We start from the raw sequence: 144,179 nt of genomic DNA on the forward strand, positions 1-144,179 counted from the left end.
CCAAATGCTCAGAATTTGGCAGTTGCTGGTAGAGCATTTTAATGTGGCTCAGTGTTTTCATTTCTGTCATTTTGTTGTACCTGCCCTCTGAGGTGGCTGAAGCAAAGAAATCCCAGAGAAGAAACAAATAAAATAAGAAGCTGCAATAAAGCCCCCTTGTTTTCTTTCAAGTTCAAATGGCTTTTTTAGGTATCTTTTGGTAAGCAAGAGAAGACTTCGAATCCAGCAGATCAGCGTATTGATTTTGGCCCCTGGAGGTGACAGATTATGTGGGGCTGGGGCCAGCACATGACAGGGACAGTATGGAGATGCTTGGCAGATATCAGTCAGGGCAACACTGCATTCTGGAAACAATAGTTTTCAAATTCATATAACAGCATGAAGATCACCCACCAATTAGAGCCATAGATATTCAGAAGCCAGCTTAGAAAACTCTAAAGATTATTTTTAACTACACATACCAGACAGCCAGGCTGTCTCCTCTGGCAGCTCTGTCAATCTCAGCAAATATGAGTTAGAGTCATGGAAGGTGACAGCAGGGGAAATGGTGGACCAGGACATTCCTCCTGGGTGTGCAAATATTGCAACAATTGAAGAAAAACCTTTAGGCTAGGCAGACCTACCCATGAACCACACTAACATGGCAGATAAGAAGCCCCTTTCTGGAAAAAAAAATTAAGCCCCTTTCTGTTATCAGTGTTCATCTAGGCCTTCAATTTGCTCCTGTTCTTGACTAATGAAAGAATCTTTTAAGTTCCTGACCCACTGGTTTAATCTTTTGCTTTCAGCTCTGCTTCTGTTTTTGTTGTTGTTGTTGTTGTTTGGTTCTTTCTTTCTTTCTTTCTTTCTTTCTTTCTTTCTTTTCTTTCTTTTCTTCCTGTAATTTAAAGATAGACTGCAGCATTTCTACTTTTTCAGTGGTCTCGAGAATGGTCTTGCATCTCCAGTTAGTCTGCCATGGATAACACTCTACCTGGCTGGAATGTCATCATATACGGTTATTTCCTGACCCTCTTCCCATCTTTCTACCAAGGGGGTACTGGACAGCTTTTCTACTCTTCCTCCTTCTTCTTCCCCAGAGAGTCTGATTCAGTAGGGCTAGGGTGAAGGCGTAGCATCTAAGTTTTCACAAGTACCTTAGGTGATCTGGCGCAGGTAGTCTATGGATCATGCATGCATTCAGACACGCTGCTTCACAGCTTCCATAAACCTTCTACTCCTTATCTCCATTATTTGTATAAGGAATCTTTCCTCTTTAGACAAGGACTTTTAGGTCATACAGAAGAATTAATTCAGCTTGCAGAGATAAGGGAAATTTATTAACTCCATGAAGCCAAGAAGCCACAGAAGAATGAATGATATGACACCTCAAGTTCATTGATGAAAAGACTTTACAAGGATTCTACAGATAAGATTTTGCCACTATCTTTTCTATTTCTTCCCTATTCGGTCTCCTGTGTCCCATAAAAACCCCTACCCTACAATGAAGAGTAAGAGGAAAAACATCCAATGGTTGCCTTTCTGGCCCTTATGTTCTTTCACATTCCTCACAAGGGATGGCATCACTAATCTTGCCCTCAATTCCAGAGGTTTTTGTTGTTGTTGTTTGTTTGTTTGTTTGTCTGTTTGTTTGTTTTGCCACTCTTAAGACTACCACTATGCTTCAAAGATCTTCAAGTTATCTACATGCTATACATCAGATTGGACAGCTTGGATTCTAGCATGGCCATCAAACACTTGAGATGAAGAAAAGTTAAGTTGTAGTAGACTTGGTATGAAAACAAAAAAGATAAGAAAGTCACCAAGTGAACAACAGGTAATTCAAGGCCATACCATCTTGAAGCTGAGATTCTTGCTTTAGATACACAGAGAGAGGGGAGAAGGGTAGTATTCTGACTGTAAGCATACTTTAGTCTATTTTTGATGTTCAGACCTTGATGTAGTTACAATTCTGTAGCATTAGATCTCTGTGACCTATAATGTTCAACTATCATGTTTGATTTTCACAACCTTTTGACATCATTAATTAATTAATTTATTTATTTGCACATATTCATTAAGCTATCACTGTGTAGGGTACTCTGCTTTCTTTGATATGCACAGAAGTAATTACTTCAGACAAGATCCTTGTCCCCATGGGGTCTACGGTCTAGGGGCTCATTCCTCACAGGAAAATCAAGGATAAGAGAAGATAAGTGACCTGACCAGAATTGCAAAACAAGTAGTGGCAAAGTGACAACTGGAAGGCAAGATCCCCATTTTTTTCTCTGTTTTCTTGGTTACTTTCTTGGTTACTGAGATCATGGTTTCTTATCTTGATATCTTGAGATGCAAGTACAGAGACAAGAGCTTTGAATGGCTTTTCCTGCAAGAGTCATAAGGTCCTGACCACCCCTTCAACCCTCATTCCTTTGAATTAGTCACTGATGCTTTCTATGTGAAGTTCCAATTCCTCTGAACTTTTAAACCTATCGTTGGAGTCAAGGGTTTTCCTCCATCTGCTGTCTCAACCCAATGGCCAATGGAGTCTGGAATTAGTCTTACTAATGAAGATCTGGATATGACATGCTTGGAACCTTAGATTCCTGAATTCTTAGCAAAATGAAATTTCCATTGCCTTCCCTTTCTTTTCTCTCTTTCCCATCCTTCCACCCCCAACCCCACCATGCTGGTACTGTTATGATGACTCACCTTCTGCCTGAGGGACCTGTGGAGGACTCTAGCTCTCTCTGGGAATGCAAGTACTGCCCTAAATCAAGCTTTTTTGGTTGGGGTCCTAACACCTTCATTCTTGGAAGCTCTATTTCCAGGATGGGGAAGAGGGATACTAAGTCCTTCTGGCCTGATTTTTGCTGTGAAGAGAAAGTTACATGGAGCCAGGAAGCCTGATTTCACTTGGATTCCTTCTGCCACACCCTAATCTACAGATTGGGAAACCTTGGTGCCTGTGCTAGCTAAACCACAGGTGAGCATGAACTGCTCATTTTGCATCTGGGTGTGTCGTTATCCCAGGATGCAATCAGGGATTCAGCTTCCCCAGCTTGGTCCCTGTCCATTCACACTTCTGCCTGCTGCTCACCAGGCATGTGGCTGTGGTCCCAGCTCACTGTATGGCTGAGCCTGCCTGAATGAGGTCCAAGATGGATTTTCCCTGACCCATTCTTCCTCTTTTGCCTTGTGATCAAGTGCATATGTGTTCCCTGGGGGAGCAGAATGAAACCATCTAGTTTATACTGGGGTCACTTCTAGAGTCACATTGCCCTTATTATAGTGATCATTTCCAGCTGAGCCACCTCAAGATGATGTATGCACATCAGCAGGAATATTTGTAGGAGTTAAATGACCCAGTGTAGGTAAAACTCTTTGCATGATGTCTGAGGTACAGGGAACAACCAATCAGCAGTTTGTTTAGCATTGACCCTAGGATCACAAGTGGATCTAAGTTTGTGGGAGCATAGTTTAGGAGCCTGGAAGAGAAGTTTTCCTGACAACATTTGGCTAGGAATTTTCATTCTAGCAAGGGATTCCAATGGATAATTTTCTCTTCCATATTCAATCTATTACTATACTTGGAATTTCTGTGGGACTTCCTGCAAATCTAAGCACTCACTTTTCAAATGTGTCCCCTCTACCTTTCACAGATAGGTTGGGAGGATCCCTAAAAATGAAACATATCTTCCCTTTGCCTAAAGTATCCTCCACCTCTTCCAAATTATAGAAGTCATAGTCACCATAAAGTGGGAATAAGCAGAAACAAAAATAGGGACTCCTGGGTGGCTCAGTGGTTGAGTGTCTGCCTTCAATGCAGGACATAATTTCAGGGTCCGGGGATCAAGTCCTGCATTGGACTCCCTGCAAGGAGTCTGATTCTCCCTCTGTCTATGTTTCTGCCTCTCTCTGTCTGTCATGAATAAATAAATAAAATCTTGTTTTTTTTTTTTTAACAAAAAGCAGGAATGAAAATAAAGGGTGTGCATGGACAAGCATAGTAAAGAGAACAAAATTCTGGAGTCAGATTTTTTTTTAAAGATCTTATTTAGGGGATCCTGGCTGGCTCAGTGGTTTGGCGCCTGCCTTTGGCCCAGGGCATGATCCAGGAGGCCCGGGATCGAGTCCCCCGTCAGGCTTCCTTCCCTGCGTGGAGCCTGCTTCTCCCTCTGCCTATGTCTCTGCCTCTCTCTCTCTCTCATGAATAAATAAATAAAATCTAAAAAAATTAAAAAGATCTTATTTATTTATTCATGAGACACACAGAGGGAGAGGCAGGGACATAGGCATAGGAAGAAGCAGGCTCCCCATGGGGAGCCTGATGCAAGACTTGGTCCCAGGATCCCAAAATCACGACCTGAGCCAAAGGCAGACACTCCACCACTGAGCCACCCAGGCATCCCAAGATGGTTTTGTTTTTAAATAATATGCCTGATCTTTACAAGCTATGTGATCTTGGACAAGTTACTTCACCTCTCAAAGCCTCAGTTTCTGCATCTTTCAAGTTTAAGATGTTTGACCCAGCATCTAAAAGATGCTAAACATTGACAGTTGTCAATTATCATACTGTTTTGTTGTAGGAGACTCCAAAAATCAGTCAGAAGAGATTGTAAAAACTACTATCTAGAGAAAAAATTAAGATAGAGAGGAATAAAGTTAGTTGCATGTTTTTTCTGAGGGCCGATGGCAGTAAAGAATTAGTTCCATTAATGCTCTCTAGTACTCCAGTGATATCCATCTTCTGTATTCATGCCCTTGCATAATCCCCTCCCCTTGGGTGACTAGGACATGCTTCTAGCAAATAGAATTCATCAGAAGTGATGGAGCACTTTGAGATAAGGTTACAAAAAGACTGTGGCTTGCACCTTAGATGGGCTTCCTCCTTGCTCTCTCACTTAGCTCACTTGTGTCAGAGGATGCAAGCTGCCACGTAAATAGTCCTATGGACAGGTCCATGTGGCATGGTGAAGAATCAATATCCTCAGTCCAACAAACTTGTGAGTGAGCTTGGACTCCTTTTTTCTAGTTTAGCCTTCAGATGAGACCACATCCCTGGCCAACAGCTTGACTGTAAGTATTCTCATGAGAAAACTTGAACCAGAGGCACCCAGTTAAGCTACATCCAGATTCCTAGCCAATTGGGGACTATGAGATAATAAATGTTTTAAACTGCTACACTTTGGGGGATAATTTGTTATACAGAGGGATAATATAGCATCTTTGCCACCTGGGCTTTTAATTTGGTTCTCTTCTTCCTTGAGGCTCCTTCAGGGTCCACTCAGCCTGGTGATAATTAGAACTGGGATACTGGAGTGTGTTGAGGGCACTGGAGTTGCAAGAGAGTGCCTGGAGCAGCAAGAAGTAATTTCATCATGATCCCATCCATCAGAGAATGGCTGTGGAGAAGAAGCTGGAGAGTAGCTTCTTTGTGGTACAAGTCCAGCTGGGCTGGGCAAGGCCTTAGTGCCAAGTGTGGGCTGCAAGTTTTAAAGACTATGGGTTTACCGTTGGCAAGGTTGGGACTTCCAATAGGTCACAAGGGACACAACCAAAGTGAGAGGGATTTTAGGCAGCACTACAGAGATTGGAAGCACTGCCATTAGCGTCCAAAGGACTAGGCTCTGCTACTTACTAGCTGTGTCACCTTGAAGAAGTTGTTTAACCACTCTGAAAAAAAAAAAAAACCACTCTGAACTAAATATTCAAAATAGGGATTATAATAGTGTTCACTTTGAAGTTTCATTTTAAAGATTTTTTAAAAAGATTTTATTTATTTATTTATTCATTAGAGAGAGAGAGAGAGGCAGAGACACAGGCAGTGGGAGAAGCAGGCTCCATGCAGGGAGCCCGACATGGGACTTGATCTCACAACTCCAGGATCACGCCGGGGGCCAAAGGCAGCGCCAAACCGCTGAGCCACCCAGGGATCCCTATTTTAAAGATTAAATGGAATAATGTAGGTAAAGCTTTTAGCAGGATGTACATGAAGAGTTGATATTGCTATTATTCCTGGAAGGAGACCAAACTGGAAGTCCTGCCTTGATTATTTATGCTGGGGTCTAGGCAAGTGGTAGGAACCAGCAGGGTCTTCCTAACCAGTGTTGTGGAGGACAATTTGATGAGCATCTCCCTGAAAAACAAATAAATAAATAAAAGGCAATAAATAAATAAATAAATAGCCACTGGAGATACCAAGAGACTACCTCAAAAAGTAATTAAAACTTAAAGAGAATTCATATGAAAAAGCCCTGTTGTCTGTTGAACATGGGATAAGTTTTCAGATATAGCTCAACCCTCATATGACATAAGAAGCTCATCTAGACAGCTTATTTTAAGAAATCAATGAGCAAAAATAGACAAAGGTTTTCATCTAGAAGTCATGACTCATGGTTCTCCAGAGAATTCATACAGGAACAAAACCCAGGAGAGTGAATTCACACCTCACTGATGTCAGCAATTTTACACTGAGAAGAAAGTATCAGTCTAATGAGTTGGAAAACCAGATAATATTAGAAGAGAAGTGGTGTTTCAGAAAGGATACTAGAGTATTTGTAGAAAAGATTGCAAAAAATCCATAATAATAAAGGATAGACATGACTGGTCATGCTTGGGTGTAAAGATTTAAAAGGATGAATAAACTGAGTAATAAGAACATATATGACCACTTCCCAAAATATACAAAGATTGTGTTCCCAAGTCTGCTACATTTTGAAAATTTTACAAGTGTTGAATTGTAAATGAATTTAATGTAATTATGAAGGCAAAATATTGTATGTAATATATCATGCTTCACATGATAATGTCCATATATGGCCAGGCTCTAAAGTGTTTGAAACATTAGTAGGTAGAAGCAGAGGAAGTGCTCATTTGAAATTTACAGATCATCATTTTTCATATCTGGATTTAGAGACCTTAATTCACCTTTGGGGAAGATTGCTGTTTAAGAAAAATCTCAAAAAAAAAAAAAGAAGAAAAATCTCAGAATAGTCCTTTAATTATCCAGGTGTAAAACATTGTACTCACTTATTGTTCTTGAAGAAAATAGTGACATCACTGTTAAACTGATGATCGATATTGATAAGTAAATTACAACTCTATAAAGCTACCATTTGTTGAACACTTATGATAAGGACCACTTGGGATGCTTATTAAACATATAGTTTCTGAGTCCCTCTCTGGAAATCCAATTCACTAGGTCTGGGGAAAAGCCCTGGAACTATTAGGCAGGCTAATCATTATTAAAATGATGCTGTGGCTTCAGGCCACAACCCCAATCCTGAGGACCCTGAATTAGAAAAAACAAATTGTTCAAGGTCACACAGCTAGCAGATGGTGGAGTAGGGGGGCAGAACCCAAGTCTGTCTGATTCTCGTTCTACTCTAGCATGAAAACCCCTGCTCAGTGGGGGTATGGAGTGTCCTCCTGGATTGAAAAAGCATGGAGCTTCTAGAGAGACCAAGCCTATTGACCACCCATAGGCCTCTGTCTTCAGAAGACAGGGGCTAAGGTGTCCCAGTCTACGAGTACCTAGGCACAGGCCTGGCTGGTAGAAGACAAGCCACCCATGTTACTGTCCTCTTCATCCCACTGTAGGTATCAGAAAATACTGATTGAACTGATTATTACTACAAAGAACCTGCCATCCCAGACTCAAGAGGACTTCATATTCCCCAGTTCCCCTTCTCCTTCTACCAAGAAAGGAGCAAATGCAAAGTGTTGGATGACTTGGTTTCTAGTGCTGTCTTCAGCCAATGACTTGCTATCATCTCAGTTACTTATTTTGGCCTCAGTTTCCTCCCATTTTCTTAGGCATGCAGCAGAGAGGCTCCTCAAGCAAACATGACTTAAACTTTTTGCCATTTTTTTTTTTAAGATTTTATTCATTCATTCATGAGAGACACACAGAGAGAGGCAGAGACACAGGCAGAGGGAGAAGCAGGGTCCCTGTGAGAGAGCTGGATCTGGGACTCAATCCCAGGACCCCAGGATCACCATCCGAGCCGAAGGATGCTCAACCACTGAACCACCCAGGTGTCCCTTTTAGCCATTAAAAAAAAATATTTTGTTTATTTATTCATGACGCACACACACACACACACACACACACACACACACGTACACACACACACACACACTGAGAGAGAGAGAGAGACAGAGACAGAGACAGAGACAGGCAGAGGGAAAAGCAGGCTCCACACAGGGAGCCTGGGAATCCAGGATCAGGTCCTGGGCTGAAGGTGGCGCTAAACCGCTGAGCCCCCCCCCCCCCCGCCCCCCCCCCCCGCCACCCCCGGGCTGCCCATTTGCCATGTTTTTTATTTCCACATTCCCGGAACCTAGCGTGGTGCCTGACAGAAGGTAGGCAACCAATGATGGTTTGTTGACTGCATGAATGAATGAATCCGTGATGATTCAGGAGTGGGGGAGACTCATAGGTACCTGCAGCTCTGCCCCCTTAGGCATCCCGCTCTCTGGTCTTTAAAAAGTCCTTACTGTGTACCTGATGTCATTAACCAGGACAATGGGGGTAATTTTGGCACAGATTATCTTCTGCTTAAGGGAAGCCCATTGTGTGAAAACTTACAGTTATTGGAATAATAAATTATGATGATGGTGGTTTTTTTAGACAGACATCTGTGAGGAAAGATAAGCAAGATCTCACCACAAAGGCCATACAATTGTGGGTAGAGCCTGTGAAAGGCTGTTAAGAATACAAACAATGAAGGGCTATCACAAAAGACAGAAACTTGTTTCGTATAGTCATGATTATGCTTTAAAAACCCTAACTAACATTTGGTATGTCTTCCTTTGGACATCTCTTTCTTGTAGAAATTGTAATGCATATGTATTTTTTGAATCTTGCTATTAAAAATTCTCTAAAACAGAAACATTTCCCTGTGTTCTTATAAACTCTTCATAAATATCAGGTTTAAAGGTTGACTAATACTCTATTTTATGGATGTACCATAATTTATTTAACATTTCCCCTGTTGTTGATCATTTAACTTCCATTTTCTTCCCTATTATAGATAAGGAATTCTGCAAAGATGATCTTTGTGCAATAAAGCTGTTTCATATTTAAGATTATTTCCTAAAGATAGGTGATCAAGGGTCAAAGGCTTAATCTCAGAGAGGGATATTTCTTGAGATTCTTGAAAGTACGTCATTGTTAATTTGGGGGATTCTCTCATTTTCCTTGAGAAACCAGGCTCTGGATTCAGACAGGCTGTGCACAAACCCTTGCTCAGGCATTTACCTCTGTGAACTCGGGCACCCTGGCAGAGCTTTCCCATAAGTCTTGGTTCCTTAGCTGTAAATTAGGGGTGATTGAATCCTCTACATGGGGACTTTGTGAAGATGGACAATCAATATACACAAAGCCCAGTGCTTGCAGAGTGTGCTCCATAAATATTAGCTACAGTTAATTGGTCTATCTGATTACCCACAAGGATGGACCTTTTGGCTTATGTTTATTGTTGTTTTTATTTGCACGTGTGCATGTGCATGTGTATGTGTGTATAAATTAAGATATTTTAAAGCCAAAACCACTACACCATAAAGGACTTGAAAAGAGCGTACTTCTCAAGTAACCCATTGCACATAGGGCTCTTTCTCTGGGCGACATGAGCCCAGAGAAAAGCAGCCACTGCTGCTGTATATTTTCTACTGTCTTCTCCTTTTTTGCTAGTTTTAAGGTCTATCATTTACTGTCATTTTTCTCTTGAAGTGATTCCTTTAAGACTGACTCCATTCCTTTTTTTTTTTTTTTTAAGATTTTATTTTATTTTTATTCATGACAGGCATACAGAGAGAGGCAAAGACATAGGCAGAGGGGAGCTCTGCGGGAGCTCCCTGCCATGAGCCTGATGCGGAACTCGATCCCAGGACCTGAGCCAAAGGCAGACGCTCAACCACCGAGCCACCCAGGGGTCCCTGGACTGACTCCATTCTTAAGAATGGTGTTTATTACGTTGCGGAATCCTGTGGGAACATACCGCCAATGGTGTAACAAAATCAGAGGGAAAACTGGATTTGATTTCTAGAAATCTGTGGCACTGCCGACCCCTCCCGAAGCACACTTTTCTGTAAAGCGAGAACTCCCAGCAGCAGAAGCGGAGCCTGCTCCCAGGCAGCGACCAGCCCTGTAGAGCACAGAGCATCCCCAACCGCCGCCGCCCCGCCCACTGACAGTGTCTATAAATCCATTTCCTGTCTTGTAATTATGTTTCATGTAGTAATTAGCCCCTTCATATCAATGAAGCCAAATTTCCATGTGTAATGGAGTGAAGCCTGAGTGTGTGAGACAAATGGAAACGCAGCTTTGGCAGGTGGGGGTCTCCAAGAGCTCCCTGGGGGCAGGGAGGACCGTCCTCTGCATGCAGAGTCCTACTGCGCATCAGGCTCGGCGCCCGGCCCTTTGCACAGCCTATTTCCTATAGTCCTCACAATGATGTCTTTTCTGCAGAACCTTCACCTTTGCCTCCATCGTCAGAGTGCAGCTTCTGCACCCCTCAACCCAATCTTCTCTTCCGGAATCTCCTCTGTACCACCCGCCCTTCACAGCCCGGAGCCAGGTAGCATGCACGGAGCTGGCAGCAGGGTGGGCAAGAGGCTCAGAAGACATCCCAGGGTCCCAGGAGCCCAGAGACCCCGCTGTGGGAGAAACCTTCGCGGCATCCCCGTAAGCCCTTAGGAGGAGGCAGGGAGGCCGGCAAAGACGCGAGGCTGGGAGTGGGGCAGGCAGGGGGGAAGGGTGCTACCCTGGCTTTGAGGAGGGGACCGGGGCTCAGTAACTTCACCTCACCCTCCTCTGACATCCTCTGCTTTCCTTGTCTTCTCCCCTCTTCTTACATGTCTCCTCCTCCCCATAACCAGACTGTGGTTTAGGGGAAATCCATATCCTATTGTTTGAAAAAGAATTTGCGTGGGAGGGGGAGGTGGGCATAAATTCTGAGGAAGGCTAAGAAAAGGGTAGAAGGGACATTGGATTAGCCTTGAATCCTTGAGCAAGCTTCTTAGATACTGCTGAGTCCCTTAGATTCCTGATCTCGAAAATGGGGTAATAATCTCTGTTTTGCCCAGGCCCCACTGGACTGAGGAGTAGGAAGGCTGTGCCCTGTTTTGATTCAAGCATGTGTTGGTATTCAGTTCCATATCAGGGGAAACGTGTATCAATGCATTTTATGTGTATGTATGTACACACCCCTGACTTGACACACACAGTCAACCAAGTATGCAGTTTTGTCTTTTATTTTTTTCCCTGTACCCCAAATCTTTATTTAAATTCCAGCTAGTTAACACACAAGTGCAATATTAGCTTCAAGTGTAGGATTTAGTGATTCATTGCTGCTCATTGAAAGTGCCCTCCTTAATCCCCATCACCTATTTCCCTCATCCCCTGCCAGACCCCCTCAGTTTGTTCCATCTATACTTAAGAGTCTGTTTCTTGGTTTGTTTGTCTTTTTCTTTCCCCAATGTTCATTTGTTTTGTTTCAGTGTTTTGGTCTTTCAGAAATTTTAAACCACCATATATAACAATAACTGGTTACAATTTATTAACCATTTACTCTGTGCCAGACCCTACCTCGGCTCTGTACAAATTCTCATATTTAATCCTCAAAACCCTATGGGAAGGTATTGTTAGCCCCACTTCTCAGATAAGAAAACCAAGCCCCCAAGTTAAGCTATCTCCCAAGGTCATGGATCTAGTGAGTGTTACAGCTGAAATAGGCCTGAGTTCTGAGTCTTTAGTCTCAATCATTATGCTGCTCCTAAGAATCTGGGCTTTTCCATAGCCAGACATTTTTGGACTCAGAGGGAGGATATTTCCAAATACCATTTTCTCCGGTCTGACTCCCACTTTCCAGTCCCATTGTGGCTCTGGTTCAAAGTGATCTAATGCTTGAAATGAAAAAGGCTTTGGGAGTGTGCCTTGACTTTCATCTCTACAAAGACCTAGGATGTCTCTCCAGCCCCCTCCCTACCACGCAGGGGAGAGAGATCCTTAACTAAAGCTTCAGGCTCAGGACAGGAGTGCTGGGGGCTCTGACCAGGTGATGGACTTTCCACACCAGAAGGTGGCTGCCTGCCGATGGGATGCCACTGCCTCTTTCTCTCCTCTCTCTCTCTCTCTCTCTTTCTCTCTTTCCATATTGCATTGTGAAAGCACTGTGTCCCCTCTATCTTCTCCTTTTCCTGCTCCTTCCTTCTTGACCTGGTGCCCTCTTTTTCTCATTATACAGAATTCTGGAAGGGTTCACTACAAGTACAGCTTCTGTGCCAGGCAGGAAGACCCCTTCTCCATCTTTGCTAGTTCAAAAAGTGAGCTAGCGATAGCTGAATGGTAGGAGTGAGAGCTTGGGCTCTAGAGCCATAGGTTCAAATCTTAACTCTGCCACTTTGCGTGTACCTTGACCTCTCAGGGTCTTCAGTTTCCTCCTTTTTTTGGTGTGTATGTATTTTTTTTAAAGATTTTATTTATTTATTCATGAGAGACACACAGAGAGAGGCAGAGGGAGGAGCAGGTTCCCTGTGGGGAGCCTGATGTGGGACTCGACCCTAAGATCCTGGGATCACAACCTGAGCCGAAGGCAGACGCTCAACTACTCAGCCTCCCAGGTGCCCCTTGTGTGTTTTTTTTAAAGAGGGGACTAGTAACACCTATGCTGTAAGGCTGTTGCTGGTGTTAAATAAGTGCACAGAAAAATTGTGAGACAGTGCTGATATATATGAAGTGCTCAGCTTTATATGAAAAGCTCTTACTTTTACCCCATGTCAGACATGTCACAAAGTGCTTTGTACACATGATGCTCATTTAAATCACACTGCAACCCTATGAAATAGATGTCATTATTATCCCCATTTTACAAATGAGGAAGCTGAGTCTCATAGAAGCTAGGATCACATAGGAAGTAAGCAAGACAGCTGGGATTCAACCAGGACTGCCTGATTTCCAAGCTCATGCCCTTAACCTCCTCACTGCACTGTCCCTAAAAGACCTCCTCACGAAAAAAGTCCCCAAAGTCTTCCTCATACCCTCTCTGGGGCTCCCCAAAGGAAACATTCCAGTCCAAGGGAGGCTGCAGCTGGCTCACGTCATGTGAGTACGGCAGTGCGGTGCCGGTGACCTGTGGTGAGCTAGATTAGACCCTGTGACTGCCAAGGTCCCCTCCAGCACTAAGGCTGGGGATACTGTTACCACACTTGCTTGTAAGGGGCTTGTGGGGGGAGTCTGGCAGAGTCAAGATGTGATTTGAAGGATCTCAAGGGCTGAGAACAGACAGGGCAAAAATAAACTTTTGCATTAATCCATTATCCTAATGATCGTCCTAAAGATAAGCTTGATCAGATATGAGCATTGCTGAGATTGATTTGCCTAAAATAAGAATCTCATTTGCATTTTTCTGATTTTTCCCTACTTCATTTAGCCACATCAAGACAGCTGCAGCTCTCACCAAGGACAGACATTTGAAATAGATGGATATCGCCTACGTGTATTTATGGGGCACAGGATCCTTCCCACCCACCTGTGTGTGTTGTAATCTTTTTGACAGAGGAGAGGAGGACAGTTTCAGGAACTTCAAAGTGACAGCTTCGACTTGCTAATGGAAGGTCAGCGTTTTCAACTTACCTTTGATCACATTTTTAACTTATATAGAAGATATATATCTGTGGACCAAAGAATATGTGTGGGTAAAGTGGATTGGAAAATATCCTAATAGCCTCAAATCTAAGTTACAAAAAGTAATTTCACACATATCTTTCCATTAACTATTCACGTCAACCCTGAGAGGTAGCTAGGGCAAGCATTTTTATTCCCATTTTGCAGATGAGAAAACTGAGGCCTGGTGAGGTTAAAGTATATGATTTATGTTATATGTTTTGTCAATAAAGACAAACCTCAACTCCCAACCCTGGGTGTCAAACCTCGTGACTTCCAAATCAGGGTTCTCTACTGTTGGAACCAGCACTCTGTGAGAAGCTCTGGGAAGAACCACTTATCTCTCAGAGAGTAAGATTTGGTCCTAGTCCTATAGACAAGACTACACCTTTCATCCATTTGACCTTCAGTGATCCTTCCTAGGAGAGACAAGGCCACTGAAAATACCAGAGTGTTGATGATGAGCACCTGCACATGCTCCCTGGCAGAGCGGATCATGAATAATAAAGATCCATGAGACCATAACATCTAAACTTCAGAGATCCTACTGATCCCATTCCCATCTTCAACCTGGCGGCTGTCTTGAACTTGATTGGGTGATTAACTTTTGGATCAGAAAGGGCACGGCCTGTGGAATCAAATCATCGTGGGTTCTGCCTCTCTCTCTTTGTCTCTCATGAATAAATAAATAAAATCTTTTAAAAAAAAAGGGGGCGGGGGATGCCTGGGTGGCTCAGCAGTTGAGTGTCTGCCTTTCGCTCAGGGCGTGATCCCAGAGTTCCCAATCAAGTACCACGTCGGGCTCCCTGCATGGAGCTTGCTTCTCCCTCTGCCTGTGTCTCTGCCTCTCTCTCTCTCGGTCTCTCATGAATAAATAAATAAATAAAATATCTTTAAAAAAGAAAAAAATCATCGTGGGTTGAGTCCTGGCCTTGCCATTTATGTCAACAGGGGGTTCAGAAGGGTGCTCTCCATGCAGAATTTCATTTATTACATTATTTAATTTAGTATGTTATTTCATTTAATCACACAGCACTGCCATGACGAAGATTCATCCATAGATGAATAGATAGATTCCATCCCATAGATGGAAAACAGGTTCATAGAAGTAGAGGCTAAATAACTTGCCCAAGCTAAATAGGTAATTCTGATTCCAAATCTTATTTTATTTTTAAAAAACTTAACTTAAAAGCTTAGGTAAGGCTTTCATTTGACTCAAAATTCAAAAGAAGCCAGATGCCTGACTGGCTCAGTCAGTAGAGCATGTGACTCTTGATCTGGCAGTTGTGAGTTCAAGCCCCACATTGTGGGCCGAACTTCCTTAATAATAAATAAATAATACATAAATACACAAAACAGTCTTATGTTTAAAAAAATCCAAAAAAGAAAAATGAAAAGTCTCTCCTTCCTGCCTGGTCCTCCAGCCAGAGTCCGCCTTCCTGGAGGCAACTGATTTTACCAGCTGCATGTGTTTCTTCTAGAGACTTGTTACACATATAGGAGCAAAGAGGCAGGTCTATTGTTTCTACTTTTTTTTTCTTCTTGTGGGTGCATACTTCTTTTTAATTGAAGAGCTATTGTTAAATTTCTATATATAAGTCAACAGTACAGTATTGATTTTGGTAATTTTTAATACAAAAGTAGTATTTTTAGTTAAACATGCTATATTCTTTCAAGTTTCTTGCCTTTGCTCCTGCTTTTCCCTCAATTCAAAATGTGTGACTCCTCACACTCCTCATCTGGCAAGCTGCTGGGCATCTTTTGGGCTATAGCACAGATGTCATCTCCTCTTGAGAAATCTTCAACTACCCCCTCTCCTGGCTTACTGTTATTCATTTCCTTCTTCATATCCTCACATTTTTCAGAATATACTATAATTATTTTTAAGCTAATTTTATTCCCAAATAGTCTGATAATTCCCCAAAAGATATTCATTCATTCAATAAATACACATCTGTGTGTATATATACATATACATACATATATGTACATATACATACACATATATGTATACACACACATATATATAATATTTTGTGAGGGTCTGCTCTTTTTACTTAAAGTGGCAGCATATTAAATATACTACTCTGCTTCTTGCTTTCTAAAAACTTTTTATTATAGAAAAAAATCACACATATGCAAAAGTAGAGAAAATAGTGTGAACCCCCATATAGCCATCAGCCCACTTCAACAGTTTTCACACATGGCCAATCTTATTTTATCAACACCCCCACCCTACCCCCGATTATTTTTTTTAAGATTTATTTATTTATTTGAGAGGGCAAGTGAAAGTATGAGCAGGGGGAGAGGCAGAGGGATAGAGAGAATCTTTGAACAGACTTCTGAGTGTTGAGCCCTACTTAGGGCTTGATCCCAGGACCCTGAGACCATGACCTGAGCTGAAACCAAGAGTTAGCTGCTTAACCAACTGAACCACTGAGGTGCCTCCCTACCCTTGATTATTTTAAAGCCAATACCAGACATCATATAATTTCTTCTCTAAATAAATCAGCATATATTGCTTTTAAAATGACAAGAAAACATAACCACAATATCTATTACATGTAAAAAAATATATACCATAAACCATCCAGTCAGCATTCAGATTTCCCTGATGGTCCCCCCTTCTCCCTTTTTTAAAAAAAGATTTTATTTATTTATTCATGAGAGAGACAGAGAAAGAGAGGCAGAAACATAAGCAGAGGGAGAAGCAGGCTTCCTGCGGGGAGCCTGATGCAGGACTCAATTCCAGGACCCTGGGCTCGCGCCATGAGCTGAAGATAGACACTCAACCACTGAGCCACCCAGGTGTCCCTCTCTCTCCCTCGTATTTAACAGATGCTGCTTTGTTCAAATCAAAATTCAGGCAAGGTCTACACATTGCATTTGGTTGATTCCTTGTTTTTTTTATCACCTAACCATACTCTTGGAGATCATTTCATATCAGAACATAAAAGAACTACTTCATTCTTTTTTCCATTGCAGAGAATTCTTCGTATGGCCATACTTAACCAGTCTCCTGTTGGTGGGCATTTAGGTCATTCCAAACCTTTCAGTATTACAAACAATGCTGCATTAAATAACCTTGTTGAGTACGTCACCTTGCACATGTGGGAGTGTGTTTGCAAGACAATTTTTTTGGAAGTGGAATTTCTGGGTATGTGCACTTGAAATTTCAAAAATTATTGCCGGATTGTCCTTCATAGGGGTGGTACCCAAGCAATCAACCCTCTCAGCCATGCAGATGAGAACTCCTTCCCTGCATCCTCCTCAGAAGCACCATCCCCTCTCAGACCTCTGACTCTGCGATTCCCTTTCCCCAGAATGTCTGGTCTCATCTGTCGATCTGGTGAACTCCTATGCAAGGCTCATCTTAAACCCCACCCAACTGAAATTTTGAGTTGGTGCTCCCTCAGCGGGGGATTTGTAGCACACATCACAGTTTATACTGGGTCTCATACTGGGTCCTCTTTGTTGACTCATCTCTGTCCTCCGCTGGTTAGTGAGGTCCTTAAGGCTGTAGCCTGAGACACACATTAGGTGGTCTACACAAATTGGTCCATGATCTCGGAGTCTTGTCCAATGGGAGTTTAGGGGTTTCTGCTGTTTCCTTGGGTAGAACGAACCCACACGGGTCCATCATCCCCTTTGTAACTCACTCTTGCCCAAGTATTGGAGCCCAGAAAAACCCCAAGCTCCCTGTTTGCCCAGCCTCAGAAGCCTGCAGCAGATGGCACCGCATCACTGAGTCTGGGAGGTCTGATTATCCTAGACCTGCAAATTGTTTGTGGATTCTGACCTTTCAAATTGCTTCCTATTTAATCTGGGCTGGAAGACCTGGGTTTTTGTTGTTTTAAAACCTAGGCTCTCTTCCCACCCCACAAATGAAACTGTCATCCTCCAAATTATTATCTGGATGGGCAGGAGCAGAATTAGGCCCCGCAAAAGCAAGTTAGGCGGGGCAGGTGGGAGTAATCCCATGTGCCCGAGGTGGGGGAGGGTGCAGCAGATGGCTCCCCAGGCAAGCCTTGAAAGCCAGGATTAAAAAGTAATTTTCAGCATGCTGAAAATGGGACTGCAGATTTGGGTCACCACAATTAACTCTCTCCCAGCTGCAGGCCAGAGCCTTGGAGTCAAAAGGAAGTGCCCGGTCTAGGAGAGATGCTAGGTGAGAACCCCTTGATTTCTCCTCCCAAGGCTTCATGAGAAACATATTCAGGGCCTCTTCTTGAGGAGGCCCTGGGAGAGGGTCAGCCTCTTCCCAGAGACAAGGCTTCTACTTCCTCTCTAAACGTGGACTCATGTCACAGGAAAGTCCTTCCAAGGCTTTGGGAGGCACCATACCTAAAGAGAGGAGTGCTTATCAGAGACCACAAGTGGCATCTCATCTTGTTATCAGAAGTACCTCAGGCATTTGTCCCACAAATGGTGAAATACTGCCTCACCAATTACTTCCTGGGCTAGAGTTGCCACCGTTCTTTCCCACAAACAGAATCTATCTCTGTCTCTGTACCTATCCCACCTCTGACCATAATTCCTTTATCTTTTTTTTTTTTTTAAGATTTTGTTTATTTATTTATGAGAGACAGAGAGACAGAAACATAGGCAGAGGGAGAAGCAGGCTCCCTGTGGGGAGCCTGATATGGGACTCGATCCCAGGACCCTGACCTGAGCCAAAGGCAGACTCTCAACCACTGAGCTACCCAGGTGCCCTATAATTCCTTTATCTTAAAGGCATTAATTGTTTTATTTTATTTTTTAAAGATTTATTTATTTATTCATGAGAGACAGAAAGGGAGAGAGGCAGAGACACGGGCAGAGGGAGAAGCAGGCTCCATGCAGGGAGCCCTACGTGGGACTCAATCCCAGGTCCCCAGGATCACGCCCTGGGCTGAAGGCAGGCGCTAAACCACTGAGCCACCCGGGCTGCCTGCATTAATTGTTTTAAATTCTTTTCGCTGAGGAATGACATTCTGCCTCCCACCCCCGCACCCTGGAATTGTAGAACTACAATTAATGCAGTTTCCCTTTTTTCTGTTTACCAGGAAACTCAGAGCCAAATTCAAAAACTAATTTCATGGTCTCCACGAATGCATTTTATTTTTCCACTTATCTTGTTATTCCATTCTCAGTTCCATATTCCGTTGGTTCTGATTTCATTTTCCTCTACATATTGCACTATATTGCTGGATGTATTGTGGATAAAGCTCACATCCTTTGTGCAACCAGGTAAAATATAAATAATTAAATGCCGAAATAATCCACTTTCATTCATTAATGCAACTTCTCTACTACGTATTAGATGCTTAATACCGAAGGAAGTGAGTGGCTGAAACAAATAAAATACATTTAAGCATTTAGCACCTATTACAGCCAGGTACAATGCCTCAGACCTTTTATGTCATCTATTTTAATTTATGTCTAACAACCATCTTAAGACATAAATAATTAAGTGAGTTGGAATACATACAGCACTTAGCCCAGTGCCTGGTACAGTAAGTACTAAATAAGCGGTAGCTATTCTTCTTATTAGCTCTCATTATTCTCATTTTAAAAGAGGAAACTGCAGTTCTGAAAGGTTAAATTACATTGTTGTGAGAGTTTGATGAAAATAATGAACCAAGGGCCTGGCAGAGAGTAGGCAGAGTGAGCATTTGGTTGTTGCTGTTATTTAAGATTTTATTTATCTATTCATGAGAGACACAGAGAGAGAGAGGCAGAGACACAGGCAGAGGGAGAAGCAGGCTCCATGCAGGAGGCCCGACGTGGGACTCGATCCCGGGGTCTCCAGGATCACGTCCCGGGCTAAAGGCGGCGCTAAACCGCTGGGCCACCCAGGCTGCCCCCAGAGTGGGCATTTGATGCCATCTTTTCAGCGATCCAGAATCCACTGCCCTCGCTTTCGGGAACAGTCCTCTGTTTCTCTTTGACGAACTCTCTCTACTCGCTACAGCATTTGTAGCACCTGGGCTCTGGGCGGGGCTTCATCCCCTCATGTGACCCATGCGGGGCCAATCAGTGCTCTGGATTTATCTCGCCGCAGTAATTGGCTCAGAGGTACAGCACGTGACTGAGATCGGTCCAATCCAAGCGAGTCCCAGGATTCCTGTGGGCGTTACTGAGAAGAGAGGTAGTCTCGTTTCCCCCTGGCCTGAGCCCCACGGGGGGTAGGTCTGGAGTTTGGGCGGTCACTTACCTCATCTGAGTAAAGAGCCTGTTCGATAATAGAGCCAAGAAGAGAATGGGAACGCCAGAGACGGAGAGAGTGAATGTGGGTCCTGAAGAAATCATTCCTCTGGGTCCGGCCCCATCTGAAGTCTGCGAGATCTGTTCCAGGATTAGTGGGGTGGCTGAGCCAGTAAATTATCTTTTTTGCTTAATCCTGTTTGAATTGGGATTCAACCACAACGACAGAGATCCTGACTTCTATAGGCCTTCAATGAATTTTTGTACCTTTACTTTAATCGGTATGTTGGACTTGCCCAATGTCACAGCTAGTAAGTGGCAACAGTGATATTTGAAACCAGTTCTGACCCTATAGCTCATGTATGTCATGTTCTCTGCATATGGGAACTTGCATTGTTTTGGGGGGGCCAGATGGACACAGACACAGATGAATCAGGTGGATGATGAGCCAAGGTGGGGACGGCTTGGCCGTTGTGTAAAAGCCCTGGGCGTCGTGTTTCTGGAGCACCCTCACCCTGCACTCTCCTTCCAGAAGCTGTAAATGGTCTGGGAGAAGCACAATTGCTGGTTCATAGACATGCCAGCTGGCTCTGCGTGTTTCTATGCAAGGAGCTGATGCTTCTATTGCTTATTTAAAGGAGAATTCTTGCCTAGAGCAGACTGGATGAAACAGAGACACATCCACAGTGCTGGACTCTGACTCACCATGTGACTCCTTTGGTTGAGTCATCTCTTTCCTGAGATGGGCTCTCTTGTCTGCAAAATGAAGCTTGACAAATGTACAAATGAGGTCTCTTGAGTCGTGAAACTGGAAGGTTGCTGCTGGGTAGTCCCACCTGAGTAACTGTAGGACTAGGCTTTCCCTCTCTAGCATATCTGGGAGTCCCCAAGGGTATTGGTGAACAAGTCCAGGTGGTCTGACATTATCTCCCCAGCTCTGGAAAGACCCTCTGCTCCCGATGGAGCTCAGTGCCTCCTGTTGCACAACAGTCATCCCTGCCCAGAGTGCCCTATTTCTGTGGCACTGCCTGCCTCTGGACTATCCTCTTAGCATGCTGCCCCACTGCCCTGGACCTCTGATGAGGAAGGAAGCTCCCTTCCCCAGTCCTGTTATCATGGAAATACTCTCCAGGGAGTTGTCTCGTATGTGTGTCATGGTAAACTTGCAGGAAAAGACAACTATGGAAAGGCTGGGTGTGGCTCCGGTTCTGCAGGTTTTGTTACTTTCAGGGCATCCCCCTGTTAGGGCAAGTGCACCAAGCTATGCATATAAGGATGAAAGCGCCAGTGTCCCCACTCAAGGACAATTGCAACAAGTATGAAAGATACTATTGTTACAGACAGCACATTCAAAAGAAATAAGTCTGGTGAAACAATTCTTTTTTTTTTTTTAAGACTTTATTTATTTATTCATGAGACACACACACACAGAGGCAGAGACACAGGCAGAGGGAGAAGCAGGCTCCACGCAGGGAGCCCGATGCGAGACTGGATCCCTGATCCCAGGATCATGCCCGGAGCCAAAGGCTGATGCTCAATCACTGAGCCACCCAGGAGTCCCCTGGTGAAACAATTCCGTAAGGGAGCTGTTCACCCAGTTTTGCTTACTCTGGGTGACAGAATCATAAGCTTAATAATCAGCTAGGGCCCACCCTATTCAGGATTCAAAGATGGTTAAAATAGGGTGGTAGTAAATGTTTAAAAACCAGCTTTCTGGGAGGACACCTGGGTGGCTTAGTGGTTGAGCATCTGCTTTCAGCTTAGGGTGTGATCCCGTGTCCAGGGATCCAGTCCCACATTGGGCTCCTTGTAGGGAACCTGCTTTTCCCTCTGCCTATGTCTCTGCCTCTCTCTATGGATCTCTCATAAATAAAATAAATAAAATCTTAAAAAAAAACAGCTCTCCAGAAAAAAATGTTTGTCATAAACTTTATATAATTTATATGTTTATTATAAAATTTTATAAATTTTATAGATAGAAAATGAATGTAACACACAATTTACAAATAACAAGATACACAATGCAGTATTGTAAATCCCATACAGGCAATTGATTCTCATGATGCCTGACCTTTGTTGAACTCTTATGCCCATAGCCAAACTATGGCTGCAATTCAACCATGATTTGACAAAATCAGACTATGAATAAATGCTTGATTACTATTCTATTCAGCAAAGAAGGCACACATGTCACTAAATAAGTGAGTATAATTCCAATGTGAGTATGGGTTGACATTTTCGTTTCTGTTAAGGAGTAATACAGGAGAGAAACACCACCGATGTCTATTGGCTCATTTGTTCACTAATGACATAGTGACTTCTTTGCTGAATCAAGTAGTAGTTTTTGAGCTCTAAAAGAACATTTCCTGAATTTTCTGTGCCAGTCACAATGTAGCAACTAGAGATACAACATGTGTTTAAATCGAGTCTGCATTATTGACATTTCACCATCATTTTCTTAAGTTCTTACAATCAACAGTATCCATGATGGATACTCCCACTGTGGCTGATTTCAATCTACCACCTTTAAGTCATGGAATGTGGATTTGGAAAGAGATGCATAGCACAACATTACATGTAGTATTTCTACCGCACAGACACAATAGATGTAAATAACCTCAAGAGCATACATAGTAATAAAATGTAGTAAGATAACTGAAAAGTGAGGAGTTCTGAGTATTTACCTTTTTAAAATGTAATGTATTCATTATAGTGTAGATGTCGAATTTATTCTGTCCTATGACAGTGACTCTGATATAAAGTTAAATATTATTTATACTTTGTAAATTAGCTAAAGTAATAGAAATGCTGGCTCAAATGGGCTTAAACAATATGTAATTTTATCATTTTTCATAGCTGAAATCCGTGGGCTCTGGGGTTGGTTGGTTTAGAGACTTGGCATCAGCATTGACCTAGTCTTTCATCTTTTTGCTATGCTAACCTCCATACTAATTCATCCTTAGGTCGTTAGCAAAATGGCTGCAGTGGTTCCAGCTATCACAACCGGAGAGTATAAAAATCCAGAGCAGGAATTTTCTGAGCTCCATGGATAAACTCAGGGATGCACAAACCTCAGTAGGAAAAAGAGTCACAAAACCAACCTCTAACAAAAATTTGGTATTTCCTTTGATTATGAATGTAGGCAACAAACTACAGTAGTAGTAGAATAGTATGAGTTTGCCACCAATAGAAGTTACATGTATTTTTAAGTAACATTATAATTGTGAATATATCATGAAATATATTTTATGCTTAACTCCACTTTGAAATTATAGTAGTTATTAGACCTGCCACTAGATCTTGATATGGAATGTGTTAATAAAGTATTAATACTTTATTAATTAGTTAATACTTTATTGGTTAATAAAGTTAATAAAGTAAAAGTATTTATGTTTTCATATTTTAATAGTTGTGTGACATTATAATTGTTTGCACATAGTTTATTTGATATATCTAAAAATATCATTCCCGTGGCACCTGGGTGGCTCAGTGGTTGGGTGTCTCCCTTTGGCTCAGGTTGTGATCCCAGGGTCCTGGGACTGAGTCCTGCAGTGGGCTCCCTGCAGGGAGCCTGCTTCTCCCTCTGCCTGTGTCTCTGCCTCTCTGTCTCTCATGAATAAATAAATAAAATCTTTTTTTTTAATTTTAAAAATACATAAATAAAAATATCATTCTAAGAATGGGTCCATAGAATTCACCCAACTGCCAAAGAGATCCTGACACCAAATATATATCTGATATGAAGGCAGAAGCAGGGACATCTCGCACCTCTCTTCTGTTTCTTTCAAGAAACAGCATATTTCATTGGTCAGAACTAGGTCACGTGACATTCTTGAGCCAGTTCTAGTGAAAGGAAGTGCATTTACCCTTGGACCAATCAGATGTAGTCAGCTTTCCCTGAAGCTTGGAGCTTCTTCGGAGAGAGTGAGTACAGCAAAGTGGGGCTCCCATATGGTAGAGGGAAGGAAGGATGAATGCTATGGGTCAGGCATTACTCAGAGATCTGCCTCACTTTGTGTCGTATACCAGAGGGTTAAGAAACAACAACAGCATGATTTTATGTGAACACTTGGGAAGAGTAGGGAGGCAAGATGGGCTTTTTACCTCTCTAGAAAGTTTTCCAGAGGAAGTTCTGCAGGAGATGAGTCTTGGAGAATGGAATGGACTTAGCTGGGAGAAAGATGGAAACTTGCTCCAGAACGTGGAAACAGTATGTGCAAAAGCTAGAAGCATGAAAGGCATGATGTGTTCTGAGAACTACAATAGTTTAATATTTGATAAGAGAAGGGGTACAAGGGCAGCCCTGGTGGCTCAGTGGTTTAGTGCCACCTTCAGCCCAGGGTGTGATCCTGGAGACCTGGGATCAAGTCCCACATCGGGCTTCCTGCGTGGAGCCTGCTTCTCCCTCTGCCTATGTCTCCGCCTCTCTCTCTCTTTGTTTCTCTCATGAATAAATAAATAAAATCTTTGGGAAAAAAAAAGAGAGAGAGGGTACAAGAAAGGAAGCTGGAGAGGTGGCCCCAGACACCAACAGGAAGGGTATTAGGTACCATGATGCCAACAGGAAGGGTATTAGGTACAAAGGTCAGAGTTTGAATTTTGTCCTGGTGAATGCAGGAAGTTCCTGAGGGGTTTTAAGCAGAGCAGTGACCTGATCTATTTTGGGTTTTATGTTAAAGATTTTCCTGGCTGTGGTGTGGAGAATAGAGAAAAGGGAGCAAGCCTGGAGGCAGGGAGATTGCATAGGAGCCTGTTGTTAAACCAAGGAAAGTGGTGGTGGTCAGAACAGAGAAGGTAGAGGTAAACTTGAGAAGAAACAATAACCCTGACAGGATTTAGGAGATTGGGTGAATCTGGCATGGGGATAGTGGCAAGGGAAATGGGTAAGTCCCAGATGACCGCCATGTTGGTGACTTGAGCCAGTGGTGGATGGTGGAGCTGTTTACTGAATAAGAAGCAGAGAAAATGCAGTGGGGGGCAAGGAGAGGTCAGGGTAGACAATACCACTGGTTCAGAATTGGACAGATTGTGATATAATTTTGGCTCCTTTTGGTCTTAGCATTTCCATTTCTTGTATTTTCCCCAAAAGCTCAGAACCTCCACAACTTGTCCAGGAGAACCATGAGGCTGGGTCTGAGGGCTGCAGGATCTCTGCAGAAATAAGAAGACGTGGTGGAGAAGGGATGACACCCAGTGATATAATCTTTGGCCCACTGCTCCAAAGATGCGCTAAGACAATAAAACCACTAATTCTGTCTCCTAGGATACCAGGAATGGAAGCTTTGCAGGAAAACCAAGTTGTATTGTAATTACAAGCTTTTAAGTAAGTATCATGGGTGATATTTAGCACCAGACAATGAACTGTTGAAGACTTTATTGTTTTTTGTCCTGTTCAGAGAGTGAAATCAGACTCAGCAGAATTCAGGGACTTTTAAATAGATTTGGAAAGTGACTCTGAGCCAAGGTGCCTGCCACTTTACCAAGTAAATTATCAAGGCAGTAAGAGGCTGGAACTTCAGCCTAGGGAAGTGGTTAATTGCCTTGCCCTGTAGCTGCTGTTTCGGTTCTACGCATGCTGTAGACTGTAGCAATCCAAGAGAGGCACTATAAATTTCACGGTGGGGGAACCCATTGGGAGTGGGGGTAAGGCGGGGAAGGTGAGCAGTTTATTGATGCTGAAGTTAATTATCAATCATGGGAAACATGGACCTTTTAAAGGCAGTGCTGTCTAACAGAACCCTTACATTTTGGCTTCTTCCTGTGTTCTTGAGTTCCCTCCCCTACCCACACATACACACATGAAGCCATCAGCATTGTTTTATTTTCTTTCTTTATTATTTTTTAAAGATTTTATTTTTTATTCATGAGAGACACAGAGAGAGAGAGATAGGCAGAGGGATAAGCAGGCTCCCCGTGGGGAGTCCGATGTGGAGCTCCATCCCAGGACCCCGGGATCAAGCCCTGAACTGAAGGCAGACGCTCAACCACTGAGCCACCCAGGTGTCCCTAATCCCAGTGCTTTAAAAAGAGGATGCTTGTCTTGGAGAAGCAAATTTCATGAGGAAGTAGACAACTATATTGATTTCACACACCCCACATCCCCAGACCATCCCATCCTGGGATTCTCACTATTCCTTGACCTGTGCCCTCAGCTCTGAGCTGGACAGAATATACCAGTGATGCTGGCCCCAACTTTAGGAGCCGACGGGCAAAGGCTGGTAGTGTTCGCATGACTTTGGCAGTCGGGGGTGGAGGCGGTGGCAGTGGCTGCTGCCGGTGTCACCTGGTGGGTGGGGTGCTGGAGAGGCAGGTGGGTTCTTTCACACACTGGAAGTTTGTGAAGGCGTTTGGAGCTTGGGAGCTGTTTGTGTCTTCGTCCTGCAAGCTGTCAGATGCCTCTGCTTAAACACAGGCTGATTCCCCAGCACAGGGCTCTGCTCAAGTGCTGCTCAGGGGGTCTCTACCTCGTGGGTCAGGCTTGTCACCCGGGCTTTCTTCCTGGCGGGTCCTCTCAGGCAGGGATCAGGCATGCATGCTGCGGGGGCTGTTGTGACAGGGCTGGCACTGGGAGTCCAGGAGGCTCTCCCTGAAGGCGGGGGATCAAGTCAAGGGAGGTCAGCTGTGGGCTGGGCTGGCCGCGGGCTCCGGAGTCTAGGGGTCTGAGAGGCAGCCAAGGGGCCCCTCTGCTAGTAGTGGGAGCGGGAGCTCTGCTCCACGGGCCCAGGCCACGTGCTGCTGGCCTCGTTGGCACTGCCCGAGGAGTGGGTGGTTATAGCTGGCAGGCTGATGATCTGCAGATGAACCTGGTCTGATTCAGGCGAGGGTGGAGATACCAGAACAGCATTTCCCAAAGTCTGTTCCACTGAACACTGATTCCATGGAACCTAAAAAGGATAAAAGGATTCTGGGATTATATAAATTGAAGAGGTGCTGAGTTAAAGAAAGGGAAACAGATCTCTTTACTGAAAAACTTCTCAAACTTACAATTTGCTAAGGAGTGTAGTAAACCCTTAGGCAGGAACTAAAGTATATAGAGCCTCTCAAATCTGTTTAATTATGGAACTGAGTTTTTTGGCATTTTTGTCTGTTTGTTATGGTATAGCATCTCTTGGGGTAAGGGTTCCATAGGACAGACTTTGGGAAGCACTGCTTATGCTTTCCTCACATACTGAGTCTAGGTGACCATGCTGAGGTGCTCAGATCTGGTACCAGGATGGTGGATTTTGAATACAGCTATTGGTGGGGCTACTCTAGGTTTTCAACTTTGGTATTTTTCTTTCTTTCCTTTTTTTTTTTTAAAGATTTTTTACTTATTTATTCATGAGAGATACAGAGAGAGAGGCAGAGACACAGGCAGAGGGAGAAGCGGGTCCCTGCAGTGAGCCTGATGTAGAACTTGATCCCAGGACCCCGGGGTTATGATCTGAGCTGAAGGCAGATGCCCATCACTGAGTCACCCAGAGGTCCCTGGTATTTTCTTTCTTTCTTTCAATTATTAACTTTTTTATTTAAAACATGATGAAAATTTAAAATGTTAACCATAACAGGGATGATTATATCATAATACCTACCTAGGTAGCCATCGCAAGATTTCAGCATCTTAAATTATTTTTTCCCATTCATTTGTTTTTGAAGATTTTATTTAGCTATTTGAGAGAGATAGTGAGCAAGAGAGACAGTAAGAAAGAGAGTACAAGCAGGGGGAGGGGCAGAGGGTGAGCAGGCCCCCCCCCCTGAGCAGGGAGCACAATGCAGGACTTGATTCCAAGACCCTGAGGTTATGACCTGAGCTGAAGGCAGACACTCAACTGACTGAGCCACCCAGGCTCCCCTTTGCCTATTCATCTTTAACTTTTGTATTTCTCGCAATGACAGTTAATGAATATGTTGTAGAAAAGTCCAGGAGCTCAGACCTCTTGATATTAAAACAAGAGAAAGATGGGATGCCTAGGTGGCTCAGTGGTTGAGTGTCCTTCTTCGGCCCAGGGCATGATCCTGGAGTCCCAGGATCGAATCCCACATTGGGCTCCCTGCATGGAGCCTGCTTCTCCCTCTGCCTGTGTGTCTCATGAATGAATGAATGAATGAATGAATGAATAAATAAATAAATAAATAAATCCATCTTAAGAAAAACAGAGAACAAAACAAATCCTGGCTCAGCTGTTTGTTCATTGGATGTGAAATCTAGACAAGTTTCTTAACCATGCCGAGCCTCAGTTTCCACCTCAATAAAATGGGTTTAATAATACTACTTACCTCACAGGGTAATTATGAGGAACAAATGAGACAGTACCTGTTGATCACTTAGCACATGACCTGCTACAAATCAGGAGCTCAGTGAGTATCTTTTTAAAAATTCTGATATAGGAGGTAAATACATGTCAGCTGACAGAAGGAACCAGGGAATGAATGTGTGCTGCTATACACATGAGGCAGGTGGACAGGGTGCGTGGGGTTACCTTGGCGATTCGGGATGGCTGCGTTGAGAAGCCTAACAGAATTAGTGTTCTGCTTCTACATCTTGGGCCAACCTGGCTTCAACTTGACTTTGCTATTACTGGTCAGGGTACTGATGGGAAAAAGCCACAAACACACTCAATAAACTCTAACCTATGCCATTTAGAGTTTAGAATCCCTTGATGTGCCGGAATGGCTCTGCACCTGAACTTGGGGGCTGGGGGCATGATCTCTGCCATTGAAGCCTGGCATCAACTCATCAAAGGGAACAAAAAGGTCACTGGCATTTTGGGGATGCCTGGAACTTAGTGAACGGAGCAGTGAGGTCACCACTTCACCCTCGGGCTGTAGAGTCCTCTCTTGTGAAGTGATTCATATCCCAATGGAGGGGAGGAGGCAAAAATAATGAGCAGCTGTTTCTCCTGCTCTCTGCGTGGGGCACTGCCTCCAGGCCAGGCACAGGCAATTGGAGGAAATGATCTGAGGGTTCAAGGTGAGGCCTGAATGTGGTGAAGCAGTTTGTGCCACATGAAGGGAAAGAAGGGTGCAGCTGGCTTGTGAGTTATGAAGGCCACACCTGGCCAATTTCAAAGAGCATCCTTCTTTATGTGGAAAGGCCTCCCAGCCAGTCCCTGGCTGGCTCTCTGATGGGTGATCGGTGGGGTGAGGGGGCCGGCAGGGCTGTTTCATTTGGGCTTTGGAATGGCATGCTGCAAGCCCTAGAAAGTGTTCTTTCTGGGTGTGGAGGACGTATGCTCAGGCAGTGTTTAAATCAAACCAGAAATAGCATTGGTAACCAACTTCCTATGTGATAAGCCTTTTCAACAAGCTAACTCACAGTCCTCGGGGGTGAGTTTTCCCTCATTAGCCCCATTGTGCAAATGGAGAAACTGAGCCAAGATCAGGTTGAGTAACTTGCTAGAGGTCATATTAGTATTAAGAACCAGGATTTGAACCCACGCTGTTTAGCTTCCTGAGCCTAGGTGTTGAATCTCTATGCCGCCATGGGATTCAGCAGAAATGGAGTTCGGTGGTGGGTTAGGTCAGCTACGTGGGGGAGGCATCTGGCCTGGTCTGAGCTCTGGGAGGCAGGGTTGTGGCAGGTTGTGGTAGTTGGCTGAGGGATGAGTTCAGGCCAGAACTAAATACCTGAATTTCAATTGTCTTGCAGACAGAAGCAAAGAAGCTCAGGGGCAGCTCAGATTTATTTTACTGAGTATCGCGCTTGTGATCTTTGCCAGTGTTTATTGCCCCAGCTCCATATGTGTGTGACAGAGATGGGATTATCTCCTGGTCCCCTAATGGTCCTATCTGCTTCGGGGGCAAGAGGACTCTCATTCCTGGGAAAAAAGAAAGGAGCTTTAGATACAGACTTGACAGGGCTTGAAATCAAGTTCCAAATCACATAACTATGTGACTTCAGGAAAATTACTTAACCTCTCTGAGCCTCACTTTCTTCATCTGTAAAATAAGGATAATAATATGTAGCTTGTAGCCTTATTATGAAAATCAAATGAGATGATTTGTGCACATTATACAGTGCTTGGACATGGTCAGTGCTTGGTCAGTGTAGCTTCCTCTGCATGCTTGCCTTCTCCCCCTTTCTGGAAAAAATGATTGGGATAAATAAAAAATGAACAAGGGAAAGGCAGTGCAGCCACAGGACCTGCAGCCCTCTCAAAAGCCTGTGGCAGTGGAGAAAGTTATTTCTGATTCCAGCTGTGCTTGGAGAGGACAAGGGTGCACAGAGAAGCCCGCTGGCCCTGCATCTGGGAACTGACACCAGATACTGCACACACAGGCAGGACAACCAGGAACCCAGGCAGGTAGCTGAACCTTCAAGAGAGCTGAGACCAGAGGAGGTAGCCCTGAGGCCCTGGCCAGAGAAGGAGGGAGGGATGGTGACCATTGCCCAGCAGGAAGGCCAGCCTGTCTCCATGAGACTAGCCACAGTGCGGTCCTGGGTTCAGCTCACACCCGTGTCCTCCCTTCTCTTCCCCTTCCTAGGAAAATTAAATCAGGTGGGTTGTCTGATTGACTGTTCAACTTGCCTTCTGAGCCACCAGGAAAGAGAAAGGCCAGAGAGAGAAGGCAAGCAGAATGCATTCATTCATTCATTCATTCATTCAACTGATATGTATTGAGTATCTCTTTCCTCCACACCTGTGTTAGACCATAAGCTACTTATGCAGACCTCGCTTCACAAACAGCACACGTGTTAGCAGGGTGACCTCACGCAAGTCACTTAACTTCTCTGGACATCAGTTTCTTCATCTGTATAATGGGCAAGAAGTCACTTTCCTCATATATGGCAAGCACTAAATGGATATAGTTTCTCTTTCTTCCCCACCTTGTCCTCCTTTTTTATTTATTCATGATAGAGAGAGAGAGGGAGAGGCAGAGACACAGGCAGAGGGAGAAGCAGGCTCCATGCAGAGAGCCCGACGAGGGACTCGATCCTGGGACTCCAGGATTGCGCCCTGGGCGAAAGGCGGGCGCCAAACTGGTGAGCCACCCAGGGATCCCCCCCACCTTGTCCTCCTTTCCAAGCATCTGCTAAGGGAGGACCAGAGGCTGCCAGCACTCGTGTGCATGTGATTTTGCATAAAGATGGGGTATCTTTTTTAGCTGGGGAGGTGGAAAAGCTGCCAGAGGCCCACTTTTGTCTTTACTTGCTCTGCTCACCAGGCCTATTTCAGTTATCTATTGCTTTGAAATGAATCATCTCCGTAAGCAGTAGCAGAAAACAACAACATTTTATTATTATCTCTCATGGTGCTATAGACTACCTGGCCTCAGCTATACGGCTTTGGTTAAGGATCCCTGGGGTCAGACGGTAGCTGGAGCTGGAGACATTTCAAAGGCTTCCTCGCTCACGGGACAGGCCATGATGCTGGCTGTCGGCTAGGATCTCAGCAGGGACTGTCACCCAGCCACCTGCACGGAGCCTCTCCATGTGGTCTGGGCTTCCCCACAACAAGGCAGCTGGGTTCCAAGAGAACCAGGTGGAAACAGAACATTACTTCTGCCCCAGTCACATGTCTGCCTGGATTTGAGTGGAGGAAACTTAGACCACGTCTCCGGATGGGAGAATCATCAGTGTCGCAATGTGAGGACATGTGGGATGGGAGACCTTGTGGCAGCCATCCTGGAGAATACAAGCTGCCACACTGGCCCAGCAGGAAGAGTTTCTAGAAGTCTAGAAGGAAGGCTGTGGCTGGACTGCCAGACGTGAGGTTGCTAGGGCACAGAGAAGCACAAGTCCCTTGAGGAGAGGCTTTGGGTACGAGGTGTGGGGAGGGGTTCTATCACTGCCAAGGTAGTTCTTGGAATCCTGGGACTCCAGAATTGGGTGAGATTCTCACAGTAGCCAGCAGGGCAGAAAACTGGAGAAAGGGGAGAACAACAGAGTCTGGCATTGTGAGAATTTGTTAGGCTTAGGAAATAGCACTTAGTCTTTCTCTGGTGATGTTCTGGTCTTCTTCCAGGAGACCTACTTAAGCTACTTGAGGAGGGCCCTGGGAACTTAGGGGATGGGAGCGAACACCCGCCTCAGAAGTCAGTGGGCTGGGCAGCCCCGTGGCTCAGTGGTTTAGCGCCGCCTTCAGCCCAGGGCGTGATCCTGGGGACCCAGGATCGAGTCCCATGTCGGGCTTCCTGCATGGAGCCTGCTCTCTCTGCCTGTGTCTCTGCCTCTCTGCCTCTCTGTCTCTCATGAATAAATACAATCTTTAAAAAAAAAAAAAAAGTCAGTGGGCTCCCTGGTGCCGAGTGAGTGTGGCTTCAGCCTTCTCCCAGCATCCATCTTCCAGCCCCAAAGTAGGTGGTCATTTCTAAGCATCAGGAGGGGACAGGGTGGGCTCCCCTCTGATCTGCCTGTGATGAACCCACCTCTTGCAGAAATCGAAAAAAAAAAACAAACACATATGTGGCCACCAGTCCACCTAGTCCTAAAAACTTAAGGAAAGCAAGCTTGAAATTAGTCTTACAAAAATGATTCTCCAGGCGGAAGCAGAATGAAATCTATGGAAATATACATGATCACTCACCATGAAAAATAAAAGAGGGAGCTCTCCTTGCCCCACTCCCTGGTGAATGAGGCAGAGATTAATCTATTGAAATCAAATGTATAAATTATACATGGATGGGAACTGGCTCAGGCGTAAGGTGTCTGATAGGGTGCTGATGGAGATGAAAATGAGGCTTGAAAGATCATTTCTGCTTTTGAATCAGCTGCAGTATTGCCGAGGCTCCTGGGCCTGCCTGATAGAAACACCCTGACTTATCAAATTAGAAAAGCCCCCATCCCCATACCGCTAGAACACGCAACTTCAAGTAATTGCGAATGTTTTGGATGATGTTTCTGTGCGTCACCAGGAATAATAAAAAGGCAATAAAAGTTTGAAGGCCCATATTTTTGCTGCCTGATGGCTGATGTAAATCAAACCCACCTCTTCAAAGGGATAGACAGAAAGTTTTATGGGGTGGCTGCTGCCTGCCAAGAGAAGAAAGGTGGGCCTGAGTCTGGGCATGAGTGTCGCCTGCAGTCATGGCTGTGTGACCCTCGGACCCACTCTGGACTTGCTAATCCTCTACCCAACTCACCGATCCATTCAATTAACTTTGTGAGTATCTACCACGTGCCAGGCTCTGCGCTCCGCACATATTTGGCCCTGGATACATAGAATCGACACCACGATGGAATATAGCAAGTCCCTTTCTTCCAGAAGTTCCAGGTCAAAGACACAAAAGCAGATAAACTGCAACACCATCCAGTTAGAGTTAAACCAAGGTGCTTTGATCAGAGGGTTTGAGGAGTAACAGGTTTATGAAGGAGTAGAGGTTGTTTTGCCTGGCAAAGAGGATTACTCCCTACTAATGATCATCTGGCCAGAGCTTCACCATGTGCCCTCAGAGAGTCTTTAAGGTGACCTCTGCTGAGAGGACAGGAGAGGAAGTGAGTTGAGATTGAGCAGGAGCTTTTAGGTGGGGTGGCACAGAACCTGGTCATTCATGTTGTAGGTGGGTGAGGGAGATAGCATTGGTTGATGCAGCTGCATGAGGTTAGGGACCCTTTCAGCATCTCCAGGGACTTATACAGGGCCTGGCTCAAAGAAGGTATGATTTTTCTCTCACAAATAAATAAACAAATGGTCCATTACCTAGCATTATTTCAGGATAGGACAAATCCTGCCCTGTTTGTACAAGCAAGGTATACACTCACCTAACAACCTGACCAGGGGAAAGATGTGGCCCTTCCCTGCCTGTGATGTTGTTATTTTAACCATTTGAACTCATAGCTCACCCCCTTTTTAAAATTATGTTATTTCGGGTATAATAAGCATACGGCAAAGTGCATAACTTGTAATTGAATAGCTCAGTGAACGTTACATACGTCCACACCCTTGTAACTGCCAGCACATCAAGATATAGGACAATTCCTGCTGCCCACGAGGCTCCTCTGTGCCCTTTCCAGGCCTGTGAGGAAACCATATTCTGATTTCTCGGGTCTTTCTTTCTTCCTTCCTTTCTTTCTCTTTATTTTTTTCTTTTCTCTTTCTTTCTTTCTTTCTTTCTTTCTTTCTTTCTTTCTTTCTTTCTTTCTTCTTTCTTTCAAGATTCTTTAGTTATTCATTCATGAGAGACATAGAGAGAGGCAGAGACATAGGCAGAGAGAGAAGCAGGCTCCTGTGGGGAGCCTGATGTAGAACTCGATCCCAGGACCCCAGATCCCAGCTCTGGGATCATGCCCAGAGCTGAAGGCAGACACTCAACCACTGTGTTACTCAGATGCCCCCTCCCGGGTGTCTTTTGATTAAGAAAATAATAACCAGGGTTGCCTGGGTGGCTTAGTCAGTGAAGCATCCAACTCTTGATTTTGGCTCAGGTCATGGTCTCAGGGTTGCGAGATCAAGCCCTGTGCCGGGCATTATGCTGAGAGTGGAGCTTGCTGGAGATTTTCTTTCTCCCTTTCCCTCTAAACCCCTACCCCCCTAAAAAAAATAAGAAGAAAATAATAACCAGTGGTTACCAGGGGTTGGGTAGAAGGGGAATAATGGGGAGTTAGTGTTTGATGAGTAGAGTTTAAGTTTGGGAGGATGAAAAAGTTTTGGAGATGGATGGTGGTGATGGTTGCACAACAGCTCAAATGTATTTCATTAATGCCACTCGACTGTACGCTTCTAAATGGTTGAGATCGTCTTATGTCATGCATATTCTGCCACAATAAGAAATTTAAAAGATAAAGTCTCATCAAAAAAGAAAATAATGGAGACACCTGGGTGGTTCAATGATTGATCATCTGCCTTTGGCTCAGGTCGTGGTCCTGGGGTCCTGGGATCGAGTCCCACATCAAGTTACCCGCAAGGAGCCTGCTTCTCCCTCTGCCTGTGTCTCTGCCTCTTTCTCTGTGTCTCTCAAGAATAAACACATAGGGCAGCCCCGGTGGCGCAGCAGTTTAGCACTGCCTGCAGCCTGGGGTGTGATCCTGGAGAACGTGGATCTAGTCCCACATTGGGCTCCCTGCATGGAGCCTGATTCTCCCTCTGCCTGTGTCTCTGCCTCATCTCTCTCTCTCTCTCTCTCTCTCTCTCTCTGTGTGTGTGTGTGCGTGTCTCTAGAAATAAATAAATAAGTAAAAAGCTTAAAAAAAAAACCTTTAAAAAAAAGAATAAATACATAAAATCTTAAAAATAAAAGAAAAGAATGACCAAAAACTCCTGTGAATTCAGTGACTGCCTTAAAATGGAATTTTATTTTATTCATAACCATCAATTCAATATTCCTTTGAAAAAAACAATAGTACATGTGAGTGTGAGGCTTTCCTTTCCCCACCCACAAACATGTGTGTACAGGACATACATGAAGATTCCTACATCTCAGTAATGGCTGCAAGACCCCTGCCTCCTCTCAGTGTCTGAGACCCCCAGATTCACATCAACTGGTCATTTCAATATCAGAGAAGGGAAGGACTGGTCCAGGGCCACATAGCTCGTCAGTAGCAGAGCCAGGATGAGACCTCTGGGCTTGAGTAGCCTCTGGCAGGTGCTCTTGGCTCTATGCCAGCGCTGTTCTGCACCAGCTCAAGACCATATGTGTTCTTCTGAGCTTCTGTTTTCTGTTTCCTACAAGCACTTAACTAGATGTGATTACTAACTTGGGGACTCCTCACTTGCCTGTTCCATCAAGGCAGGAAGGAGGATGTTAGGCCAAGAGATGGGGCCTCCTGATTCCTTTGTAATTTGACCCTGAAGCTCACTGGGGAAGTGGGGGGCTGGTACAGCCTCATTCTTGTCATCAAGGCTGTGTTGTGGCTCTTGTGAACAAGGACAGGTGCACCTGGAGGCAGTGTTCAAAGCTGAAGGCTGGGAATCCAGTTTCAGAATAGAGGTGCTGTCAGAGGCAAGAGTGGGTGCCTTGGCTATTTTGGCAAGAGCTGACAGTAAGGAATTCTCTCGCACAAGCTGTGCAGCGCATTTTGTATTGTGGGCTGTCCTGCCTCCGCCTCTCTTTTTCCCAAGCTTGGTGGATGCTGCTTGCTCCCCAGCCCCCTCCCTGACACTGCTAATGACAACCGATTAATTCAGCATAATTTGGTTCATTATAAGCCCTTAGATTGGTAACAGTGTTACCAGATTGCAGCACAGCCTTCCTGAACTTTCTCAAAGGGACATAGATCTGAGCCTGGGAGGGGAGAGAGGGTGAATCCTGAGTTATCTGCCCAGTTGGGTATGAGGAGCTGGTGGGTGCCTGAGACCGGCTGGGCTGTGCTCACTCCAGCAAAACACATCTTTCCCGGTGCCCCCACAGCCCTGGTTAAAAATATGTTGGAGATGGAATGTGGTAAGACACCCCAGCAGGAACATCAGGCCACCCTGGGACCTACCAATAGGCACCATCCTTGTTGGGCTAGAGATGTACGTTCTGTGCTAAGTGGGCCTGATTTGATGACCGTGGGAGTCCATGTAGGGACCAGTTGGGATGGAGGCCCTGGCTGTGGCTGAGACCCAGTGAGGCTACATAGGCTACTGGCAGGGTCTGCTTTAATGGGCCTGGTCATCCATAGGGAGGAAATGATTAAGGGAGACCAGACTTGCCCAGAGTGGGGCCAGAGAAGGAATATTGGGCCATGGGAACAGGCTGGGGCAAGGGACCAGGAAGGGTTTCAGAATTGGGCAGGCCAGGATTGGGCTCAGAGACTGTTCTGTCCCCTTGGTGTGATTGTGGCCTCCTTGCTTTTTACCACATCTGATTAAGACAGTATGATAGCTCATTCACTGGGCTGTGGTCTGGCGCCACCCCTGTGTGACCTCAGGCAAGTCAATCCTCCTCTCCAAATCTCCTTGTTTGTGAAATGGGTATACAAGCCATGCATCATGAGAGCAGCAAATGAGCACTTAGAAGAGTCCTGACACACAGCAGGTAACCCATATGGGTGAGCTGTGACTGCTTTTACTAACCATGTGTGTACAGCGCTCAGCACCCTGCCTAGAAGGAGCTCATGAAGGCTCTGAGATCGTTTCTCCCATCTCTCTCCCTAATGACTTCAATTCCTTCTTTTTTGTTTTGTTTTGTTTTGTTTAAGTAGCTCCATGCCCAACGTGGGGCTTGAACTCATGACCCCGGAGATCAAGAGCCACATGCTCTACCAACTGACCCGGCCAAGCACCCTTTGATAGGGGGACAACCACACACCCACCAGGATCCCAATCCCGCCTCTTTCCAAGACACCAGAGTCTCTGAAAGCCCCAGGACACAGTGGAGGACAGGCTTTGGATGGACCAGAGGGGAAAATTATGCCACCATCCTATCCCTGCTCATCCCCCAACCCTCCACCTGACCCCCCACTCTTGGTTAATAATCACCTCATCTGCAATGTTCAAATGTTCAAATCCCTCTCCAGGGGAGCTGTTACAAATCTGGAATGCCCAGGCCTCACCCCAGACCAATTAAATCCGAAATCTCTGGGGGTGGGACCCAGGCACAGGGATTTTTCTTGTCAAATCCTCAGGTGATTCCGGTGTGCCGCCAAGGTTAAAAATACCAGATCATCTAGGGGAAGACTCTATTTCAGATTCTCAGGAACTGCTGGATTGAATGATGTGTCTCAGCAGCCCCATCGATTCAGATTTCCAGCACTGCTGTCTTAGAGGGGAGATAATTACTGATACTGGGCAACTGCTCTGTGCAAATCCCCCGGCTGGGTGCGGAAGGGAATACGGCAATAACCCACAGCAGAGATCATAATAACAACGCTTATTGAGTGCCTCTTGTGTACCAGGTACTGAGCCGACATTTGCTAATCCTCTCAAAAAATTCACTTTATTTGAACCCCCATTTTAGAGATGAAGCATGTAGCAATGCAGGCAACACCCTACCCATATTCACCCTCATGCACCCGGGACTGCTGACTACCAACATCTGTGAGTTTGGGGGTTTGGTTTTAACTAATTAATTAATTTTTTTCTGGCCAAGAGAGCATGCTAAGACCACTCACAGAATAAGCTGGGAAATATCTCTTCAATTGACAATGAACATAGTAGCTAACATCTCACTTTTTTCACCCCCCAACTCAGCTCTGAGGTGCACCCTACACTAGTGATCTTGAATTTTGCTGTATGTTCAATAGCCTGGGGAATATAAAACAAAAGCCTTTGATGCCCAGGCCACACCCAGACCAATTATTTCCAAATCTCTGGGTAGAACTGAGGTATCTGTACTGACTGATCAGCCAAATTGTGCACTTATATTCTCCTTTGTCTCACCAGGTTGCCCAACAGGATTAAATTCCGGGTGCCCAGTTCAGTAAATTGCTTGGTAATGCACCCTATTTGGGGTTCCTTCCTTTGTCTCACTCTCCCATTTGCCTTCTGGCACTTCCTGGAATCAACTCCCAATAAACTTCTGATATTAAATCTTGGTTTGCAGGAATCAAAGGAAGCAGAGGTCTGGAAAGTCTGTCTTACCTAGAGCTTCACAGCCAGGACATCTGAAGTCCTGCTCTTCACAGATCTTGTGGCGTGAAGGAAGAAACGGGCAATTAGAAAGCTATAATATAAAACAAAAGGAAATGAAAGATCAAATAGACCTTCAAACAAATGCCAGCTGAACAGTAAAAACAAAACAAAACAAACAAAAAACCCCCAAACAAAAGCCAACCCAGCCCAGCAGTTAAATGTGATTTGAGTCAATAAAGTCTACACAGGGACGCCTGGGTGGCTTAGCAGTTGGGCGTCTGCCTTTGGCTCAGGTCGTGATCCTGTGGTTCCAGGATCAAGTCCCACATCGGGCTCCCTGCATGGAGCCTGCTTCTCCCTCTGCCTGTGTCTCTGCCTCTCTTTCTCTGTGTCTCTCATGAATAAATAAATAAAATCTTCAAAGAAAAAAAAAAAAAAAGGAAGGCTACACAGAGTCAGAATCATTTATGTTAGGCAAGTGAGAAGGATTTCCCTAAGTGGAATGAGGGCAGGGTCATTGGCAATGTTAGGCCAGCAGGAACAGAGGCCCAGACAGAACCTAGGGCAGATCTGGATGTGCAAGTGGTGGGGAAGTTCCCCATGGTCCTTTCTGAGCCTCCCATTTTGGATCTTTCTCTAAGGCATGGTGGGGCAAGAGTCATCTTCTTTCTCTAACCCTTTACCCAGATTACAAAGGCAAAGGGCCTATCCGAAATCGTATCTGGGAATGTGGATGGGAGGAGGAGAAAGGTGCATCAATGTCAAGTCCTGGTGGTGAACTTGGGTTATTTTTGAAGGATAGCCATCCCACAGGAACAAAGCACCCAGGGTTGGGAGTGTATCTGCTCCCACCCTCCTTTCCACACTCACCACCTCCTTCTCTGCCGTTCATAGCACTGATCTTCTCCCAGTCAAAAAAGACTGAGTCTGCGCCTGCCACAGGGCCTTTGCCTCTGCTGTTCCCCTGCCTTGAAAACTCTTCAGATCTCAGAGTTGTCCATTTTCCCCAACACTCAGAATTCAGCTTAAATGTCACTTCCTTGAAGAGACCTTCCTGGGCTGCCTTCTCCTCCCCCCTACAGCCCCCAGTCCCTCTCACCTCACCCCATTTTATTTTCTTTATTGCACACAACACATCTGAAACTTATGTTAGATATGTATCCGTTTCCTCCTTATCCTGCCAGTCTTTCCTTCCAGGCTGCAGGAGAGTAGGTGGAGCCATTTCTGTCATGTGTGTCTGTCCCTCCGGCTCATAGAGCAGTGAATGATTGAACTGGGCAGGCCCAGAGGGCCATGCAAGAGGGAGTCTGGGTGGATCCTGGGGGTGGGAGGCAGGGTGAGCTGTCTTTGCTCTTGTGCACAGCATTTGTGATGACGAGCTGTGCTCAGGCAGCCAGGCTGATCTAAGTGAGCAGTTCTTAACAGTGACCAATCAATACAGATAGAGGAGCTAAATCAGGTTAAGACCCAGCTCTCCTGGGTTGGTGTCATGCTATAAATGGCTTCCCAGCAGCCCAAGGTCAAGGGTGCAGCTCTCACCAATGCCCCCCCTCCACTCTCCTCCCCATCCCCCACTGCCTACAAGGGGCCCCTCCCCATGGTCCAGGATGCCTACCAGCCCGCACACATGTGTGCTCCAGGCCATTGCTCTGCTGTTGCCCAGACTCCCTCTCATCCCTGGCATTAGAATGCCCTTTCCTTCTGCATTTTATTTCTGTGCCCAAGGTCTGAGATGGTCACGCACACGCTGACATTTAAAGACTCAGCCGAGAAATCAATCAGCATGGTCTGTCCTTCAGCACCTCGGGAACCTGTGTGGCTGAGCCAGGCCTCATCTGACTCACTCCCTATTGATCTGTCATGGTATCTGTGGGTTGCTGAAATTGCATGTGGGACGTGCTTTGAGAAAAACAAGAGGCAGTGCAGCAGAGTGTCGGGAGCCTCTGGAGTCAGACTACCTGGACTTGAGCTGTAGGCTCCGTCATTTGCTTGGCTGTATGGCCTGGACCACTTGCTCAACCTCTCTGAATCTCAGTCAAGAGAGTCATGTGGAGTATCTACATTATAGGCCTGCAGTGACAATGGAATGAGTTAATAAGCATTCAGCACTGAGAGTGACCCCTGCTACCTAGTGCTGTATAAATGTTAGTCATTGCCTTTGGGCTGGGGATAGAAACAGAACCCACCTCCCAAGATTGTTCTAAGGACAAAATGAAATAACTCATGTATAACTCACTTAGCATGTTGTAAATGTTCCATGGATATTAGTTCTGCCCCACATGTTAGGCAGATACAGTCTGGTGAATATAAGCCAAGGCCAAGGATCCCTTGAAATAATGACGATCATTAGGAATACAAGAGGGTTTGATTTATGAATTCAGGTAAGCCTGCCATGAGGCTAACCGGGAATCAGGCAGTGGGAAGCTGATTTGTCCCAAAGAACTTGTCCAGTCTGCAGTGAGATGGGGGACCATCTGGGCCCCGGTGGGGGGGGGGTCACATGTCCCCACGTGACTCCCCAAGCCTTATTAGTGAGCCGTGGGAGGTAGAAATCCACCCCCAAGGAGCTCCAAGCTCCCTGTCTCAGATACAATGTCCTTTTTATATCTACCCTGCGTCTGGGCCAGGACCTGATCATATGCCTGTTTGGATTGAGGGCAAAGGGGAGAGAGGGCCAGGACAGAGAGGATTAAGAATTACCCAAGTCCCATAAACATGACCGGAGACAGCCCTCAGGACTGGAATGTAGCAGAAGAAAAGAGCCTGGAGGAATGCTGTGTCTGCAGGAGGGGAGGGAGCTAACACCAGCCCCCTACCCCCATCCCTCCCGAGAGCTTTATACACAATCTTTATGTAGGAGACATCCTGGATGGTGGAGCAGAAGTGAGACATCTCAAGTCTGAAGTCACATGACTGATAAATGGAGGAGCTGCGATTTGAACTTAGGTCCATGGATTGGGCTAGTCCGTATGTAGATGGAAGAGAGAACAGGAATCTGCCAGGTTTTACCTAACATTCTGTAAGGGGGGGTGGGTTCTCGGTGATGGGGAAGTGCCAACATTAAGTCCAGTAGAGATGAGAGTTCTTTGTGGGCCAAGATTACTGTGTCTGTAGCTTTGTGGACAATACTTCTAGCTGCTCTGTTCCCTTGACTCTCGTTTTCAGATTATAATTTAGTTCCCAGGGACTCACCAGCAGGAAGGGCTCTCCTAGATGCAGACATATTTGTTTCCATTCCTAACTAGACCCATTTTTCCCATATTTCCTGGCATCATGACTGCCAGGCTTTGGACCGTGTGGCAACGTGGACTAGAAGAAAGAAGATGGATTTTAGGGTTGACTGGCCTCCCCACTTCTTAGCCTGCCAGCTCCTTGACCTTTTAAAGCTGCAGTTTCCTTCCTTCCCTGTAAAATGAAATTTAACAAGATCTACCCTGAGGGAGCTATTGTAAGAAATGCCTAACCCCATACCCGGCACATAGTAGGGGCTCAATGAATGGTAGACATTTTTGAAACACATTAACATTCTGATTTGTCAGTCTCTTGTGAGTCTCTTGTCTTAGCCATTCAGTAAGAACAGAGTCAAGGTGAGAATTCCATTGGGTTCTAGAGATCTAGCCTCCAAGATGCTGACCCTGGATGATGGCCTGTGAAAAGCCAACAGGCAGGGCCAGACTGGATCTTGAGGAATCTGGAGCCTCACAGCCCACAGTGGTTGGGACCCCTGGGAGCCAAATCCTTGGAAGGGTGGCAGGTGGTCTGAGGGAGATGGTGAGCACAGAGGAGTATTTAAGGAGGAGAACTGAGGGCCAGGGATCATATGCATTGCCAGCACTAAGAAGACCCCAGGAGGCCAACCAAGCTGAAGGCAGGAGGCCTGGGAACTCAGGAATGGCAGTGAAGCCACAAGTTGGGCCAGCCCATCCCCACCAACCGCTTGCACACTCACAGCCCCTGGGAAGCTTTGTAAAAACAGATCCTGTGCCCATCCTTGAAAATTCTGATTGCATCTGGGTTAAGGCCCATGAAATTATATTTTTAAAAATTCTCCACTGCAGGGATGCCTGGGTGGTCCAGTCGGTTAAGTGTTTGACTCTCGTTTTTGGCTTAGGTCATGATATCAGGGTTGTGAGATGAAGCCCCACGTGCACGCAGAGCCTGCTTAGGTTTCTCTCTCCTTCTCCTTCTGCCCCTACCCCACAATGCACGTGTGTGCACACACTCGCTCTCTCTCTCTCACGCTCAAATAAATAAATCTTAAAAAAAATTTGCCACTGCAGAACAGTGTGCATAGTGTGCTTCCATTTTATATATATATACTTGCAAAAGCTTAAAATATCTCTGAAGTGAACATAAAAATCTCTAGAAATTGTCAGATCTGAAGGTCAGGTATGGAAGGGAGACCTATCTTTCATTTACACCCATCCATGAGATTGGAATTTTCTTTATCATGTGCATGTATTAAAATAAGTACATTAATTAATTACAAATAATTCACTGAGGTAAAATTCATATAACATAAAATAACCAGTTTAAAGTTAGTAATTCGGGCAGCCCTGGTGGCACAGCGGTTTGGCGCCGCCTGCAGCCCAGGGTGTGATCCTGGAGTCCCAGGATCGAGACCCATCTCGGGCTCCCTGCATGGAACCTGCTTCTCCCTCTGCCTGTGTGTCTCTGCCCCCTTCTCTCTCTGTCACTCATAAATAAATAAATAAAATCTTAAAAAAATAAAAATAAAAAAATTAAGTGAATAATTTAGTGGTATTTAGTATTTGTGTGATGTTGCACAATCAGCAATTCTATCTAGTTCCAAAACATTTCCACTATGCCAAGGTAAAACTGCTTTCCCATTAAGCAGTTTCTCCCCATTACCTCTTTCCCTAACCCCTGGCAACTACCAATCTTCACTCTGTCTCTGTGGATTTGCCTATTCTGCATATTTCATTTCATTTTATATATTTCCCAAAAAAGGAGTTGTGTCTTTTGTGTCTAGCTCCTTTCACTTAGTATAATGCTTTGGAGATTCATCTGCATTGTAGCCTAAGTACTTCATTCCTTTTTATAGCTAAATACTTTTCCATTATATGGATATACAACAGTGTATTTAACCATTCATCCGATGATGGACATTTGAGCTTTTTCACCTTTCGGTTGTTGTGAATTGTATTGCTATGAATGTGTGTGCATGTACTTGTTTGAGTATCTCTTTTCAATTTTTTTTTAAAGATTGTATTTATTTATTTGAGAGAAAGAGGGAGAGAAAAAGAAAGATCACGAGCAGAGGAGAAGGGCAGAGGGAGAAGCAGACTCCCTGCTGCTGAGCAGAGAGCTCCATGTGAGGCTTGATCCAGGCCCCCAGGTCACAACCTGAGCCAAAGGCAGATGCTCAACCACTGAGCCACCCAGGTGCCCTCTCTTTTCAATTCCTTTGAGTTTATTTGCCAGGAGTGGAATTGCCAGGTCATAAAGTAATTCTGTGTTTAACTTTCTGAGGAACCACCAGACTGTTTTCTATAGCAGCTGAAACATTCAGTATTCCAAATGGCATAACTATAAAGTTTCCAAAGGTATTGCGTGAAATAGAAAAAAGAAGTAAGCTCTTACACTCCCCCCACCCTCAAACTGGAAAAATTAAATCATTCGCCTAAAATCTAAACGGGCTCATGGTGCACAGCTTGATTGGACTTTCTATTTCACAGCTGGCACAAAGAGTGGGGGCTGACTCCCCACGATCCTCCTGCCCACCTCTCGCCTGCCCTGCACTCAAGCCGTCCCTGGTAACTTATTGTTACTGTGAATAGAAGCTTTCAGTCAAATCATTATTTTTCTTTGTGTTGAAGGGCTGTCAATGGGATAGGAATTACAGCCTTAACTGCTCTTATCTGTGTTGTCTGACTAGCTGGCATGTTACTGGCTGCACTTCCCTGGGAATGAATTCCCTAAATGTGCATGGTAAATGATGAAAATCTGGCACATAAATAAGGAGGCAGGCAATGCTCCACTGACTTGCCGGAGAAGTGATTGACTTGGCTCTGTGTGCTGTACCCGGTGCACCCCCAAGCTCCAGGGCTATTTATCCACAGGGAAACAACCAGACTTCCTGCCTCCCTTCCTTCCTTCTTTCCTTTCCTCCTTCTCTTCTTCCCCCTGTCTCTTTTCTTCCTTCCCTCCATCTTCCTTCCTTTTTTTTCATTCAACAAACATGCATAGAATGGAGTGCCTAATCTGTGCCAGGCACTGTTCTAGACATTTTAATATGAGATATATTGTGTAAGACTCATAAGAGTAAGGTGTTGTTATCCTCAATTTGGGATAAGGAAATGGAGATCCAGAGAAATTAAGGGATTTTCCTAAAGCCACTCAGCTAGTGAGTAATGGAACCAGGGCTTGAAACTGGGTCTCCGCATGCTCTAGATTATCTAGAATTCCTTTGCCTCTTCTTTCCTTCCTCCCTTCTTTCCCCTCTGCCTCCCTCCCTTCTGCACTATTTCCAGCAGGTTCTGTGTGCCAGGCACCCAAGGTAAACACTGAGGATGTTACAGTAAACAAGACAGGCAAGAGCAAACCCTGTCCCCTTGCTCCTTCAATGAGTCCTATGACCCCTGGGCATCATCTCCAACCTATTTAATTTCTTCTCAAATGTTCTATCTCACGTAATGAACAAACATAGCAGATCCAAGAACTTCAAGAATGTTGAAGATGAATTAAATTCAGACCCTGGGGTCATGTCTCCTTTGACAGAGCCCCAAAAGCTCATGCCTTCAAAATGGGACTAGCAAATCTTGTCATGCCCCTCCCCTGCTCCCAAACCTCCCGCAGTCCGGGGCCCTACAGAACATCTCTGTGCCATGAGAAATGGTAAAGACCCAAGTGAGGCTCTCCGTGTGAGCTGAACCATGCGGAAAGGTCGGGGAGAGCATTTTTAAAAGTGCTTTTCTGTGCATAATTTGAAATTCATGGATGGAGTGGCAGCTGGGCAACAGGCCATGGAGGCATTTCTCCAAACTGAAAAGCGAGGCAAGGGCTTCAAGGCTGAAAGGCCACCTCTCCTTAGAAGAAGACACTCCTTAAGACACACACACACACACACACACACACACACACCCTGTTCCTCTGCGTGTGGCCCCTTTCCCTGCCTTTATCATCATGGCTTCAGGTTTTGCATATTCAGGTAAGCGTGTGCCTATGTTATGCAAGTAAACATATGCTGAGGGTAGCAATGTTTATTTTAGTGGAAGCATTTATTTTAATAGTTGTATAAATCACACCAGCATTGTATTTATAGCATCATTAAAAATCTAAAGAGGTCACTTAAATGTTTAAGTTAGGCTTTGCTGCCGCAGTTTATGGAAGATATTAGATGCTCTCAAAGGTCTATTGTAATTCTGCACAAGGCAGAAGGGTGGCAAGCTTGATCCCACCTCCCTGCCTGCCCCCACTCAGTAACTACATTTTCAAGTGAGGGATTGTAAACAGTGAACAGACAGACTTCAGCACTGTCCACTGTACTCCTTCCAGTATCCTCTTGTGGACTAAAGAGGTCAGAATTTGGAATCTAGAGATCCAAATTCCAGCCTCTATGCCATCCAGTTGGGGGACCTTGGACAAATCACGTAAATTTCCTGAGCCTTTTTCCTGAGCTGCTGAGAGAAAGAAAGAAAGAAAGAAAGAAAGAAAGAAAGAAAGAAAGAAAGAAAAAGAAAAGGAAGGAAGGAAGGAAGGAAGGAAGGAAGGAAGGAAGGAAGGAAGGAAGAGTAATAGCACCATCTTCCTAAGAAACATCACAAGGTCATGGTTAGACCCAAGTGAGATAAACGTGTGCTTGGTAGACCAAGTGGCTTTAGTAATTCCTTGTGCTTGGTATGCCTGGATGGCTCCGTGTTTGAGCGTCTGCCTTCAGCTCAGGACTTGATCCTGGGATCAAGTTCGACATCAGGATCCCGGTGAGAAGTCTGCTTCTCCTTCTGCCTGTGTCTCTGCCTCTCTCTATGTCTCTCATGAATAAATAAATAAAATCTTTAAAACAAAAATAATTCTTAGTGCTCACTCTTGTAGCTAAGGTTCAGGCTGAGTTGAACCAGGAGCCCTGAAGGGATATATGTTTGCTTCCTGTAGCTGCCATGACAAATGGACACAACCCAGGGGGTGGGGGTGCTTAAAACAACAGAAACTTATTCTCATGGTTCTGGAGGCCAGAAGACTGGAATCAAGGGATCCACAGGGCTGATTCCTGGTGTTCTGAGGGAGAATTTGTTCTGTGCTTCTCTCTGAGCTCCTGTGGGTCTGGTAACCCTTGTTTTTTCTTGTCTTACAGATGTCTGACTCCAATCTCTGCCTGCGCTCACAGGCTTTCTCCCCCTGTCCCTTTGTTTCAAGTCTATCCTTTATCTTATAAGGACACCAGTTTTTGGATTTAGGGCCCACCCTAAATCCAGGATGATCTTATCTTGATATCCTTACCGTAATCACATTTGCAAAGACTCTATTTTCAAGTAAGGTCACATTCACAGGTGCCAGGGGTTAAGACTGGGACATATCTTTTTGTGGGGGACACAATTCAGCCCATTACAGGAAGGAAAGTTTAAATCCTTTCCAAAGGAGGAGGCTAAAACTAATGGCAAGGGTAAGAATCAGATTGGTAAGGGCGGAAGGGTGGTGGTGGTAAAAGATGAAGACTGTGGAGATGGGGCAGGCGGCTGGCTTTTATACGGTGTAATCTGTGTGAGTTGTGTAGGCAGGACTAGCATGTCCAAAAACCCAAACTGAACTCGTTTGTCTGGTAGTAGAATAGAGGTCCAGAATTTGATACCTACTGGTATTAGTTGTTCTACCAGAGGCGTTAACAAGAGCATGGACTCAGGGGGCACCTGGATGGCTCGGTGGTTCGATGTCTGCCTTTGACTTGAGTCGTGATCCCCAGGGTCCTGGAATTGAGTCCCGCATCAGTCTCCCCCGGAGAGCCTGCTTCTCCCTCTGCCTGTGTCTCTGCCTCTCTATCTGTGTCTCTCATGAATAAATAAATAAAATCTAAAAAAAAAAAAAAAAAAAAAAAGAGCATGGACTCTGGAGTCAGCCAGTCTAGGTGCAAATCCAGGCTGCATAACTTTGAGCAAATTACCATTAGTTAATTTGGTAATTTGCCTTAGGTTGGGTTCCCTCAAAGCAGAACCTGGGACAGGATTTCAGTACATTTGATTTATTGAGAGAGTGCTCTTAGGAGAAAAGGGATGAAGGAGGCAGGTGAGGGGTGGCAGACAAATCTAAGCAAGGATGCAATCCCACCTAGAGTTTTTCACCTGACCCCACAGGTAACTCTAGATAATAAATTGTGCCATAGAGTTGGTCCTACATTATATAGTCCCATCCCAAACAGTTAGTCATTGACTAATGGTTGTCACAGTAGGGAAAAAGGCTAGGTGAGACTATTCCTATTCAGCCAAGTATATTTCTCTGGAGAGGAGAAAAGCTGTGAGTCACTAAAAGCCAACAAAAAAAAGATATATATATTTTTTTCTTTTTTTTAGAGAGCAGGGTGGGGGAGGGGCAGACAGAGAGGGAGAGAGAGTCTCAAGCAAATTCTGTATTGAGCATGGAGCCTCATGCAGGGCTTGATCTCACGACTCTGAAATTACAATCTGAGCCAAAACCAAGAGTTGTACACTTAACCAACTACGCCACCCAGGTGCCCCCTAGAAGCCAACACTTTCAGCTTGGGGAGTGGGGACACCTACCCAGGAAAGGGGACTAACAGTATCCCTTACATTTAACTTTGAAAATCTTGGTCTCCTTATCTTTAAAATGCTAATAATAGTAACTACGTCATAGGATTGCTATGAGGTTTAAGTAGGTTAACATATGTGAACATATAGAGATGTAAATCCTAGCTATGATTGGTGTATTCTTTTTTTTTTTTTAAGATTTTATTTATTCATGACAGACACACAGAGAAAGAGGCAGAGACACAGGCAGAGGGAGAAGCAGGCTCCATGCAGGGAGCCCGACGTGGGACTCAATCCCGAGTCTCCAAGATCAGACCCCAGGCTGAAGGCGGCGCTAAACCACTGGACCACCAGGGCTGCCCTGATTGTTGTATTCTTTATTGCTGAGTAACAAATTACCCCCAAATTTAGCAACTTAAAACAACAAATATTTATTAGATAACTTCGTTCCTGAGGGTATCAGCAGGGGCTCAGCTGGGCTGTTTTGGTTCAGGGTCTCTCATGAGGTTGCAGTCAGATGGCCACTGGGGCAGCATCATCTGAAAGCTTGATTGCGGCTGGAGAGTCTACTTCCAAGATGGCTTCTCCACATAGCTGTGGGTAGAAACTCATAGTTCCTCACCACATGGACATCTTCATAGGCTGCTTGACTGTTCTCATTACATGGCAACTGGTTTCCCCCAGAGTGAACAACCCAAAACGGAGAACAAGGAAGAAGCTACAATGCCCTTTATAACCTGGCTTTGAAAGCTTCACACCATCACTTCTGCTATATTCTTTCTGTCTATTAGAAGTGAGTCACTAAGGCCAACCCACACTCAAGGAGGGAGAAATTAAGTTCCAGCTCTTGAAAGGAGAAAATGATTTGTGGCATTTTAAGTCCACCACAATTAGCTATTCTTAATTACCATAGCAGGCTTGGAAACTTGGGTTGCCTTCCAAGGGAAACTTATGTTTGACAAATGAACACCCAAGTGGGCAATGAATGAATCTTAACTGATGGATCACTGGACATTTAAGTATAGTAGCTGTCTTTGAAAAGGAGAGACTTCCAGGCCCCATCAGATGACACCATATCTTCCACCTACACACCAGCGGTCCACCCCTGCCCCCGAAATTCTACTTCTTTTGGTCTACCAGAGGAGCCCAAGAATCTGTATTGAAAGCTCAGCAGGTGAATGTGATGTACAGTTGGGTTTGGGAACCTCTGGTGTAGACAGTTGTTTTACCCTTCCTAAACACACACACACACACACAGCTTCTGATCTGTTTTGCTTGGTCTTCCAACTTCCTGACTTTCCACACCAAACCCAATCCCCTTCAGGCTACATTTCTGATTTGTTGGGCCTTGGTTTTAGCTTTACCTACTTTCTTGCCACCCTCTCCAAAGAACCCTCCAGCTCCTGACTGCCGCAGCCTCTGCCCACCATCCTCTAGGAGGCCAGGGGTATTCAGGCTTAACCAGCCTCCATTTGTCTCTCTCTGCTACTCACAGCTTCCATTCTTTGCTACTGGGTCCATTGGCCAGGTCTTCAACACTGGATCAAATAAAGGGTGGGAATAATTATTCAGAAAATTCAGACACTTATTTAAGCAAAAATGATTCTTTTTTTTCCCCTCCTGAACAATCCAGATAACTGTTTTAATCCCCAGCTTCACTTTGCCTCTGGAGCCCTGGCCTCTTCATTCTATAACTCTAGTTAAGATTTTATCCCAGTGATAAATATTTCTGATCTAATTGTTTTCTCTACTCATGTTCCACAGGGGGGTATTTTCAGGAAAGAGGATCTGTAGGTAAATGAGAATTAACTTCAATCGTAGGCAACATTAGAATCAAAATGAAGCTGTCATGGTAGAGCCGCCATCTAAATTTCACTTTCTGGAAGGCCCCGCTCTATTTCATCCCTTCCCAACCCCTGACATACGCAGCAGCAAGGAGCAAATTACCATTTATTAAACTCTAATTATCTTTCCCGTTTTCAATACCATTCTCTGTGTATGTGTGCAGCACACAAGCCTGTACTCCACTGCCATTAAATTAGCAATAAGTCTTGTTAGCATAGCATCCATATTTATAGACAAGGCTGAGTGATGCTGTGGTGACATGGTGCAAAGTCGATGTCCTTAATAGAAGGTTAGGAACATATCCTCATCCTGCAGCAATCAAGGCACATGGCAGATGTAGGGGATTTGAGAGGACCTAACAAAGACTTACACTGTTTTAATATCATTTCAAGCCTTTCATGGGTCTGTAAAAATTCAAGCAGAGGAGTGCCTGTGTGGCTCGGTTTGTTAAGTGTCCTACTCTTGATCTCAGCTCGGGTCTTGATCTTGGGATTGTGAGTTGAAGCCCTGTGTTGGACTCCACAAAGGGTGTGGAGCCTACTTAAAAAAAAAGGGGGGGGGGCAGCCTGGGTGGCTCTGTGGTTTAGTATCTGCCTTCGGCCCAGGGCATGATCCTGGAGTCCCGGGATTGAGTCCCACATCGGGCTCCCTGCATGGAGCCTGCTTCTCCCTCTGCCTGTCTCTGCCTCTCTCTGTGTCTCTCACGAAAAAAATAAATAACATCTTAAAAAAAAAAAGTTCAAGCAGAGACTTCTCACCTTTGGAAAAAAAAGCCCATGTTTCTTTATTTGGGTGTCACAGAGATCGGGAGGCTGACAAGAAATGGTGGTGTCCTGTTCTGTTGCTCACTGTTGTTCAACAACAGTTGGAAATGCATTGCAGATCTTGGTTGAGCTGGCTGGGTTTGTACCATTCCTCCTGACCAGGATGTCCAGGCTGGGCATCTACATGAGCAACAGAAGTTTTTCACAAGATTCTTCTGTAATTGCCTCCTATGCTGGGTAATCGTCAAGTGGTTTCAGGACAGTAATATGGGACAGGCCACATATTCTCAATAGGGGAAGGTCAGCTGTACACCTAGTCAGCCAGGGCCCATGGATAAAACAGATCTAATGGATCAACAAACCCAGGTCTGTTTTATAACAAAGTCCATGCCCTTTTCAATAATGCTGAGCATCTCACCCTAGAAATCCAAAGCAGACTCTTTTCTTTCCTGTTTCCCACTGTAAAATTTTGCCCTGACTTCTGAAAAGCAGGTGGATTCCCAATCACAATCTTTTAGCCAAGTGCTGTCCAAAGAGACTCCATGGGGACTGGCTTCTCCTGCCCCAATTCCACCACACCTGGCAGGCAGTTCTTCCCGGCTGAGGAAGCTTCATGTTTCACTGGCTGCCCATCTTCACTTCTTGTCACAAGTCAAGTTCAGTAGCTTCTGGGGCAGCTCTCTGATGAGACACCAAGTCTTACCTGGTCTCCCACTTTTCATCTTAACCTATTAGGTTTAGAATCTGGGAGCTAGAAGGAACCACTTTGATTTTGCAGACAGGTCTGTGACATTGAGGCAGGGGCGGAGAAGGTGTTCAGAATAATCCATTCCCCCCTCGCAGACACCTGGTGTCCCTTCACCTATTGTTCAGCGGGGCTGGCAGCTCCCCGCAGTGTAATCACCCTTGGCTCATTAACAAGCTGTGCTCATTTGCATATCTAAATATCCCTGTACATAGAAAACAGAGCCAATTCCATCTTCCCCTAATGTATATACAGGAAAAGGGCAGGGAAGAGCAGACAGGAAAATCAGATAGTACTCTCCTTCCTCTGTCCTCACATCCACCTGTTGGTCAGTGGGGTTTTTTTGTTGTTGTTAAATCAGCTTGTTCTTCCCTTGCAGATGAAGCATTGATAAACTTTATCTTGTGTTTACTCTCTCTCCTTGTCATTTGGAAAAGCTGTGATTCTTCCCTATTTTTGCCTCCCTTGTTTCCACCTCTCCTTCTCTGGCTCTACTTCTGAGAGAATACCCCATCCCCTCTTTAAAAAAGCAATGTGAAACACCATAGGCCTCTACATCCATCAGCTTTATGCAAATGTATAAACACACCCACCCTCATTCAGTGTGCTCAGAAACAGGAGCTGTCTATCTATAGATCACCCTGATTACAGTTCATTTTTATACAGCTTGAGAAGCGTGAAAAGTCACAGGCTGGGGATAAACCAGCCCTAAATCGTCATACAGATGATCGTGATACATGTAGATCATTTATTCCAGAAGTGCTTCGATGGGCCCCCGGGATCCACCCTACAGATTTCTCTTCAGTTTATAGGAAAGGCTGCTGCTCTAATGATGTCTTCTAGGGCAGGGCCATCTTAATCATGAAGGGTGGAGAGCACCCATCTCTGCCCAGCTGCCACTTGCCTGGGAAAACAGCTTCTCAACAACAGACCCCAGGGCAGGAGGGCCAGCCCTAAAAGATGAAGTGGCTGGGAGAGAAAATCGAGATAGTGGGACTTCCTGCCAGCTCTGTCGCTCACTCCATTCGTTCTGTAGGCATTTATTGGACCACCTGCTGGGTGCCCAATCCTGCACTAGTTCTGATCACATTTATTTGACAAACGGGTATAAGTGCTTGCTAAATGCCACTCTTCTGCTTTACAAATGCTAACTCCTATCATTCTCATCATGCTCCTATGAGACAAGTAGTAGCATTACCCTCATTTTACAGGTGAGGAAACTGAGGCACAGAGAAGTTAAGTAACTTGCCCAAAGTCACACACTGCATGAGCCTGGGGCCAGGATTCTAACTCAGGTTGTTGGCTCTGGTTTGCACTCTCAGCCATGTAACTGGGACAGGGATAGAATGCAGAGATGACCATTTGTTGCTTCCTTCTCTAGTATTCATTCACCCTTCCTTAGCCATCAGCATCCCTATTTTCTCTTGGGGAATTCACCTCCCACCTCCAGGCGATTGGGGTGGGTGTGGCCCAGAGGGTGGATCTTTAACAGTTTAGGCTAATTAATATATCTTAACCCCAGTCACCCTGATCCATCAGAAACAGGTACTTGGCCACAGAGGCTGAGTCCTCTGAATTCTGAAGTAGATATCCAAGGGAGACTCTCTCATCTACAGGACAGAGTAATGTGAGGCTCCTAGTGAGGAGCTCCTGGATGAGAAGTAGAAGTGGAATAACTAACCTGTGGAGCTTAAGAGCCAACAGATGGAAGGCAGAGCCAAGAGACAGAGACAAACCAAACTCTTGATGAAACATTTTAAGCCACTGGATCAAGCTTTGCCTGAAGCTAATACTACCTCCAAATGTTTCAGTTTCCTGACACTACTGACTGTAGGCTGTCCATAAACATTTTTTGAGTAAACGAACTAATAAAACCCCTTTATTGGTTATGCCAGTTTATTTTTTTAATAAATTAATTTTTATTGGTGTTCAATTTACCAACATACAGAAAAACACCCAGTGCTCATCCTGTCAAGTGTCCCCCTCAGTGCCCATCACCCATTCCCCCCCACCCCCCCGCCCTCCTCCCCTTCTACCACCCCTAGTTCGTTTCCCAGAATTAGGAGTCTTTATGTTCTGTCTCCCTTCCTGATATTTCCCACACATTTCTTCTCCCTTCCTTTATATTCCCTTTCACTATTATTTATATTCCCCAAATGAATGAGAACATACGCTGTTTGTCCTTCTCCGATTGACTTACTTCACTCAGCATAATACCCTCCAGTGCCATCCACGTTGAAGCAAATGGTGGGTATTTGTCGTTTCTAATGGCTGAGTAATATTCCATTGTATACATAAACCACATCTTCTCTATCCATTCATCTTTCGAAGGACACCGAGGCTCCTTCCACAGTTTGGCTATTGTGGACATTGCTGCTAGAAGGTTATGCCAGTTTAAATTGGGTTTTCTGTCATTGGCTACTGAAAGATTCCCAACTGGTACACACACACACACACACACACACACACACCGGTGACAAAATGAAAATAAGAAAAATGTGGTATACATGTACATGGCACACTGTGATGGAAGTTAGTTGTGTTAAAACAATATTCTGTAAGACAAGAGATGGGGGGTTTTGCCCTCTTTAACTACCAGCATCTTGACCCTAGAAGGCATGGTTCTGTGGGTCTGGGTGCCCATTTGTAATAGGCGAAGGTTTCTCTAAGCTGAGACTTTTTGAAAGTGACAAAAGGATTTGTTAAGAGTAAGTGAGCCCACACTCTGAAATGAAACTGAGATGTAGAGTGCAATACATATTTATAGGCTGTAAATGATCAAGCCTTGAAGTGGCTCCTGCAGCAGGCACCTCCCCACCTCCCCCTTCTAAAGAATGGTGGTCCCCGTGGCCTGGGAATGGCTATGGAAGCAATTCCTAGTCAGCCAGAATCTTTCTGAGTTCCCACTGGTTTGCCCTGAGCTGTCTGAGCAGAGTCCCGGCCTCTCCCTTCCTGACCTTTTATTATTAAAGCCGAGTACCAAGCATTTGGTTCTTTACTAGCTCAATGCTCAGACTTCAAGAACTGGGCTGCTAAACAGTCCCTGTCTCTGGAAGGCTGTTTCCCTCTGTGTACCCCCTCCAGCTGGGGCTGTGGGGTTTGCAGCACTCTGCTCCCAACCAGAAGACTGTGTGGTGTTTGCCATCATCTGCATTATGGCCATGGAGATCGGGTGTGGTGGGGGATGCATCTTACACCCAAATCCCCCTCCAGGAGTTACTCTTTGCTAGGATCCAGGCTGCAAATGGATCCTTGGTTGTGCAGAATTACAGAAGAGGATGAGGAAACCAACTACTCCAAAATCAGTCATGTCACGTATTCAGTTAAAACCAAACCAACAGAAATGATTCTGAGTATTTTGTCTCTCTGACCCACCATCATGACCACGTTACAGATCTTCAGCATCATGCTCCCCTTTCTTCTTCAGAATACTCCAACTCTCCCAGTTTTCAAATGCATATTTGATCTGTTTGCAAATGCAAGTTATCAGTTTTCTTTTTTGGAATCTGTTTTTTTGTTGTTGTTGTTGTTTTTTGTTTTTTTTTTTTTGCCGGTGTGAGGCCTCTCTCTCCTGTGGACCACAAAGCAATTCCTGGAACTTTGTGTGTGTAAGGGGAGGTCTTAGGTGTACCCAGGTATATAAAGAAGAAAGCCTGCATGTAAAATTAGTGTGTTAAGAAGCTGATCTGATGGTCTTTGAAAGCATTTCCTGGTGGGGAAGCATTTTCTTTCTTTTTCCCTGCATTACAGATCTTAAAAACAGCAAAGTCCTGCTTTAAAATTTAGAGTCTGTGGGATTTTTCCCCCCACTCAGCAGAGGCAGGAGTCAGTGTATTTGAGGTTCAATGGGTGAGTCTTTTCCTAAGAAAGTCTGTTCCAGGTCTGGGATATTCCCATACCCATAAGGACATTTCTCATTCAAGGCTATTTGCAAAGATCTAAATGAAGACTGTTATTAGACAAACAAACCCCAAACCTTTCGCTAATGTAAGAAACAAGAAAATAAATGGCCTGGATATTGTCTACTGTCTGGCTAACATAATGTGAGCATGAGAACTCTTTTCTGATATGTGAACTATAATCAATCGTCCAGCCTCTTTGGTCTAGGGGTGAAAAATACAATCCTCTTATCAAGCAATAAGACTTCTTGGTCTCCTGCCATTTGCCCTGGGGAGATCCAAACTGTGGTTGAGTCCTCTCTCATTGTGATGAGAGTCCCTGGCAGTGGTGTTAATATGTGTCCCTAAATCTGGTCCTCTTGTCCTACCCTCCCATCCCAGCTCCATGTTCCTGCTGTAGGACTCCAGCTTGTCACCAGGTGTTTCCTGCTGATACCAGCTGAAGATACATGACAGCTGATGCCCGCCAGCATCTCTACTGAGGCTGCCAAGGCCCAGTGTTGAGAGCTGTTATATCTGTGCCAAGAAAACCATTTCCTGCTGCAGCTGGACCCATTTCTGAGTCATTGTTGGTTGTGGCCTAAGCTTCTAGAACCCAGGCTGGGTTATCTTAGGCAATAGTTTTTGCTGACTTTCTTCAAAAGTCATTGTAGGCCCCTTGACCCTGGAGCTCGCTTGTCTCAGAGACAGATATTTGGTTGTGCTCATATCACCCCTCTGCCCCTTGTCTTTGAACCAGCTAGGTTGCCTTAACTTTCTATAGCGGACTTAACTCTGTTAGCTGTGTGACTTTCAGCAAGTGGCTTAACCATTCTAGGTCTTATTTTCTCATTCTCATGTGTAAAATGGGAATAATGCTTATCTCATTGGATGGTTGTGAAAATTAAATGAAATCAAGTCTTCCATGTAGCAAGCATGGAGTAAATATTCAATAAATATAAGTTACTCTTAGGAAACTCTTCAGCCCCTAACCAGCTTTGTGAACACATCTGACTCCTAAGACTATTAGTAGTAGTAGTATTTTTTAAAGATTTATTTGTTTTAGTGAGGGAGGGGCAGAGGGAGAGGGAAACTCAAGCAGATTCTGTACCAAGCATGGAGCCCAACTCAGGGCTTGATCTTATGACCCTGAGAGCATGACCTGAGCCAAAACCAAGAGTCAGGGACTCAACCAACTGCACATCCCAGGTGCCCCAGAATTATTATGTTTTTATATTTTTATTTCCACATACTAAACACTTTCTATGTGCCAGCCACAGTACTGAGTGCCTTTCATTCATCCTCTTGTTTATTTCTCACAACAGCCTAAGAGGTAGATACTATTGAAAACTTTGGCTCAAGGGTGAGTACACTGAGCCCTGCAGAGGTCAAGTGGGCTTTTTTTTTTTTAAGATTTATTTATTTATGATAGACATAGAGAGACATCCCGAGACTCCAGGACCGCGCCCTGGGCCAAAGGCAGGCGCCAAACTGCCGAGCCACCCAGGGATCCCCTCAAGTGGGCTTTCTTAAGGCCATCTATCTGGTAAATGTTGGAGTCAGCATTTGAACCCAGACCAAACTCTGAGGTGTGTAACTTTAATACTCTGAGATATGGTTACTTCAGAATGGACAGAGCTTAGTCTAAGCTAGTCCTTTCCTGAAGAGATTTTTTTTCTACACTATTATCACTGAAGAAAATTTTGTGTGTGTGTGTGTGTGTGTGTGTGTTTTATGATAGTCACACAGAGAGAGAGAGAGAGAGAGAGAGGCAGAGACACAGGTGGAGGGAGAAGCAGGCTCCATGCACCAGGAGCCCGACGTGGGATTCGATCCCGGGTCTCCAGGATCACGTCCTGGGCCAAAGGCAGGCGCCAAACCGCTGCGCCACCCAGGGATCCCTGAAGAAAATTTTGTAATGTATTATTAGGATCACCAGGAAATCCCTGAAGCTGAGGGCCTGGTCCTTCGGCTGTCTAATGTATTCGTTTGCTTGTCCAAGAGTACCTCTCTCGGGGGATCCCTGGGTGGCTCAGTGGTTTGGTGCCTGCCTTTGGCCCAGGGCATGATCCTGGAGTCCCAGGATCGAGTCCCACATCAGGCTCCCTGCATGGAGCCTGCTTCTTCTTCTGTCTGTATCTCTGCCCCTCTCTCTCCCTCTCTCTCTTGCTGGGTATTTCATGAATAAATAAATAAAATACTTAAAAAAAAAAAAAAAAAAAGAGTACCTCTCTCATTTCCTGATTCAAGCCAGGAAAGTCACATTACCCTGGGCAGAAATGGTGTTCCCTTTCCTTGGTCTTTCACAAAACCAGCCTTGGCCCTCTGCTTTCCATGACAAGTAAAGGAAAGGGACAGATAATTCATGATCCCCTTCTTTAAAAGATGGCTTTACATTTATATAGACAGATGTTGCTTTGTTCATTAAATCGTCATGCTTTGCTTTAGATTTTTTGAATAACTTTGTGGGGTTTTTTGTTTGTTTGTTTTAAAGATTCTATTTATTTATTCATGAAAGACACAGAGAGAGACAAAGAGAGAGAGAGAGGGAGAAGCAGGCTCCTCGCAGGGAGCCCAATGCTGGATTCAACCCTGGACTCAGTATCACAACCAGAGCTGACGGTAGACACTCAACCACTGAGCCACCCAGGCATCCCAATAACTTTGTGTTTTGGTGTCATTTCAACTTTGTGTTTTGGTGACATTTACAGAAATGTAAGCAAACAAACAAACAAAAAACTTACAGAAATGTTGCAAGACTAGTAGAAGGATTCCCACATGACCTTTACCCAGATTCACCAATTGTCCTCATTCTGCCCCATTAGTTTTCTCTCTGCATTCTTTCCTAAACCATTAGAAAGCAAGTTTCCCTTTCACTCCTGCATATTTCAGTGTATGTTTCCCTAGAACAACTACTAACTACAGTGGTTATCAAAATCAAGAAATTTTACATTGCTGCAAGAGTGTCATCTACTTGGCAATTCATATTTAAGCTTTTCCCAATTATCACCATGATGTCCTTTATAGATGTGTTCCCAGGTCTATGATGCATTTCAGGATCACTCACTGCATTAAATTATCACGTCTCTTTAATCTGGAATAGCTCCTCGGCCTTTCTTTGTATTTTTTACTTTGACATTTTTGAAGATTAAAGGCCAGTTATGTGGTATAATGTACCTAAATTTGTGCTTGTCTGGTGTTTTCTCATGGTTAGATTCAGCTTCCACATTTTTTCAGCAGAAACCTCAGTGAAGTGATACTGTGTCTTTCTGGTGCATCATATCAGGGGGGCACATGATGTTGGTTCTGTGTTGGTGATACTAGCTTTTGTGGTTGTTGTTTTTTTAAACACTATAAAGTTACCATTTTCCCTTTGCAATTAATAAATACTTGTAAGAGCCTTTTTTCAGCTTCAGCTTTTTCTTCTTTGCCAAAATATCCATAGCAGCTCTGATATTAATTAGGCCTAAAGTGGGAATTCAGCTGGTTTAGAAGAAAATTCTAGTCTTATTCTCAGTCTATTGTCTTCTTTCTCTTCTTTTTTTTTCCCCCTTCTCACTTTTTTATCAAGGCATATATTTTTTTTAAGATTTTATTTATTTACTCATGAGAGACACACAGAGAGAGAGAGAGAGGCAGAGACACAGGCAGAGGGAGAAGCAGGTTCCATGCAGGGAGCCTGATGCAAGACTCCATCCCGGGCCTCCAAGATCACACCCTGGACTGAAGGCGGTGCTAAACCACTGAGCCACCCGGGCTGCCCTATCAAGGCATAATTTACACACATCTCATATGTATACATATTTTAAATGCACCACCCAATGCATTTTTACATACATGTATGTCCATGCAACCATCACGTGGATCAAGGCACAGAATATTTGTAGCTCCCTAGCTGGTCTCCATCTTTTCATTATAGATGTAAGGAGAAACCGTTAGGAAGTTTTGAGAGCAGTGATCTGCTCTGATGGAAGTTATCAGGGGCCACTCAGGTTGCTATGTCAACAGTGACAGGGCAGGGAGACAGGCTAGGTGACTTACAATAGGTTCGCCCAGAAGCACAGCCTGAGTCCAGCAATTTAGTGCAAGGATTTTCTTCAGGAGGGGTCTCAGAAAGGCCAGGACACATGTGGGGACACGGGACTGGGAAGGGAAGGGAGTCAGTGAAAGATGCATTAATTGAGTTACCACTGTGGAAAAGTCAACTGTAATTCTCTGGAGGAGAATTACTGACTCTGGGAGCCAGTCTAGAACACATACCTTCAGGACGCCTGGGTGGCTCAGTGGTTGTCTTCCTTTGGCTCAGCTCATGGTCCCAGGGTCCTGGGATTGAGTTCTGCATCTGGCTTCCCTGGGGGAGCCTGCTTCTCCCTCTGCCTGTGTCTTTGCCTCTCTCTGTGTCTCTCATGAATAAATAAAATCTTTAAAAACAAAAACAAAAACAAAAAAACAACACACACCATCAAGTTCTCTTGCTCTAGGCCTGAAGAGGTCAGGGTATTTACACCGCTATCTTCAGTCCCTGGCAGAGGGTAGGTGCTGGAGTGGCTGGCAGAGGTGTCAATTCTCCAGCTGTCCTGCTGTGTGCAGAATGGGGTCCCACCAGCAGAGAGGGGCAGGAGTGCAGGTGTGGTCTGCACTGGTCTGGCCCAGGAGAGCTAGTGGGCTCTGCAGAGGTTACCACAGAGGGCCAGGCATATGGCCCGTGCTGGGGGACAGCTTGCTCTGCCTCTGGGGGCTGGTGATGGTGAAGCATGTGCTTGTGCTGTGATGGCAGTGGCAGTCCCACCAGGGAATCTTGCAGAAAGGAGGCTGGAGAGGCAAGACCAGAGTTTCATGGTCGCCATATCATTATTTGTGAGGCCACCACTTGAGAAACCCCCTGGACCCTTGGATGTGTTTTGGAGGGGGGATAGGACTGTCTTTGCAGGAGCCTTGTGCCTCTGAAGTCGCTGACAGGGAGGAGAACCAGAGAAATGTGTTCCCTTACGATCCACATGCTCCATTTCTTCTCTAACCCAGGCCCGGAAAACACAGTTGCATTGTGATTGTTTCTCTCTGTGACCAGCCTGGAGCTCATGCTTAGATCGCACATTTCCTGTCCAGTTTGGATTTCTGAATGCTGACTCCAGTTTACCTCCACAACCTCCGACCTTAGCTTGGTCCTCTGGACTCAAAGCACCATCTCTCTCCCTGTACACACCTCTTTCTCTGTCATCTGACCCGGTCATGACCTCCTGCCAGCACATTGCCTTATCTTGCCAGCCTGGCATAACTCCCAGAAAGGCTGCCCTTGGCTTGTCCTATTTCATTTTTCTCCCTAATTTGACACTGACATTGACAGATAAAGACAAGAGAAAAGCCAAACCCCAGGGTGTAACCAGTATCATTCAAGCTCTACCAAATTAATTCTCAGGATCCAGGATCATGCCAGCCTGGAATCTGAATCTCCAGTGCTTGGTCTGAAAATGGAGAGTAACTTTGGAATCATCATGTAGAGGAACTCTTTGCCCAACCAGAAATCCCAATACTGAGATCTGGGGCTCCTGAGTCCAGGTTCTGGGGAGAAGAGAAAAAGCTTGACATCAGGGAGGAACAAGGAAAGATAGAAAATGTGAAGCTGCACAAAGATGAGATGTCTATATTTCACAGTTGTACCCAAGCATGGCCCATGGTCTGTGGGAGATCTTTCTTAATCTGAGAGGAAAGAACACCCAAGAATGTCCTCCTGTATATTCACTATCCCACAGCTGCCATATGGAATTGTCTTCTGCCCAAATAAAAGCAGTCACAGTTAAGAATTCTTTGGCCCTTGATTTTATTTATTTTCATTTATTCTTTTTCAAGATTTTACTTATTTAACAAAGAGAGAGAGCACAGCAGCGGAGCATCAGAGGAAGAGAGAGAAATAGACTCCCTGCTGAGCAGGGAGCCCAACTTGGGGCTGGATTCCAGGACCCTGAGATCATGACCTGAGCCAAAGGCAGATGTTCAACTGACTGAGCCACCCAAGTGCCCCACCGCCTTGGCCCTAGATTTTAAACATCTTTATCATGGCACTCAATCTGACTGAAGAGTAATACAAATTAATATTAATATAAATTAGTTTATAAATTCCCAGAACATCCTCAAAACACAAAGTAACATCTACTATGAGAGAGGATTTCAGCAAATTGGTAGGGGAGCTGCTTGAAGGCCCTTAATTGCCATAGTGGAAGTAGAATTGGGGGGCCCCTGAAAGAACTTGTGGACACAAGGCAGCATTCCTGAAGTTCTGGAATCCTAAAACCCTAGACTTGACCAAAATTTGGCACCTTGACACCTACTGGCTGTGGAGGCCGAGAAAAATCAAGGCAATACCACCTAAAGTTTAGCATTAGCACAAGTACAGCCATCTTAGGCCCCTGTGAATAAGAGCTGAAGTTTACGGGGGAAAAACTGCAGAATGTCCTCAATGTCCTCGGCAGGGAATCCCCTATCAGAAAGACAACAGAGCCCACCCCCGTGGTAGAAAGTCCCATATTAGAATGAGAACAGAGCTCAATGCCCCTGAAAGCCTCATATCAGAATGTAAACAGAACTTGAGAAATTCCTCCACCCCTTCTGAAAATCCCCTAGACCAGCCTATAAAAACCCCAGCTGTAACCCACTTCGAGGTCCAAGTCTCTGCTCCGCTGTGCCGGGTATACTTGGACCCAAGCTCGAGCTTGCAAATAAACCCTCGTGCACTTGCATCTGTGTTGGCTCCTTGGTGGTTTCTCGGATTCGCAATCTTGGGCACAACACTGGCCGCCTGCCCCTGTCAGTGGTGACTGGCCTTGGGAGAAGTACCCATAACTTCGAGCCTTCTTTTATTGCCATCATTTTTTTTTTAAAACAAGCCTTTATCTAAATGCAAATGTGATTCCAACTTTTTGATTAGGATATTATATAGTCATCCATTCCAAAAAAACCACAATTAACCAGTGATTTTATTTCTGACTTGACATTTCTTTGTTTGGAAAGTTCATTTGTTATGTGATGCTCCTGACAGGAGTGGGCAGAAGGAGCCATTCGTTGTGTGTGGGGGGACTGCTGCCAAGTTTTCTTAGATGGAAAGGTGTTGACTTTTTGTCATCGTGGGTAGGGGGTGATAGCGAAGCAGGGAGGATGGCAGCAGGGTATGATACTCTACCTTAAAATATTTTTTCTAAAACATATTGGCAGCTAAATCTGGCCATGTTTGTGGGATTAGGTGGAGCTTTACTTATATGACAAGACAAGGAACACTTTATCTTGGGATTTTGAGTGTAGTTGGATTATATATCCTGGGGAGACAGCTCAAGGGCAGCCTGATTCAAAGGGATGGTTATCTGCATCCAGGCTTACCACATTCTAGCTGTGTGGCCTTGGGCAGCTTACCTAGCCTCTCTGAACCTCCAGTTTCTCATTTAAAGAACATTACTTAATTTCTAGGGTTGCCTGGAGATGAAATTAAGAGTTAATATTTGTATTGTTTAGAACAGAGCCTGGTGTATAGGACATTGTGTGAATGACGTTATCCTTTCCTGCCTGTAATAGTAGGAAAAGTACCTACTAAATGTTAGGCACTGTGCTATGTAATTTCTATGTATTTCTTATTTAATCCTCAAGGATATAAAGTTGCATTATGATCCCTATGATGGTTTTTATGTATTAACTTGGTTAGGCTCCAGTATCTAGTTATTTACCCAAACACTAATCCAGGTGTTGCTGTGAGAGCATTTTGTTGATGTAGTTAATGGCTACAATCAGTTAAATTAAGGAGATTACTCTCAATAATATCGGTGGGCCTCATCGAATCTGTCAAAGGCTGAAGAGCAAAACCTGAGGTTTTCCAGAGAAGAAATGCTGCCTCAAGATCCAACATTAAGTCCTGCCTAAGTTTCCAGCCTTACCAGCCAACACAATCATGTGCGTGTGTGTGTATAGACATGTAAGGAAACTGATGATCAGGGAAATTAAGTAATTGCATAAGGTCATATCACCAGGAAGTAGCAGCTGAGACCTGAACCCAGGTCCCTCTCACCACAACGCTGACTTCCGTGAAGGATGCTTTCGCTCCAGTCATAACACTTCAATTGCAGGTGAGAAGACCTGTGATTTCAGGCTGTCGGCAGAGCATGGAACAAACACTCCCTCACCCTCAAACCCTGACAAGAACTGATAGAAGTACAGTTCCTCTGACCATCTGCTCTGCTCTCTATTCTGGCATCAGGAGGAAAGCTTGGGGTGGGGAACAGGGAGAGAGGAAAGGGAAGAAGGGTTTTGTCAATGGGCTTTTGGTGGCAACAGAAACTGATTTTCATCAAGTTACCCAGAAAGGAAAGGACTAGAAGAATATCGTTGAGGCAGGCAGCTGAGAGGAAAAAGTGCCCTGTAGATGGATCATGAGAGAGCATGAGAGCCCTAGCAATAGTCTCCCCACAGGGACAGCCTGGTGAGCCCTCTGTGGCTGCAGAGACTAACCTGGAACCAGCTCTTTCTTTCTTTTTTTTTTTTTAAGATTTTTAATTTATTTACGACAGAGAGAGGGGGTGGGGCAGAGACACAGGCAGAGGGACAAGCAGGCTCCTTTAGGGAGGCCGATGTGGGACACGATCCTGGGTCTCCAGGATCACTTCCGGGTGCCGAAAGCAGCGCTAAACCGCTGGGCCACCAGGGCTGCCCGAACCAGCTCTTTCTTTGGGCAAAGTGCTCAAGAGAACATCTGTCCAGCTGAGCAGCTTAGGTCACGTGCTTGCTCCAGTCTGTACCTGGACACAGAGAGAGGCACTGCACTTATACAGGGAGGGGTGCTAGGAATTACCACCTAGAGAAAACAAGGGGAACTTTATTCCCCCCCAAAAAATTGGGGTACTATTAAGAAGGGAAATGCATGTGTGACAGCCAAAATGATAAATGACCATTACAGCAGCAAAAGAGTCTGCATTTGTATCCCTTTTTGCAAAATATTTCAGGACAGGGTCATCACCAGTCTCCAGAAATGGCTCTTGGGCTTGTAGGGGGGATAAAGAGCACATTTCTCAGTTTTAGCTTAGGATTTTGGGGTTTAGGAAAGGGTTCTCGGTATATAAGCTTTCTTTCTTTTTTTTTTTTTTGAGATTTTGTTTATTTATTTATTTAAGAGAGAGAAAGAGCAGGGGGAGGAGCAGAGGGAGAGGGACAAGCAGACTCTGCACTGAGTACCGAGCCCCAATGCAGGGCTCCATCTCAGGACCCTGAGATCATGACCTGAGCCAAAACCAAGAGTCAGATGCTTAACCGACTAAGCCACCCAGGCAGCCCTGAATAAGTTTTCATATTAAACATAAATAGCAATCCTGATAACAGCAGCTAATCTCCATCAAACACTTGATAGGGTGTACTGGACACTGTTCTAAGGGTACTGCTTGGTGTACCTCCCGTCTTCACAACTCGATGAGGCTTTATGAGGTAGGTACAGTTATTATCACTACTTTATATGAGAGAAAACCAAGGGACACAGCGGTTAACTAACTTGCCTACACGCCTAATGAATAGCAAGCATTTACACAATAATGTTCTTTTACAATTCTAATATGGAATATTAAATAGGACGGGAGACTATCACACAATCACAAGCAGTGAAGGTCCTCAAGGCAAGCCCTCCTCTTAGCTGGAGAGCCAACAGGCCTGATGCTTGCTTGATAAAGATTCTGCCTTGATGCCTGATCTGAGATGTTCGATTCCATTTTCTTAATGGCTGTCAATCAGTTCCCCACTGTTTCCCGGGAGGCTGGACCCAGCAGGGGTGTCGTCAGCACTTTGGAGTAGCATTAAGAACAAAGCCTGAGGGGGCTGTTTGTCTCCCCACCCCCACCCCCACCCCACCCCCGCATAGTGGCCCATCCCTCAACACAGTCAAGAATGAGCTCAGAGGTCTCAGATGTCGCTCAGTGCCGAAGGAATTGCTTCCCAAACCACCGGGATTTCCAGAGGCATCCAGTATTACTAGAACAAACAGAAATGAGATACGAGTTCAAATGACACCTGCCATCCCCTTGGGTTCCAGGGACTTCATTCACTCTCAGGACAGCAATGTCCAATAGAAAGATATTGTAAGCTACACACATCATTTAGAATCCTCTATTTTTAAGAAGGTGAAATTAATTTAAAAAATATATTTTATTTGACATAATAATCCCAAATAGTGTCATTTCAACATGTAAATATATACAAATTTATTATCGAGGTATTTTACATTCTTTTTTTCACATGAAGTCCTTTGAATCCAATGTGTGTTTTTGCATTTGAGCACACAACTCAGTTCGGACTGACCTCATTTTGAGTGTTCAGAAGCTCTGTGTGGTTAGTGGTCATTGTATAGGGTAATGCAGCTATAGATCATAACTCCACAACTTCATTTCTCCAGTACGAGCACCTATGAGGTGCTGACCTTAGCTGAGACCTCATGGAATTTACATTCCAGAGAGGACAAGTAAACATGCAAAAATACATAAGGTAATTGTACGTTGTGATGAACAACTACCTCAGAGTGACTTGGAGGACACATGAGCATGAACATGGTGGGCAGTGGGGGTGAACAGCCTTCTCTCAGAAGGGGACATCTGAACTGGAGCCTAATGGACAGAGGAAGCAGCAGTGTGAGGAGGGGGGCAGAACTTTCTAGGCAGAGGTAGTGCAAAGGCCCTGAGGCTGAAAAACCCTGGGCATGCAGGATACGGAAAAGATGGCTGTGTGTTTGGGCATAAATGGCAGAAGAGCTGAGTAGGCAGGCAGGGGCCAGACTACCTACTCAGGATTTTGGATTTTTCCTAAACATGAAGAGAAACCACTGATCTTTTTAAACAGGATCTGATCTCAGTTTTTAATAGGTGGTTCTGGGGGCACCTGGGTGGCTCAGCAGTTGAGTGTCTACCTTTCATTTCACTCAGGTTGTGATACCAGGGTCCCAGGATCGAGTCCTCACGGGGAGCCTGCTTCTCCCTCTGCCTCTGTCTCTGCCTTTCTCTCTGTGTCTCTCATGAATAAATAAATAAAATCCTAAAAATAAAATAAAAATTGGTTCTGGCTGGTAACAATAAATTGGGCCAATAGAGACCCCTCACTCCTCCTTCCCCCTACAAACACACAGAAATGCCTTCATTTAAAAAACAAAGCTAAACTGAACTATGTAGCTGAGTTTGATAGAAAGAAAGCTAAATAATCTTGGGTCAGAGAATTAAGGGGGGGGGGCGGGTAAACACACAGTAGGCAGAGCCCAAGTAGATTCTGGCTGGTTGGAGGTGAGATGGAATTGGAGGAAACCCTAATGGATACGAGTGAGAGTTTTTCTGCTAGTGTTAGGACAAGGGACAAGGCTTGGACCTACTTGTAAAGGAGACTTAAAACTGAAACCCTCAAAGCGGTCCCGTATCCCCTCATGCAACAGCCTAAAATGCCTCCCCTCAGCAACCCAGGCAGGAAACAAGAAACCTTGTCTTTGTCTTGCAGAAAAAAAGAATCTGTAAAACATTAGAATCTCAATCCTGTGCCATGTGGAGGGGTGGAGTAAAATAGTTCTGCCCAGTGGTGTGGGAATTGGCAGATCTGATCCCAGCCCTAAGGATTGGAGGTAGGCAGGAAGAGGGGGAGACCAATTCGGCTCCTGCAGGATTTTTGGGTGCTTGTTGAACCTTAATGTGCAAATGAATCACCAGGGGATCTTATTAAAATGCAGATTCCAATTCCCTAGGTTTAAGTCAGGGTCTGAGACTCTACATTTCTTTTTCTTTCTTTCTTTTTTTTTTTTTAAACTTTCTTTTTTTTTTTTTAAGATTTTATTTATTTATTCATGAGAGACACAGAGAGAGAGAGAGAGAGAGAGAGAGAGAGAGCCAGAGACACAGGCAGAGGGAGGAGCAGGCTCCATGCAGGGAGCCCGATGTGGGACTGGATCCGGGGTCTCCAGGATCACGCCCTGGACTGTCTTTTTTTTTTTTTTTTTTTTTATTCATGAGAATACACAGAGAGGAGACAGAGAGAGAGAGGCAGAGGCATAGGCGGAGGGAGAAGCAGGCTCCATGCAGGGAGCCCGACGAGGGACTCGATCCGGGGATCTCAGGGTCACGCCCTGGGATGAAGGCAGGCGCTAAACCGCTGAGCCACCCGGGCTGCCCTTTTTTTTTTTTTTTTTTTAAGATTTTATTCACCCATTTGAGAGAGAGAGAGAGAGTACAAGCAGGAAGAGTGGTAGGCAGAGGGAGAGGGAGAGGCAGGCTCCGCACTGAGCAGAGAACCTGATGCAGGGCTGGATCCCAGGACCCTGGAATCGTGACCCGAGCTGAAGGCAAATGCTTAACCCACTGAGCCACCCAGGCACCCCTCTTTTCTTTTTTGAAGATTTTTTTTATTTATTCACTTGACAGAGAGAGAGAGAGAGAGAGAGTAAGCATAAACGGGTAGCAGCAGGCAGAGGGAAAGGGAGAAGCAGACTTCCTGCTGTGTAGGGAGTCCAATGCGGGCCTCCATCCCAGGACCTGGAGATCATGACCTGAGCTGAAGGCAGATGCTTAACTGACTGAGCCTTCCAGGTATCCTGAGACTCTGTATTTCTAACAAGCAGAATGATGCCCGTGCTGCCAGTCTGCAGATCATTCTTTGAGTACCAAGGCTCCAAACAACAGACAACAGTGGCTTGAAGCAGGTTGGCAGTAGGATGGAGAGAAGAGAATGAATTCAAGAGATGGGTTGAGGATAGAATGACAGGACTTCCTGAAGGACATACATGCAATGAGGGAAAGGAGAATTAAAGACAACTTCTGGGTTCCTGGCTTTGGTAACTGAGTGATGGTGGTGGCCATTTATTGACACAGAGAAGTCCAGGGTAGGGATAGGCTTTTTTTTCAGGGAGTGGGGGGAGTGATTGGAGACTATGTCGAAAAAGGGATCAAAAACTCAAGGCCAGGCAATTGCAAATACTATGCCTTATCACCTTTCTGCAAAAAAAGTGCCTCCAGGAGGTACGCAGGACATGGATGATCTGTTTTCCCAGCTTGGGCTGCTGACAACAATCTTTGCTTTGTAGGTCCAATCCGGCAACTATTAAAGGCTTAATAAATAATCAACTTTGTAAATGAGATCCAGGAATGACCAGCAAACTCCCCTCCTCTGCCTCTCACACATTCAACACACACCTCCCTGGATTAGTACCAGCAATGATCATAACATTTAAACCAGTTGAATTTAGGCTCTATCTATGGGAATCTTCCAAACTCCCCAGCATGTAGTCAATGTGAACAAGCAGAGTCCTCATTTATTGCAGTTTCTAATAAATAATATAATGTGCAGAGTTAAGGATTGGTTTTGGAAAAATATTTGTTTGCTTATTTTTTAAGTAATCTCTATGTCCAATGTGGGGCTTGAACTCATGACCCCACGATCAAGAGTCACATGCTCTACTGTCTGAGGCAGCCAGGCACCCCAATAAATATTTACTTTAAAAAGGAAAAGAGATTATCTTTGTGCCAGACATTGGCTAGATACTTCTACAAACGTTATCTTATTCAATAGCTACAACAATTCTGCTATTCCAATTTTCATGTATGAGGAAGGTGAGGCACAGAGGGATAAGTAATTTGCTCCAGTTCCCACATAGTCAGTTGGGACTTGAACCTGTGTCAGCTTCAGTCCAAAGTCCAAGTTCTTTTTACATGGCTCTGGGCTCCCAACTCCAGGCTCTGTGCCATGTGCTGAGTGGGATGCTCAGAACTTCAGAAAACATCATTCCAACCCTGGAGGAGTTTCATCTAAATGGGGAGAGAAGTCAAGCATGCAAGTATGCTTGACATGTGGCCTTGCACAGAATTTGGTGCAGAGTCACTGGAGATATTCCTTCTGCGTCAGGGTGCAGGAGGCTCAGCAGAGTCTTCCACGAAACCATACGGGCGAGATTGGTTAGGACCTGGAGAGAGAAGAGAACCTCCCAGGCAGCCATTCCAGGTAAAGAACCAACATAAGCCAGGCAAGGAGGCAGCCTCTTGCTAAGCAGGCTTTCCTCCGCTCTTTCCACCACTAAACCCCAACCCAGTTTTTCCAGGCCCAGCTTGAAGAAATGTGTGGCTCTTTTTGGCTGAAATAGGTGTCCACTTCCCACTTCCTCGTGACATCTTGTGATTCTTTCTTTTTTTTTTTTTTAAGGCTTTATATATTTATTCATGAGAGACACAGAGAGAGAGAGAGAGAGGTAGAGACATAGACAGAGGGAGAAGCAGGCACCATGCGAGGAGCCCGAAGTGGGACTGGATCCCAGGACTCCAGGATCATGCCCTGAGCCAAAGGCAGACGCTCAACCACTGAGCCACCCAGGCGTCTATTGCTGCTATTGCCACATTAAATGATTGTTTTGTGTGTTCCCTTCTTGAGGTGGGGGACTTCACTTCATCCACGTGTGAATCCCCGGAGAAAAAACAGGGCCCAGGAGATCCGGGGGGGGGCTCAGCGTTTTGGCGCCTGCCTTTGGCCCAGGGTGTGATCCTGGAGTCCCGGGATCGAGTTCTGCATCGGGCTCCCGGCATGGAGCCTGCTTCTCCCTCTGCCTGTGTCTCTGCCTCTCTCTCTGTGTCTATCATGAATAAACAAATACGTCTTTAAAAAAAAACAAAACAGGGCCTGGCACATAATGGGTACTTGATAAAAAATATTTTTGGACTAACTGAATATTTTTCATGTTGGTTTCCTCTCCTCGGCATCTCTTTGTTATTTGGTTTGTATCATTCTGTTTTGGTTTAGATACACCTAAAGTGGCAAAAGTTAATATATCAGTGATTTCAATAACATAGTGTAGTGTTTCCATGAAGGAATAACACTGGAAGTGATCCAAACTGCTGTGGTGCCTTCAGAGTACTGGCTGTGTAGGATCCTAATAGCTCGTAGTTCTATTGCCCTGAGTATGTGACTTTCATTTGCATGGTTGCAGGTGGCTCACGGCCACATCTGCATTCTAGACAGCAGGAAGGGGTGAAGAGGCAAGGGAAGGCAGGCTGCTTTCTTTTTAAACATGTAACCTGAAAATAGAACACATCACATCCATTTAGGTCCCATTCTCAGGACCTAGTTGTGGGGCCAGATCCAGCTACAAGGTTGTCTGGGAAAGGTAGGGTTGTTTTTTTTTTTTCCTTCAAGATTTATTTATTAGAGACACACAGAGAGGCAGAGACACAGGCAGAGAGTGAAGCAGGCTCCATGCAGGGAACCTGACATGGGACTTGATCCTGAGTCTCCAGGATCATGCTCTGGGCTGATGGTGGCGCTAAACCGCTGAGCCACCCAGTTCCGCTGAGCCACCCGGGCTGCCTGGAATCTGAGCCACCATTTAAGACTACCAGAGAAGGAGAGATCAGATATGGGGCATGGGGAGGACAGGGATAGGTAGCAGTGTCTGCCACACTTTCTTTTCCTCTACTGCCCTATTGTACGTTCCATATGATATGCTCAACCTATTTTTTTCTTTCCAAGGTACATTTACTATTGAATTACTTGCAATTGTCCAATCATGTGTGGTCATCTTATCTGTCCTCTGAGAGCATAAGCTCTTTCGTCTGTATCTTGCACAGCCTTGATCTTAAACATGCCTTGTACCTCCATGCCCAATCAATAGTGCTGAATGAATACATGGGTGAAAAAGAGAAGAGCTTTTTCATTATGCCATTACCTACTCTCTATGGAGTGGGATTTATCAATTGCATCAAGCCAAGGGCACGAATAAATCAACATTGTCCACAGTGAGGACTCACAAAATGTTGGAGCTGTAAGAGCCATAAACCTCTTGCTTGCCCTCTCTGGTGATGCACCTAAGCCAGGGGAAAGCTGGATCTGAGACTAGGTGGCTTTACTCCCAGGATGCATGTCACAATGTCAACCATACCACCACAATCTTCTCCCCCTTTCCTCTGGGTCTCCTTTATAAGGAGGACTCACTCTTCCCTTCATTATTTAGAAGCACTTCTTTTGAGTTAGAATGCAAATATTTGGAGGGAAAGGGAACCTAGTCATGGAAATCAGCATTTTCTAAAGAGTCCTGAAACTGTCCTGCCTGTACATTCTGGTTGTCTGGTTTAGGTGTTGAAGTGGAAATTGCTCATTCGCCTTATGAAACTGGGTTACATTTTGACGATGCCAGGGCCAGCTGGCCCCCGTGAGGTCTGTTACCATGGCAAACTGTAAGGTCACCTTGTGATTACCCACTTGACCTGAGCTTGTTATGTCTAGACACTCACACTGAGGGCAACATCACCCAGGAAATCAGAAACGCATAGATCCGTCCTGATTTCTGGTTTGTCACATTTTCTCCAGCCTCCTGACCAGGACAGGGTTTCCAGCTCTTTTATATTCATATCTGGCATTTCCTTGCTCTGGCTCTCCTGGGGCAGGGTTGCTTTCAGAGGACACTGCCCTTCCCTCCTCCAATCCAGGAAGGGCCCTGGCCTCTATGACAGCAAATCCATTGCACCACTTAGGTTTAATTAGAGCACAATGACGGATGATTAGTTTACACATCAAAGCACTGAAACAACTCAACAAATTGGCTCCATCCCAAAGCCCAGCACAGGAGCTGGCCTTGAACACAGAGGCTCTGCCTGCGGGGGCTGGGGAGCTGGTGATGAAAGCTCAGGAGCCCCATGCAGAGATGCACAGAAGGAGTTCTATTTCTCAAGTGAAGAAATGGATCCCAGCTGTTTCCAACCCTAATTGTGCCGTGTACCCCTCTCACCTTGGCTTTCCACCTCCAAGCCCTCTCTTGGCTGCCATCATGGCTCTTGGGTAGTCAGCTCAGTTACCTGGGGGCTGACTATCAATCCATGAGTTACCCAAGCCGTTGGCTAATTCTCTTTTCTACCCTCTTACCTTCCAGGTGGGATTTTGACTGTTCATTTGGACACCTACCAAGAAATGAGAGAGAAAGCAAATAAGTTAATCTTCAAACCAGGACACTTGGCTACCAGCTGGTGATTTTTTGTTTGAGGTTTGATGGAGGAAAGAGATGGAAATTGTAAATTGCAATGAGGTAAATGAATTCTCTCTGGGTCTCCTTCATGCACACTCTCCCCATTCCTTTGAATGACCAAGAGCCAGGTGAACATGAGAGCACTTGACATGAAACTGTCTTTGCCTGTATTACATATCTCAGATCCCTTCCCATGCTGGTGTCCTGGAGAAGCTGATGACAAAGTTTAGTTCTTCTGGCTCAAGAGCCCAGTCTATTCATACTAACAACTGCTCAATTCAGTGAAAAACAAAAACAGACAAAAACCCCTGAAAGTCCACCTGATAGTTGAACCAGATTGACCCTCTTGGTCCACACATGCAAGCTCATCAAAAACAGTTGGCATATCCTGTCAAGGTCATGCCATTAAGTCAATGGTAGAGTGGAGACTTGAATCTAGGTCTTCCTTCCCACGAAGGAAGTCCTCCTCCCTCAGGGCTATGTGGTCTTTCTAATTGTTGGAAGAGAATGGGGCTGTGACTACATAAAAATCTCACGAAACACAAAGGCTCAGGCAGTCCTGTCCCCTGAACAATTGGTGGAGACACAGTGCATGGTAGGATTCTTGTTTTCTCGCTCTGGGCCTTGGGGGTGAGCAGACATCAGCCTCACCGCTGTAATGTGGGCAGACAGATGAATGCTAGCTGCCTGTAGCACAGGACAGTGGGCGGGAGCTGGACTGGGTTCGGAATGCTGTAAGCAGAGCACTTCAGAAGGAGGATGACTCTGCATTATTAGCATAAACCAGGAACCTATTGATCTGGCTGATTAGAGAACCTTCCAAGGCACTGGGGTAATTAGCACAATTTACAGAGTAGCGGTTATCAGCTTCATTGCTTAATTAACAATGTAAATATCTTCCTAAATGACATTTTATAATCATGATCAGATCCTCTAGCATTTGCCCTGTTTGCTGCTAATTCCTCCCCAGATGTACAGATAGCTGCCTTTTTTTCCATGCCTAACATAACTTTCCTGAATCACATACGGTAAAGCAATTGTACGCGGCCCACATCTCCTCTTTTGTATCTTACTAGGGGTCTGTTCTGCCTTCCACTTTCCAGCACAAAATATACAGTCTGCCAATTGAATTGCCAATTAAAAGTACTTAATTAGACGTGAAAGGGGAGCTCTGTCATGTTCTGGATTCTGAACTATTTTTTATTTATGTGCTTAGCAGGATAAGTCATCTTAAATTAGCATCACATTTTTCCCTCTGAAGAGCATGTGAGAAATGAGGCTATTAGGAGGAGAGGTTTAACACAATATTTGTGTACACTAGTCATGGGTGCAGAGAATCAGCCCAAACGCATATGTTGCTTTGGCAAGCAGGGCTACTCTTCATATTTATTTTATTGCCTTATCATTTCTTGTTGAATTAATGTTTGCAATAGAATATTTGGCCTGCCTAATCAAGCATATGTGTGGGCAACTTGGTTGTTTTATTATTTTTTTTCTTTTGCTTTAGATTCATCTATTCTTTTGGGCATCCAGGCCATACTAAAAGATTATTGTTCCATGTCTAAGTTCCAAATGGCATATACACAAATTTAAATCTTTATGGAGCCCTGGGGGTGGAAAGTTCAGAGGCTCGTAACCTTCACTGGAAGGATGCCCCGAAAGCTTTCCATTGCTGGACCCCTGATGATTTCAGTTGGTGGATTATTATTCACTTCTGATCTTTTCGCTCCCACTAGCTGCATGGTGGCCAATGCAGTTACACATCTACAAAGTATGTGGAAAGGACATTTAATCCAAACCAGTATGTATTACGTTGGTAAAATGGTAAGGCAAAATGAATTTTGGAGGAATTTGCTGTGGGTTTTAATTAACCATCTTGCCCCTGTTCCCTATTATCATTGATTTGTGTGATAAGTGCCAATTATATGTGTCATAGTATACTTCTTTTTGCTGAAGACAAGAGATCTTATGTGTGATGCAAATAAGGGTTCTCAGAATGCTAATTTCATAATGAGCCAATGCATTCTTCAAGGAGTTTATAGTCTAGAGGGGGAATAAAACATGTGCATAAATAATTATAATGCAAAGTAGGAAACTGGTATGTCGTGAGACAGTACAGAAAGAATTATGGCCAAAAGAAGATGGAGAAATAAATTATAGCAGAGAGATTCAAGAAGGCCTGCTTGAAGGTTGGGGAAAATTGGCATAAAAGCAAACTGAGAGTACTAGGTGTGGTTTCCAGACAAGAGGAACAGCGGGAAGAAAACACAGAGATGGGATAGCATGAAGTTTAAATGAAGAACAAGATGCTTGCTACAGCCATTATAGGAAAAATATGAAAGAAAGCCCCACAGATAATGCTGTGAATATAAGACAGGCCTCCACTCCACAGAACCTAGAATCCACACCATTTTCTGTAGACATGACTGACAAACTTTTTTTGGTAAAGGGCCAGAGAGTAAATATTTTAGACTTTGGGGGACATGCGGTCTCTGTCCCAGCTAACTCAACTTTGCCATTGTGGCACAAAAACAGCCATAGACAACATGTAAACAAACGGGTGATCCAATAAAACTCTACTTGTGGACACTGAAATAGGAATATCATATAATTTCTATGTGTCACAAAATATTTTTTTTTTATTTTACTACTGTACCCTGCTTTTGGGGCAGGGCAGGGATGGGAAGCTATAAATATCTTCTAACCTGTGAGTTTTTCTTTACCTTTGGCCATATCCTCATAAGCAGAGAGCCAAGTGTTGAAAGAATGAAAGACCTTTTTTGAGAAAGAAGACCACTTGGGGAGATGGATCCATGAAGTCAGAGTGTCAAATGACTCTGATGGTGCACGCGTACATCAGCAATGTGCAATAGCCTCTCTGCCCTAGACTAAGGCTAAGCTTTGGCATGTAGCTCTTGAGCACCATGAGGGCTGCACACTCCTAATAGGCTTGATGGCATTTGGTAATAAAAAGTAAATACTTAGGTCAAGAGTTTTGACAATATGTGTGTAGAAAACATTGTACACAGACTGTCCTCTGTTTTTATGAATCCACACTTCGATAAGCTAAACACTAGCAACCCTCAGCTACCTTCCCTGTGCTACGTTAGGTCTTTCTGTACATCAGCAGGCTAATAATAGTTTCCATCCACCTCCCGCGTGAGGTTATATAGTTTCCAGGAAGTGATTTCTTCCTCCTCCTCAACCTTTGCACCCCCTGCCCCATGCCCCTCACTGCAGCAATCTGCCCTCCAGAATTAGCCTGGATTTTAGACTGGTGGTCCTGCAAGAGAGCCCAGAGTCCCTGCCAACCCTTCCTTCCCACTCAGATTCCCTGAGAGCTAATGCAGGGCTCAGGGAGGCAGGTGTGGAAGGAATGTTGAACCAGCTTTTTCCTTTGTGAGCTGGATCAAAGCAGCTATCTATCTCACTTCCAGATACACCTGACATAACAAAAGGGTTTTAGAAACATAGAATAAAATGGTTTTGTTTTGTTTTGTTTTGTTTTTCTGATTTGGAATTCTGTGCTTATGCTGGAATAAAAGGGATCTCTTTTGTCTCCTTCACTTTCTCTTCTCCGCCCTGTCTTCTTTCTCAAAAAAGGTCTTTCATTCTCCCCCCCGCCCGCCCAACAATAGCTACATTGAACAATATATGGTAAGGAAAAGGTTACTTGGGTGACTAACTTAATCTTACAATGCTTCAAGAAGAAGGGTGTGGTCAGTGGACCCAAAGGCTGTTGAGAAGCAGAGGAGACTAAGGGCAGAGAAGGAGCCATTGCTTGTGACAATATGGAAGACATCCAAAATTTTGCGAAAAGCAGTTTCCATGACATGAAGGTGGAAGCCAAAGGTACCTCCGGAAGAGTGAATGGGTGAATGAGTGAGAAAGTGGGATTACCTGTGTAGACAACTCTAATGATGGCTTCTTGTCATTTTGATCTCTAAGTGTTGCCTCTCTGGAATGATCTAAAGTAACCATTTGGTGATTTCATGTAATCATATTTTATTTCTCTGCAAAGCTCTTCCTTATGACCTGATCATATCTTCTTTCTTCCTTTGTTGTTCTCTGCCCCTAGAGCATCACACATATATGATTCTAATGTGGGAAGTCTGCTTGGTACCTTGAAGATGTTCTATGCACATTTGTTGAATGGATGGATAAAAATTTGGCTCTAATGAAGAGTGGAGAAATAGCCCAGTGCTTTTCAAATTTTAATATGCCTAGGAACTATATATCTGGAATCTCATTAAAATCCAGATTCTGATTCTGCTGCTCTGGGGTGGAAGATTCTGCCTTTTTAAAAAAGACTTTTTATGTATTTATTTGAGAGAATGTGTGTGTACACACGAGAGAGAGAATGAGCAAGGAGAGGGGCAAAAGGAGAGAGAGAGAGAAGCAGACTCTCCCTGAGCAGGGAGCCTGATAGGGGCTCGGTCCCAGGACCCTGAGATCATGACATGAGCTGAAGGCAGACTTAACCAACTGAGCCACCCAGGCACCCCAGATTCTGCCTTTCTAACAACCTCCCAATGAGGCCAGGGCTCCTGGTCCATGGATATATTGCTTAGAATGAGCAGGTGAAGAAAAGGAAATTAATGGAACAGGAGAGAGGGGATAACTATTGAAGCAAAGATTTTAGGAAGGCAGAGAGGATAGAGTCCAAAGAACCAGCAGAGGGATTGGTATTTCAAAGGCAGAAGGCAACTCCCCAGGAAAGAAGAGAGGCTGAGAAGAAGAGGAAGCTCTTGAGTGATGGTGTCATCCACTGAGAGCGAGGGTGGGAGTTCTGAGAGACCCAGGCAGCATCCAGTATGCCTTTGAGTTTAGATCATAAATTGAAAGTAAAACCCATCAACTCTGTGTCATTTTTGCCACCCTCACTGACAGCTTCGAAGTCTTCTTCTGGGGAAATCCAAGATAAGGTATCTACCATTATAAATTGTGATGCAAGCCATGGGGCAAATACAGGCTACTCTTCTGGGGCAAAAGGATTATTAGTACCAATGGTCAAGTGGGAGTAGGCGCATCAGGGAAGTCGAGAGAGAGAGACCTGTAAGTTGGGATCTAAAAGAGGAGCAGGAAGAAAGAACATGGTGCATTTGAGTGTCAGAAAGGCTGCAGCAGGGGACTGGAACCATGGAGTGAAGCCTAAGAGGTTAGACCCTCCAGGTAAGGAGTTTGGCACATCTATGGAGAGAATACCGAGAAGGCAGAGACAGGCCAGTGTCAAGATGGGATCTGCTCCCAACAAGAAATAGAGAAGGAAAGGAGAAGGGGAGTGGAAGAGAGGGGGTCCGGAGGACTCTGCGGGGACCCAGGGCTTTACACTGATAGAGTCTCAATAAATGTTCGCTAAAGTGGAAGGTAACTATTAACTACATATTTGATTGGCCAGAACACCCTATTTCCTGGCCAAATGAATAATGGTTTTCCTTAATCAACAACACCCTACTTAACTTTTTTAGGCCTTTCTCTTTGGGACAGCATCAAAATGATAACTGCCTTCTACCTTTTATCATTATCCACTGTTCTGTTTTTTTTCTCTTCTTCTCCCACCTTTTCCTCTGCAGCTCTCTACCTCTCCTCTTCCCAAATAATCCTATTTAATAAAGTGGTTCATATCTTACAGTCTACATTTCTATTAACTGTGGCATTTAACTCTTATCTTTGGCCCTTTAATTCATATTCAGACTCATATTCAGAGATGACACATCCGATCATCAATGTGTTCTCACATGTGGCCACTGTGAATATATTACTATGAACACAGCAGGAGATATTGAATGATACATGCCAGTCAGCAAGTTTAGATTTAGGTGCTGCTGAAAGTAACACAGGACAGAGGTCCAGGAAGGCTAAAACCCAGGCTGTAAATTACTCTCCTAGGGTATGTTGTAAATAGTCACTACTGTTCTCTCATCTCTCATGTACTCCTTTTTTTTTTTTTAAGATTCATTTATTTATTTGAGAGACAGTGAGCAGGGGAGGGGCAGAGAGAGAGGGAGACTCCCAAACAGACTTCCCACTGAGCAAAGAGCCCCATGTTGGGTAGCCTGGGTGGCTCAGGGGCTTAGTGCCGCCTTCAGCCCAGGGCTGGATCCTGGAGACCCAGGATCAAGTCCCACGTCGGGCTCCCTGCATGGAGCCTGCTTCTCCCTCTGCCTGTGTCTCTCCCTTTCTCTGTGTCTGTCATGAATAAATAAATAAAATCTTAAAAAAAAAAAGAGCCCCATGTTGGCTTGATGTGGGGCTCAATCTCTTGACCCCAAGATCATGACCTGAGCCAAAATCAAGAGTCAGACACTCCACCTATTGAGCCACCCAGGTGCCCCTCTTGTATTCCTTTTTACAAAAATCTTGAAATCCTTGCTCATCCTCTTCTTCAACACAGCAATTAAAGAAAAAAAGACACTAGGTATCTGCAATTTCACCTAACCTTTTATACCCAATATTTTTGTTATCTTAAAAAAAAATCTTCAGTAGTTGGTGAGGGTTATGTTTTGTAATAGCCTGTGGTGGAGAAGATCTATCTGTTCATTGGGTTTCCCATTTTCGCCCTGGTGTCCCCTTTTGGCACATTCACCGGTCACCATGCCCCTCACCCTGTGCTCTGGCAGGATTTGAGACATGCAAATAGCAAACTGGTAAGTAGCAACTTTGCATATTTTGAATAGAAGGGAACAACACGGCACCACTCATTCTGTTCACAGGGAAATCTGAGATAATGGGAGTGAAAGCAAGGGCAGACCTAGGGTCCTAAGTGTTTTCTTCTAAGTGTTTATTATGCTTATTAAATCTATTGTACAGTGATGAATTCATTTGAATTATTTACATGGTCAACCTTTGAGACAATAACCTGATTTAACCAGAGGACGCAAATGTTATCATTTCTCTTTGAAATCTAAAAACAGGTTTAAACTGGAAGAAGCATCAGGACTTGTGTCTTTTTCTACAAATATTGGTTACAAACCAGCAGTTGTTAGGGTTAAATGACATAATGTCAGAAATCAAGAGAATGTGGAGATGTATTTCTCAGGAGAGTCGATGAACTCCCCTGTGAGAACATGTCCTCTGGACAGTCAACTCTTGAGTGACAAATTTCTCAAGTAAGTCTTTCAATTCCATTTATCTGTAAAATATCGTGCACTGTCCGACATGAGGGTGTTCATCTACTAAAATTTCAATGTAAAGAAAATTGACATAGTAAGAATGGTTGGATTTTCATTAGATTATGGGCCTGGTGCTGTTCTTTTAGTGAGTTTGGCCTGGTAAGAATGCTTTAGTTTTACTACTGAAGCTGTCAAGAATCTAAGGTTGCTGTCAAGTTCAAAGTATTATAATCCAATTATTTTTGAAAAAAACTAGGTTTTCCATTATTTTTGGAAAAGTTGAAAATTTTTGTCCAAGCCTACTCAACTCTGGATTAACTTTTTCTTGTTGTTTGGATGTTTATAAGGAATTTTTGTGAACTGTAAAATCGTGTATGTTTGTAGACAGAAGAGGCACAAGTAATTCTGAAGGTAGTGTCTTTCTGAGGTAAAGTGAACAGCTTGCATCTTAAATATTTTATGAGATCTAGGTATTAGAACAATGTTTCTGATGCAGGAACACAGTGATCTAGGAACAAAAAGGGAAATGGGGCCAAAGAACAGACTGAAATTTCTTCAAAATATCAAGTGATCCCAAGGCTGAAAACAGGAATAGATGGTGATACTGCAGATTATTCCTAATAAGGGATTTAAAAGCTTAATGATTTATTGATTGGATCTTCACTAATGATGTGCCCCTGACTCTGTGTGTGTAACTAAGAGGGCTGATTTATGAGGGTACAATCGTATCTTTCAGATATATTTGGTCCAAGTCTACATATTGAAAATAAAGAGAAGGTTGAGGCAATTATCAGGATATTTCAGGAGGAACGCCCATATGATTTGTATGTTAGGTGAAGGCTAGTATATGAGGTGAAGCGAAAAAACAAAAACAAGGGAGAAAAAGCTATAAAGGGAGTTAGCAAAAAACAAGAGTGAAAAGCTTAAACTAAAAAAACAAAACAAGAAAACCTCACTTCTGTTAAGAGACATCCCCTGCTTTTCCTAGTTGAGGAGGAGAAAAATGCGTTCTCAGGTGCCACCAGGGAGCAATATTTTCCTTTCAAAAAAAGAAGAAGAAAGAAAAAGAGAGAGAGAGAAAAAGAAATGTCCTGTTAAATCAGCTACACATAGAGTCAGTCTGTGTAAGGAAATCAGCCTTTTCATTACAAATGGGTTTAAAAAGCCCTAGAGAAGTGAGACGTGAACAGAAGCAATATTATCCACTAAGAACCCAACTCTCTTTCAGACAGCAGAGGATCAGCAGCATCATTGAACAGCGGGTTTGTCTTAAGATAAAGACTCATCTTTATTTCTTTGAGGATATAAAACTTGTATTTAAGTCAATTCAGAGAAGCACTTTAGCTTTAAACATTAGAGAGCGGGGAGAGCCTATTAAATAAAACAGCATTATTTCATTTTCAAAGAATGATACTGGCAGTAGCTCTGGGTTTAAATTCTGTATTCTTTTCCTCAATTATAATTATAGACGGGTCTGAAAAGAAGCATGCCTATTACTGTCATATTTATTCTTTTGACAGGTGTTATGGGACTGTAATTTGATGAAATGACTCAAAACGCAGATTCCTTTACAAATACAATTCCTGTCATCAACACAAGTGCTTTAGGGAAAGTCCTCCAGCAAGCCTTTTCAGGAATCTCGAGCCCCCCTAACGTTCTAGCGGCGGCCCAATATGCGGGTACGTGGGGAGAGCCTGCCTTCAGAGCTTACATGCGAGGTAGCAAGAGTCGGAAGGAAGAGCGAGCGTTTAAGGCAGAGAAGGCTGTTAGTGGGACAGGTTTCTTTCTCATCTGGGTGGGGTCGGAGCAGGCAAGGGGCACCCAGCGGGTCGGGCCTCTAGGGTTTCCTGATGAACAGCCCCCAGTGCCCCGTGCGGCCGGCAGGGGGCGCTCGGCGAGCAGGCGCCGGGCGGGGGCGGGGCAGGGCGGGGCCGGGGCCGGGGCCAGGGCGCAGGCGCACTCGTGTCCGCCGCGTCCGCCGCGTTCGGGGTTGTGGCTCCCCAGTGGAGGCGGGTGAGCCGCGTGGCGCCGGCGGAGGGCGGGAGAGGAGGCGCGGAGGGGCGGGCGCGCGGGGGCCGGAGCCGCGCGGGCGGCGGGGCGGCGGGGCGGCGGGGCGGCGGGGCGGGCTGGGGTGTGGGGCCTCCGGCTGGGCCCCGCGCCGGCCCCTTCACCGCTGTTGGCGCTCTTGGCCCGACCGGCCGGGTGCCCTGCCGCGCGGCTCCGGGACGCGCTCGGGCCCGTCTTGGGCCTCGCCGGGCGCCTCTGGGGAGCGGAGCAGGCCCCGGGCCCCAGGCCGCGGGGAGCCCAGGGGACTCGTCACCCCTGAGAAGTGCCCGCTGCCTGGCACACCCCCCCCCCCCCCCCCCCGCGCTCAGCCTGGGCTGGTGCGTTCCTGACGGCGGGCGGGGCCCTCCAGGGTCCACCTGCCCGAGCGAGCTCCCCGGGCGCGCGCTTGCCCACGGCAACCTTCACGTTTTGATGGATGCTCCTGCATAACGCTTCAAGTCCCGCTGAGTCCGAAACCCCTTAGTCCTCAGGACCATTTCGTTTTTGTTTTTGTAAGATTTTATTTATTTATTCACACAGAGAGAGGCAGAGGCAGAGGGAGAAGCAGGCTCCACGCAGGGAGCCCGACGCGGGACTCGATCCCGGGTCTCCAGGATCAGGCCCTCGGCTGAAGGCTGAAGGCGGGCGCGAAACTGCTGAGCCACCCAGGGATGCCCCCATTTCTTTTTTTACATAGCTTCCGATTCACTCGTTCAAAGTGCACAATCGAATGTCTTCCAGTATATTCAGAGTTGTGCATCCATACTCATAATCGATTTTAGAACATATTGTCCCCAAAAGAAACCTCTCCTTTAGCTGTCACTCTCAATCTCCCATGCCCCGGCCCCCTGGGCAACCCCTCATCTACATGCGGTCTTTATGGATTTTGCCCATTCTGCACATTTCCTGGAAATGCAATCATACAATATATGGTCTTTTGTGAACGGCTTCTTACACTTAGAGTAATGTTTTCAAGGTTTGGCCATTTTGTAGCCTGTGTCAGTACTCCATTGCTTTTTATTACAGAATTATATTCCATTGTATGAATGTACCATGTTTTATTTATCCTTCATGAGTTGATGGACCTTAGGACTAATCTTAACTCCTCAGCTCTTACCAAGGTTCTTCTGGACCTGACCCCGCCTGCCTGGCCAGCATCCTGTTTGTTCTCCCTCCCCCTGGGCTCTCCCTCCCTGGGCTCCTGTGGGCTTGGCAGTCCCTTCCTCCCTTAGGCCTTCCTGTAAACTGCTCTCTGCCTTCACCACCCATTCACTAAATCCTGCTCCTCTTTCAGACCTCAGATTTAATGTCCTTTTCTCAAGAAACCTCTGACCCTTGACTGGATGAGGGACTCCCTGAGCTAGTCTCTTGGGGGCCTGAATTCTACTTTGTAGTAATTAGTTATAACCAAATAATCAGTTTTAATTTTCTGTTAATGTATAAGTTACATGGGGTCAGGGGCTTCTGTTTGCTTCTGTTACCCCTAGCTCCTTGTTGGTCCTTAATGACTATTTTAATACATGTGCACCCATGCCTACCATGTATCAGGCACTGTACTGTACTAGGGACACAGCCATGAACAAAATAAATAAACTCGCAGCTTTATGGAGTTTACATTCCAGTGGGAGAATACAGACAATTAAATCTATGTCGGACGGTGAGGAGTATCATGAAGAAAGATAGAAGGGACTGCAGAGTGGTCAGAGAAGTCCTCTTAAGTGAGACCTGGATTCCTTTAGGGCAGAGCAACGTAGGGGCCTGGAAGAGTAGTTGGGTAAGGGAGGAGGGGAGGGAGGGAGAGCATGAGAGGATAAATCCAGAGCTTTCAGCTCAAGAGATCAGAGCTGCATGTGTGTAGAAAGAGCATGGGCTACAGAGCCCAGCTGTGCTCTCACCTAGTTCTGTGTGACCCGGAGCCTCAGTTTTCATCCTCTGTAGGATGGGAGCAATAGGGCAGCCCGGGTGGCTCAGTGGTTTAGTGCTGCCTTCAGCCCAGGGCGTGATCCTGGAGACCTAGGATTGAGTCCCGCATCGGGCTCCCTGCATGGAGCCTGCCTCTCCCTCTGCCTGTGTCTCTGCCTCTCTCTCTCTCTCTCATGAATAAATGAATAAAAAATCTTTTTAAAAAATGGAAGCAATAGGGTTGTAGATTAAGTAGCCCCTATGAAGTACACAGCTGAGTGGCTGACATCTGGCAGGTGTATAATGGTTCCCTTCTTTTGCCCCCAAACCAGAGTGGTATGTTGTGGCCTGTGTGTGGAAGGCCGTTGGCACAAAGCAGTTTAACATCACAATGACTCCACATTGCTGGTTGCTCTGCTCTGAGACCAGCATGTTTGCCTTTTGTCTGATTTTTCCAGGTTGCTTTGCCTGGGATAGCTCACCAGATTCACTCAGGGTGGTTGAACTGACAAATGTGATATTCAGGGTGGCTCCTTGGCCTTTGAGGCAGCAGGTGTGGGAAGAGAGCTGAGGATCCAGAGCCAGGGATTCAGAGCCTGAGTTTGAGTCCTGGCTCTGCCACCTGCCGGCTTTGTGATTTCAGGATAGGCACTGTCTTGGCTTTAGTCTCCTCTGTGGTACATGAAGGTCAATCAACACGCATTTATTGAGCTTCTGTCATGTTCTGGACACAGTTAACCGTGGAGGGGTAACTATAATACAACACGGTCTGTCCTTCCAGGAGCTTATAGTCAGCAAGGAACAGATAGCCAGGTGGAGTAGGCAAGGGTAAGAGATGTTCAAGCACCTAGTATGTGCCAGCCCCAGTGCTAGGCACTTATATTAGCTTGCTTGATCTCTACAACCTCCTCCCCAGGAGGTACGTATTTGGTTCTTCAGTTTACAGAAGAGGCAGAATGTAGAGAAGTCAAACAAGTTGCCCAGGATCATATGGCTTATAGATGACAGAGGTAGGCTCCTAAACCAGGGCCGTTTGTTGTCAAAATCCACTCTGTGCTCTTCCATCACACTGGTACAGAAATGATTACAGCACAACGTGAGACCTTATTAGAGCAGTATGGGCAGCATGGGGTGTGAGCCTTGAGGAAGTGACATGGGAGCTAAATCTTTTTTTGGGGGGGGGAGCTAAATCTTTAAGGATCCAGAGGAATTCTTGAGGCAAGGATCTGGCATAGGAGAAAGAGAGACTTCAAAGAGCACAGCAGTTTCAGAGATGCTATTAACAATAGTTACTAAGCACATTGTCTGTGCCGGACACCGTGTTAAGTTAGATTTGGGAGCATTATTTAATCCTCACAACGATTCTGTGTAGGAAATTTTGTGTGTGTGTGTGTGTGTGTGTGTGTGTGTAGGAAATATTATTAGTTGCCCCATCGACAGATGTGCAACCGACTCTGGTCAGGTGGAAGTTGAGAAACATCCCTAGGACCCCCAGCTAGCCAGTGATTGAGGCAGGATTTGAACGCCTTATCCCATAGCCCATGAACCTAGCTGCTAAGTTCAGGATGTACTTAGAATGTGGGGCATATAGATAGCAGGAGGTGAGTTTGACAAGAGAAGTTGGAACCAGATTTCAGAAGGCAGTGAGTCAAGAACACTTCACAGAGGTTTTGGAGAAGGGAAGTGACATGATGTGTTTTTTAGGAAGTATCCTTGGGTTGGGCTGGAGAGAGTGCTGTTTGGATCCTCAGAGCAAGGCAATGTTATAAAGCTGCAGAGCTGGGAGCCCAGGTACTGGCCAGGTGCGTGAAGGTGGGGGGTGAGGGGCATGGGAAGGGTCCGTCTTAAGAGCCTTGACTGTGAAGGAAAGGGACTGGAGGAGCGTGGATTGCTGCCTCATTTCTAGCTTGGGAGAACGTGCGTGTCAAGCTGGAGCCCCGGAGCTGGGGGAGCAGAACCACTCTGCTTCTATACTGTGACTTTCCCCATCCAGAGAAATAATTGCATTTTTAAACAATGGCCTGTGCAGGCTTAATTTAGTTTTGTATCAGTGCTCAATAGGACATAATTTCTGGTCATGTTCTATAGTTCAATTCTTTTCTTTCTTTCTTTTTTAAAAAAGATGACTTTTCCCCAATTATTTTTAGGTGCCCTATGTCAGGGCACAGGGTAGGGAAAGAGACAGTGGGGTTAAATGGGGCCATAGGCCTACCTCTCAGCATCTGTACCAGTGATAGCACTTGGCTCCCAGGAAATTCCCTTTGTGGCTTTATTATCACTCTTTTCCTTTATTCTGTTATATTCTCTTTTGGCTTTCCTAAGAGCTTTTTTAGCATTTCCTTAGTTGCCCCCTTTTCTTTGTCTGTGTAATTGACATCAGCCTTTTGACTTTTTTTTTTTTTTCATCTTTATGCAGCAGGAAGCTATAGATGGTGCCCTTGGTATCAGAAAAGCATGGAGCAAAGTTTTATGGAGAAAGTTGAAAAACAAGTACTGGATAATAGCACAGTCAAGTGCTTTCATGAATGCAGTCCTAGTCCTGAATGAGCCCCAGGGGAGTTCTCTGTGGGGTCCTTAGCCCTGATCCACACAGCATTTTGTGGATGGGTCAAATATGGACATAACAGGTAGTGTTAAAAGCAGGTAGGGGCAGGGGCTTTGGAATCCAACAACCCTTGGTTTCTTTCCTGGTCTTACTGTCTAATACCTGTGGTCTCTGGCAAGTTACTTAACCTCTCAGAGCTCCAGTCTTATCATCTATAAAAATGGGGCTAATGATACATACCCCATAAGATTGTTGTGAGGATACGTGAGGTAACACATGTAAAAGTTCCCAACACCTACCTGGCACATAGGCTGATCACTCCCTGAGCGGTAGACTGTTAGACATGGCACCAGTGGTGAAGAAAGCTCAAGGTAGGACAACTGGGTAACATGTCAGGCCATTCATCTCTGGTCTTAGGGCCGAGCCCAGAGACACAGATGCTAGTCGCTCTGAACGGCATTGGATGGGTAAGTGACATGGCTTGCTGGAGTTAACGTCTTTCTCTTTGTACTCCATTTGTGCCTGGGATATGATTGTTTCTGTGCTTTTGTTGTATGGAATTGAGCTGAGCTGGCTAACAGACAGGGTCAGAGTACCCTAGATATGGTGGCAGGTGGTGACTCTGGACTGAACCAACAAAATACAAGATGGGAAACAGATTTAAAAGAGTTCATGGAAAAAAGATTCCCCTGAGCTGAGTGCCAGGGTCACATGGCGCCCAAGCAGAGAATGCAGCCTGAGCGGCATTCCTTGAATTGCCAGGTAAAGGACGTGACCTTGCCACCTGAGCTCCAGAACCCATGGAGCTGGTCAGGACATGGGAAAACTGTGGCTTTCCCACTGGACAATACATCTGAGAGTGAGATTGATAATGAGGGTGTGTGTATGTCCAGAGGAGCATAAGTGGGACGGGGCAGGCCCTGGGAGAGGCGTTTAGGGTGGGGATCCTGGAAGAGAATCCAGGGCTGAGGTCATTGACTGAACAGTGACAGATTGGATTTGGTTGCAGGGCGGGGGTGGGGGGTAGGAGTGGGGGTCGTCTAGGGAGACTTAAGCCCCAGAGGGCAGAGCTCAGGCCGACAGTAAAGTTTACAGAGCAGATTTTAGCTCAGAGCCAAAGGGACTCTGACAGCTCTGGCTGAATGAAGTGGAGAGCTCAGACTTGGGAGGTCATGAGCTCCCCGCCACAAGGGAGCATGTTAAGGGAGAAAAGCTGGGTGACTCCCTGCCAGGGATGTGGAGAAGAGATTTCTTTTACCCTGGATGGGAAAAGGTCGCCTTCAGCGCTCTGGTCTTAAAAGACTCCCTACTTTGGATGACTTTTCTGCTCATTCAGTTAACACCTCTTACTGAGCACCTGCCACGAGTCAAGCCATGCCACCTTAGGTATTTTTATAACTTCCTAATTCATTGGAGGCTACAGGATGAATAACCAGAGCTTAGTTCTGATTTGAGAAAAAGCTAAATAAGTTTCACCTGCTTTTTAGTTCGATTTCAAAGAAAAAAAGATGTTTTTTTTTTTTTCTTTGATGTCCACAGAGGTAACTAAATCAGTGAAATCCACAACCTCTCCCAGGGTCAGTTTGCATGAGCAGCTACCCCTCAGCAGGCCATTTTTGCCTTGGATAGAAGCACTGAAAGGCATCATGACATATTGTTTTCCCTTTTGCTGCTTTTCCAGGGGGTAGAGAAGGGTCTCCTCTTTAGTGAGCTGCTGCTGCTGTGAGCCAGGCATGTGTGCTGTCTTATTCCTCACATCAGTCTTGTTATGACCTGAGGCCCAAGTGCTTCCACTGTTCCACTTGGTCTTCAGGGTGCAAGAAAGTTGACTGGAAGGTGTCAGGGAGGAAGGGTTCAGTTTGACACCCTTCTGTTGAATGACCACTGCATGCTAGACATTATACGTAACAAAGGCGCTGAGGAGGCTGAGCCAGGGAGACGGTGAAGGGAATGGGGAATTTGGAATTTGGTTGCAAATGGGATAGAGCTTGGCAGTTGACTGGGGAAAACCTTGAACCCCCCGCTTCCCCCCCCCCCACAAGCATACACACACCACCACCACTATACGCACTACACACACACACTGGCGAGCTGAGAGTTTGTTCTGAGTGCACCATTAAAGGATATCAAGCAAGGGTCACAAAGATGAGATTTTTGTTTTTAGTTGCTCCTGCTGGCTGAGCATAGGAGAGGGACTAGAGAAGAGACATTTCAGAAGGATGTTGGATTAATCCAGGAGAGAGGCTCTGAGAGCCTAACAGAGACAAGGAAAAGGAAGGGCCCCTTTCCTTCAAGAACTCAGGGAGGTTGGAGCACTGGAGTGAGAGCTAGAGTCCACGTCCCAGCCCCACCACTCCCTGGCCATGTGTTCATGATCAGCTCAGTTTCCACAGCTGCAAAATGGGATAATTCTTTTTGTCAGAGCGTTGATGTAAAAATGTCTAGCACCATGCTTAGCACATCAGTCAGCTCTCAGGCAAGGATAAATTTCATGGAGGAGGGGATTTGAGGATATTCTGGCCTGATGGTCTCTCCAGGCTGTATGAGGCTGGAGGCATCAGTTGCCTGGAGGGAGTTCCAGCAGGTGAGCTGGAAGGAAGCTGAGGTGACCAGAAAGGCTTGGCATAGATGGGTGATAAAGGGAGAGTGTTGCTGCCAGAGGTGATGAGCAAGACTACTTAGGGCCTAGATTCTGAGGTTCATCAGCCAGCAAGTATTGATGGAAGAATGTGCTTGGTACCAGGCTGTACGGTGCTGGTACTGAGAGGACAGAGATGGAGGAATGTGACACAGTCCCTGCCCTCATGGGAGTTTCATGCGGCCGGTGGGGAGGATGGGGAGGCAAATGTTTGGAGCCCGGGGCGATTCCTGCTGACCTAAGCAGGCCCCACAGGCTGTGGGCCAACAGATCAGCGAGAAAGTCTAGTTCTGTGCAGGGAGTAAGTGGGGATAGAAAGACTTAACCAAAAAGAAATTCCTGGAAGAGTATTAGGGACACACAGAATCAAGGGAGAAGGCTGGAGAACTGGGCAGAAACCTAGACGTTTCTGGAAGACCAGAAGGCAGGAGCTACAAGGACAGTTTAGAGCAGGAAGAGGCTGATCAGGACGCTCCATTGCTGGGGTGCATGAACTCATTTTCAGGCTCTCTCTTTTTTCAAAAGTATTTCATTTATTTATTCATGAGAGAGAAAGAGAGAGAGAGAGAGAGAGAGACACAGGCAGAGGGAGAAGCAGGCTCCATGCAGGAAGCCCGATTCAGGATTTGATTCCAGGACTCCAGGACCACTCCCTGGGCTGAAGGCAGACACTCAATTGCTGAGCCACCCAGGTGTCCCATTTCAGGCTCTTTGTAACCCTGCTCGAGAACCCATTTCCAGAGGTGGGAAGTACTCACTTGGTCTCTTGTAGCCCAGGAGAGATGGAGCCACGGACAACAGTCTCAGGAGGCTAGACTCAACGGGAAGAAGTCATCCCTTAAAAATAAATTGGGAAAGGGGGTGCAGTTAGGAAGAATAGCACCCACCTGGACCCTGGAGCCAGAGTTCCCAGGTGGAAATCCTGGCTTCTGCACTTACAGCTATGTGACCTTGGACAAACTTCTTGCCTTCTTTTTGCCTCCATTTCTTTATCTATAAAAGGAGAACATAATGGTACCTTCTTGTAGAATTAATTGTGAAGGGTCGCCTGGGTGGCTCAGCGTTTGAGCATCTGTCTTTGGCTCAGGACATGATCCTGGAGTTCCAGGATCGAGTCCCACATCAGGCTTCCTGCTTGGAGCCTGCTTCTCCCTCTGCCTATGTCTCTGCCTCTCTATCTCCCTTGCTGTATCTTTCATGAATAAATAAATAAAATCTTAAAAAAAAAGAATTGTGAAAATCAAAATAAGTTAATTCATGTGATCATTTAGAATCGTGTCTCTCACATGATACACATTTAGTAAGGCTGCTGGAGTAATAATTGTAAGTGCTTATTATTTGTTATTATTACTAAAGGAACCGTAGGTGGTATATCAATGTGCCTGGCAGGTGGAGGAATGATGAGGGATGGATCTGGTGGGTAAGTAAGGCTTTAGGAGTTGGTATAGCCTAGTAAGTTTAATATGATCCCCTAGGTAATTGGGAAAGCCATGCAAGGGTTTTTTTCTAAAATAACTTTGTCACAAAAAATTTCAAAATATATAAAAGTTGAAATAACAGCACAATGTCTACCCTTTTTCCTGCCATCTAAACACAATCTTAACATTTCACTACATTTGCCTTATCTTTCTCACCCCGTTTTTTCTCTTTTTGTGGAACCATGGGAAAGTGAGTTGCAGACTTGATGAAACATCACCTCTAAATGCTTCCTTCCACTTGCATCTCTGAAGAATGACGTTCTCCCACACAACACATTGTTATTCTACCTCAGAAAATTAATAATTGAAAATAATTCACAATATCCTGTCTTGTCCAGCTGTGGAAAGATTTTTAGTTGGGCATTAGACAAGGCATTGTGGTGGCCATGGAACATGGCTGGAAGGAGGCTGAGGGCAGGTAAATACCCTCCCAGTAATGCAGGTAACAGATGATGAAGCCTAAACTAGAGTGATGGGGGGTTCACAAGGGGTGTTTGAGGTACCCATAGGTCTCCTGTTGAACACGGTGGCAAGGATGGTGGATCACTGAAGACTTTCAGGAGGCGGTGCCAGACCTAACAGTTGAGTGTTGAAGGATCAGACCTGCAGGAAGCAGATTGTAGGCAAGAGTGGGAGGATTCATTGGTCACATGAATATTAAACATCTACTGTCATGGTTAGGTTTGTGTGTCGACTTGACTGGGCCACGGGGTGCTCAGATGTTGGCTAGACATTATTCTGGGTGTGTATGGGAGTCTGTTTTTGAATGAGGTTAACATTTATTTATTTTTAATTAATTAATTAATTAATTTGAGAGTAAGAGTAGGAGTGAGGGGTGGAGGGAGAGAGAAATAATTTTTTTTTAAAGATTTTATTTATTTATTTATGAGAGACAGAGGCAGAGACACAGGCAGAGGGAGAAGCAGGCTCCATGCAGGGAGCCTGACTTGGGACTCGATCCTGGGTCTCCAGGATCACACCCTGGGCTGAAGGCAGTGCTAAACGGTTGAGCCACCAGAGCTGCCCTGAGAGAGAATCTTTTAAGCAGACTCCACACTGAGCACTGAGTCCAACCTGGGGCTCTTTCTCACAACCCTGAGATCAGGACCAGAGCCAAAACCAAGACTCAGATGCCTAACTTACTGTGCCACCCAGGAACCCCTGGATGAGATTAACATCTACATCAGAAGACTGAGTAAAGCAGATTGCCCTCCCTAATGTGGGTGGGCCTATCCAAACACTTGAAGTCCCGAATAGAACAACAGTCTGACTGTCCCCCAAGTGAGAGAGGATTCTCCTGGCTGATGGCCTTCAGCCTGGGACATTGGCTTTCCCTGGTTTAACATTGACTCCAACTGGGACATCTGTTCTGCACATTTCAAACTTGCCAGATTTAATAATCATGTGAGCCAATTCCTTATAAATAATATATGTATAGGAATATAACATATATATGTTATATATATGTATACATACACAGGCTGTCATGGAGTGTGCCACTCAGAGCTCTGGTTGCTTGGACTCTGAGGTGAATGGTGGGAGATGTGATGAGGGGTAGGCATGGGCCTTGGAGGAAGGAGTATAGACTTTGTTCCAAAGGCCAGTGCTGTCCAAACTTTAGTACCACTTTCATGATTTATGTCATATACACATTTCAACTGCATTCTTATTTGCTTGATACATTTAAAAATATCAGTTTTATGCCCATTCCTTTTAAAAACTGTTTAAGCCACAATATGTATGAAATTCTGGGATTTTTTTTCATTATACATGAAAATAAATATAAAATCATTATAATAAAGAGACATTGGTCCATATACTGCTTAAAATAATTTCATATTTTTCCTATATTTTGGGAAAGTTGTCATGAATTACAAGGGTAGGGGTGGATATCAGATCTGGGGTTTTAGGGAAACATGCCATGCTGAGATTTAGTTTTGGAAGGATTCATTGGCTGTTGAGTGATGAATAGATTGGAAGATAAGGAGACCTGCTAGGAATTCTGGTAGTTGTCTATGGGAGCTCTGATAAGTCTGAAGCAAGGATGTGCAGAGGGAATGGGGGGGTACAGATTTGAGGGGCATTCAGAGGTAGAATTTGATAGGACTTAGTGACATGGAAGAGGAGTCTGGGTTGGCTTGGTGATGCTTTTGGTTTGGTTGCCTGGGAAGACAGAGGTGCCTTCACAGAGGAGCCTAGGAGGGGCTAAAGTCAAGTGCAAAGAGTAGGATATGCCAAGCAATCATTAGTGGTGGCAGAGTTTGACTACAATTTTAGCAAGGATGCTGTGAAGTTCATTGCCCCTTAATAGCAAACCCACACTTTAAATTAAATTAAATTAAAACATTTTTGGTTTAACTCTTCTGAGTGGACCCACACATGCATTCTCTGCTACTTATTACTGAGAATGACTAAGTATTATAATTGAGCTGAAAATAATCTCCCGCCCATACTTGCTGGGTTGGTTTCTAAGTATTGCTTGGGTTTTTATCTACCGAAACAAAGTTGTGCTCTTTCCAAATGTTAATTTTGAAGACTGCAGATGGTAACCATCTGTTACACGACTAGCATTTTACAATATTTGATTAGCACTTTATATAGTTTGGGGAAGCCTGCCAGTGGAGTCTGCCCATCAGGTAGGGAATTTTGGTGTTATGTCCTCTGTGGTGGCCCTGGAAGGTCTTTGCCCCCATTGTATGGGGTTCCCCTCTGGATTTTTTTTGGGGGGGCCTTTAGTACAGTTGTCAGACTAGCAGGCTGATATTCGTGGCAGAACTGTAGGGGCCTTGCCCTGTTTGCACTCTTCCTTAAAGCTGGAGCCATGTCCATCAGTTAGGACTCTTTGGGTTGCTAATGACAAAAAAACAAACCCAAGTTGCTTTGGCAAAGGGTATTAATTGGCTCAGGTCACTGAAAAGTCTAGAGGTGGGACTGCCTTCAGGTGGATAGTTGTAGGGTTCCAGTGAATTCTTCAGACTTGATTCCGCGCATACTATTAGCACCACCTGCTGCTGTGTGGCTCCAGTCTCAGGCTTCCAGAGGAGGCAAGATGAGAGAGGAGGAAATCGCCTGAGGGGCAAGTCTAGAGGGAAAGAACGAGGCCTTCCTGTGACCCCTGCAGAGGTGGAGCGATGTGCCCTGATTGGACCACTTCCATCACATGCCCATCTGTAACCCCCCGCCCCCAATCCCTGCAACCCCGTGGATGCAGGGCTCGGATGGGCCGGGTCTAGGGAGAGGTGGAGCCAGACCTCTGGTGGTTCTCCTCTGCTGTGGGTAGTCAGCTGGTTTCTCTGTCTTACAGTGCAGGGTCTTCCTGCCTGTCTCCCCTAGTCTGCGGGTCCCTGACACCTCCTCACCCACCACCGGAAGTTGGTGCCAGGATGAGACTGTGCATCTTGTCTTTGGTCCTGGCAGGCCAGCTCTGGACTGAGACTTCTGCAGGACTGACTGCCCTACCGAGCCCGGGGTCTGTGCTGTGTGGGGTGTAGCACAAAGGGGACCTGGCCTCCACCTTGTATTTGACATGCCTCGCAGAGTTGTGGGGGTCAGGGCCAAGGATTGGCTCGCTGCCTTAGAAGTAATTCTTTGTGTTTTCCAGGGACAGAGGGTCTTGCAGATGGCCCCACTCCCAGGAGCAGAGCTGGTCCAGAGGCCACTGCAGCTCTACCGGTACCTGCTGCGCTGTTGCCGGCAGCTGCCAACCAAGGGCATCCAGGAGCATTACAAGCATGCTGTCAGGCAGGTGGGAGCAGGGTATACAGGGCTAGGAGTGGGGGTACCCTATAATAGGGGGCCTGCCTCAGCGTTGGGGACCAGGGGTGGGGGCAGAGGGCAGGATAATGTTTTGGGTGGTGGTGGAGGGGAGGGATGGCAGTCTGGTAAAAGGCCACCAAAAACCACAGCCCCACTCCTCTCTCTGATTTCTGCTCAGAAGACAGAAGATATGTGATCTAGCCACCAGCTTGGTGCCAGGACTCAAATAAGGCAGCTAAATGGATAGTTAAAATAGAGTATAGGACAAAACATCATTTTGACAAGCATACCTGCCAATAATGCACAGCCTGAATATACTCATGAAAAAACATCAGGTAAATCCAGATGGAGGGATCATCTCTCACATAGTTGGCCTCTGCTCATCCAACATGTCAGTGTCATGAAGCACAGAGAAAGGCAGCCCTGCTCTGCTTTCAAGAGGAGTAAAGAAGTGTGACTGCTAAATGTAATGAGTGCATTGGATTCTGGACCAGAAAAAAAGTTATTAAAAAGTACATTGTTGGAGACATTCATGAAATTGAATATGGGCTGCAGATGAGATGATAGTATTGTATTAATGGGTTATGTCATCTCCTCATTAAAACACTGAAGCATTTGGGGGTCAAGGGCATGATGTCTGCAACTTCTAAATGCTCCCAGATAATTGAGTACAAACTCACATAAAGAGAGAATGATAAAGCAAATATGGTAAGATGTTCACAATTGGTGATTCTAGTAGCCAATTCGTTCATATTCTTGCAACTTTTCTGTAGATGAGAAATTATTTCCAAATAAAAAACTAAAATGAATACAAATATAATGTGGAAAGGAAAAAAAAAAGTGTAGCAATAGACAGGCTGTGAAAACATGGAGGAGGGAGCAGCTAGCTGTCTGAGGGCATCAGGGAGGACTTCTGAGAGTGAGCATTTGAGGTGCTCCTAAAGACAACTAGGACCTGTGGGGTTGAGAGTGAGGGGACAGAGGAGGTGCCAGGTACCCTTGTGAAGGGCTCTGGGTGCCACACCAATGAGCCCGAATCTCACGTTCCTTCTCAAGGGTGAACATCTGGTCAAAGGGCACCAAATTGCTCAGCATCGGGCCTGGCTAGAGTTTCCAGTCACTACCTCCACTGCCCACCGTCTACTTGGCCTTCCAGCATGGGCCTGGAGAAGCCCTGTTCCTTCCTATTGTGCAGCCTGGTGCAAACAGCTCCCTCAGAGGAGCAAATTAAACTGAGATATGAAAGTTCCCTTGGACTCCTGCTGCCTGATAATCTTTGGGCCCAGCTTGATTTGGGGTAACTTGGGGACCAGTCTTCCATTTTGTAGCTGCTCTGCTGGCATGAGGACAGCCTGTGTAGTTGAATGGACCAGGATTTGAATGCTGGCGCTATGCACAGTGGCCAGTTAGGGGATCCAGGCCTCTGTATCCTCATCTGTAGGTGGTATTGTTCTGTCTCTCGAGGGGTAAGAACCGTGCTGAGTGGAAAGTAGCCACAGTGTATCTGGCCTATGATTGGGGCTCTGAAGATGCTGGTCCTGTGAATTTTGCCTTGTATCTTTTTTTATGCTTAAACTTCTAGAGTTTCCGGGTTCATTCAGATGAAGACAATCCTGAGAGAATCCAGCAGATTATTCAAAGAGCCATAGAAGATGCAGACTGGATCATGAACAAAGTAAGTGCTTGGGTCCCAGCTCCACCTGCCAGCTAGGGGATTGACAGCTGTAATCTCCATGGCCACCAGGGGTCACCCCTGCCCCACGCTTGAGCCCAACCAGTGCTACAGAGGCACCTGGTGTCACCAGCCAGCTGCTCCTCTCCTCCAGAAGCCCAGACATGGTGGCAGATGCCCTTCTGGTTGTGTCTGTTTTCTGCAGGGGTGGGGAGTTCTCAGTCCCTAAAAGCAAACAGTGCTGAAGAAGCTGAGATTGGGTAGCAGAAAGAAGGAAGAGAAAGGGCTTTCTGGAAGCTATAGTGCCAGAACTAGCAGCAGCCTTGTGGTACCTCAGACAGGGAAGCTGTCTTGGAGTGTAGTGAGCTCCCCATTTCCAGGGTTCTTCATACTGAAGCAGGGTTCTTGAGGAAACATTCAAGTATCTATTTTGGTAGAGGAAGGGAAGGATCAGAAATACAGACTAATTTGCTTGTCCTTATCCATTGGTGTTAGAACAACCTAGACAGCTGGGTGGAGCATGCCCCACCCTCCATCCTTCTGAATCAGAATCTCCAGATGTGAGGTCCGGGGTTCATTTTTAAAAGTCAATGATTGGGTTGAATGGCTTCTGAGGGTCCTCCTCTATCTGAGATTTTTTTTTTTCCTTTGAACCTTTGAACTAAGATTCGGCTTAAAGAATAGGATGACATGCCTGTGTTCCCTTCTGATGCTCCCGTGTCTGTCGTATGTGCACCCTCTTGCCCTGTCAGATTCCTTTTCCATTAAAGAAGAAAGGGGGTCCCAGTGCCAGCTAGAGATCTGACTGTCTGGTGCCTGCCCTGCTACCTCTGAGAAGCCCCTGCAGGAAGCAGCTAACACCTGCAAGAACATGGTTCCCGGGACTTTCTGGGTCCTCCCTCCCCCACTGGCTTCCCTCACCCACTTCTAATGATCTCTGTCTTACAGTATAAAAAACAAAACTGAGGCTCTAGGGCCTAGAGAACGAGTTGCCCTGAAGACATTGACGTTGAGAGACCTCGCTTACAGAACTACTCAGCAGCGGCACTTTTGGAATATGCATTGGCCTGTTGGCCTAGAGCAGGAAATCAGGAGTAGGAGAAGCTGACTATTGCTCACCTGGCTCTTCTTGCCATGTTTGTTTTCCCCAGCATCCTTTACATTTGCTTTTCTGGCCAGTTGCCGTGTGGACTTGGGGATACTGTGTTTTGTCACTTTGCTCTGAAGGTGATGCATTTATTCTGGATGTTGTCCTTTGAGACCCAGAGTGGGCATCCCCTCAGGCTGTGCTGAGAGGACAGGGTGTGGGTTTTCGAACCAGTCAGGTCTGGATTTGAATGTCAGTTCTGCAACTTTTCAAGGGTCTTGCCTTTGAGCTCAGATTCCTCCTTGTGAAGATTAAATATGATGATGTTGAAGAGCTTCATGCAGGATGTGATACATGGTAATGCAAGTAAATGTCCTCCCCGGGAGCGCCATCCTCCACCACTCCTTCCTCTGGACTGCGGTGCTCCATGAATCTCTCTGGCACGTTCCTCATCGGGCCCAGGTTGTTTGTGATCTTGTCATGCCCTGCTTGGTGTCCCTGAACTTCAGGGTCCCACCATGCCCAGCAGTCCATCAAGCAGCCACTCCTCTAGGCTTGGTGGGAAGTCCTTCTTTGAAGTCCAGTCCTTGCCTTTATGGAGTTTCTTGTGACCATGAATTGGTGAAATGCAGGCTGCATGGAACAAGGAAGAAAGGCAGAGCAGCTACAGCAGATGCTAAAGCACACAGACCTCTTGTGAACCTGCAGTCTGTTCTGCTGGCCCTTCCCTTCTTTGCCACCATCTTGGGAGGAAAAATGGAGGTCGGGAGCAAGCGTTCCTGTGGGTTATGGTGAGCCTGAAACCCTGTGGAGAGACAGACTGGATCGTGTCCCAATTCCATAGGAGTTGCTTTTGGGAACTTACCTGGCCTACTTAGCCTTGGTTTCCCCATCTCCTGTGGAGTAGTGCCCACACCTACCTGCCAGGGTGGGAGTGAGGACTATGGAGCTCTCATGCGTGCGAGGGGCTTCATACAGAAGCTGGCTCAGGGAGCTGCCTGCATGGCTGTGGTCAGTTACCACAGCGAGGAAGCCCTGCTTTGCAGATGGGGAGATGGAAGCACAGGCAGTTTGAGTCCCTTTTCAATGTCACCAAGCTACTAAACGAGGTCTGTCTGAATGTATCAAACGCCGCAGATTTGGGAGGGAAAGAGGAGCAGCAGAGGGAGGGAAAGCAGCCAGGAAGGGGGGGTGGGGACCAGAGCAGAGGAGCAGCCAAAAGCAGAAAAGTCGCACTAGGACTTGAGTATCTCCAAGGACTCTCAGCCAGAGGGATGAGCCAGCATGTTTGTGACCTGCCATGAATTATATGACTTAAAGTTACTCAGAGACATCTGTATGCACTTCACTGATCAGCAAGTAATGAAGTAAATATATCAGTTTTTGAAAGCTCTGGTGTCTTGAACGTTATGCTCATTCATTTTCGCAAACACATGTTGCCACCTACTGTGTGCTGTCATACTAGATATTGAAGATTTAGAGACAAGCCTATAGAAAGCTGCCCAGGAAGGGACTGTTCTTCAGAGGGGATGACCAGACACTGGTCCCACCACCAGACAACAGTTGTTGAGGGCAGATTTGCCCGTCCAGGGTGGGGGAAGCAAAGGGCTTTCTGGCCAGTGGCACAGCTGAACCAGCCCCACTCTCCCTGTGGTTTAGCCCTTTTGAAATCGGGGCGAGGGGCATCCTTTGGTAGACAGGAATGTGTCTTGATCCCTGCATGGATCCTGTGTTCTGGTAGGCTCTCAGTTACCCAGGGCCCCAGCTCTTAAATGCATATAGATGAAGGGTTACAAAGTAGCCTCCAAGCCAGAGAAAGAGGAGAAGGCTTATTGAGCTAAAGGCTCATTTAGTGTGAGCTCTAGAGCCAGACAGATCTGAGTTTAGGTCCCAGCTCTGTCACTTGATAGTGCTGGGACTGGGTGAGTTCCTTCTCTGTCATCCTCATTTTCCTTACTGGACCAGGCTGCACATCCTGCAGTTGCTCCGGGGTACAGTTGCCTTGTTCTGTTATCTAGTTTCTGTTGTGCCCAAGATCGCGAATCCGAGAAACTGCCAAGGAGCCGACACCGATGCAATCACATGAGGGTTTATTACAAGCCCGAGCCTGGGTCCAAGTAGCGCAGCGTCGGGTATACTTGGACCCAGGCTCGGGCTTGTAATAAACCCTCGTGTGATTGCATCGGTGTCGGCTCCTTGGCGGTTTCTCGCATTCGTGATCTTGGGCACAACATTTGGGGGCTCGTCCGGGATCCAAGAAACCTCCAGGACCCCATCTGGAGGGTTTCACGCGTGGTGAGTGCACTCACTCAACTTTTTCCACCTTTGGCACGCATATTTTCTGAGAGCTCTAAACTGTACTGTACCTGTAGGAATTCCAATCTGTATTGGGTCGGCATTGGCTTAGGCGGACGCGCTGGCCGGCCGTCGACCGGGGGTCTTCAGGAAACAACAGTTTCATTTCCCTCCCCTGTGCCTATGCCCATCTTAACTGATCACTGGCTTTCTGCACAGCCCTGTGCTAAACACGAAGGCACTCCCAGTCTAAGGTATGGATAGATATGGGTAGCTGGGAGGTTGAATAAATGTGGCTTCTAGAATGTTATCATTAGAGTTTTTTTCCCCCTCTCATTATTTCTTTATATTTTTTCTGGAGATTTCCATACTTCCCCTCTTCCCAGATTAAAACTGGCTCAGCCCTCAAAATTTGGGGGCCAGTCTTAGGTTAAAAAAGCCCATAGATATGGTTGCCTTTGAGTCACAAAACAGTCTCAAGTCATTAATGAAAGGTCCAGTTGAAGGTAAAAATAGAATTCCAGAACCTGATTTAAGGTTGTGGCTTCTCCTCTCTTCCGGTTGGAATCTAGGACAGGTGAGAAACCTGCTGGCGGAGAAGAGGAACATGGGTGTGTGGTCTTCAATAGCTTGGGGGTGGGGCTGGGGGTGGAGGGGCCTTACAGGCAGAGACAGTTTAAGCAAAGTACAAAACCACACCACTTGCTTAGGAACTCCCATGCTATTTGATGTGGTTGAGAAATCATGGATCAAAGAGATAGTTATGTCATCATGTCTTCACAGAAGTAACTCCCCTACCAGAGAGTGAGCCCCTTGAGGGCAGGGAGCATGCACCCAGAATCCTCTGGGCCAGCTGTATGCCTGCTCTCCAAGTAGTGAGTTCAACATATTTTGTTGAATGGAAGAATGATAATACTAGGCAAATGGATGTCTCTCTTTCATTTAGATTTTTATTGTTTTTTAATAATGGTGGAGGCTGGGAGATGGTGATTATTTCTTGGCCAAGTACTGGTTGTGCGTGGGGGGTGGGGGAACTCTCCTTATCACTGATGCTCAGGGGTTGACTTGGAGGTGGGAACATTTACCCTCATTGTATGGTGGGCAGGCCTGGGTACCTCCCACAGACATCCTCCAGGAAGTTTGTTTTGAGGCAGAGAAAAGATTTCTCCCAAAGCAAAGGTTGTCAAGAATTAAGACCCAAACTTCCTCCCAACTTCCTGAAATGAATCTGTCCATCTGTCCATCTTGCTTCCCTAGTAGATGGGGATTAATATGAATACTCAGGGCAAAACAAAACAAACTACCTTTGTTGAATGATGGGATGAAATTTGGCAGATTCAGTGTGAGGGAATGACCTTGTTAACAACGGGATGGGTGATTGTAGTTCAAGGGAAACACCAAAAGTTCAAGAATTGTGCCTTAGCAGGTTAAGTGCTACCTCTACCTCTATCTCTTAGCTGCTGCTGGGTGCTGCCAATACCATGAAGTCATAGCATGTCTGGAGACAGCGACTGTCTTCCCACCAACGTCTGGGAGCTACCTCATTCTCTTTGGGCTTTGAACAATGGTTGCACGAGACGAGCTTCATTAGACCTCTGAAACTGATGACAGTTCATAACTTTGAGATTGGTTGAGCCCACTAGTCCCTATGCCTGCCAATTTTAGCCACAAACCCAAAGCAGGCACCTCTAATTAGCAGTCTTACATATCCCATTGCCAAATTGATGTGGGTTTCCTACCCCCAATGCTGACCTCACTCCCACCCTGTCCTTGATGTTGTCTGACAACCTTGCACCTTGCACATAGATTCCTCACTCTCCCAGCATTCCCAACCTGTTCATTCCATGTGTATTTGCCCATGCTCTCCTCCTGTCTGCAGTGCCCTTCTTAGCTTACCTTATTAACCTAAAAAACATCTTTTCTCTGTCAAGACTGAGCTTGGGCATTATGGCTATGAAGATATTCTTTGCTCCCCCTAGCATCGCATCTTCCAAGATTTTTTTCATGTTAACCACTGAATGCAAACCAATCAGATGACACTGGTTTCTTGAAAAAGGAATGCAATCTTAGACCAAATTAAGAAAGACATGGTATCAAGAAGAAGGTAGGTGAAAATCCTCCTTGTATCTTCTTTACTCAGATTATATCTAGAGCAATGATTTTCTTTTTTTTTTTTAAGATTTTATTTATTTATTCATGAGAAACAGAGAGAGAGAGAGAGAGACGGAGACAGGCAGAGGAAGAAGCAGGCTCCATGCAAGGAGCCCAATGTGGGACTTGATCCCAGGATTCCAGGATCACACCCTGGGCCGAAGGCAGGGTCCAAACCGTTGAGCCACTCAGGGATCCCCAAGAGCAGTGATTTTCAAGTGTGGTCCATGGCTTCTTGGGAATCCCCCCAAGCACCCTCATAGGATCCTCAAAGTCAAAACTACTTTCATAATAATACTAAGACTTCGTCGTTCCCACTCTGCAAACATTTACACTGATGGTGCAAAAGCAATGATGAGTAAAACTGCTAGTACCTAAGCATGAATCAAGATAGGGCTTATCACCACCAGCTTACTCATGAATGTCCCTGATGGAATGGCAAAATTACTAATTTTGTTAAATCAAACCTTGAGTATAAAACTATTCTGTACGATGAGCTAAAAAGCACACATAAATCACCTGTATTGCACATACAAGCAGGACAGTTGTCTGGAGGAAAGCACACAATTATTTGAGATGTGAGCTAAACGAACTGCTTTTTATTCATGGAACACCATTTTTCTGCCGAAATAGTGACTGAGAAACTGGTTAGATCTGTCCTCTATCATGTTAATCATCCTTCATAGTTTCATTTCCTCTGCAATGTTGCCATTCATTCATTCATTCCTCAGATACTGAGCACCTCTTATGTATCAAAAATTCCATCTATATCTCCATCTAGGTGAGATTAAGGTGGTTTAATATGCTCCCCCTATTGATCTGAAAGGTTTCTGGAAATGTGTGGAGAGATTTCATTTTAGGCACTCATGAAGACCCATGGGAATCCAGAAGTCTCTTTTATACCGTTTTTTAGGGAAAAAGTTTTTTTCCCTAAAATTTTCCTATTTATAGACATTAGCCCACATTTACACACAAATACATAACATTTGTTGCTAATAAGTCTGGCTGGAAAATGGCGAATCACTTCGAAAACACTTTTTTTTTTCTGACATTGTCACCTTTCTATTACCATAAATCTTTATAATCAAACTGGAGAGAGAAGAGGTCCAAGAGAAGAGGTCCAAGGGGCCAACTTGCCATGTCCGCCTCAGCTTGTAGCCCCCAGGCATGAAGGTAAATGAACATTCTCATCCTGTTCTTCGCCTTGGCTGCAGTGTTGATTTCATGCTCTCTCTGGCTTCGGATGCTAGGTCTTTCCCTTGTATACTTGGCTATGTCAGAAACCACTGCTTGAGGAAACTCACAACCCTTATGCACTGCTGGTGGGAATGCAAAATGGTGCAGCTGCTTTGGAAAACTGTTTGGAAGTTTCTCAAAACGTTAAACATAGAGTTACCATATGACCCAGCAATTCCATGTATATATCCAAGGGGAATGACATATGTTCACAGAAAAAACTTGTACACAAATGTTCATAGCTTTATTTATAATAGCCACACACACACAAAAAGGCAAACAACCCAATGTCCATCAACTGATGAATGAATGAATAAAATATAACATAGTCATACAGTAAAATATTATTTTGTAATAAAAAACATGAAGTACTGATACACCTTGCAAAACAGATGAACCTTTAAAACGCTGTACTAGGGCAGCTCTGGTGGCGCAGGGGTTTAGCGCCGCCTGCAGCCTAGGGCATCATCCTGGGGTCCCCGGATCGAGTCCCACATCGGGCTTCCTGCGTGGAGCCTGCTTCTCCCTCTGCCTGTGTCTCTGCTTCTCTCTCTCTCTGTCTCTATGATTAAATAAATAAAAAAATAAAATAAAAAAATAAAACGCTGTACTAAGTGTAAGAAGCCAGTCACAAAAAGACAAGGATATATTGTACGATTCCATTTATATGAAATATCGCGGTAGGAGGATCTACGGAGACAAGAAGTAAATTAGCCCAGGGCTGAGAGGGGCAGGTGTTGGCAGGAATGGGAATGACTGCCAATTGGTACAGGGTTTCTTCTTGGAATAATGAAAACAGTTTAAAATTAGATTGGGGTGATGGCTGTACAACTCTGAATACCTTAAAAATGACTGAATTGGGGGCGCCTAGGTGGCTCAGTTGGTTAAGTGTCTGATTCATGATCTTAGCGCATGTCTTAATCTCAGGATCCAAGTTCAAGCCCCGTGTTGGGCTCCACACTGGGTGTGGAGTCTACTTAAAAAAAAAAAAAAAATAGGGCAGCTCTGGTGGCGGAGTGGTTTAGCACTGCTTGGGGCCAGGGGTGTGATCCTGGGGACCCGGATCGAGTCCCAAGCTGGGCTCCCTGCATGGAGCCTGCTTCTCCCTCTGCCTGTGTCTCTGCTTCTCTCTCTGTCTCTCTCTCTGTCTCTATGAATAAATAAATAAAACAATTTTAAAAAATAATAAAGTGTATACTGAATTGTACACTTTAAATGTGTGAGTTGTATGGTAAGTGAATTTTAGCTTAATAAAACTACCAAGAAGAGTGGGCAGCCTGGGTGGCTCAACGGTTTAGCACCGCCTTCAGCCCAAGGCTGATCCTGGAGAGCCAGAATCGAGACGTCGGGCTCCCTGTATGGAGCCTGCTTCTCCCTCTGCCTGTGTCTCTGCCTCTCTCTCTTTGTGTCTCTCATGAATAAACATATAAAGTCTTTAAAAAAAGAAGTACCAAGAAGAAATCAAATGCCAGGAGAAAACCAAATAAATCTCAGTGTATCTGGAAGGTACCATTTAAACTATCACCAATTTCTAGAAAACTCACCTTTTTTATTAGTTTCGGTTGAAAGGAACAATTATCTTTTCCCTTCAGTGGTGTCTGAAATTGAATTTTTCTACTGGGCTTCTCCTTCTTTACCCCCCTGCCCTCAGCTTGTAATCCTGTGGGGTGGTTCTCACCTTTCTTCAGAGAATAAACCCAAGAGAGGCTAAGACAGTCCAAGGTCACATCTCAAGAACATATACGTCCCAAGTTAAGTTGTTTCTATTGGTTGAAGGCTGCTCTCCCAAAGGTGCAAAGAGATGATAACCAGTTGCCATTAAGTTATACTTGAAAAATATTTTATTCTCACCCCCTCTTAGAAGTCTCAGAGGCACAAAAGGACCTGGGGAAATGAAGTGACTTTGCATTACAAATAGTTTAAGTTTTTAACTGGAATGCCCTCAGCTTGTCACCTCTGCCTGATGCAACCTCAACCCGTCATTCCAGTGTGCCTACTGACATTGCCACTCTCTATGTATGCCAGGGAATGAAAAGGGTTGGAGAGCACTAGAGTCTTTTTGGTGTTTTCTGTGGCCAAAAGCACTGAACTGAGGTGTCTCTCTGACTCATATATGGCCACCACAATCCAGAAAAAGAGGCTGATGCTGTAGAGAATGGGCTAATAGCTAAGTGACTTTGGGAGAAGTTACTTAACCTCAGTAAGCCTCAATTTTGTCATTTGTGTAAGAGAGATGAAAATCATAGCTGTCTCCCTGTGTGGTTGTGAGGATCCAATGAGCTATTGCATGGAACATACTTAGCTAGAGCCTGGTACACAGCTAGCACTCAATAAATGTAGTTGCTGTGCTTGTTAATTGCATGTAGTCTCTTGGCACTGGTGGTTGGGGTGAACTTGGGCTTGCAGACTGACTTCTCTCCATATTCTTACACTGATCAGAGGGAACAAACTCATTTTAATATATCCCGAAAACCTTCCATCGTAACTGAGAAGAAAAAACTGAGAGAAACCAGTCCAAGTGGTCTCTGACACAGCCATGTGATCAGTGGCATAGGCTCTTAAAGGGATGACCATTAAATATATATATATATATATATATATATATATATATATATATATATATATATATTTAAATAGTAAACTTTACACCCAACATGAGCCTTGAACTCATGACCTTGAGATTAAGAGTCACATGCTCTACCAACTGAGCCAGCCAGGCTCCCCAAGAATTTTTTTTAAAGATTTATTTATTTATTTATTCATGATAGACATAGAGAGAGAGAGAGAGGCAGAGACACAGGCAGAGTGAGAAGCAGGCTCCATGCCGGGAGCCTGATGCAAGACTCGATCCCGGGACTCCAGGACTGCGCCCTGGGCCAAAGGCAGGCGCTAAACTGCTGAGCCACCCAGGGATCCCCCTCCCTAAAGAATTTTTAATGAAAAGAAAAATGCCTATGATGTGATGCTCCCAAGAAAAAGTAGTACACAAATTGCATGTACCGTGTGTTCATTTAACAAAGAAACAATCAGACAAACTTGCCTGTGTAGAGAAAACCAACCTGGAGAGAGTCCCTGAAGTATGAATAGTGGTAGTGAAGTTGTGGGTAATTTTTTCTTCCTTCTATTTTTCTGAATTTGTCAAATATGTCTTCATGAAAAAAAAAACCTCCATGTTTATTTAAAAGACAGCCACCTCAGAACGGATAAGATGAAGCATGGGCCTAATACCAGAGGAAAACCCTTTAGGCATCAGGATAGTGAAGAAGACCCTCTGGGGGCCCATGCTCCTCTCTTTCTCCAAGAGTATAGTTACCCACCTTAGGGTTTTCTGGGGCCCTGCCCAGCCTCAGTCAACCTGTGCCCATCTTTGAGCACTGCCTGTGGGTACCAGTTTGGGCTGGGCCCTGAAATTACATTTCTGGGGACAGAAACTGTGTCTTGATCATCTTGGAGCCTCCGAGGTCAAAAGCAATGCCCTGTGTGTAGTAAGAACACAGTAAGGGTTGAATAGAGAGCATATCCAGGTTGTTATTTATGACTTGTGACTTGACTTGCCAGCCAAGCCTCTGGGACCAGATGGTACTTACAAAATTCACAGAGTCATTAGTGCACCAGTATGGAAAGAGGCAACTGGGGATTCAGTTCTCCTAAACCAGCCTCATCATTATCCCCCATATTCTCATTGTTCTGCCGTCCCCTCTGATTAGGAATTACTTTTCAGATGGTGCAAAGATCTCCATTAGCTCAAAGACCCTTATGTTGTGGGGTCTGAATATATGATATTCAATCTTACATTTTCCAATCACTATTGTAATTCATTTATCCTGACAGGGCTCTTACTGACAAGAATCTGGCTATGCTGTGGGCCAGTTACATCCCCTACAACTTGACAATTCAACCCTGCAAAGCCCTTCTGATCTAGCTCTTTCCTGGTCCTGGGCTCCTACCCCAGGGCTCCCTCCCTCCTCTTACTTTGCTCCAGCTGCATCATGTTATCTGCCCACATGGGCCCAGTGTTTTGGGCTCCAAGTCCCCTGCCTGGTGTGCCCTCCCCTTGGCCTATCTGCCAAACACCTCACCTCTCTTTCAAGGCTCCTTTAAGTCTCCTTTACAAAGCCTTTCTTGACTTCTATCCATGGGTAACGCTGATCTCTTCCTAAGAATACCACCCTCTCTAGAACCTTTTTTGCACTTGTTCAATATTTACCCTTTCTACATATATTTAGTGGGCACTTGATATGGAACTAGGTACTTGGTATACTACTGGCAGCAACTGTGGGAGGAGACATTGTTCCCATTTGCTGATGAGGACACTGCGACTCAGAGAAGTGAAGGATTGGTCTAGGCTTTCACAGACATTAATGATCAAGCCAGAATGGACACTGGGTCTGTGTGATTCCAACACTCAGTCAAGTTTTGCCCACTTGAACTGGGTTACTCAGCCATGTGGTGGCTGCTACAAGTTGTAGTGGTGGCTGTGCATTCTCTCTCTCTCTCTCTTTTTTTTTTTAAAGATTGATTGATTGATGATAGACATAGAGAGAGAGAGAGGCAGAGACACACACAGGAGGAGGGAGAAGCAGGCTCCATGGAGGGAGCCCGACACAGGACTCAATCCTGGCACTCCAGGATCGCGCCCTGGGCCAAAGGCAGGCGCTAAACCACTGAGCCACCCAGGGATCCCCTGCATTCTCAATAGTTCCCTGATAGGCACGGAAGAGCAATCTGGTTGGAAAGGGACCAGCTAAGGGGTGGTCTGAAGCTGCATTTGGAAAGCCATCGTACTGCTTTTTATAAACTGTATGTTTACATAAGGCAGTTTTAGAGCAGGTTGATAGAGATTATGGAGTGCTGAAACCCCTTTCCTGACACTGCAGATGAACTCAGGAAAAATTTGCGGGGAGAGGGCTAGATCAGGGAAGCAGAAGGCAGAAATGCAGGTGTAGAAAGTTACGTGTCCATGTCAGGATGATTAGTCACTCAACTTCATCATCCACACTGAGTCAGACCAAAAAGGCCATTCCATCAGCCAATCCTCTGAGGAATTTCTAATCCAAAAGGGATGTGCAAAAGAAGAAATTTGGGGGGCATTCATAATAAACAGCCATTTATTTTTATTTTTTTAAAGATTTTATTTATTTATTCATAGACACAGAGAGAGAGAGGCAGAAGCAGGTTCCATGCAGGGAGCCTGATGCTGGACCCGATCCCGGGTCTCCAGGATCACACCCCAGGTGGCACCAAACCGCTGCGCCACCAGGGCTGCCCTAAACAGCCATTAAATAGCATTCTCATGCTCCTGAGAAGGAAGCAGCAATTTTTATTTTCTAAAAATAGGAAAGAAAAAATTAATTGGAAAGAGCAAGAAACAATCACTATTATTAACAAAATGAAATTTTGACCTTTGAATGTAATTTTTTGTTTGTTTGTTTGTTTGTTTTTCAAAGAGCCATCATAGATCATTATCTCATTTGGTTCTCACTTTCCATTAAGTGAAGTGTCAGGAGAGCCTTTTGCCCCTAATCCATGGGGGGGGAAAGCTCTTGTTTTTTTTTTTTTTTTTTTAAGACTTTACCCATTCATGAGAGACACAGAGAGAGAGGCAGAGACATAGGCAGAGGGAGGAGCAGGCTCCATGCAAGGAGCCAGACATGGGACTCAATCCTGGATCTCAGGATCACGCCCTGAGCCAAAGGCAGACACCCAATCGCTGAGCCACCCAGGCGACCCAAAAGCTCTTGGTATTAAAAATTGAGAGGAATGAATAAGCCCTAATGGATCCTGTGAGGCAAGCCCTCCAGTGCTCATAATGGAAACTGAAGTTACTTGGTGAGCTGTTGTGGGCAGAGAGAGGGATTGGGTAGGTCCTTATTGACTGGAAGTGAGTTGAACCTTGGGTCTTGGTAGACAGAAATGGTCATTGTGACAAGGCAGATAAGCTGTTATTACCTTTACTTCCCTTGGTGGTCATTTCAGATTTGTTTGGATTGGCAAGAACATTCTTAAAAGTCCTCAAATGACATCACCAGAAGTACCAGGCAATATCCTTGCACACAGGGCAAAGTTAAATACCCTCTGGATTGACCAATCAGGAATGAGTAACTTGCTTGTTGAGGTAGATCCCTGATGCCTGGACCCCCATCTCTTCCTTTCAGCTTTATTTATTGTCTTCTTTCCAGATAGCAATAGTAGTAGATGCTATCGCATAAAGAAGCATTAATTCTATTATCTGTTTCCTCTGTTCTTCATCCTTTTATTATTATTATTATTTCATCCTTTTATTATTGATTGGATTCTAGGTCCTACTTTTTAATAGGTCATGGCATATATAGTTAATAAATAATAGCATATTAAGCTTCAAGGTCATTGTTTTCACTGTCATCAATGTCATCATCATTTTCAATCCATGTTGATTCAATCCATGTTGAGTTTAATGCAATTCGGTAGTTTTTTGAGCTCCTACTCATTCAAAGCATTTTGTTGGGCACTGAGGATACCACAGCGTCTTTAAATATGGCTCCTATTCTCAGGAGGCTTACCGTCTAGTGAGAAGACAGACATTAGAGAAGTAATTATATGCCATTAGGATAATTAGCAAAGGATGCTAGAGGAGAGTGTGGTAGGAAGACTCAAACTAATATTGTTGGGGAGAGTAGGGAATGGACACAAGGAAGGAAGAAGAGGAAGTAAGATTCCAGCTGTGAATGGAAGGATGAATTTCAGTGGTTAATACAACAGGACCAAGGTCTAGAGAACTTGGCATATTTGTAAGCTTAAAGGAAGTCCAGGTGTTTCAGATCACAAGAGTGAGTCATAGGAGATGAACTAGGAGAGCCCAGCCAGAGCTACGCTATGGATTTGGGACTTTATCTCAAGGGATTGGGAAAGCTGGATTAGGTGGTTAGAATGTGTTATACTAAGCAGGTTATACTACTAAGTAGTAGATGATCACTATGAAGATGAGGATGATAGTAATAGCAAACACTTATATTGTGCTTACTCTGCCAGTTATTGTTCTAAGCACCTTACAAACATTAATTTACATAAAGACCCATTCTAATCCACCCCTATGGATTGTGACAAGGCAGATAAACTGTTATTACCTTTATTTCCCTTGGTATGCTGGCATCATACCAGGGCAAGGAGGACTGGAAAGAGTAGGAGGAGGTAGGATTGTTCCCCTTCAGGAGGAAGAGCAAAGAATGGAGTAGGTGGTATCTTTCCTTGTTGAAATGCTGCAGTTGTTTTGCTGACCAGGCTCTAAGCCTGCTCTCCCATCCATTTCTGGTAGTAGTCTTTCACATTTTCTTTGTGTCCTACCACTGCAATGTATCTTCCTCACAGATGGAGAGTCAAGGTATGGGTTGCAGTAGTCACAACAAAACTTAGCCATGTTGTTCTGCAGGCCATTGGGCTGTTCTCTTTTTGACTAACAGAAGGACTTGATATTCCCCTAATCAGCTCATGATGAGAAGGAAAGAAGAAAAAAAAAGGAAGAATTCATCATGTTCATTTTGGGAATAGAAATAATATACAAATGTCAAATATCATTTTGAGATGCAACATTGAAAAGAAAAATAGCACAGGTTTTTTGTTTTTAAGATTTTTTAAAAAGATTTTATTTATTTATTCATAAGAGACACACAGAGAGAGGCAGAGACACAGGCAGAGGGAGAAGCAGACACCATGCAGGGAGCCTCCATGCAAGTCCCCGATGTGGGACTTGATCCTGGGACTGGGGATCACGCCCTGAGCGAATGGCAGACGCTCAACTGCTGAGCCACCCAGGTGTCCCTATTTATTTATTTTAGAGAGAGTGCAAGCAAGGCGGGAGGGACACAGGGAGAGGGAGAGAAAATCACAAGCAGACTGTCCGCTGAGCACAGAGCCCAACACAGGGCTCAATCCCACAACCCTGAGATCATGACCTGAGACAAAATCAAGAGTTGGACACTCAACCGAGTTACCCCGGCACCCTCAAATGGCACAGATCTTTAAAGGTAGTTCATTTCTGATTTTAAAAGAGGGTACTTCTGATATATTAAAATTGCCCCAAAAGCAAGAGTATGGCATCAGAGAGGCCTAGGCTCATATCCTGACCTGGGCACTTGCTAATTGTGAGACCTTATGCAAGTTACAGTACCTTTCTGAGCCTCAGCTTCCTCACCTGTAGAATGGGATAGAGCAGAGGACAGTAATCCTCTCTCAGTAGGGTTGTTAGAGAAATTACCATACTACATCACAAATGGAGACTGGGAGTTCAAGATCCCCATTCCACCTTGTCCTCATTCTCTTGTTGCTCCTCCCATGATTCTTCCCCTCCCTGATCGGCTTGTCTCCTCCAAATCTTAACCTGCCAGAGGGGACTCCAGGGCAGAGCTCACAGCTGCTTTCCTTCATTAGCACCTGGAGCCCCCCTCCCCTGCCTAGAGAAACAGGGAACTCCTGGAGGTGAACCCATTGGTCTCCCTTTCATCTTCCTTATCAAGCTGGGGCGTTGAAATTGAGTGGTCAGTGACATGTACCTGCACTGTCAACTGCTGGAATTTAATCAGAACTCACAGACCAACTCTTTGGGTTGTGGCAGTTGGGGAGCTCAAGACCTTCTGGCCTTACCCACTTTGTGCTGCTTATCTTATGCAGGAAAGCACTGAATATCAGGCTTTTCAATAAAAGTTCCTGTGGAGAGGTGATTGCATCTCTGGAGGCCAGTTGCCACTTTAGAGATTAATGGTGCAGCTTTTCAGCAAAGAACCTAATTATACAAGCTTGAGAAAACCCCAAATTAATGTGACTCTGTGGGGCCACAAGACTATGGTTTCAGGGGTACAGAGGGGGGCCCCTCATGGCAAATGAATGAAATAAACATTTTTATCCCACTACCCACTCCCAAGGCCCAAGGACTCCTCTGTTGGTGGATTCCCCTTGTGGACCATGCTGGAATCAGGGAGTGGGCTGGGGGCCAGGACTCCCTCAATCCTTTCCCTCTAATAGTATAGGGGAGTACTGACCAGAAGGCATTTATTTAACAAATTAATTTCCTAATTCATGTAATCAATAAATAATTGTCATGTAATTTTTTTTAGTTCTAGAATAGGTAAGATATTTCCATGGTTGAAAATTCAGGAAGTACACTATAAAAGTCCCCCTCCAACCCACTAGCCTACCCAAGGCCTGGAAGCAAGCACCAGTGCCAATTTCTTATATCTCCTGCCAGAGAAATACCGTGCACAGAAAACTGTACATATTTTTTTCCTGTGCCTGTTTTTTTTAATTCACATAAATGTTAGTCATTTATAAACTCTCTCTTGAACCTTGATTTTTAAAAACTTAATAATAAATCTTGGAATTTTTTCAAAAATTGCATAAAAGCCTTCATTATTCTTTTTTATGGTTGGTTTTAGTCCACCATGTGGAGGCATCACGACTTTTCTGTGATCTTCTGTTGAGAGACATCTGGTGTGCTTCCATTTTTCTGCTATTATAGACAACACTGCAGTGAATAACCCCAGACAAATGCCATTTCATGCATGGGCAAGTCGATTTGTGGGATAAGTTCCTGGAAGGGAATTGATGAGTGAAAAGGCAAATACCTATAATTTTGAACCAATATGGCAAAATTCGCCCTATGTAAAAGTTGGATCAATTTACACTCTCATTGGCAAAGTGTAAGGGTTCTTTTTAACACACAAGTGTGTTTAATCGCGTGTTTATGTTCGCCATGCATCAGGTGGTTAAAAAGGTAGAACCAGGGGCACCTGGGTGGCTCAGTGGTTGAGCATCTGCCTTTGGCTAGAATCCTGGGATTGAGTCCCCACATCAGGCTCCCTGCAGGGAGCCTGCTTCTCTCTCTGCCTGTGTCTCTGCCTCTCTCTCTCTCTCTCTCTCTATGTCTCTCATGAATAAATAAATAAAATCTTAAAAAAAAAAAGGTGGAACCAACCTCTAATGGCTTCCCTTTGTTCTGAGGTGAAGAGCAACCTCCTACCAGCCACCTTGCATGACCCCAAGCTTCATTGCCTTTCTCTCTCTTTGCCTCACTACCCTCAGGCACATCCACCTTTCTTTAGTTCCTCAAACATACCAAGCTCCTTCCCCTCACATGATCTTTGTACATGAATGCCAGATGCTTAGAAGGCCTTTCCTCCCCTCTCCTCACCTATTTAACCACTTCTAATCCTCAAGGCTCAGCTTTGTCGCCACCCCCTCTTGGGAAACACCCCACCCCCCACCCTGCCCTGCCCTGGGCCTTTCATGACTAATTCTCTACAACTAGGTTGGAAGCATGCCAGCACCATGTACTTCTCCTTCAAGGCCCAGAAACTATTATCCATTTTATTTCTGAGATTATTCAGTTAATGTCAGTCTTTCCTGCTGATCTGTGAGCTCCAAGAAGGCAGGGACCATGTCCTGCAGTGTTCCTCATTGTATCTCCAGAGCTTAGCACTGTACCTGATATCTACTAGACACTTAGTATTTCTTATTTGGATTTATTCATTAAGATTAAGGACTATTAAGTATCAACTCTGTGCAGGAACATTTCTAGGTCCTGAGAGTCTATTAGTGATTAAAACAGAAAAAAAGGGCAGCCCAGGTGGCTCAGTGGTTTAGGGCCGCCTTCAGCCCAGGGCATGATCCTGGAGACCCGTGATTGAGTCCCAAGTCAGGCTCCCTGCGTGAAGCCTGCTTCTCCCTCTGCCTGTGTCTCTGCCTCTCTCTCTCTCTCTCTCTCTCTATGTCTCTCATGAATAAATAAATAAAATCTTAAAAAAAAAAAGTTTTAAAAAATAAAAAAAAAAATAGAAAAAAATCCTGCTTTTCCAGGGGTTAACATTCCGATGGTGGTTGGAGGAAGGAAGGAATATACAGTCAATAAATACATAAACTATAAATATATAATATGTCAGATTGTGATACATGCTATGAAAAGAAATAAAGCAGGATAAAGAAGTAGTGCAAGATAGGATTGGGAGAACCATTTAGAATAGAGTCTTCATGGGAGCCTGAGTGGCTCAGTGGTTGAGCGTTGTTGTGATTCTGGGGTTCTGGGATTGAGTCCCACATTAAGCTCCCCACAGGGAGCCTAATTCTCTCTCTCCCTATGTCTGCCTCTCTCTATGTCTCTCATGAATAAACCAATAAAATCTTAAAAAAAAAAAAAAAGAATAGAGTCTTTAGGAAGTTCTTTTAAATAAGGTAATATTTGAGCAGAGACCTGAATGAAATGAAGGAGTAAGCTGTGTGGCTATTTGGAAGAAGAGCATTTCCAGATCTTGAGGCAGGTCTTGTTAGAGGAACAGCCAAGAAGACCAGCATATTTGGAATCAAGTAAGCAAGAGGAAGTGAATAATGATGGACAGATATATGAATAACCCATTGGCACATAGTGGAAAAGGTGAAATTTACAAGGGGAGAAACTGTAGTGTTGGATCAAAATTGATAAGAGCCTTCAACAAATGGTACCAGGGCAAATGGACATTTACATATAAATAATCTATACCTTTCTTCATCTACAAAAACTAAAATGGATCAGGAGCCAAAATGCAGAAAACTTAGAACTATAAAGCTTCTAGAAAAAAAACATAAGAGAAAAAAAAAACATAAGAGAACATCTTTTTTTATCTCTATTTAGGCAAAGATTTCTTAGATACAACACTAAAGATATGATCTACAAAAGGAAAAAAATTGTATATCGGACTTCTTCAAAAGACACTGTTAGCGAAATGGGAATACAAGTCATAAACTTGGGAAAAATCATTGCAAATTGCATAACTGATAACTGACTTGTATATTAAGAACTCTTAAAACTCAACAGAAACAAAGCAATTTAAAAAGGGCAAAAGACTTGAACAGCTGCCTCACCAAAGAGGATATAGGAGTGGCAAAAAGTGTGGATGGCAAGGCATATGGATAAATACATGAGAGATCCTCAACATCATTAGTAATTCACGAAATGCAGATCAAAACCTGTGTTATATGACTATCCATCTTTTAGAATGCTTAAAATAAAAAGTGTTGATAATATGGGGGCACCTGGGTGGCTCAGTCAGCTCAGGTTTTGATCTCAGAGTCATGAGTTGGGCCCACATTGGGCTCCTCATTGGGTGTGGAGCCTACTTAAAAAATAAAATAAATAAGAATTAAAAAATATGGATAATACAACTGCTGACTAAGATGCAGTGTAATTGGAACTCTTATACCTTGCCTATGACAATGCAGAAATGCTACAGCCACTTTAGAAATCACTTCAGCACTTCCTTATAAAGTTAACATACATCTACCATATAATGCAGAAGTCTCAGTCCTACAGAAATGATAATGCTGACCACACAAAACCTGTCCATGAATGATTGCAGCTGTGTTATTGTAATTGCCCCAAACTGGAAACAACCTAAATAGTCCTCAACTGAGGAATATATAAACAAACTGTGGTACATCCATACAATGAAATACTACTTCACAATAAAAAGAAGAGGACTGCAACAACATGGATGGACATCAAATGCCTTATGCTAAGTGAAAGAAGCTAGACTCAAGTCTGCATGCTGAATGATTCCATTTATTTGACATTTTGGAAATGGTGAGACTATGGAGACAGAAAATTGATTAATGCTTGCCAAATATCTGAGAACAAAACCTGAGTCACAAGATCTCTCTGAGCTTCTGTTTCTTCATCTGTAAAATAGGGGTGATTATACCCACCTCCAAAAGTGTTGTGAGCACTCAATGCCAAAATATATGAAATATTTAGAAAATTGCCAGTCCTCAAGAAATGTTCATTTTATCCCCTTCCTTTCTCCTACTTTGGGATGGTAATCTCTTCTATTAAGTGTCGATTTGACTGGTTTGCCTCTTGGAGGGGCTTCTTATCTTTAGATTCTGGAGGCACCCTGCTTGTCCCCTAGGTATCAACAGCTGCTACTGGCATTCATTGACTGTGACTTGAATGGTGATACCAGCTGGAATCCAAATGCATCCAAAGACCCAATAAGATGACTTTCCCGAACCCTATTTGCGTGAAGGATGGAGCCTCCCCAAGAACTTATTCTAAGTGAAGAAGGTGATATAGCCATGGATGACGAATGGGTAGAAAGGAGGCCATAAGAATGACTGAGGCAGGGAAAGAGGGGAGGATCTCTCAAATTTGCACACCTGTCCAACCTCTCTTGGACTGCTTAGGCACCCCTTCTCAAAGGAGTTTAATGCAAAGAGGGTTTAATGCAAAGAGAAGTTCCCTTCCTCTGCACCAGAAAACCCTGCAATTTTAGTACGTAGGGCCCCTAGGTCTTGGCTATGACAGGAGATGGTGGTGTCTGGTGGCCATGGTAGTGCTCTATGACAGCTCTGTGAAGAAGCCTGGGCTCAGCAGGAGAGGACTCAACCAATGGCTCACAGGAAAAGCCTCCAGGGAACTTCCAAAAGTACATGAGCATATGGAACAAGGGGCAGGGAATTTTGAGTTGTTACTTTCTTTGGACCCTTTGTGACCATAGCCTGGCAGCATCTTCTCCCTACTTTTCCCCACCCTTCCTTTTGATGATTGTCATGTAATGTCTCCAGATGATTGTGATCCAATAAATAGCAACATTAGAATAAATAAAAACCTCCTGATGATTTTAAATGATGTCGATTTTTAAAAAAGATTTTATTTATTCATAAGAGATACACAGAGAGAGGCAGAGACATAGGCAGAGGGAGAAGCAGACTCCATGCAGGGAGCTCGACGTGGGACTTGATCCTGGGACCCTGAGATCATGCCCTGAGCCGAAGGCAGATGCTCAACCACTTAGCCACCCAGGTGCCCCAATGTCAATTTTTAAAACTTATTTAATATTTATATAACTTTTAAATATAATATAAATATATATAATTACTTATTTTTTTCTGAAGAGATTATCAATGAAGGACTTTATTGCTACTTATAATCTTTTTAATATTATTATTAACTTTCTATTCAATTCAATGTAATAACTCAATATAATACTGGTGATTCTATTTTCACAAGTACTAGTCAAAAAAAAGGTGCCATTGTATGAGATTCTAGTTCTAAGAATTGTTTTTACTGAAAGAAGTCAAATTTGTGCAAATTTAGTCTTCTGAGAACAAGGTAGGGTTCATAAAACCACATTCAGTGTAATTGAATCCTCGTAAGATTTATCATAAATATTCTGAAGGTACTTACAAGCACTATAAATAAAATACTATGACACCTGCCATGTCAAAATTCAGCCCACCCACAGCAGACGTCACAGTCACAGTGGTGTACGAGGCTGACACACCCCAGGTTCTAGGGCTGAAGGTCAAATATTTAGACACTTTGTAAAGCAAGCTGTTCAACTATTAGTAACTTGAAATCTTCCATAGTAAGAGTAATTTCATTGCAGAAATCAGCCAATGCTATATACACATCAGAGCACCCCCCAAGAGTCAGTTGACTAGAACCTGCTACTTAGGACAGTATTTGTGATTTTACCTAGATTTACCGTATTTTGAAAAGTAGTTTTTCCCAGGACTTTCAGGGAAGATGGCAGAGGAGGAGGAAAAGCAGTTCCTCCCTAACTTGCCCTACTTTTTGCTTGAGGACACATCGAACTATGTATGATTCAATGGCCACAATACTGAGCCTACTGCAAGCCCATGGAACAAAGACCCAAGTGTCCCTCTTCTTCCACAGTTGTGTTATGCTAAGTCCCTCTACTCCTGGAATTACACTGTGGGTGCATTAGGAGGATTTCCTTGATAGTGTGTGTCCCATTTACTTTGAGCCTGGTTATTTAACACATATGTATACATGTTAACATATTTGTCCTCCCTGTGGGTGAACAGAAGATATATAAAGTACTTGCCTTCAGGCGTGGATTTGGGTAGAGAAACGTGAACAGGGATACTCCCTTATAAGAGTCTCTAAATCTCATCAGTATGACTCATAGATGCAGACTCCCCTATTTCCCCCTACAAAATGACAAAAGCCTGTGTTTTATTGGTAATTATTATTCCCAGTAAGAGCACTCTTCCTCCCAAGACTCACCTTCGAAAGGTATCTCCAGTGAATAACTTTGTGATCTCACCAAGTTACCTGGCTACTCAGATTTTCTCCACTGCTCTCTTGCAGCCTGAGAGGATGAGATAGAACAGTGGTTCTCACTGCAATTGAGGGCACAGGGCATGGCCTGGAGGACTCCTGGAAACAGATTGCTGGGCCCCACCCCCAGAGGTTCTGTTACAGGAGGTGTGGGCAGGGCTAGAGAACTTGCATTCCTAACAAATTCCCAAGAAATGCTGAGCAGGAATAACACTCTGAAAACTACCCAAGCAAAGCATAGAAACAATAATTCTAGTATTAGAACATAGTATAAAATAAATCATTTTATTGCATATCTATAATCATGTAAATCATCTCATTTTATTTAATACAACACCCTCTAAGTAATTATTATCTCTTCATTTTATAGATGAGACGTTGAAACTCAAAAAAGGTAAAAATGCCCAGAGCTTAACAATGAGGAAATGGTGAATTTGGGTCAAATACAAATTTATCCAACTCCAAAATCTATATTCTATTTGTTGCACACTGATGCCCACTCGCAGTCTTCAGCCACAGTAATTGCATAAGCAGAAGGGGTTAATTTTATTCTACTTCTTCCTGCATGATAGTTTGTCTTCTACTTTAATGGTCTTTTTTTTTTTTTTTAAGATTTTATTTATTCATGAAAGACACAGGCAGAGGGAGAAGCAGGCTCCCTGAGGGGAACCTGATGCAGAACTCAATCTCAGGACGGGATCACGGGATCACGCCCTGAGCCAAAGGCAGATGCTCAACCACTGAGCCACCCAGGCATCCCTACTTTCAAGGTCTTACTATATTTTTTCCAGGTACTCTGAGGTATAGCCAGAGTTCAGTGCACTGGTCTAGAATATGTTACTTCAGTTCATTTAGCCTCATTTTCCTTATCTGTAGAATAGGGAATCATATTACCCACCTTGGAGTATTGTCATGGAGTTACAGATACATGTAAACCACCTGGTAATGCACCTAGCTGACTTCAGACACACGCTTGATAGGTGTGGTCATTACTCGATAGCCTCTTGCCCCTGTTCCATACCATCACAACTTCAGAACGAATTAGATGGTGTGTGCTTCTCCTCTGTGTTGGCCACATTCACCAGAACTCACTCTGCCCAATGTTTGTCTTTCTGCTACGTCTCTTATTGGCACCTGTTATATTGCAGGGTGCTGAGATTATTAGTTGGGATAACATGCAAGTTGTATGGCAGCTAGTCAATAAGCAAATATTTACTGTGTGTCTGCTTGGTGACAGGCACCGGGTACAGCTGTGAAGCAGAGCAGTCCCTCCTCTAAAGGAACTTACATAATGATTCTTATTGCTTCTTTCTGGATATAACAGAGATTAAGTCTCTGGCACTTTCATGAAGTCACTGCTGAGGTCTCCCCACTACTATTTTGCTTTGCTTCTGAGCTATTTTGGTTGGTTGGTTGGTTGGTTGGTATTCAGTATGTGTTCTAGGAGCCAGTGAATTGGCTGGGAACTTGGAATCCTGCTTTTGAACTCCCAGCAGCTACCTATCTGCTTTCACATGAATGGACTAGTTGGTATCAGCAATGGGACACTCAGAATCTACAGTGTTGCAGGTCTGGGTGAGGCTCCCTGCTGTGACTCTTCAGACAGCAGGAGAAGCTGGAGTGAAGAGCCTGCTTTTCCTTCCAGCATCTTCCACATCCCAGGTACTTGGTGCAGTGCCTGTGACCTTCACTAATTAGTGGTGCACCTGTCAAGGTCACCAATGATTTTTGTGTTGCTAAGTTTAATTCTTACTCCCCATCTTAGCTGACCCATGCAGCATTTGGCAGAGGAGTCAGTCCCTCCTCACCTTCTTCACTTACCTTCCAGCACACCATACTTGCCTGGATGGCATTTCCTCCTCAACCACTAAGGAGGTTCTCAAATCTGACCTCCTTGTTTCTCCACTCCTGACCTACCTACCATGTTCTTCTTCTCACTAAAAGCACCTTCACCCTTCTGGGTGCTCAGGCCCAAATCCTTGGGGTCATTTGTTCCTCCTCTTTCTCTAATCAGTCCATTAGCAAATCTTGTTAGCTTGACTTTCAAAATCTACCTAGAATCTGACCACTTCTCATCACCTCCACTACTGCCCTCTTGACCTGAGCCACCACTGTCTGTCACCTGCATGATTTTAGTGGCCTCCTACCTCGTTTCCTCACTTTGGTCCTTGTCACCCTCCCCAATAATTTATTTTTGACTGCAGTGGCCAGTTTGGTTCTTTAAAAATATAAGTCAGATCATCAGCGCAAGGCCCTCCAGTGACTTCTTGCATTTCTCAGAGAAAAGCCAGTGTTTATAAAACGGCCCATGGGCACCATATGATCTGGCCCCCATGACCTCTCACACCTTGTTCTAGAGAGTACTCTCCCTCTCCCTCTGCTCCAACTGCACTGGCCTTCCTGCTCCTTCCTGACATAGCCAGGCTCATCCCACGTAACACCTTTGCACTGGCCATCCCCGCTGTGGGCCTGGTTGCTCCCCCTCCCCTCCCAGCGTGATTTGCTCCCTTGCCTCCCAGTTTCTTGTTGTTGTCACCAGCTCAGTGAAAACCTGCCTGCTCTCCCAATTTAAAACTGCAGCCCTCCCTGGTGGCGCAGCGGTTTGGCGCCACCTGCAGCCTGGGGTGTGATCCTGGAGACCTGGGATCAAGTCCCACATCGGGCTTCCTGCATGGAGCCTGCTTCTCCCTCTCCCTGTGTCTCTGCCTCTCTCTCTGTGTGTCTATGAATAAATAAATAAAATCTTAAAAAAAAATAAAAAATAGAACTGCAGTCCTCCACATTTCCAACCCTTTGCCCTGCTTTGTGTTCCTTCACGGACTTACCACTTCCTAACAAACTATGTGCTTCCTGATTTGTTTTCTTTTCATCTGAGTCCTCACCCCAACATAGTCAGGAAAGCAGGGATTTCTCCATGTTTTACATGCTATTCTAACCCAAGCACCTATTGCAGTGCCTGGCACACAGTGAGCCCTTAGTAAATACTTGTCAAGTGCATGACTATCTGACATTTACAACTTCTCACTATGTGCAGAGCCTTTGTGGATTCTATAAATTTCATCCTCTAGCAATGCTGTGCGGTGGGTGCTACTATTATTTTCTGGATGAGGAAATGAGAACTTAGGCTACACAACATGCCCAAGTTCACATGGTTAGGAAATGGTAGAGGTAGGGTTTGAACCTACCTTGCCTGCCTCTGGAACCCGTGCGCCTCAGATATTTGCTGTGGTGTGGTTAAGCCTGAATCTGGCGTCTGCCTCCAAGAGGCTTTCCTGACCCTCAACACAGGCTGGGCAGGACTGTTGCACACTGTTGGTGCTCACACCACACCACCACCCATCTTGGTCATGGTACATTCCTGCTATGATAGAAGTCTGTATGTCTGCATGTCCCTTTAAACTGTGAGTTCTGCTAGAACAGCACCTTACTCATGTTTGTTTTTCCAGCCTGGCACATAGTAGGTACACAGTGAGCATTGGTGTAGGAGATTAGAGCTGCTTGTGTCTTCTGGGCACCGTGGATTGCTAGTGGCTGCTGGGTGCTGCACAGGAGCCTCGGGACCATCAGCCCCCCTGTGTCTTCTGGGGGGATGAAGAGCAGTGCTACATGAGTATCTCTGCCTTCATCCAAACACAGAATAGATACTCAGTAACTTGTTGACTAGAAGGACACAATTACTTCCTTAAGGAATTGAACCCTTCAGGCCACATAGGAGGTTTCTGGGTTTTGGTTTTGTTTTATTGTTTTTAAAAAGATTTTATTTCTTTATTTATGAGAGACACAGAAAGAGAGGCAGAGATACAAGCAGGGGGAGGAGAAGCAGGTTCTATGTAAGAAGCCCGATGTGGGACTTGATCCCAGGACCCCAGGATCACGCCCTGAGCCAAAGGCAGACGCTCAACTACTGAGCCACCCAAGTGTCCCTTGTTTTTGTTTTAGTTGTTGTTGTTTTCATAAAGATTTTATTTATTTATTCATGAGACACACACACACACACACACACACACACACACACAGAGGCAGAGACACAAGGCAGAGGGAGAAGCAGGCCCCATGCAGGGAGCCGGATGCGAGACTCAATACCAAGACTCCAGAATCACGCCCTGAGCCAAAGGCAGACAACCACTGAGCCACCCAGGCATTCCTAGTTGTTTTCTTAATGCCTCAAGGAGAGGCATTTGGAAAAGAAGCATTTTAGCAAAGCTTGCTTGGCCAAAGTGCTCCTGGAGGAGATTGCTATGACATCTTGCCCTTGCCCTTTCTGGTTTAACTGAACAGAAACCTACTCTATTTTGGTCAAAACACTTTTGAACCCTTGTTAAAATTAAATTGAAAGAAGATACTTTTTCCTACAGGGACTGAGGATGCTCTAGCACCTATGGGCTCCGTACAGCAACGCTATTTGCAGTATGGGTACAGACAGCTATTTCAGAACTTGAGTTAAATCGAGGACATTCCCTGGACATTGGTACTTTTGTTACCCCTCAGACATGAATGTAACTTCTTGTAATTTAGCTTTTTATATTAAAAAGTAAGAGCACCTACATCTAGGAATGAGGTGGATAAGAGTCCAATTAACTGAGGATTCTAATTGATTGAATTGAAGTTGCTTGGTTTTGTAAATAATGGGGCCCTAAGACAACTCTGCGAATATACTCCATGTTTACTCATTCCATGAACCAGAAAGGATCACGCCTCCCTGTAGCCAAACCTGAGCTCAGTCCAAATATTTCAGCTGTTCTGCTACTTTGTTAGTTGACAATTGTTTTAATAAGTGGACCTCTTTTAATCCCCAGGGCTTGGACACCTTTTGTTCTATTGAGATTTTTGCCAAGCTGCTACTCGTTGTAGCAAGGTTTGGCTGAGAGATAAGAACATGGATGTGTGTAGCTGTGGGAAGTGCTTTGCCAAGAGCAGAAAAGATTGTTTTGAGCCACTGCACCTGCCTGCCTCCCTGGGCTGTGATGCAAAACACAATCCTTTCAAACAAAAGAGTATAGGAAGTGACTGTCCCTCAGCCTCACCAATCAATTCAAATCAGCTCCAAGGAAATAGATTCAAATTGGTAACACAGACCCCACCCAGAGCCAATTATTTCTGAACAATAGCAGTCACCAAGCCTCACTGAACATTAGGTGTTCAATTCTATTTTAAGTGGCCTGGGAGCTTACTCCCAAAGTCAGGTTTTGTTTTTTTTTTTTTAATATTTTGTTTATTTATTTATGAGAGACAGGGCGGGGGGGGGGGGGGCGGGGGCAGAGACACAGGCAAAGGGAGAAGCAGGCTCCAAGCAGGGAGCCTGATGTGGGACTCGATCCCAGGTCTCCAGGATCACACACTGGGCTGAAGGCAGCGCTAAACTGCTGAGCCACCAGGGCTGCCCCAAAGTCAGGTTTAATTAATTTTATTCTGCCTCTGTATTAAAAAAAAAAAAAAAAAAAGGACGTGAGAGGCTTTATAATTTTAAATACTGTGGAAATGAAGAATTTCAAGAGAGAGACTAGAAGCTGGTTATGGCAAAGTAGGAAATATTCAATCAGAGTGTAGATAAAATAGGTTGAGCATGAAATTTAACTCTGAGCTTCCTACCACTCAAGGCAAAAATAAAAAATGGTAGGTAGTCCATGTGAGGTGTTTTTTTTTTTTTTAAAGATTTTATTTATATATTCATGAGAGACACAGGGAGAGAGAGGCAGAGACACAGGCAGAGGGAGAAGCCGGCTCCATTCCGAGACCCGGGATCACTCGCTGAGCCAAAGGCAGAGCCACCCAGGTATCCCAGGCCATTTGAGTGTTATCATCATTCGAAGGAGAAGAAAAGGAGCAGCAGCTACAAATGATTTTTTTTTTTTTTTAGATTTTACTTATTTATTCATGAGAGACACAGAGGCAGAGACACAGGCAGAGGGAGAAGCAGGGTCCATTCCATGCAGGGAGCTTTGACATGGGACTCAATCCCGGGTTTCCAGGACCACACCCTGGGCTGAAGGGGGCGCTAAACCGCTGAGCACCGGCCCCCCCACCCCCACCCCGGGCTGCCCACTACAAATGATTTTGTTTGGAGAAGACATTCACCTGGCATTACATGGTTGGAAAATCAGATTTTGTAGAGCCTCATGCAAGGGACTCTAGATCACTTGCTCAGAGACATCTTTATCTGTGATTTTGCGGGAGTGAAAATGGTCTAGGTTTTGCTGATATGGGAGAGCTTGGTTCTTGTCTCATGGAGTCAAAAATGAATCTTGTGGACAAAGAATGAATAAAGGGATAGAAGTTCATTAAGTGAGGATACAGAGAATGCTCTCAAAAGTGAGAGGTGTCCCAACAGGGTTGCCACTGAGGGCTTGTAGGGTCTGTCTTTTATTGGAAGCTAACCAGGGAACCTAAATCTTTTAACATATTTATTGATATCACCATTGAGTAAGAACTAGTGATAACATCTTTAATGGCTTACTTCCTTTTTAGGGTCAGGTAATTCTTTGTTGGTCACAAGTAGCTATTATAACAAGACCCCACCTCTGGCATCTGGGACAGGATGGTCTGGTTTATTTATCTCTGGTTTCCTTTAATCTTCACATTTTTGGGACTTTTGTGAGCAGGATTCCATAGCCCCCTAGATAGCCCTGCTTAGCCCAATTTGTCCCTAACTCATTACCATGAAATCATGAAAGCACAGATCAATGATGACTCTTCTGAGGAGAGCAGTTAATTCATATTCAAGCTCCCGCATCAATGCCTGATCCCATGTCACATTTATGTTTAACTTTGGTTCAGGGATGCCAGAATGGCTGCTCATAATGGTTGTTCATAATGAGTTGACTTCCAGAAAGATGGATTTTAGAAACACAGCTGATAAAAGTAATACAAATAAGTGAGCTCCAGCAAACCACCAGGAAACTCCCATGCCTTTTTTTCCCCCACTGGTGGCCCAATACTGTATTTGCCCCCATGTGATGTGCCAAAAGAGAAAGTGAAATAACCAGGAGAGTCTTGACCAAAGGAGATACAAAGAATAGCACTGACTTTGTGGACTGAGCAGGAGCTTCAGCTATTGGAAATTCCCGAAATCTGTGCCCATTTTGGCATTTCCACCTAGAGTGTGGACTTCCTGGGATGGTGGCAGAAAGCCAGACCTGGCATCTGTAGTAAGAGTGGTTCCTGCTCAAGGGCAAATATCCTTGCCCTGAGCTCTCCCTTCTGAACCAGAAGACTAACTGGCCTGGTTCCAATGTTTGACTTTGTACACAAAGGCAGCTTTTCTGAAGCACATTTGCAAGAGATTCAATTAGCTAGTTTTCTTGTCTTCTCTCAGCTAGTTCTTTTATAACCAACTGCATACATCTGCATTGCAAGTATTAGTGTTTAGCACAGTAATGACCGCTATCACTCTTGTAGGCCATTCCCAGGGGAGCTTCCCTGGGATTAGTAACCCACATGGCTCACAGGAGATAGGTACAGGGTTAAATGCAGACATTCCATCTCCTGCTTCCATCCCTTTTATTTTTTTTTTTCCATCCCTTTTAATGAGGACAATTCTACTTGGGGGACAGCTCAGTGAGGTCAGCTCAGATCCCAACTGTGTACCCCTTGGGAGGCATAGGTTCCTTCCAGGGTGCCAAGTGAGTGGCAGGGCTGAGGAATGTCTTCTTTTGAGGATGTATGCTGGTTTACGACCAGCAGAGGGCATGAGTTGGCATTGTGAAATGGGGCTGGGCTGTCCCCTTACTGGAGGGACGGACAGTAAGCGACTGTCAAGTCAAAGGACAGGAACAGAGCTCCCCAACTTCCCCAGTTTAGTAAACTGGTGCATTCTGAGGCACCTGGATCGGTTCTGAGCATGGCGGCATGGGGTTTCCCCTGTCTGGGTGAGACAAGTGATTCAGCTATTTGGCTAATTTTTTTTTCTTGGTTTTTGGCTCTAAGTTTTCGCTTTGCTAAAAACAAAACAAAACAAAACAGAACAACAACAACAACAACAACAACAACAAAAAACACTTCTTAGAAACGGGTATTGCTTACTTGAGCCACTAATGAAGGAGCCATATATCCATGCAGAAATTCTCTAGGTTCCCCCCAAGAGGTCCAGCACATACATTCGTAAAAATGTTAGTAATAACAGCCATCTCTTATGTAGCAATGACAATGTACCAGCTTCCTGCACATTTACTTATTTCACTTTCACAAGAGCCTTGTGAGGTGGGTGGGGGTGGTTATCCTTATTTACAAATCAGGGACTTTAGGAACAGAGAAGTTTAGGGACTCGCCCAAGGTCACACAGTGGTAGGAAGATGTCTGCTGAACACAGGCTACTAAGAAAATGTCATTGGAAAGAGTGGTTTTAGGTGATGGTCTGGGTGGTCGGTAGCCAGCCTAGTGAGTCCCTTATGCTCTTGAATCTTCTTTGGGTCAGGAGCCCTTTGAGAATATGCTGAAAGCCTATAACCTGTCTCCAGAAAAGCGTGTATATGCTTTAGCACAGAAGAAATTCCAATGGGACTGCTTTAGGTGAGGAATTGCCAACTCGCTTTTTAACAAGGAATGGCATTCTTTTTCTGTCTGCTCACCAACTGTCTTTTCTGTAGGTATGCCTCTGGCGACGAGCAGGCCAAAGGATGTCTCAATCTGTTTCAATAACACCTTAGTCATTTGTATTCATCGAAACAGTCTCATCTTGTGCACTTTAAATTATATAGTTATATTTGTCAAGTGTACCTCAGTAAAGCCAGAGTAAAAATCAGTCTTGTTTAAGTTATTAAATCTTAATATTAACAATGTAAGTTCTGTCTATTTAAAGCTTTCAGTCTTGTATTCAGATCCAAGCTTCCCTCCTCCTCCAAGGCTACCAGGAGGCTCCTTTTCTTCTGAGGGGTGCATGTTTGCAGTGTGTGGGAGATGTCTGCTCTTGCTCGACCCCTCCATCCCCCTTGGTTACTCCCTCACCGATCTTTGGATTGGTTTGAGTCAGAGGAGGTGCCTGCTAAGGGCTCTGCTACAAGGGATCATTGTCAGCATCCATGTCCAGTGGCACATGGGGAGGGCGAGGAGTATGCTGAGGACACCAAAGAGAATTTAAAAGCAATCACTAGACTGATAAAAGTCAGTTTGCATTTATCATCATTATGCACAGATAATACTAAACAACGTCAGTGATGAAGTACTTTTTCCTGCCTGAGCAGACCACACACCCTTGGTGTGCCATGAGGTCAAGGGACTTTGGCAGACCTTGACAGTCCCTTGAGATCTGGAATCTTCAGGCCAACTTCCGGCCGGAAGCACCCGTTGCTCATGCCTCTGTGCCCAGCAACGCTTGCCTCCTCGCCTCCAGCTCATCTTACCCTCCATAGCCCCAGCTCTGCCTGCAGAGAGAACCTGGCAGGAAGCTGGGATTGGAAGGAGTGATCTTTGTACTTTCTTGACCAGTAGCCTCAGGGCTGCATGGTGGCTCTGCAGACATCCGAATAAACAAGGAAGTGCCAGTCTCCCCATCATGCAGATATCCACAGATTTTTATTGGCCTTTGTCCCTGTGGAAACTAGTCAGAAGTCCCACTCTCCCCCTCTACCCCCAGGGAGAGAAAGGATGGGATAACTTCTTTTCCCAAACATTCTCCTCCCCCAGGAGACATATCCCTACTCCCACAATCCTCTAGCTTTATAGAGACCAGGGTGGGGAGAAGGGGGTGCGGCTTTGGTGCTTCCAATGGTTACTTCTCAGCTGGCCTGGTAGGAAGGTGGCTTTCTTTTAAGCCGGTGATTTCCTTCTAAGCTGGTGGCTCATGGACCTTGCTATATGGTATATCTAGTCCCTGTGGTTCTCAGTTTTGGGGAAACAGAAACAAACCTTCTCAGCATCTCAGACCACCATGCAATAGCTGTATAAATCCCAGGCCCACTGAAGCCTGGGCCCCAGGTCAGGAACCTCTGTGACAGTGTCATCACCTAGAGTCTGGCTCTCACTAGGGGTTAGTGCTGGCTGAGGTCAGCCCAACCAATGTCTTAGTCACCAGGGCCCTTTCCTCACCTTTGTTTCACTTGCCAAGCCCTGGTGCAGCTGCATGCGCCCTAAGGGAGGAATGGCCTCTCCCTGATTGGCACACTGGAGCTCCTTAGGTCAGTTACTGCCTAGGCACAAAGGCCCTTTTTCTTTTTAAAAAAGATTTATTATTTATTCATAGAGACACAGAGAGAGAGAGAGAGAGAGAGAGAGAGGCAGAGACACAGGCAGAGGGAGAAGCAGGCTCCAGGCAGGGTCCTGGGTCTCCAGGATCACGCCCTGGGCTGAAGGAGGCACTAAACCGCTGTGCCACCAGGGCTGCCCACAAAGGCCCTTTAAACCCCATCTCCACAGGTCCTCTCTGGCTCCCCAAATTCCCCAGGTCCCCTACTTTGAGAGGACTTGGGCTTCTAGCCTTGCAACTTCTGGGCTTCTCTCCCTGCAGCTCTGACCTCTTTCTGTATTTGGCCCCAATTTTTTTTACCCTGGCTCCTTGGTGGGACCCGTTCCTTGAGCTGCTATCTCTTGTTCTAGTCCAACTCTCCATCTAGAGTGTGGTCAGCATCCTCCTGAGACTTCCCTGGTCTGCTTTATGATAAGGGAACTTTGAAAGCCTTATTTGTTATAAAAGGTTCTCAGGCTCCTTGTAAAATACTTCTCTTGAAGTTACTTAGTTAAGAAAGAACGCGTTAAGAAAAAGACTGCCCATCCAGACCTTGGTGAAACCAGGCAGATAGAGGAGCACACAAAGAAAAAGCTTAAATGAGTCCAAATGGCTTTTCACAAAGGGGCAAAAGCAATTCATATATGAAGGATAGCCTTTTTCACCAAATGGTGCCAGGAAAACTGGGCATCTTTAGGAAAAATAAATAAATAAACCTCCCTCCAAACTTTGTATTCTATGCAAAACTTAACTCAAAATGGGATGTCTGGGTGGCTCAGTGGTTGGGCAGTTGCCTTTGGTTCAGGTTGTGATCCTGGGATCCGGGATCGGAATCCTGTCCCTCATTGGACTCCTGTGAAGAGCCTGCTTCTCCCTCTGCCTATGTCTCTACCTCTGTGTGTGTGTCTCTCATGAATAAATAAATAAATCTTTAAAAAAAAAAAACTTAAAATGGATCATGGGCTTAAATGTAAAATGTAAAACTAAACCTCTTAGGAAAACAAAAGGAGGGGGAACATCTTTGGGATCTAGCACCACTAAGAGCTAGACAGCAAGAGCACAGTCTATAAAAGGAAAAATTGAATCTCATCAAATTAAAGACCTGTACTCTGTGATAGAAACTGTTATAATGACAAAAAGACAAGCTACATACTGGGAGAGAATATTTGCAAATGACATATCTGATAACGGAATATCTAGAATATAGAAAGAACTCTCAAACTCAATCTGTAAAACAGGAAAAAAATCCAGTTAGAACATGGACAAAAAAAAACATGAGGGACATGTTCCTGAAGGTTTACAGATGGCAAATGAGCACATGGAAAAGAGTGTTCAACATCACCAGCCATTAGGAAAATGCAAATTTTAAGCCACAGTGCAATATCACTAAACACCTATTGGAATAGCTAGATTAAAAATTGTTTACAACTTCAAATGCTGGAAAAGATGCTGAGAAATTAGATCATCCACACATTGATGTAGGGTACAGCCATGCTGAAAAACAGTCTGTCAATTTCCTAAAAAATGAAACATACAACTACGAAACAACCCAGCAATTGCACGCTTCAGTGAGTTAAGAGCCAAACAAACTGGTACATCCACACAGAGGAACACTACTCAGCAATAAAAAGAAATGAACCAGAATGCCTGGGTGGCTCAGGGGTTAAAGCGTCTGCCTTTGGCTCAGGGTGTGATCCTGGAGTCCCAGGATCAATTCCCGCATTGGGCTCCCTGCATGAAGCCTGCTTCTCCCTCTGCCTCTCTATCTCTCTGTGTCTATCATGAATAAATAAATAAAATCTTTAAAAAATTTTTAAAAATTGGGGATTCCCAGGTGGCTCAGCAGTTTAGCACCTGCCTTCGGCCCAGGCGTGATCCTGGAGTCCTGAGATCGAGTCCCACGTCGGGCTCCCTGCATGGAGCCTGTTTCTCCCTCTGCCTCTCTCTCTCTCTCTCTCTCATGAATAATTAAATAAAATCTTTAAAAAATTTTTTTTAATTAAAAAAAGTAAGAAGAAATGAACTATTGATATGCCCAACAACTAGAACATAGCTCCAGAGAATAATTCTGAGTGAAAAAAGGCCAATCCTAAAGGGTTAAATACAGTGTGATTCCATTTATATAGTCTCTTGACATAACAAAATTATAGAAATGGAGAACAGATTAATGGTTGCCAGGGGCCAAGGACAGGGGAATGGGGGTAGGAGGGAATATGAACATGGTTAATAAAAGAGCAACATGAGGGATCGCTCTGGTGGTTTAAATGTTCTATATGACATTGACTGTGTCAATGTCACTGTCCTGGTTGAGACTTTGTACTAGTTTCGCAATATGTTACCATGGGGTGAAACCGGTAGAGGGTACTTGGGATCTTTCTGTATTGTTGTTTCTTACAACTGCCCGTGAATCCACAATGATCTCAAAATTAAAAGTTCAATTAAAAATTTAAATTATGGGACGCCTGGGTGGCTCAGCGGTTGAGCTTCTGCCTTCAGCCTAGGGTGTGATCCTGGAGACCCGGGTTCGAGTTCCGCGTCAGGCTTCCTGCATGGAGCCTGCTTCTCCCTCTGCCTGTGTCTCTGCCTCTCTTTCTGTGTGTCTCTCATGAATAAATAAATAAATGAAATCTCTAAAAAAATTTTTAAATGATGTTATAGTGTTCCCTGCACCTCCTAATTTCCTGACCAACGAAATGTCCTTAAAAGTAGATACCTTCAAAGGAAGATATTTTATTTAATACAACATTCTTGGTAACCATAAAACCCTTTCTTACTTACTTCAGTGGTAATATCATCTGTGGAGCAAAATCTATTTTCTTGTCACTTTTGAAATACACAGATTTATACAATTTTAAAATGATGTTGCATTTCTACTTCTTGCCAAGATGATGTAGACATTCTTTTCCCAACTCCTCCCACTTTAAGTACACCTAAATATCCTAGACATGATATATAAAACAAATATAACAAGACTCAAAGAGGTAGAGAGAAGGCAGACCAACCAGCTAGGGACCTGGGCACTAGAATTTTTTTTTTTAAGATTTTATTTATTCATGAGAGACATACAGAGAGAGGCAGAGACACAGGCAGAGAGAGAAGCAGGCTCCATGCAGGGAGCCCAATGTGGGACTCCATCCCAGGGCCATGGGATCATGCCCTGAGCCAAAGGCAGTTGCTCAACCACTGAGCCATCCAGGCATCCCATCTTTTTGCATCCTATATTCCAGACTATGTCCTGGGTGCAGACAGCCTAGAAACACCCAATGAACACAGAAAAAGAAAAAAAAAAACCCTAAGAAAAGTCTGCTCTTTCCAGCCAAAGTACAAGGAAAGGGACAACCTAGCAAAACAGAAAACTTTTAGAGAAAAACTGCTCTGGGGTAGATCCAGGCAATACCACAGAAAGAACTGTGCCCCCATTTCTACTTCCATTGTCAAAGGCTGAATAGGGAGTCTAGATCCCCACATTTGGTGTCTGTAGTAAGGATCCCTTCCCTCTCCCCACTGAGGTAGTGTCAGAGAAAGCCTAGTGGAGAGTCAAGACTCTCACCATCACCCAGTGATAACAACACTTCCCCACCCTGATATCAGTGGAAACCACACAATGAGTGGTAAAAGGCACTCTTATCTCTACCTCCCAGACTGTTAGTGGAAGCTAAGTGAGGAAGCTGGATTTTTACCCTCACCTGGAAGCGACGAGGCAATGTGCCTCTTTTCCCTGCTTGATGCTGCCTCAGGGAAGACCTCCTAAAACAGATTTAAACAAAATTCAGAATTTCATAATATAATATCCAAAATGCCTGAAATTCAACTGTAACTCACTTATCACACCATGAACCAGGAATATCTCAACTTGAATGAGAAAAGATGGTTAACAGAGGGGCACCTGGATGGCTCAGTCAGTTAAACATCCAACTCTTGATTTCAGCTCAGGTCATGAGCTCCAGGTTTGGGGCAGCACGCTCAGTGAGCAGTCTGCTTGAGGTTCTCTTTCTCTCCCTCTCCCTATGCCCCTCCCTACCAGCTTGCACGCTGCACACTCTCTATCTTAAAAAATTTAACAGACACCAATGCAAGGTGATACAGATCACCTTGAGAGGTGACAAGGGCTTTGAGGCAGTCATCATGAAAGTGCTTAAACAAGCAATGACAAACATGCTTTAAACAAATGAAAAAATATAAAATCTCAGCAAAGAAACAGAAGATCAAAGAAGAATCAAACACATTTTAGAACAGAAAAATACAATAACCAAAAATTTAAAACTCAGCTGATGGTCTTAACAGAAGATTAGAGGTTACTAGGCATCCCCGGTGGCTCAGTGGTTTAGCGCCTCCTTCAGCCCGGGGTGTGATCCTGGAGACCTGGATCGAGTCCCATGTTGGGCCCCCTGCATGGAGCCTGCTTCTCCCTCTGCCTCTCTCTCTCTCTGCGTGTCTCTCATTAATGAATAAATAAAATCTTAAAAAAAAATAAATGACACCTTACCTATAGGAAGAAAACAGTTTGAATGACAGTATATTTCTCAGCAGAAACCATGGAAGCCAGAAGAAAGTGGTGTAAAATTTTTCAAGTGCCAAAAGAAAAGAACTGTCAACCTGGAATTCTATACCAGTGACATAGAAAATATCCCTCAGGGGATGCCTGGGTGGCTCAGTGGTTAAGTGTCTGTCTTTGGCTCAGATCATGATCCTGGGGTTCTGGGATTGAGTTCCACATTGGGTTCCCTCTGAGGAACCTGCTTCTTCCTCTGCCTGTGTCTCTGCCTCTCTCTCTCTCTGTCTGTCATGAATAAATAAATAAAATCTTAAAAAAAAAAAAAAAGAAAATATCCCTCAGGATTGAACAATAAGTCAAGACATTTGCAGAGGAAGGAAAACTAAGAGACTTTGCCTCCAGACTCTGTCTACCCTAAAAACTGGCTAAAGGAAGTTCTAGGGGAAAAAAAAGGAAATGGTAAAGAAAGAACATCAGAAAGGAAGAAAGAGCAAAGGGAGGAGTAAAGCTCTGGGTACATATAATAGTTTACTTCTTTCGAGTTTTCCAAATTATGTTTTATGGTTGAATAAAAAATTACAAAACTATAATGTGGTTCTCAATGTATGTAGAGAAAATATTTAAGACAGTTATAAATGGGAGAAAGTAAGAGACGCTGAGAACACAACAGCATGTTTGTGTTATTCTTGCCCAAAATGCATGACTTCAATCTAATCATGAGAAAACATCAGACAAACTAAAATTGGAAAATTGATCAGTACTCTTCCAAAGTATCAAGGGTCTTAAAAGACAGAAAAACTATTTTGGATTGGAAAAGTCTCAGAGATATCACAACCGAATGCAATATGGGATCCTAAATTGGATTTTTAAAAAAAATTAATAGTAGAGTGCATAAAGTACACCAATTTTAAGTGTACGGCATGAGGATTTTTTACATAGAGACACAACTATGTAGCCAACACCCAAATTAAGACTGAATATTTCTATAAGGAATGAAAGGACCTATCCATAGATTCTTTTTATGCCCTTTCCCGGTCTGTTCCCTCCTCTAGAGGTAATCGCTATTCTGAGTTCTATTGTCACCAGTGAGTTTTGCCTGTTCTTGAACTTCATATAAGTGGAATCATATAGTATGTATTCTCTTGTGCCTGATTTCTTTCATTCAATATATCTGTGAGATTCATTCATTCATGTGAGGTTTGTGTTGCAAACCTGCAGTTCATTCTTTTTATGCTGTGTTGTATTCCATTGGTACACATTTATTTTCCAATTGATAGGCATTTGGTTTGTTTCCAGCGTTTAACTATGAATAAAATCTTCCATAAACGTTTTTTGTATGCATGTTTTTGTTTTCGCATGATTTCATTTCTTTGGGTAAGTGTATAGGAATTGCTAGATCATAGTTTTAGCCTTAAAGATACTGCCAGGCAGCTTCCCAAAGTTGTACCAATTTATATCCCCACCAGCAACATAATGAGAATCTGTTGTTCCATGTCTTGCTCATATTTGGTATTCCCAGTCCTTTTTGGTTTTAACTATTCTGGTGGGTTTGATGTCCCTTTATTTTTATGCCATTTATTTGTTAAAGAATCTGGGTCAATTCTCCTGTAAACCTTTCCACAATCTGGATTTAGCTAATTGTTCTTTGTGGTAGCATTTAATGTTTCCTTTATCCCCAGTATTTCCCTTAAACTAATAATTATCTCTAGAGATTTGATCTGATTATATTGAAAGTTTTTTTTATACTTCATAGGTAGTTCTTCCTATTACCTGTTGCATCAAATCCGAAAGAACATAATGTCTATGATCTCACTTTAACTTATGTTAAGAGAGATCATTGAATTCAGGTGATGTCAGAATGTTTCATTTGCTATCGAGTTTCTCATCAATCCTCCACTTGATGATTTTAATGGAGATTGATGATTATTGCTTAGATCCATCATTTCACCGGAGTTACAAAATGATGATTTTCTAATTATAATATTCCTGTTACATTTGTTATCACTGATTATTTGTATTCATCCTTATCATTTATTTGGTTGCCTGTATACATTTCTTACCAGAAAAGCAAGATAACTGCTTGATAATCTTTATCCATTTTAAAAAAAAAAATTTTTTTTTTATGATAGTCACAGAGAGAGAGAGGCAGAGACATAGGCAGAGGGAGAAGCAGGCTCCATGCACCGGGAGCCCGACGTGGGATTCGATCCCGGGTCTCCAGGATCGCTCCCTGGGCCAAAGGCAGGCGCCAAACCACTGCGCCACCCAGGGATCCCGATAATCTTTATCAATTAGCAGAATAATGAGTTGTTGCTCATTATTTTTGTTGCTTCCACCTCCAAGATAATGAATTTTTTTAAGTATCATTATCCACTTAAGGATTTATAAAAAATATTGAAAGACTTTCGATTCATTGTTACAGTTCTTTTTGATGCTCAAATTGTCCCATCTTTGGTGAGAATACTTTCAAGTTAGCTCTAATGTATGGATATTTTTTGTTTTTTAGAGACAGCAAGAAACAGCATGCACACACATGAACCAAGTAGTTGGGGGGGAGGAGCAGAGAGAGAGGGAGAGAAAGAATCCTAAGCAGACTCCTCCCTGAGTGCGGAGACTGATGCAGGGCTCGATCCCACAACCCAGAGATCATGGCCTGGCCAAAATCAAGAGTCAAAACACTTAACTGACTGAGCCACCCAGGCGCTCAGTGTATGGGCATTTTTAAGGCATTTGATACATACTACCAAAATGCTGTCCGGGAAAATTGTATGATTTTACATACCCACAAGTGGCATGTGAGAATGTTTCTTTTCTGCTGTTACTCAACATTGGCTTCTGTAATATATTTTAAATAAATACCTGCCAATATGATAGATTAAAAATAGTATCACATTGGGATGCCTGGGTGGATCTGATAATTCTGTTTATCTTTTTGAGACACTGACATACTCTTTCCTACAGTGGCTGCACCATTTTACATTCCTTCCAGCAATATGCAAGGGTTCTCATTTCTCTACATCCTCGTCAACACTTACTATTTTCTGTTTGTTTGAAATATGCATCATCCTAATGGGTGTGAAGTGGTATTTCTTTGTGGTTTTGATTTGCATTTCTCTAATGATTAGTGATATTTTCATGTGCTTATTGGCCATTGCATATCTTCTCTGGAGAAATGTAAATTCTAGTCCTTTGCCCTTTTTAAAAATGGGTTGTGGGGGAGGGGTGCCTGGGTGGCTTAGTCCGTTGAGCTTCTGACTCTTGATTTTGGCTCAGGTCATGATCTCAAGGCCATGAGATCAAGCCTGGCATCAGGCCGCATGTTGGGCTCCAGGTTTAATAGGGAATCTGCTTGAGGATTCTCTCCATCTCCCCCTGCTTATGCTCTCTCTTTTTCTCTCTAAAATAAAATAAGTAAATACAATCTTTAAAATTAGGTTAGATGGGGGCAAGCTGGGTGGCTCAGTCAGTTAAGTGTCTGCCTTTGGCTCAGGTTATGATCCCAGAGTCCCTTGTCAGGCTTCCTGCTCAGTGAGGAGTCTGTTTCTCTCTCTCCCTCTGCCTTTCTGCCCACTTGTGCTCACATGCTCTTTCTCTTGCAAATAAATAAATAAAATTTTTTTAAAAAATAAAATAAGATAAAATGAAATGAAATAAAATAGGTTGTTTTTGGTTGTTTTTTTGGTTTGTTTTTGTTGTTGAATTATTGGAGTTATATATTTTTTGATATTAATCTTTTAAAATTGTCCAGGAAAGATTAGGAGGTACAGGTACCCATATAATCTATCTATCTATCTATCTGTCTGTCTATCTATTTATCTCCATAAAATCAGATATAGGATTTGCAAATATTTTCTCCCATTCCATAGGTTGCCTTTTACTCTGGTTGATAGAGTCCTTTGGGGGACAAAATTTTAAAATTTTGATCAATTCCAATTTATCTCTTTGTTCTTTTGTTGCTTGTTCTTTTGCTGTCATTTCCAAAAAAGTTTTGTCAAAGGCAATGTTACAAAGATTTCCCCCCATCTTTTCTTCTAAGAATTTTAAAGTTTTAGTTCTTTGGTCCATTTTTAGTCAATTAAAAAATATATGGTGTAAAGAAAAGGCCCAACTTCAATTTTTTGCATGAGGATATCCAGTTTTACCAACACCATGTGTTGAAAAGACTGTCCTTTCCCCGTTGAATGGTCTTGGCGCCCTTATAGAAAATTATTTGACTGGTTTTGCTTTCCTGGGATGTCTTGAACCTTTATTTTTTTATTTTTAAAAAAATTTTTAAATATTTTATTTATTTATTCATGGGAGACAGAGAGAGAGAGAGAGAGAGAGAGAGAATGAGAGAGAATGAGAGAGAAGCAGACTCTATGCAGGGAACCCAACGTGGGACTCAATCCCAGGTCCCCAGGATCAGGTCTTGGGCTGAAGGCGGCACTAAACCGCTGAGCCACCTGGGCTACCCTGTCTTGAACCTTCATATCTCTGGGTCTCTTTTCTACGCAACAGGTCTTTAAATATTGTATGCTGTCATCATAGCCCCTGTAAGGATCTATAGATATATCAACCGTATTTTGATACAATTCTTCCATTTCACCCACAGTGCCTATGAGGTTGAACTATGAACTCATAAGTGAGTTCATAGTTAAGAGATAGTTAAGAGATAAATATACATGGTATAAATCTTCCTCATGACCTTGGTCATTATTCTTTGGACTTGCCCCAGTGTCCCAATGTTCTTTAAAAAGGTGGTTTCCTGACCTGGACACAAGGCTCCATATGAGAATGAGCCATCTTCAGACCAAAAGTTGTCACCTCCTATTTACAGGACATTCTGCTCCCTTCACGTAGCTGAGAGTTGTATTAGTTTTTTGGCAGACGTGTCTGTCTCACTGTTGACTCATCCTGGGCTTATGATCAGCAAAAACACCCAAGGATATGTTAAAACAGTGTTTATTGCTATTTCCCCAACTTGATTATAAAAGAGGGAGAGATTTTGGGAAATGAAGAAAAGTAAAAAGAAAAATCAATCATTAACATGTTTAGTGTTCAGTCTACCTTCTTGTCTATTTATATGTTTTAATTTTTTAAAAAGATTTTATTTATTTATTCATGAGAAACACAGAGAGAGAGAGGCAGAGACACAGGTAGAGGGAGAAGCAGGCTCCATGCAGGGAGCCGGATGTGGGACTTGGTCCCAGCACCCCAGGATCACACCCTGGGCTGAAGGCGGCGCTAAACCACTGAGCCACCTGGGCTGCCCCTTATATGTTTTAATTTTTTTTTTAATTTTTTATTTATTTATGATAGTCACACAGAGAGAGAGAGAGAGAGGCAGAGACATAGGCAGAGGGAGAAGCAGGCTCCATGCACCGGGAGCCTGATGTGGGATTCGATCCCGGGTCTCCAGGATCGCGCCCTGGGCCAAAGGCAGGCGCCAAACCGCTGCGCCACCCAGGGATCCCATGTTTTAATTTTTTAAAACAAAATTCAGATCATATATATATACATGTGTACTTGTGTATATGGATGTATATGTATAAAATATGTGTGTGTGTGTATATATATTTTTAAAGTGGGCTCCATGCCCAGTATGGAGCCCAATGTGGGGCTTAAACTCAGGGCTCTAAGATCAAGATTTGTACTGAGATCAAGAGTCAGACACTTAACCGACTGAGCCACCCAAGCAAACCTCAGATCATGTATTTTATGACATTACATATTTTTCAAAACCTCACTTCATAATGAGACTATATAAGATAATAATGGCTATATAAAATTCCTTCATTTAGAGTGTATTGTACCTTAATATTCTATTTTATAATTTGTCGAACCATTTTGCTATTGGACATTTCAGTTGTTTTCACTGTTATAAATAAGACTATTATGAACACTTTGGTAACTTTGGTATATAACTCTTTTTTAATCTCTCTGAATTGAAGCTGGACTTCACAATTTATCCACCACATTGTACTTTTTCCAACATTCAACTTTTATTTTTTTATGATTTTATTTATTTATTTGATAGAGCATAAGCAGGGGGAGCAGCAGGCAGAGGGAGAGAGGGAAAAGCAGACTCCCCATTGAGCAGGGACCCCGATGCAGAGTTCAAACCCAAGACTCTGGGATCATGACTTGAGCAGAAGACAAATGTGTTAACCGAATGATCCACCTAGACACCTAGACACCCCTTTTTGGTTGGTTTTACCTGATTCTTTCATTCTTATCAAAGTCTCTATGAACCTCAATTTTCTTTCCTAATATATTAGACATTGTTCTCAGGTTTGGGTCAATATAAGCAGGTGTTATGTCTTTACTAGAGAGTTTACTAAAAATATGGAAGGGGGTAAGGTCACACATAGAGCTGTGCAGTTTCCCATTAAAGAGTACTTTCTCTCTATTGATATTAACCACTTAGAGGGAAGAGAGGTTACATTTTATTACTATTATATTCTTGACATTTTAGAAACTGATACTAAGAGAGGTCATATCACACAAACTGAGTCTGACTGGAGCCAAAGTCTACTTTAGTCATATGCCACATTTAGCTTTATAGTTAGTAAATTTGATATCCAGTAAATTCAGTTTCCAACTTTCTTTTCTTCTTCTTCATGATTGTCTTGGCCACAGGTCAGCAAACTATGACTCACAGGGCAAATTTGACCCACTGCTTATTTTTGTGAATAAATCTTTATTGGAACACAGCCATACTGATTTATCTATGTATTGTCAATGGTCGCTTTTGTGTTACAAACAGAAATGAGTTGTGACAGAGATTGAATGGTCTGAAATATTTACTATCTGGCCCTTTACAGTTTCCCAACCCCCAGGCTTAGCTATTCTAAGTTCTCCGTATATCTGTATTTTTACCAGTTCTCTGTATATCTGTATTTTTAAAATCCTGCCAGGAGGGGCACCTGGGTGGCTCAGTGATTGAGCGTCTGCCTTTGGCTCAGGTCATAATCCTGGGGTCCTGGATCGAGTTCTGCATCAGGCTTCTCCCTCTGCCTCTGTCTTTGCCTCTGTCTCTGTGTCTCTAATGAATAAATAATAAAACCTTTTAAAAATAAAATCCTGCTGGATTTTGAGACTGCATTGAATTTTTAAGTCAATGCTATCTTGCAGTTTTGAGTTTCCCAGTGCATGAGTATAGTATCTCTCTCCAGTTATTTATGTCTTCTTTAATTTCTCTCAGCAATGTTTTTATGGTGTTAGTGTGCCTCTTGCGCATCTTTTAATAGGTTTATTCCTAGATATCTGGTGTTTTTTGATACTATTATAACTGTATTTTTAGACTTTTTTTTAAAGATTTTATTTATTTATTCATGAGAGACACAGAGAGAGAGAGAGGCAGGGACACAGGTAGAGAGAGAGAAGCAGGCTCCATGCAGGGAGCTGGATGCGGGACTCCATCCCAGGACCCCAGGATCTTGCCCTGGGCCAAAGGCAGATGCTCAACTGCTGAGCCACCCAGGCATCCCAAGATTTTATTTATTTATTCATGAAAGACACACAGAGAGAGGCAGAGACGTAGTCAGAGGGAGAAGCAGGCTCCATGCAGGGAGCCCAATGTGGGACTCGATCTCAGGACCATGGGATCGTGCCCTGAGCCAAAGGCAGGTCCTCAACTACTGAGCCACCCAGGTGTCTCTAGACATTTAATTTAATTTAATTTAATTTAATTTAATTTAATTTTATTTTATTTTATTTATTTTTAAAGATTTTAATTATTTATTCATGAGAGACACAGACTGAGAGAGGTAGAGACACAGGCAGAGGGAGAAGCAGGCTCCATGGAGGGAGCCCGATGTGAGACTGGATCCTGGGTCTCCAGGATCATGCCCTGGGCCGAAGGCAGGCACTAAATCACTGAGCCACCCAGGGATCCCCCTAGACTTTTTATTTTAAAACCATTTCAGACCTAAAGAAATTTTGCAAAGTTAGTATAAAGAGTTCTATGTACTTTTCTTCCAGATTCCCTAAATAGTAATATTTTGTTATTTGCTTTATCATTCCCTTCTTCTCTCTCTCTCTCTATCACACACACACACACACACACACACACACACAGATATGTGTATAGACACACAGACACACACAAACACACACACATTGTTGGTAAATGGTATTTTTATTTTTTTTTATTTTTTTTTTATTTTTTTTTTAATTTTTTATTTATTTATAATAGTCACAGAGAGAGAGAGAGAGAGGCAGAGACATAGGCAGAGGGAGAAGCAGGCTCCATGCACCGGGAGCCTGATGTGGGATTCGATCCCGGGTCTCCAGGATCTCGCCCTGGGCCAAAGGCAAGCGCCAAACCACTGCGCCACCCAGGGATCCCGGTAAATGGTATTTTTAAAATCTTATTTTCAATGTTGCTAATATATAGAAATTGATGTTTGATATTGACCTTCTAGCTAGTGACTTTGCTAAATTCACTTGTTGGTTCCAGTAATGGATTTTTTGGCTTGTCTGTATATGTAATTATGCAATCTAGAAAAAAAAATTACAGCTTTACAGCTTCCTTTCCAATCTTCTTTTGTTTCTTTTTCTTGACTTGTTGCATTGGCTAGCACTTCTGGTAAAGTGTTGAATATAAGTGGTGATAGTGAACATTTTTTCGTGTTCTCAAACTCAGAAGAAAAGTGTTCAATATTTCACCATTAAATTGGATACTAACAGTAAGTATTTTTATTGATATTAAAATAAAGAGTATCAACAAAATGCCAACAAAACCCAAAATTCCATCAAATAAATTCACATAACAATGAAAAATAATGAATTACTGCTACTTTCAACAATACAGTGAATATCATAGATATAACAATGAACTAAGAAAGTCAGAAATAAAGTAATTCATCCCCTATCATTCCACTTACGTGAATTTCAAAAACAAGCAAAACTAATCAGAATAGCAGTTCCTGAAGCAGGAGATTGACAAGAAAGGGGCATGAAGAAGCCTTCCAGAGCTGGAAGCATTATATCCTGATCTAAATGTTAGGTGCATAGGCTTAGTATCAGTGACTCCACTATCTAACCCTTTTGAAGTCTATTTATTTAATCTTTGGTGTATCAAAATAAAATAGTCCAATAATCCCTTCCTGCCTTATAGAGTACTATTAGAACTCAAATAAGACACAAGAGCCATAATAGCTAATATCTGCCTGGCGTTTGTTCTGTGCCAAGCACCATTTAAATACTATATACATCAATTCATTTAATCTCACTATACTGTAGATGGGATATTCTGTTGTTGTACATGTGAGAAATTATGCTTTGGAGGGTCTCACAGTCTCTAAGTGGAAGAGCCAAGCTTTGATTCTAGATAGCTTGGCCTACAGCTATAAGCACTGCTACATCCTGCCTCTGAGCTCTTCCTCTCTGACAGTGACTGGGGAGCCCTTTTACAGATCTTAGTATGTTTGCCAAGCTTCTGCTTCTTCTGGTCTTTATCCTTCCTGCTTCTGCCCTCAAGTCCTCTGAGTTGCTACACTGTGCTGGAAGAACTGTTGTTGGAAATTCCATGTTGGCACAGCACAGTGTTTCCACACAGGGTGTGGGCACAACCTTAAGACAACACATTCTTACCACAGCCTGTGAGTGAAGCAGTGGAGGAGGCAGCCCTAGGCATGGTGAACAGACTTGGCTTGTTGCTTGTGGGCATCACAGTGTAGTCAGCAGGAACCTTCTAGAGTCTGTGCTTGCTTCTTGCTCTGATATAGCTCTGAACTCTGAACTGGCTTTTTGAGAACCAATGTCTGCCTTGGTTCTCTCTCTCTGTTTCTTACTCCCTTTCCTCTCTTCCTTTATTCCTCCTTTCCTTTCTTAATTAAAAAAAATTTAATAAATAAAATTTATGCCAGGTTAAAAAAAATCAAACTGTACTAAAGAGTATAGAATAAAAATGGTCTCCCTCTCAACCTTGATTGTCTCCCACACCCAGTTGTCCCTGCTAGAGGCAACTATTGTGCCAGTTTCCTGTATTTCTTCCTGAGATGTTTAATACATAAAAGCATATACAGATGTATCACTCCCTCATTGGCTTTTCACAAGTCATGTGATACTATTACATCTTGCTTTTTACACTTAAAATTTTACCTTGGAGGTAAAAATTGGAGGTTATTACATATCAGTATTTGAAGAACTTGTGTTCTTGCTAATAGCTAAAGAACTTGTGTTCTTGCTAAAGAGGACTTTCATCAGTTCACTTCATGTCATCTGTGTAATGCTGACTCTTCTTGTCCATATGGCATAATGTTGCCCATGACAGTCAGGTAGGGGTCCACACATCTGTCTACATACACATCTATGCAGACATCTACCTGAATGTGGGGAGAAGTAGTTTTAATTCTGGACCTTATGAAGGAAACCAGAGAGTCTAATGGGAATGACTGACCCAAGTGCTGGAAGGAGGGTGATAAACATTTTCCTGTATGGTTATCAAATCTGATTGTGACTGAGTCTCTGTGGATAGCCTCTTTTCTTATCCTGGAAAGCTGGACTCAGCACTTTAACACATGTTACAAGTGGCCATGTTATATAGCATGTTAGTAAGAAAGGGGTAGTTTACAACACACTGATGGAGAGATAGGAAAGAGGTTTTCCACTATACACCACCACAGCCAAGCTTCATCAAGACCCTCAAATCCCCTTGCCCATGATCATCACCTCATCTCCCTGCTCCCTCAACCTCATTCATCACCTCTTTGGCTCAGGCTCTCCTTCCCTGTCTCGGCCAGAGCCATTTAGCTCTCTTGCCTTCCCCTTTGCATTCTCTCATCCATCTCTTAGAGTATGGTCTCTGGATCTTCTTTGTCAGATTCACCAGCAGGGCTTATTGACAATGCTATCCAAGACCTAAATGAACTGGAAATTGGGGGAGGAAGGGTCAGGAATCAGCATCTCTAACAAGCTCTCAGGTGATTGGTAGGTGTACTGAAGTTTGAGGCCAGGTGTAGAGGCTGCCTTTGGGACCATCAGTTGGACCCAGCTATTTGGAGCCAGGTTGATGGGAGCAAGTTATACTAAGCATGGTGGCCTGTGGGTAAAAATGCCCTCTTCTTGGCATACCCCATTCAGAAAGGGGCCATTGTGTGGCTGCTCCATGGTCAACTCTAATCTCTGGGATAAAGGAAGAAATACCCTCCACTGTGCTTTGCCTGTGGTAGATATATGGAGGCCAGTATTTTTTTTCCCTTTTAAAAATTGAGGTAGAGGGCCTCCTCGGTGGCTCAGTTGGTTGAGTCTCTGACTCTTGATTTTTGCTCAGGTCATGATCTCAGGGTCATGAGATAGAGCCCCATGGTGGGCTCTGTGCTCAACGGGGAGCCTGCTTAAAATTCCCTCTCTCCTGGGGTGTTCGGTGGCTCAGTTGGTTAAGCATCTACCTTTGGCTCGGGTCATGATCCTGGGATCCTGGAGTGGAGCCCTGCATTGGGCTCCATGCTCAGCAAGGAGTCTGCTTCTCTCTCTCTCCCTCTGCATTCCCCTTCCTGTTGCTCATGCTCTCTTATGTACTCTCTCTCTCAAATACATTTTTCAAATCTTTTTTTTTAATTTTTTAAATCTTTAAAAATTTTTTCTTTCTTTCTCTGTCCCTCTGCTCCTCCTCCCCTGCTCACACACTCTGTCCCTCTCTAAAAAAAAATAAGTAAATAAAATATTTTAGTATATGTGCTGCCGATGCAAGCACAAAAATAAGAAAATAAAAATTAAAACCGAGGTGGAAAGTATATGTGGTCAAGTGCATAAAATCTAAATGAGAAGCTTGATGGGTTTTTGCATAATTACACACTTGTGGAACACAACCATCTTCAAGAGATAGAGCATGGGGTCCCTTGTGCCCCCTTCCTCTTAACTCCCTGACCAGAAGTAACTACTATATTGACCTCCATCACCATAAATTAATTTTGCCTGTTTTTTTTAAAGATTTATTTATTTATTTGTTTGTTTGTTTATGTATTTATTTATTCATGATAGACACACACAGAGCGAGGCAGAGACACAGGCAGAGGGAAAAGCAGGCTCCATGCCGGGAGCCCAACGTGGGACTCGATCCTGGGACTCCAGGCAGGCGTCAAACCGCTGAGCCACCCAGGGGCCCCCAATTTTGCCTGTTTTTGAACTTTATACAATATCAAATTGTACAGGGTGCACTCTTTGTTTGGCTTCTTTTGCTCAGCATTTTGTTTGTGAGATTTCTCCATGTGTGTGTGTATAGTAGAGATTAGTCTTTATCATTGCTGTGTGCAAGGAGTCAGCAAACTGTTTCTATAAAGGGCCAGATAAGGGCAGCCCCGGTGGCTTAGTGGTTTAGCACCACCTTCGGCCCAGGGCGTGATCTTGGAGACCCGGG

At 44.3% G+C, this 144,179-nt stretch overlaps 1 protein-coding gene and 1 non-coding gene across 6 annotated transcripts; one reads left to right on the plus strand and one right to left on the minus strand.

Moving 5' to 3' along the window:
- Positions 1-69,082: 69,082 nt before the first annotated feature.
- Positions 69,083-97,807, plus strand: LYRM9 (LYR motif containing 9). 5 transcript variants are annotated; one of them, XM_041727107.1, is made up of 4 exons: positions 69,083-69,178; positions 93,505-93,648; positions 95,242-95,334; positions 96,084-96,271. In XM_041727107.1, exons 2-4 carry the CDS (start codon positions 93,523-93,525, stop codon positions 96,126-96,128), a joined length of 264 nt encoding a protein of 87 aa, XP_041583041.1. In that variant the 5' UTR covers positions 69,083-69,178; positions 93,505-93,522; the 3' UTR covers positions 96,129-96,271. The 5 variants fall into 5 exon arrangements, with proteins under 5 accessions (XP_041583041.1, XP_041583040.1, XP_041583039.1 ...); XM_041727106.1 differs by lacking the exon at positions 69,083-69,178 and adding an exon at positions 81,237-81,307 and having other exon boundaries at positions 96,084-96,267; XM_041727105.1 differs by lacking the exon at positions 69,083-69,178 and adding an exon at positions 84,945-85,044.
- A 6,939-nt stretch (positions 97,808-104,746) lies between these two features.
- TRNAK-CUU lies at positions 104,747-104,819 on the minus strand. The gene has a single exon. It is a non-coding gene; the product is annotated as a tRNA-Lys (tRNA).
- Between the last annotated feature and the right edge of the window lie 39,360 nt (positions 104,820-144,179).

Source organism: Vulpes lagopus, chromosome 12 (assembly GCF_018345385.1).
Source record: "Vulpes lagopus strain Blue_001 chromosome 12, ASM1834538v1, whole genome shotgun sequence".
Classification (NCBI taxonomy): domain Eukaryota; kingdom Metazoa; phylum Chordata; class Mammalia; order Carnivora; family Canidae; genus Vulpes; species Vulpes lagopus.

Coding starts and splice junctions, on each gene's coding strand:
- LYRM9 (XM_041727107.1), top strand. CDS start 93,523: ATGGCCCCACTCCCAGGAGCAGAGCTGGTCCAGAGGCCACTGCAGCTC. Junction 93,649..95,241: donor ACAAGCATGCTGTCAGGCAG/GTGGGAGCAGGG, acceptor TTAAACTTCTAG/AGTTTCCGGGTTCATTCAGA. Junction 95,335..96,083: donor CAGACTGGATCATGAACAAA/GTAAGTGCTTGG, acceptor TTGCCCTGTCAG/ATTCCTTTTCCATTAAAGAA.